The sequence below is a fragment of the Cyprinodon tularosa genome, unplaced genomic scaffold, assembly GCF_016077235.1.
Source record: "Cyprinodon tularosa strain WSP-4 unplaced genomic scaffold, ASM1607723v1 ctg94, whole genome shotgun sequence".
Taxonomy (NCBI): domain Eukaryota; kingdom Metazoa; phylum Chordata; class Actinopteri; order Cyprinodontiformes; family Cyprinodontidae; genus Cyprinodon; species Cyprinodon tularosa.
The window spans coordinates 2726665-2870843 of record NW_024039718.1 but is presented as its reverse complement, the minus strand read 5'-3'; the positions used below and the strand labels follow the sequence as shown (position 1 = coordinate 2870843).

At 37.5% G+C, this 144179-nt stretch overlaps 5 protein-coding genes across 23 annotated transcripts in view; 3 read left to right on the top strand and 2 right to left on the bottom strand.

Moving 5' to 3' along the window:
• Positions 1–8519, top strand: part of prlra (prolactin receptor a) — a 24298-nt gene extending 15779 nt beyond the window's left edge. For both annotated transcript variants that reach the window (XM_038274999.1, XM_038274998.1), the window contains exons 4-9: positions 2623–2792; positions 3756–3922; positions 4134–4275; positions 5096–5198; positions 6609–6678; positions 6773–8519. In XM_038274999.1, the coding sequence (XP_038130927.1) occupies positions 2623–2792; positions 3756–3922; positions 4134–4275; positions 5096–5198; positions 6609–6678; positions 6773–7843 (1723 nt within the window). In that variant the 3' untranslated portion in view covers positions 7844–8519. The remainder of the gene's footprint in view (positions 1–2622; positions 2793–3755; positions 3923–4133; positions 4276–5095; positions 5199–6608; positions 6679–6772) is intronic.
• A 1390-nt stretch (positions 8520–9909) lies between these two features.
• agxt2 (alanine--glyoxylate aminotransferase 2) lies at positions 9910–30270 on the top strand. The gene is made up of 14 exons (XM_038275097.1): positions 9910–10080; positions 10791–10879; positions 11082–11272; positions 11711–11834; positions 11912–12006; positions 12210–12303; positions 14227–14320; positions 14908–15008; positions 15244–15336; positions 18821–18953; positions 23166–23254; positions 23364–23513; positions 25063–25161; positions 30137–30270. The coding sequence occupies exons 1-14, from the start codon at positions 9981–9983 to the stop codon at positions 30236–30238; spliced, it is 1554 nt and encodes a 517-aa protein (XP_038131025.1). The 5' UTR covers positions 9910–9980; the 3' UTR covers positions 30239–30270.
• Positions 30271–32070: 1800 nt separating this feature from the next.
• LOC119776496 (acidic amino acid decarboxylase GADL1-like) lies at positions 32071–46263 on the bottom strand. Its single transcript, XM_038274904.1, has 15 exons — positions 46066–46263; positions 44327–44445; positions 44106–44232; positions 42981–43071; positions 42766–42872; positions 41869–41984; positions 40143–40222; positions 39963–40017; positions 39770–39886; positions 39625–39689; positions 38707–38788; positions 38295–38494; positions 34264–34315; positions 34072–34161; positions 32071–32722 (listed from the first exon to the last, which is right to left on the bottom strand). Exons 1-15 carry the CDS (start codon positions 46097–46099, stop codon positions 32549–32551), a joined length of 1509 nt encoding a protein of 502 aa, XP_038130832.1. The 5' UTR covers positions 46100–46263; the 3' UTR covers positions 32071–32548.
• A 21514-nt stretch (positions 46264–67777) lies between these two features.
• Positions 67778–81960, bottom strand: dnajc21 (DnaJ heat shock protein family (Hsp40) member C21). 2 transcript variants are annotated; one of them, XM_038275079.1, is made up of 12 exons: positions 81576–81960; positions 80395–80488; positions 80184–80307; positions 78570–78701; positions 76676–76980; positions 76422–76588; positions 74990–75083; positions 70161–70325; positions 69994–70042; positions 69761–69891; positions 69446–69530; positions 67778–69333 (listed from the first exon to the last, which is right to left on the bottom strand). In XM_038275079.1, the coding sequence occupies exons 1-12, from the start codon at positions 81670–81672 to the stop codon at positions 69172–69174; spliced, it is 1605 nt and encodes a 534-aa protein (XP_038131007.1). In that variant the 5' UTR covers positions 81673–81960; the 3' UTR covers positions 67778–69171. The 2 variants fall into 2 exon arrangements, with proteins under 2 accessions (XP_038131007.1, XP_038131008.1); XM_038275080.1 differs by having other exon boundaries at positions 69446–69527; positions 81576–81959.
• Positions 81961–85447: 3487 nt separating this feature from the next.
• nedd4l (NEDD4 like E3 ubiquitin protein ligase) lies at positions 85448–143853 on the top strand. 17 transcript variants are annotated; one of them, XM_038274944.1, is made up of 32 exons: positions 85448–85812; positions 89337–89410; positions 100774–100855; positions 102139–102177; positions 103709–103762; positions 114080–114130; positions 116711–116772; positions 116962–117064; positions 118852–119006; positions 119321–119456; positions 119562–119750; positions 119903–119980; positions 122043–122099; positions 123755–123892; positions 126125–126307; positions 128242–128439; positions 129095–129172; positions 130703–130717; positions 131695–131749; positions 132531–132589; positions 132827–132892; positions 133529–133758; positions 134419–134540; positions 136537–136607; positions 136959–137054; positions 137149–137222; positions 137337–137397; positions 137559–137618; positions 137877–137984; positions 139119–139215; positions 141842–141914; positions 142009–143853. In XM_038274944.1, exons 1-32 carry the CDS (start codon positions 85768–85770, stop codon positions 142109–142111), a joined length of 3012 nt encoding a protein of 1003 aa, XP_038130872.1. In that variant the 5' UTR covers positions 85448–85767; the 3' UTR covers positions 142112–143853. The 17 variants fall into 17 exon arrangements, with proteins under 17 accessions (XP_038130872.1, XP_038130871.1, XP_038130870.1 ...); XM_038274943.1 differs by having other exon boundaries at positions 122040–122099; XM_038274942.1 differs by having other exon boundaries at positions 116944–117064; positions 122040–122099.
• Positions 143854–144179: the final 326 nt, after the last annotated feature.

Genomic DNA, 144179 nt, shown 5'->3' with positions numbered 1-144179 from the left:
ATATTAGAAAAAGAATCGTAATCCATTGAACTAGTACCAGCGATCGAAATACATCTGTCTCAGATTAACTTGAGCTGCATTAGACATGTGATACAGTAGAATGTGACGTATTGCTCCCTCAGACGCAACACTAGGTGCTCTTATGCTACGTTGATCACAGGACATTGTGTTAACAGGATGATGTTGGGACCGAAATAGTAGATGGACTTCGATTGATTGATTGACTTTATTAATCTCACAGTGGAGAAACGTACTCGTTAGATCAGCTCAAATAGTCAAAGGAAGAAAGTGCCAAAGGAAGAAAAAGGTGCATGGGATTTATACAGTGTGTCCACATATGACAGCTTTTTTTTTTCCAACAGGGCTGTTCAATAGGCCATCTGTTCAATAACAAAATCATTACATTTGCTGAAGATAAGCAGCAACATACATGTTCAAAAATTGGATGCATGGTACAAAAGTGGCAAAGCCCTAAATTTAAAGAGTTTACGTGCCACAGATTGATGAAGACTCCTAACTTCAAAACTCTCCTCAACCAGACAAAGACACATTTAACATATCTACCTGTTCACCCCTTGAATATTTGGTTTTTAAACTTATCTCTCCCAACCTTCTTTTGGAGGGTAAAAAAAAATTTGATCCAGAACGTTCTTTACACCACGTATCAGCTCCTATCAGATAGTTTCTGAGGTCTTTATAATGGCTTGCCCTAATCACTGTTAAACTTTTTTTTTTCTATCTTGCTGTACAAACCCACAGTATCAGTGCTCATAACATTTTGTTCAGATACCAGCTATGTAAGTTGTAAGAGCGGTTTGAAGTGTGGCTTTTATCCATTGGATTTGCCTTGTGGTTTGTACCCAGGAAGTGTGGGAGCCAGTTTAAGCAACAGGTTGTTTAGATCAACTTACATCTCTTTAAAGAAGACCTTAAACTGTAGAGCATCCTTGACATGTCATTCCACTGTTTAACTTCACATTGGTGTTCAGATTGAATATTTTATGCATTTAATAAAAAAATATTTTCTGAGACCCAGTTAAAGGCCAGAACACACTGAATTTCAGCCTGTTGCGACAGAAAATCGTGTCGGACGAGGTTGTGGTGTTTAGTGCTCATTGAGAATCAATGGGGATGATCACAACCGTACACAACATCACAACAAAGTAAAATCAGTTAATTGCATAAAGAAATAGTGCACATCATGTATATAGCTAGGATAGACTCATACAAAAAAAAAAATGAAAATGAAACAATGAAATGAAACATTAAAAAAATACTTTACCCACGATAGGAGTTCAGGAGGGAAAAAATACGGATGAAGTAGTGATCCTCTTTGAGCCTCACAAAAACAACGTGGGACAGGAAACACAGTTTATCGACCTACTCGAGAAAAAAAAAAGTAATTAATTTAGGAGGAGATACAACAGATATACTAAAATAGTGATCCTTTTTTAGCCTCACAAAAACAAAATAATGAGGGGCAGACAGAGCAGGTAAGCGCAGCGTATCTCTCTAAAAAAAAGAATGAGAATGACCTCACTTTTCTTTTCTTAGGCGTAGTTCTCATGTTTTTAATATAGGCATTAGAACAATCTCTATCTGTTCTAGTTGGAGATGACGCACAGACTCATAAAGTGGGGCTTTCCTTTATAGAATGCACTAGTGTTCTTTAAATTTATTTTTTAATTACTTTTTATAATCTGTCCAAGTCAAATGAGATAAACTTTTAATTTTTATGTAGCACAGAGAAACAATTGAAAAAAATCTGTGCAGATCTTTTCACCTTGCCTAGTCGTACCCTAAATTGGATTGGAGATTAAAAAATGGTACGCAACTGGTGTGTTCTTTCCCTTAAATTGTAAATAATATTCTATTACCGGTATCTTTGTCTTTTTAATTTTTTTTTCTAAACAATACCAATTTTGTTATGGGTAAAGTCATCTGAGCTTTAAAAGCTTGGTCCTCAGTCTATTACAAGCCTAGGTTAAGAGATTTGACTCTAATGTGCAATGTCAGGTTAGATTTTTAGAAAGACAGTAAGCTCTCTATTCATTTTTAAATCTGTGCTTGAGTCTTATTCTTGTATTTTTTTAATCCAAGTGTATTATAAAACATAAAGAAGAGCTTGGGAGTTTCATCCTACTACCTGAAAATAGACGTTTCATCTAGATTAGCATTGAAGTGCTTCCTGCAAGTCCTCTGCTCTGTCAGTAGCAGCTGCTGCCACCGTTAAAACAAGATGTTCCCATGTGTTCAAAACCAACTCTCAAAGCCTCTGCTCATTTAACTACCACAGGTCTAATGGGGTTTTAGCCCTCAGTGGTTGCTAAGTGTTTCTTTATACCAACAAAACGGAACACAAGGTAACATCAGTACACAAGATGGAATGAAAGGTTTGCAGTGTGGTCAAAATACTGAGATATTTCCGGCCTTTTAGGTCTAACTCTTCCAGTGTCTCCTATTAGTTGTAATAAATGTTTTCATTTTTTTATATGTATTACCTTGGTTCATTCCTAAATATACTTTTTTTCTTCTAAAGATTGCATTACAAATAATATGCACTGGTTTTTCCCCATGTAACATTGCAGAATCAAATACATGCTCTTCTCCTTCCTCTGTCAGCTCTGACACAGTGTACGAGTGTCCCGACTACAAAACGGCTGGAAAGAACTCCTGCTTCTTTAACAAGAATGACACATCCATCTGGGTGACCTACAACATCACCGTTGTGGCCACCAACGCACTGGGTAGAGCATTTTCGGATCCCGTTGAAATAGATGTCGTTTACATCGGTGAGTGGAAAGTAGAGTATGCTATAAAGGTTCGATATTACAACACTGATACGTCTTACTGGGAGAATTTAGGTAGAAAATATGTTTTGAAAGAATAAAACTTGTGTTGATGTAGAAGGATAATGCCAAGAAGTTAGCCTTTGCTCAAAATGTTCTACCCTTAGGCAAAGGGGAAATTTGTGTCTTCCTAAATGGAGAAGCCTAAAGTCTGTTAGAGAAACATTTGATTGTCAGATGAGTCGCAAATTGAGCTTTCTGGATACAGTGGCTTTAGACCTACTGTAAGAAACCATACCAGGGGTTCAAAAATGGTGGCAGTAGTTTGGGCTGTAGGTATCATTTTGAACTGGTGTAGATCAGAGAAAGCCCAGAATAAAGCAAAGCATCTGGAACAAGTTTTAATGCTGTAATGTTTTTCATGTATTTTAAAAGTTTTTTAAGGTATTCACTGCCTGACTGTTTTGGAAGAAGAAGTTTGGAAATACCAACAAAAATAATGTTAACTTTGAGAACCTTTTCTAAATAAAAAAAAAAAAATAAATTGGAAAGAGTACCAGTTAATGTCAGTTTCCTCCCACAGCTTGCTCTCAGAGCCCAAAAAACATGACTGTTAGGTTAATTGGCTTTTCTAAATTGTCCATAGGTGCGAGTGTATGCGTGAATTGTTGTTTGTCTCTGTGTTGCCCTGTGATGGACTGGCGACCTGTCCAGGGTTTACCCCGCCTCTGGCTCGTAGACAGCTGGAGATAGGCACCTGCACCTCTCGTGACCCCGCTTGGGATAAGTGTGATGGAAAATGGATGAATACATGACAACCTTTACTAAATAAAAAAAAATGGAAAGGGTATCAGTTAATGTCAGCTTATTTCACTGATCTCAACATCGAACATTTGTAGTCTACAAACTTTCAGTGTTTCTCTTCAGGTCTGTAAATCAGATGTCCTCTCCGATTTTTCTCCCCAGTAATGCCAAATCCTCCAGAAGAGGTGACAGTGACTGTCATAGAGGACACAAACTGGCCTTTCCTTCGAGTTTCTTGGGAACCTCCTGAAAAGGCTGACACCCGTTCGGGTTGGATTACTCTAATCTACGAGCTCCGAATCAAGCTGGAGAATGAAGATGAATGGGAGGTAAGGAAACTTTTTCCAGTGGGATGGAGTAGCCCGGTGGTTTGAGAATTTGTCTTTCAAATGTGGAAAATTGGCATTTAGCCAAACCCTCATGATAAAGGCTTGACTCATATGTCACAAAGAGTTTCATGTAAAAAAAACAACAACAAAACATACAATATGGTGGCTTTAGTTACTTATCTTACTGTTATTTACATTGTTTCTTTTTCAGGTGCATCCTGCAGGCCAGCAGAAGGTGTTCAACATTTTCAGCCTGAGACCAGATAGTACATATCATGTCCAGGTTCGATGCAAGCCTGATCATGGCTTCTGGAGTGAATGGAGTGGCACAACGTTCGTCAAAGTTCCGGACTGTAAGACCTTTAGATATTCACTGCACACAACATGCCCATCATCTGTTCAGAAACAAATGTTTGATTTTAGGAGGATTTTGCTCTTGAGAATTGAAGAAACAAAATTAATATTCACAATTATGCACAACTTTGTGATAGTCATTTCCATTTGTCTCTAATGTTTAAAATCCTTTAAAGTCACAATTACAATATATATAAAAATATAACTGACATTTTGCTTTCACTATGTTATGAAAATTCAATCCACTTGTTCAAAATAAAAGTAAAATACCCTGAAGTTTGCAGCTGGTGAAAATAATATAAATGCTTTTGCAAGGTTTCAAAACTTTGGCTGAAACAGTCAAGATATCCGAACTAGATTTAACAACATCTAACATATCATGAATCGGATTCTCCTTTAATAAAACAATAAATTATTAACTCTGAGGAGTGGATTTTTAGCTATTTCTGGTAAGGGTGGACTTCTGCAACTTGCTTTTGTGTGAATTCACTTATGTAGAAAGCTGCGGGAGGGTTTATTTTTACTGAAAACCATTGCTATGTTTGCCATACTCCCATCTATGACCTACATGCTTAGTTAACCTTATCCTAATAGGCACAAGTAAGTGATTAACTACAAAGAAAACCGAACAAGCATGTTTTGAAATCATGAATTCATTTATAAAGTGTTTCGTCAGGGTAAGCATCCTTGAATGCCCCCCAGTATTTCACATGTCCACTAAGATTTAATACTTGAATCTAAAAAATAAAAATTGTAGCAATGAAGAGGTTTTGGATGAATGGAAACATTTATCTGTTTTTATTGGTTTGTTTCTTTTAGATTTCCCACGAGAAAGGTCAATGTGGATCCTTATTGCAGTCTTTGCTGCCTTCATCATCCTCACCTTCGCCTTCATCTGGCTGTCATACATGAAAATTCACAAGTAAGAGTTCATGTTTTATGTGTTTAGATATTATATACATTAACATACTTTAATAAATGAAGGGAAAATCAAACTAGTGCAGTTTTGGCATATAAACCTCCCTCTCATTGCTGACAGTTTATAAACTACAACATTCTTTACTTATCTAACTGAAGGCCTCTAACATTTAACAAAGTTTAGGTCATTTACAGTATGACTTTAAAATACATAATAATAAATTATGTCAACTCCTGAAGCCATAATCTAAAGAATCTAACTAAGAAGTAAACATTCAAAAAATAAAGTATGTTAAAGAAATAGAACTATTATTATTCATTTTATTGTGTGGCTGAGTATTGATGCATAAAATTACATAAAACAATTTTAATATGTTTGTGAGTTAACAAGTGTGATAAAGTGTCATATTATTTTGCACACAAATAAGTTGTAGAGTATTCAATCCAATTCAATTTTATTTGTTAAGCACTTAAAAACAACAACATAAACATTTCAGTTAAAACAACAAAACAGCTAAAACATGGGGAAATAAAATTCACAAAACTAAATTAAAAATAGGTAAAAGATAAAAGAAATATTAAAGGAAGGAAGATTTAAAAAAAATAAATAAAGCTCACTGTCTTGCTAGGTGTTAAAAGCCCAAAAGAAAAGGTGGGTTTTGACAAGAGATTTAAAAACACTCCAGTAATTTAACATTCCGTAAAAGTTCAAAAAATATCTACTGGACTTGGTTTCCAAGATTTGAAACTTTTACGGAATGACTATGACCTGGATGACTGAGAATCTTCATCAACGTAATTTAATATTGTGTTTTAATTATCAAGGCATAAAAGTAAACTAAAGACCAACAGTGCTGAAAAATCCAAACTTTATGTCTGCATCAGTTTTATATACATTCATATTTCCTTTATAGGAATAAAACTGTACAGTGATTTGAGCAATTATTTAGTTTTATTTGCTGCTGAATTCATTGTCAGTTTCTTTAGATGTAATATGACATCTAACCCAATAACCCAGTAGTAGCTCACAATTTGTTCTAATGAACGGGGTTGAAGCAGTAACATAAACTTTATATGATACTGCTTTTATGCTGACAAATGATCATTTATCAATTGGTCGCCTTGCTTGTGTTCGTGAGAAACTTTGCAATTCTCTTTGTAAATTGAGTTGATGTTTATTAAAGAGACAAGTAGTATTATAATATAGATTTAACACTAGCAGGATGACATTTGATCAGGCTCTATTGTATTAGGTTTTATCTACTTTTTTTTTGAGAATGAATAAATAAAATAAATCTACTGTTATGACCAAGAATTTCAAACTTCATACTCTATTTTATTTTCGCACTTTTACAACATACAGAAGTTAAAGGAATTATATTCTAATGATCTTTCTAACTTTCTGTGTGTATAGTCTGAAGCACTACGTTCTGCCCCCGGTGCCAGGACCTAAAATCAAAGGATTTGATAAAAAAGCTCTCAAGGTAATCCACATGTACTTCACTGTGCTGAAAACTAATTAAAACTATTTTTTGCTTCAGGACATATTTTTAACCAGATTTTTTTTTTTATGTGTAGAATGGCAAGTTTGAGGACATCTTTAGCTCATTGGTGGTGTCTGATTTCCCTCCAACCACATCCAATTATGAGGACTTTATTGTGGAAAACCTAGAGGTGTTTGTTCCAGAGGAGCAGGAACTTATCATGGAAGACAGCAAAGTTCTTCAAGATGATAGCATCAAATCTGAAAACTCCACCTGTGACAATGACTCTGGCCGGAGCAGCTGTGACAGCCACACCCTGCTCATCGATAAGGGCGGAGGAGACAAAGAGGAGGCGCTAGAGTCCGATCAGGAGGGTAGTCATGATGAGAGGGTTCCAACGAGCCCAGAGGAAGCCATGGAGGAAGACCCCTTAGCATGCTGTGACGAAAAGAATAGCCCCGATATTTCTGAGAAGGGGAAGTTCACGCCTTCTTTGTTTTCCCCACTACCCCGGTACAACCTGATGAATCAACCAAACCCCCCTGAGATGGGGAAAAAACACTGCCTTTCAGATAGCCCGCTCAACCCAGACTCCCTTCCCTCTTACTTTACTCAGCCTCCCAGCACTAAAAATGACTTTATATCAAATCCCTGGGAGTGCAACTTCAACCACAAGCAACATCCTCTCCATCCCCAGACAACGGGCAAAGAGCACCTCCAGGTTCAGAACGAAATCAGCTGGGTACACGGTGACCGCACAGAAGCTTCCTTAGGTGTCCAAGCGCCCAGCGTCAGGTCCACCGAATATGTGGAGGTCCAGAGGGTCAGTGGTGGGAATACGGTTCTCCTTCACCCTGTGTCTGCAGGCCAAGAAAACGGCGGGACCATGAGCCATCAAACGGAGCATTACAGCAGGGTGAAGACGGTGAACAATGACAGTGGTCTGCTGTTGCTTCATAAAGAGTCCACAGGGGAAGAGATGGGAATATGCCTTAGTGAAGAAGAAGTGGAAAGCAGAGCAACATCGAATGGCTACACAGCATCCATCACTCCAACTTCAGAGAAGCCTATGGTCGGCATTAACTCCGCCCTGCCGATTCTGGATGACAGGATCGCCAGTGGATACGTTGACACCGCCACCATGTTTGGCCTGCCCACTTACTAGATGTTGCAAATACTCAGCTGAAGGACATTGCAAGCAGATTACTTTCAGTTTAGGAAGCGAAAAATAAAAAAAGAGAAAAACTATGCTGACACTGAATGCTTTCACAGAAATATTTATTCTAATTTTTCTTTCAAGGTAAAACATTGATTTTTAAGAGACATGTTTTTCAGACGATTAGAATTATATTCTTTATTCAGGTTGTGAAAAAAAGAATTATCTATGATTATGAGGTACTTTGAGTTATTATTTTGGTCAACTGTACACTGCTTTTACCTCTAAAAACAGATCTTAAGGTTGCTGCGTACTGTAGACATGCAAACCTCAGAAAAATAGAAAAGAAAATAGATCAATTGACCCAGTGAGGGGATGCTCCTATTGTACCTGCCTGGCTGTTTCCTCTGAGGGGTGGATCTGTAAAAATCAATGCAAAGTTTGTATGTTTTTTGGTATTTTCTGTGCTGATTTTAAATATGCCCCAGACCATTACAACACTTGGTAGAAGCGGGAATCATTAGACAGATATAAAAACGCCACCAGCTCTCATCACAGCTACTAAACACCAGTGGGAACTTTGATGTAAGGAAATTTTGTTCACATGCTAAAAGTTGCTATTGGACCATTATAGAAATGCTGAAAGAGAGAATGTCTTTTGGTGTATGTTGCTTCCATCCAGTCAGAAAAAAAAAACTATTTTCAAATGCTTTATTTGGTTTATATATGTCTTTTAATATTTGTGATGGGGTGTGTGTGTGTGTGTGTGTGGATGTGTAACATAAGAAAAAATAAGCCAGGATTTTTAAAGCTATTTTTCATTTAAAAAAAGATTTTTGAAGAAATCTATAAAGATGTGAAATTTTTGATGGGATAATTGTGTCATGACTGTTGGATCGCCCTTTATAAGAAAGTACAGCCGTGTGTTCATATGTATACATGTAGTTACACCTGTGGTGATATTTGCATGCAAAAGATACAGCCATCGAAATTATTTTTGAGAGCTTGCTTTAACAAAATGGAGTTTTTAATAAATCTACTTTGTGCTGAAACAGAATGTTTATTTTCTTTTTACACTAAGACAAACAAGTTTACATGGTTAGTTCTTTTGTGGTTGGATCTTTTGTAACCACTATTTTTTTTTGGCAGGTTAAATGTGCAATTAAGATTCACCAATTCAGATTTATAAACGAGTTACACAAAACTGAGATGATATCGTTTATAAATGCATCTTCAGTAATGTTTGGTAAAATCTCCCTTAACAAGTGACATCTTGATCACATTATTTCAAATGTATCACAATATTCCATTTAAATGGCTGCTTTTGTAGCCCTGAACCCTGCTAACATATTTTAAATATGTCTGATATATTTTGATTTAATGCCATAATCTTAATTATAATGAAAAGGTTTCCTTTTAAATAAACCAACTGCTGTTCGTGCAAATGAAATAATTTAGTGACATCAATAGATAACACATTACATGTGAATGCCATGCATCAAAACGTTTCTAAACATTCTATAGGATAATAAAAGGATTGTATAAATGCACAGTAAAGCATAGGGCACAGCATAAAATATGTCATGTGCTTTTGTGGCAAGGAGCTTAATGAATGTTTACGTCATCTTTCCAAAGTCCAGATCAAGTCACAAGTGTTTTGTTTGTCTCTGCAACTACAAACTATATTTTCTTTCTTTGTACCGCTGTAGGTGAGGAATATGATCCTGTACTATTTGTCCTAAAGCACATTTTAACACCTGAATTTTATCTTTAAATTTGATTAAAAAAATATTTATAGATCTTTTGATATTAAATGTAAGCAAAAATAATAACTGCATGGCCAAGTCATTGTCAAGGGTTACATTTCTTTTAATTATGATAATAAATAAAATAACATGGTATTTATTACTTTTTTCCTTGTACCACGGGTAAAGGTGCATTAAGGATTTTGGCCAAGTAAGAATGGGGCCCAACGAAGTGCTTTTAATTGTGAGCTCCTGCAGGCGCACACCTCTCAATACGTCGGAAGAGGAGAGGACCATTGGCGAAGCAGCGCCAATGTACGCCCACCTTGAAGAGGAAAACAAGTATAAATGCCGGACAGGGTGAATGTTGTACAAGGTGAACCCTATGGTGGCTGTTCGACATGTTCAAAGTTGTGTCTTATGTAGGCGGCTGTACTTGGGCATTTCTTACGGGACGGCCAAGCCGCGCGGCCCCTTCATCAAAAATCCACTGGGCGAGCGGTGAGTTACCATGGAGACTGAATCTGGATCGAACTAGTTTAGAAGCAGCAGCCGTTAAGAGAGCAAAACTCTTAAACAAGAAACAGAGGAGACAGTTTTTGAGTTTTTCTCTCTGCAAATTTTATATCTTCAAACATAATAATATAATATAAATAATATCTCAAATTTTATATATCTGGTTATTCAGAAAGTCAGAACGCACCTTATAAACAATTAGTGACAATATTTATTTAAAAAAAATTCACTTGGCATTATACCTTGGTATCTTGCTGTGACTTTTGAATCTACCTTTATGTATATTTATATATCAAAAAGACCCAAAGTCTACTCTAATTTGAATCTGTGGCCGGACTGGATATTTGCTATTCAAGAGTAGCCTACTTTCCATCCAACCTGAGTGACCTTAAGCTATTTTGCAAAGAAAAAAGACTAAACTTGATTTTTTTTCTTTCAATCCTGTAGGTCTGGTAAACGTACACCACAAAGACTGTCAGCTTTGTTGGCTCCCTTCATTGAAGGGTTGAAACAACTTTTAAAAACCTTTCTAAGAAACTGAATAATTTCAAATTCCCATTTGCAAAAGATAAAAGAAATGCCCCCCCCTGTTTAACAAATGTACCCTGATTTATGTTGATCTATCATGTAAAACACCAGTAATAAACATTGAAGATTGTTGTAACTTGACTCTGTAAATAAAAATGATTTCACAGGTGCATCATGTCAGAAATCAGAACTGAGATGCCCTCCTACGGATATACCAGAGATGCCCTCTTGCAATTTCATTCCAGAGGAATACAAGGTAAGTGACAAAATATGCAGACACCTAAAACCGATGGGCAGTTTTGTTTTGTATAATATAAGAGTTATGAATCCAAAAGTTTGTAATAGTAAAAAAAAAGACTTCAACCGCCTCCGTTTTATAATTTGAAAAATGCAACATCAAATAAAGCCTACTGTGCTGTATTACTATTTAAGTTTAACCCCGTCATGTGTCTCTCCAGGGAATGTCAAAAGCAAAAATGATTGAGATCCGCAAACAGATCTGCAACCCAATGACCATGAAAGTTACTTACTATAAGAAACCAGTGTTCATCCATCAGGGATACATGCAGTATCTGTGGGATGTGGATGGGAACCGATATCTGGATCTATTTGCTGGTGTGGCCACCGTCAGCGTGGGCCACTGCCACCCGTAAGGTCCTTTTGTCATTTTTCTCCCACTGAGACAGATTTTTTGTTGTTGTGCGACAGTGGCGTTGGATGTAGGAGTTTGCCCTGAAATCGAAGGATTGAGGGTTCAAGCCCTGGCTCCGACTTTCATTGTCGTGTCCTTGGGCAAGACACTTCACCTGCATTGTCTACTGATGGTGGTCAGAGGGCCCGGTGGCGCCAGTGTATGGCAGCCCCACTTCTGTCAGTGAGCCCCAGGGCAGCTATGGCTAAATTGTAGCTCGCCACCATCAGTGTGTGAATGGGTGAATGAATGTAGTGTAAAGCGCTTTGGTCAAGTCTCCTGACTTGAAAAAAGGGCGCTATATAAGTACATGCCATTTACCATTTGTTGTTTACGGCCCCTTTTTCCACCGTTTTGCATATTTATATTTGCTTTTTGATATCCATATGTGCACAGGAAAGTAACTCTTGCAGCAGAAAAACAGCTGAGAAAACTTTGGCATACCACTCATATTTATGCCTATCCTACTCTCCATGAGTACTGTGAAAAACTTGTCTCCTACCTCCCTGATCCTCTGAAGGTACGGTGGTGTATTTTTATTGACTATTTGCGAGTATGTGAATTTATTCTGCAATTAAAATCTGTTCCCCTACACAGGTGGTTTTTCTAACAAACAGCGGCACTGAAGCCAATGATCTTGCGATGTTGATTGCTCGTCTCTACACTGGCAACTTCGATATTATCACTTTGAGGTCCAATTTTGCTTTTTTATACAAGTTCTGACTGCTTTTTTTTTTTTTTTTTGAAATACCCAATTAACCAAACTAAAAGAAAGCTGACCGTTAGACTATTGAAATTAAACTTCCTCAGCGTCCACCAGCAAAGCTGAATTGTCATTAATTTTTCTCTAAGATAAAGATGTCTTTAATGTTTACAGTTTCTGTTTAACTTTCAGAGGATCTTATCATGGTGGGGGATCAATGACCATCGGGCTTACGTCTAACGCAGCCTATAAATACCCGGTGCCCAGCAGTCTAGGTTGTACAAATGTACGTATAGCATGGATCTCTCTCTCGTGTGGCAATGTGAGACAGAATCGTTGTTTTTTGATTAGACATGCATTTGTTTTAATAAGAACATCTTGTGTTATTGTAAAATAAACATAGCCACTCATATGAGATGATAGATGGACTCATTTCAAGTTACTATTCTTGTATAGAGGTAAAGTGTGGAACATCAGTGCATAATTGAAGCATGCTGATATGGTAGAGGATGTCATTTAAATTAATCTATGTATCAAATATAAACAGGAACATTTCCATTCACTGAAAAGCTTGTTTATTTCAACAATTACATTCATGAAGTGAAATTCATATACATTTAATATACACGGTGGAATAGAGTACAGTTGGAAATGTTTTCGCCTCCATACAGGTTTCTTTTAGACTTTGCAGTTTTCAAGAGTCCTTACTTAAAGAGAATCAGACTCTATATGATATCCATCCATCCATCCAACTATCTAACAATGGGATATCCCACCCTTTGTTTTTCAAATCTTCTTTGCAAAAATATTCCAAATTGGACACATTTTAGGGATTTTCCAGGCATCCTTTTTCGATTAAAGTCTCAACTTCACCTAGGCTACTCTTCATGTTTTTTTTAGCCATTCTTGGCTGGACCTCCTGTTGACTACTTTAGTTTCTTGCCCTGCTGCATATTCAAATCAAGTGAGCCAGAGATCAAGAAATGATTGATATTCTCCAGAAGAAAACATCATTCTTAGTGCCATGAATTAAACCATGTTCATGTTTTACGGCAACAAAAAGCTCCAGACCATCAACCCATATTTAATCGAAAACAACAGGTTTGTTTTGGGGGTCTGGGGGCCTAGTGGTTAGTGCATAGAGCTTGGAATTCTGAGGTTCTGGGTTCCAGCCCCACTCTCACAGACTGCCACTCCACGATGGCAGCCCACTTCTCCCCAAGCGGATGGGCTAAATGCAGAGTTAATTTCTTCAATGTGAGATCAATAAAGTTAAATTATTATTGTTTTGTGAAATGTTTGCTTATGCCATGTTAAAGGAAAGCACCCCTTTCCAATATTCCCTCTTTGTCCTAGGGGATAAACTTTTTTTTTTTTTTTTCTTTGCCAAATATCAGATACACCTTTATGGTTGTACATGACAGACTTTTGCATTTAAAACTGTCCAAAGGATGCAATTTTTGCCTCGTTTCTTGGTAATTGTTAAGTAATGAACACTAACCTTAACTGAGCCAGGAAAGTGAGGATCTCAGTGCTTTAGATTTCCTCTAATGAGTTATCATGCCATGTTGTTGGTACTGAATGTAAGAAAATATTTCGCTTTCAGATAGGACCAGGTGGATTAAAATACCATCTTTATTAATAATAAAATCCTAATTTTAAAGTTGCAACTTTTAGGTTACCTATCTGATGCTGAGATTATTTCAGTTTAAAACATTTAACGGCAACAAAAAAAGAGATAAAAAATATGTAAGGGGGGAAAATACTTTTTCATTTATTTTTCTTATTAACGGCTCAAACCAAATGGTAATCCCATATTCGGTTACTTAGAAAGTTAAATTAGACTGAAAAAAATCAGATTTTAGATTCAGCATGTCAGATATGGTTTTAGAATGACAGCATAAGACTTTAAAGCATTTTTAAATTAAATTAAAAGGACGATATTTTGGCCGATATGATCATGTGGAAGACTGCTAATATGAATGCATACTTTAAATGTATGGCTTTATGGGTAATGAAAGTAACTTTTTGAATAGAATTACTGAAATATAGTATTTCATATTTAATGCTGTTTTATGCAAAAGTTTAAAATAGTTTCAGCAGAGTTATATGCCAGTTTCCATAGTTTTATAACATTTTCTGCTGCTTTATGTGAATCCCTGTCTGTGCCTCCTTAACCCAGCTTTGTTGTTTTCCACCAATGAAACAGACCATGTGTCCAGATGTGTTCAGAGGTCCATGGGGAGGAAGCCACTGCAGGGACTCACCTGTACAGACTACAAGAGAGTGTAGCTGTCCTCCAGGTACACAGATCAGGCTCAGTTCTCATTAACAACTAAAGTAAATCATAGCAGCTTGTCAGGGAGCCATGCTTTGCTAAGAAATGAATGACGTTTGAATGCTGGAGTGTTTGCTTAACAACGAAATTGCCCTTATATTATTATGCTGTATTATTGTTGTCTCTTAGTGTTCCAGTTTTTTTATTTGTCTAAGCGAAAAATCAAATAGATTTGTTATATTTAAATCCATAAAAGTGAGGCAAATCAAGCCTGTAATAAAACGCGAGGAAACCAGAATAAACACTAGAAGAGCAGAATAAAGTTCAGCGTCGTCCTGTCGATCATTGACTTTCTTTGTATGTTTAACCACTGTGAAATGTTTGCCTTTTTGTAAGGTTTGCTCCGACTGCAGTCATCTAAAATGTTTTAAGACTCAGCTGTAGGCAAGTCAAAGAAAAAAAATTTTTTTCCAAAAAAAAAAAAAAATAATCTGTTCTTTAGAACTAAAACTCAAAATCACTTTGGAGAGAGAGAGAACATCATTTTTTTCCCTACCCCCTTTGTTAAATGCTCTGCATTGATCAGAATTTTTCTATGTTTTTATACTACAGGTCAGTGTGTGGCGAATGAGCAGTACATTGGACAACTGAAAGAGACATTAGCTACAAGCGTCCCAGCTAGAATTGCTGCTTTCTTTGCAGAGCCTATTCAGGTGTTTTGTATTTTTATTTTGCAAGTAATTATGCAGTCATGTTTGAAATGTAACTCATATAATGTGGTATGTTTCAATTTTTATCTTAACATTAAGTATATCTACTTAATGCATTGCTGAATGAACATATATGGGAAGCGAGTGTATTTAGCCAGCTAAAGAAATTTCTAGAGTACTTCTTAGGGTCTTTTAACACTGTGTTCTATGTTTTCACTGATATGTCTGCTTTATTTAGGGAGTCGGAGGAGCTGTTCAGTACCCGAAAAACTACCTTAAAGAAGCTTACAAACTTATAAGAGAGAGAGGAGGGCTCTGCATTGCTGATGAGGTCTGATGGTTTATTTTTATGGCTGTCTTGTATAAAAGTTAATACCATTACAATCAATGAAGATAGTATATTTCTGAAATAATTTTTATATACATTGGTGTGAAAAAATAATAGTTTAAATAAAAAAATGTTGCCTGCTAACCTGAGCAAAAACAAAACAGGCTTAAAATTGTGAGGGAAAGGAAATAAAAAACAAACAAACATCCAAACTAACATGATAATTTAATGATGAGCTTTGCCTCCCTGGGCAGCAATACTGTAGCTCCCATCAGCTGTTTTTTAATACCTGGCAATGAATGTTTCACTGGAGGAACTTTGACCCTCTGTGCTTTGAAGAATTGCTGCAATTACTTTGGTTATCTTTGGGCAAAATGCTGTATTGTTGTGGATAGTGATAATATTTTTGCTACAGCTGGGACACTGTCGGTTTCCAACCCTAACTTGTGGATTTTCACACGCCAGCGCTGACTTAAGTTCTGAAATACTCACACAAAGAGAAAAGACAATTAGGAGAAATGTATTGATACAATTACTTTGTCTTTGGCGCTCAGACCCTGGCAGGAAACATAGCGCTTAATTTTGATAGATATGCATGAACAGGAGCAAAGAATATGGCTGTTTCCCCCCAAGGCCTGAAACTGGTGGTGGAGTGGAGCTAGATGAAGTTGGTCAGTCTGTAGACTGCTGGTTAGGGAGACGGTATGCTGAGCTTTATGGGGAGATCCAGCGGACTGCGTGAGCTGATACTAGAGCTTCACTCAGGGACCTGGAAGATGGAAGTGATGAGTGTATGATGAGCAAGCATGAAGCGACGGCGGAGAGGAAAAAACTCCCCGTTGGGAAGTAATCTCTGGCAGAACCAGGCTCAACATGGCGGTCTTCTGCCGGACCATTTGAGATGAGACAGAGAACGCAGTAAGAGTCCAGGAGGAATTATACTCTGATGAAGCTTTAGCTACGATGGTGGAGGAGGGGCTGGAGGTGGGTTGAAACGGTGTCATCTGAATAAAGTCACACAGTGCATCCACCGCCTGCACACAGGAGCAGACAGTGCAGATCGGAGGCCTTTTAAGATGAACTTTGGATGCTGATTGGCTTTCGTGGAGGTGTGGTTCAAAGCCGATTGGCTGTGTCGCAGGTGGATGTATTTGAACTTCCGCCTAGGCTCCATTTTGGCTAACATGATGTTTGTATTGCAGAATCAACAGTTCTGTTTGAGTATTTATTTGATAACGCCTCTTCTGTAGTATCTCAAGGGGAATACCTAGAATTCATGGGCGTAGGTTTGCATAGGGACATGTCCCTACCAAAATTTTGAACCGACCTAATTGTCCCTACCAATAATTGGATGTGAGCAACATGTTTATAATTTACAGCAGTAGTTGTTCCAGCAGTGGCTTCTTTTCCTCTCGCTGCTCCTCTGCCTGGTCTCTCCTGTCCCTTTCACGCAGCAGCGCATGGAACTGTGCTGCGCTGTTTAACTCCACTCTCATTGGTTGTTCTGCCTTAGGTTCCGCCTCCTCTCTCTCTGATTGGCTGTTTTCTAGTCCTGGCGTGCTTGGAGCACAAAATTGAAAATTTATTCACACTAGAATGCTGTGGTTACTACAATTAATATTAGGCTACAAAACTAGTCCCAATTAAAAAAAATGAATATCATGTACACTAAAAAACAAAAACCTTTTTTTTTCTTTTATAAAGCGAAATATTCTGAGTCAGCCAGGAGTTCTGAAGACACAAAATGGGCAAATAAAGGCTGTAAGCCATCAACATTTCTGATTCTTATCCACAGCCAACTAAAACAGAAAATGTGAGGGTTTCCTTTTTACCAATATTTAGTTGCTATTACTGTTTTCATTTTTTATGACTCTTTGAGAAAGTTCAGGTATAATTATTAGCAGGTGTTATTTCTCTTATAGAGTACAACAACAAGAAATGGGGCCTAAACATCCGCTGTTTTTCATTTAAAAAGCATAATTAGGGTTCCACATAATAATAGTTCTATTTTATTGACTATTTATACTTCTAGAAATAGGATAAAGACAAGAACAAAAAAAGGAAGAATATAAACATTGATTTTATCTTACATAGATTTCCACACAGTCTATAAGTAAATTAGTACAAACATTAATGTCTGGTAAAAATGCTGGAATCTGGCTGTTTATTTTGGATAATGTTAAATTACAGATAAGATAGTGTTATAGTGTCTTTTATGATTGTTAAAAATTATTTTATATTTGAATACACTTAGGCTCATTCTTAGTGTTGTGTTCGTAGATGATTCCACTAAAAAAGAAAATAGGCATACAGTAAGGAGCTATTTAAACAGTCAGACAGTAAGCAATATAGGACATAGGACAATGATAAAAGGTTGTGTTACATTTAATCCTTTACTATTAAAATTGCACTTATACATTATATGATTATAGGAAACACAGATATCCAGTAATAATGATGCAGGGCAGCTTGTAGGTGAAGCAGCTGGCCCTTCAGTGCTTCAGGTGATGTCTAAATAAACCAGGTGAAACTAAAATATTTCCACATGAGGAGTTCTGGATGGAGAATATTGACAGACAAAATTTTTTTTTTAATCTTATATATATATATATATATTGTATTTTTACAATTTTGGTATAATTACTGATCTAAGTTGATTGTTCTATAGGGGAAAGGGACATTTATTTTACATTTATATTATGTTTTATAGTCTCCATTCACCAGTTAATGATTAATCACATACTAAATTAGTTGACGATTATTGAAATAATCAATTAATACGATTCATTTTTTCAGCCCTAGATAAAATACATAAAATGGGCTATACAGAGTAACTACAGCCCAGATGTTCAACTTTTATAGTGAAGTTAATATTTTATTGAATGTATTATTTTGCTGGATACAGAGAGAGCATAGTAGGTAAAATATAAGAGTGGGGTTTAACTCTGCACAATTGTATATCTTCAAACGAAAATACTGTATTTACCTTCTCTATTAGTCATGCAAATGAAACCATTTACAAAGTGGAAAACAGTCCTAATTCCACATTCATCAGAGCCAGTGATACTTCAAACATTGATAAACAGCATCTAATGAGTGTAGTGCTTATAAAATTTTTATTAATGTAGCAAAATGATGCTTTTCTCTTTTAACAATGAATTCGTCTTATCAGTACGGATGCTCACATCGAGCATAAAAAAGGGCACGCATATTGCAGCACCAATGACACCCGACCAATAGTGTCCCTACCAAAGTTCAAATCAAACCTACGCCCTTGCTAGAATTTAAGTAGTAGTCTACTGCAAATGTTAAAGTAAATTACTGTTTAGTTAGAGTCATTCTTCTTTATGTCTTTCAAGAAAAATATTAAAAGGAAACTGTTTAAATCTGTATGTGTATGTGGATTACTCCATGATTGGACTGATGACCAATGAACACAACACAGGTGTTGATGGTTAACCTTATTGTCTTCTACTGGACCCGGCAGGTTCAAACCGGATTTGGGCGAACTGGAAGCCACTTCTGGGGTTTTCAAGGACATGATGTCATCCCTGACATTGTTACAATGGCTAAGGGCATCGGTAATGGATTCCCTATGGGAGCTGTTGTTACAACATCAGGTGGGATAAACGGCAAAGGGTAATCTAAATTAGCTTCATTTTCTTTAACATCATACGGTTGTTTGGCTTCTGAGGCAGTGAATTGTACATCTGCTTTTTTCCACTAATGCTCACAGCAGTAACTGTTTAAACTCTGCTAGATGGATCCCTAAATATTACAGTCGACATAGCTGCAGCAGTTTATGGACTCAGTAATCTTGGGTTTTAAAAATAATTTGAAGTTGGTATGCAGGCAAGAGACAATTGGAGCTACAAACTCGGTACATTCCCTGTCATGTCGTTTTTTTGTTTTTGAATGTAAATGTATTTCAGATATAAATACATATTCAGTCAAAATGATACATGTCAAACGGTCACTTAAAATGTGTAAACATTTCTAGATATATAAAACTTTACTTCTACTAGTACAATTTAGTTTTTTTACCTTCTGAAATTTGGTTTCTGCTGGCAGAAATGTAATTTAGAACCTCTATTATTACAATTAGGTCTAGGAGTGTGATTTTGACCATCTTATTTTAGTGATCTACAAATGGAACAACGGAGAGGAAAGTGCTTTTAATAAATGTTGAAATGGTCTGCCATAACCCACTTCACATAAATGCGCAAACTTCTCCTTTGCCATCTTCCTCTCTTTTGCAGCTGTAGCGCTGTTTCTCTGTCTGTTAAACACAGTCTCACTTTTTATTATTTTTGCATTAAAATCTCTAGTTCCAGTGGGGTGAAATTGGCACTTCCTGTTGCTTGTTGTCCTAGTGACTCGTCAAACGGCGCTCCGTGATAAAGGCTTTTCAACTCAGAGTTGATTGAACAAATTCATTTTCCATTGTGAAACCGAAAACTCAAGAGTTCCCGACTTCAGGCTAGATCTATATAGAATTGAGGATCAACTCAACTGTATGGTCGGCCATAATCTACCTGATCCTTCCACTTTCCTAACGGCCAGCATTCCAAACTCTGGTTGTCGGGATGGGGGGGGCGCGGCCTTCGGGAGGTGGAGGGTGTGGAACGCCAAAAAGCTCGTTTAGAAGAGGGCTGAATTAGAAGGTTATTGGTACACGTTTGCCTAATATTAGAGGAATTTTCCTTCTCAAACTGCCAACACAGGCTCTGATGGGCTCATTATTATTATGATTTAATTTCAAATGTAAAATAGGACCTTTAAAATTTTGGGACACTATAACAATGCTGATAAACCAAGGCTGTGAAATCAGGGCTTTTAGGGAGGAGTTTAAAGCAATATCAAATTTTTTTTCGAAAAATATTTTTATTTATCCCGGGATGATACCTCAGTGTTTCTTTTTATATAACTCAGTGCAATATTTATTATTGATATTACTTCTTCAATAACTTCAGTGCAATATATATATATATATATATATATATATATATATATATATATATATATATATATATATATATATATATATACTCTTTACCCTGTATATAGCTAGCTCTTACTCATAGAAAACATATTTATTGTGCAAAATTAGCTCTGTTACATTGGTAGCCAAGTAGTCGACATTTCGTTGTCAAGATTCACTCTGTGTTTTTTGTGCAATGACAATTAAGGAAGTCTTAAGTCTAAGTCTAAGTGGTCATAAATATAGCCAGAAGGATTATGTTTGGATAAATGCACTCTTTGGAAATATACTCCAAATGTTACATTTTGGATTCGACAAATGTTAGAAGCTTTTCAAGCATAACATACGTAGAGAAAGTGAAGCATGAGAAATTTGGGGAGGTCTGGACATTTTATTAATTTTTCAAAAACATGCAACACTTGTACAGTGAAATAAAAAATATTAGAATTGTTTGACCCTGATAAATGAGAAATGGAAAAAATGATAATGTGTGGAAATGTGATTGATTTCTATTTTGCCTCTGAGAGCCCTTCTCTTGTTTTTTTGCCTTCTTTTTTTGTGCTGGTTTAACTGTGCAGTCTTCTGTTCCTGACCAGATGATCAGACCAAATGTTTTATATCCATGTATTGTTGGGATCAATACAGACATGGACTATATACAGGTGCTGGTCATAAAATTAGAATATCATGAAAAAGTAGATTGATTTCAGTAATTCCATTTAAAAAGTGAAACTTGTATATTATATTCATACATTACATACAAACTCATATATTTCAGATGTTTATTTTGTTTAATTTTGATGATTACAAATGACAACAAATGAAAATCTCAAATTCATCATATCAGAAAATTAGAATATTGTGAAAAGGTTCAAAATTGATGGCCCCTGGTGCCACACTCTAATCAGCTAATTAACTCAAACCACCTGCAAAAGCCTTTAAATGGTCTTTCAGTCTAGTTCTATAGGCTACACAATCATGGGGAAGACTGCTGACTTGACAGTTGTCCAAAAGACGACCATCGACACCTTGCACAAGGAGGGCAAGACACAAAAGGTCATCGCTAAAGAGGCTGGCTGTTCACAGAGCTCAGTGTCCAAGCACATTAATAGAGAGGCGAAGGGAAGGAAAAGATGTGGTCGAAAAAAGTGTACAAGCAAGAGAGATAACCGCACCCTGGAGAGGATTGTGAAACAAAACCCATTCAAAAATGTGGGGGAGATTCACAAAGAGTGGACTGCAGCTGGAGTGAGTGCTTCAAGAACCACCACACACAGACGTATGAAAGACATGGGTTTCTGCTGTCGCATTCCTTGTGTCAAGCCACTCTTTAACCACAGACAGCGTCAGAAGCGTCTTGCCTGGGCTAAAGAGAAACAGGACTGGACTGCTGGTGAGTGGTCCAAAGTCATGTTCTCTGATGAAAGTAAATTTTGCATTTCCTTTGGAAATCAAGGTCCCAGAGTCTGGAGGAAAAGAAGAGAGGCACTTCATCCACGTTGCTTGAAGTCCAGTGTAAAGTTTCCACAGTCAGTGATGGTTTGGGGTGCCATGTCATCTGCTGGTGTTGGTCCATTGTGTTTTCTGAGGTCCAGGGTCAACGCAGCAACATACCAGGAAGTTTTAGAGCACTTCATGCTTCCTGCAGCTGACCAACTTTTTGGAGATGCAGATTTCATTTTCCAACAGGACTTGGCACCTGCACACAGTGCCAAAGCTACCAGTACCTGGTTGAAGGACCATGGTATCCCTGTTCTTAATTGGCCAGCAAACTCTCCTGACCTTAACCCCATAGAAAATCTATGGGGTATTGTGAAGAAGAAGATGCAATACACCAGACCCAACAATTCAGAAGAGCTAAAAGCCACTATTAGAGCAACCTGGGCTATCATAACACCTGAGCAGTGCCACAGACTGATCGACTCCATGCCACGCCGCATTGCTGCAGTAATACAGGCCAAAGGAGGCCCAACTAAATACTGAGTGCTGTACATGCTCATACTTTTCATGTTCATACTTTTCAGTTGGCCAACATTTCTATAAATCCTTTGTTTTTATTGGTCTTCAGTAATATTCTAATTTTCTGATATGATGAATTTGAGATTTTCATTTGTTGTCATTTGTAATCATCAAAATTAAACAAAATAAACATCTGAAATATATGAGTTTGTATGTAATGTATGAATATAATATACAAGTTTCACTTTTTAAATGGAATTACTGAAATCAATCTACTTTTTCATGATATTCTAATTTTATGACCAGCACCTGTAAGTGTTGCTAGTATCCCTACTGTTTAATACTTGTATAAATGGTTCATATAGAAATTAAAATAAAAACAATGTTAAAAAATGTAACATTATAAACTACCTATGAAACCTAACAGCTTCAATGTCTGTTATAAAATAAATAAATCAGGGCTGGAAAATGAGCCCTCGTGGTCCCCACCTACATGGTTTATTGATTTCACCCTCCACCTTCTAATATATTTGCCCTTATGTGTTGATTACCATCAAGAACGGCTTTGCACTTTTGAACAACTGCATCTTATTTTTGGAAACACATTACAGGTTTCTTCTGGAAAATGGGCCAGTTTCCATGGTACCTGTTTGATAAACTTTTGCATACCTCAAGACCCACTCTAACTTTCTCAAGAGGTTCTTTTATTCTGCTAAAAAATACAAACAAAAATTTGAATCAATGTCCAAACAAAATCACTTTTTTTGAATAATGTTTTGAACACTTTGTGCCTGAAACATTTATTTGGACCTGCTGAGGCTGAAGGTGTGAGCTTGTTAACTCATGTTCCTTTTTTTCTGTTTTTTGTTTTTTTTGTTTTTTTCATTTTTAGAAATCGCTGCTTGTTTTGTTAAGGGACTCCATTTTAACACCTTTGGTGGAAGTCCTGTGGCTTGTGCTGTTGCTTCGGCAGTGCTTGATGTAAGTAATTTCCGATGCTTTTGCCAAAGTTATTTAGGAAAGGGGAACTTTAAACACTCAGGAACACAAAACCTTTCCTGATTGCTTTTTTTTGTTGTTTTTCTAACAGACCATTGTTGAGGATGGCTCACAGAAGAACAGTCTCCATGTGGGCACCTATCTCATGAAAGGGCTGGCAAAACTCAGAGACAAGTATGAAATAGTCGGCGATGTTCGTGGGAAAGGGCTGCAGATTGGTGTAGAAATGGTCAAGAACAAGGTACGGAGTGTGTGACGACGCTCACCTCTTCTCACATGTGCTTATTAATTCAATTCAATTTAGAGTATTTATAGAGCGCCAATTCACAACACGTCATCTTATGGCACTATACAATTTAACCAGATCATACAGTTAAATTGATTCAAATTTCTGTATATAAGGAAAACCAGTTGATTGCATTAACTTATTAACTCAAATGCAATCCCTAACACTAAGCATACTTGTAGCAACAGTGGAGAAGAAAAACTCACTTTTAACAGGAATAAACCTCCAGCAGAACCAGACTCCGTGTGAGCGGCCATCTGCTGACATACCACTGGAGTTCAAGGAGACATAAGCAGACATACAGAAAGAAGCAGAGATACAAAAAGCAAGTGTAAACCAGGTCCATAGGTGGCCCCGTCTAGGAAACACACAGCCAGGCAGATGAGCTCCGAGCCAGCTTCCATGTCAGAGAAACAGGACTACACTGAAAAACAGGCCGATTTAGAACATCTATAAACAAAGGAGTTGATGGCAGCAGCATGGCTGATATTTCTCTTCAGGATGGTGTCACAGCCAAACAGGAAAAGACCAGATGAAGCTACTATGAGAAAAAGAAGAGAGAACATAACGTTAGAGACTAATCTAACAAATTCTGCAGAGTGGGAGAATAGAGATAGAATGAAAAAGGAGTCCCTATGTACTCCGGCAGTCTAAGCCTATATCAGCATAACTATAGAGATAGCTCAGGATAACATGAGCCACTCTCACTATAAGCTTTATCAAAAAGCACCTCAGGATGCTACATCTTGGGTTCAGCTGCGTCCCACCTAACCATTAGCCATTTGTATTTGTGCATGTTTTCTAGCTGTAGCTATGCTTCTTTATCATAGAAAAGACAAACACTTTAATATCAGCTGCCTTCGTGGTATTTAAAGCTGCTGATAGAAGTTTTTAGGTTAAAACAGTTTAGCACCAATACTTTGAAATGACTGCGATGTCCTAACAGTCAGATAGTTTTGGCAAACTTTTGCAAATTGGAGTGAATCTGAGGCTCTGGTTTAAAAAAAAAAAATTACTAAAGGCGCAAACAGTCCTGATTTTATTTCCCTTTCAAACTAAATGACATTCATTTGATTTTTTTGGGAGTCCTTCCCTAGGTTTCCTGGAATTATGGCCCTTGCTTCACAGCTCTTTCCCTAAATTTTCAGTGGGACTGATCATGACATCATGGCGGCTACAATGCATTGGTGTACTTAAGATCTCAGTCTAATTCGTATGATCCATTTGTGTCCAAGCTTTTATCCCCTAGCGCTAATTCAAGATGTCTTTTTAGTTTTTCTGCTTATTCTGTTTAAAATCATCCTAATCTTATCTTCCATCACAGATTTTCAGCCTCAAATCCGTACTCAGTGTGGACCTTAAACAAACACATTTCTCTAACTTACAGTTAGAGAATTAAATGAGAACTTTAAATCCAATTCTTCCACTAGCATTAATAATTGTAGGCCAATGTGATGTTTTGAGGACTACATCTTCAAAAGTACCTCTGCTCCTTCATTTACAGACCAGCAAAGATCCACTGCCTGCTGAGGATATGGCTGAGATCTTTGAGGATGTTAAAGATATGGGAGTCCTCATTGGCAAAGGAGGAGTTTATGGACAGGTAACACAATTTAATCGTCTCAAAGTGATTTTGAATTTCATTTTCTTTTAATTTGCAATAATGTATTTGAGTCTGTGAAATCAGTTATCTATCCAGTCACATAAATAGGAAGTGGCATAAAACTCTGATAAAGATGCTGCAGTGTAAATGTGGTATTAGTCGCTGTGTTGTACTTCTCAAAGCACAGAGCCACAGAGAAAAATGTGAAATGGATGAAAACATACAGGTGCTGGTCATAAAATTAGAATATCATGAAAAAGTAGATTGATTTCAGTAATTCCATTTAAAAAGTGAAACTTGTATATTATATTCATACATTACATACAAACTCATATATTTCAGATGTTTATTTTGTTTAATTTTGATGATTACAAATGACAACAAATGAAAATCTCAAATTCATCATATCAGAAAATTAGAATATTACTGAAGACCAATAAAAACAAAGGATTTATAGAAATGTTGGCCAACTGAAAAGTATGAACATGAAAAGTATGAGCATGTACAGCACTCAGTATTTAGTTGGGCCTCCTTTGGCCTGTATTACTGCAGCAATTCGGCGTGGCATGGAGTCGATCAGTCTGTGGCACTGCTCAGGTGTTATGATAGCCCAGGTTGCTCTAATAGTGGCTTTTAGCTCTTCTGAATTGTTGGGTCTGGTGTATTGCATCTTCTTCTTCACAATACCCCATAGATTTTCTATGGGGTTAAGGTCAGGAGAGTTTGCTGGCCAATTAAGAACAGGGATACCATGGTCCTTCAACCAGGTACTGGTAGCTTTGGCACTGTGTGCAGGTGCCAAGTCCTGTTGGAAAATGATATCTGCATCTCCAAAAAGTTGGTCAGCTGCAGGAAGCATGAAGTGCTCTAAAACTTCCTGGTATGTGGCTGCGTTGACCCTGGACCTCAGAAAACACAATGGACCAACACCAGCAGATGACATGGCACCCCAAACCATCACTGACTGTGGAAACTTTACACTGGACTTCAAGCAACGTGGATGAAGTGCCTCTCTTCTTTTCCTCCAGACTCTGGGACCTTGATTTCCAAAGGAAATGCAAAATTTACTTTCATCAGAGAACATGACTTTGGACCACTCACCAGCAGTCCAGTCCTGTTTCTCTTTAGCCCAGGCAAGACGCTTCTGACGCTGTCTGTGGTTCAAGAGTGGCTTGACACAAGGAATGCGACAGCAGAAACCCATGTCTTTCATACGTCTGTGTGTGGTGGTTCTTGAAGCACTCACTCCAGCTGCAGTCCACTCTTTGTGAATCTCCCCCACATTTTTGAATGGGTTTTGTTTCACAATCCTCTCCAGGGTGCGGTTATCTCTCTTGCTTGTACACTTTTTTCGACCACATCTTTTCCTTCCCTTCGCCTCTCTATTAATGTGCTTGGACACTGAGCTCTGTGAACAGCCAGCCTCTTTAGCGATGACCTTTTGTGTCTTGCCCTCCTTGTGCAAGGTGTCGATGGTCGTCTTTTGGACAACTGTCAAGTCAGCAGTCTTCCCCATGATTGTGTAGCCTATAGAACTAGACTGAAAGACCATTTAAAGGCTTTTGCAGGTGGTTTGAGTTAATTAGCTGATTAGAGTGTGGCACCAGGGGCCATCAATTTTGAACCTTTTCACAATATTCAAATTTTCTGATATGATGAATTTGAGATTTTCATTTGTTGTCATTTGTAATCATCAAAATTAAACAAAATAAACATCTGAAATATATGAGTTTGTATGTAATGTATGAATATAATATACAAGTTTCACTTTTTAAATGGAATTACTGAAATCAATCTACTTTTTCATGATATTCTAATTTTATGACCAGCACCTGTATATAAGCTAAGGACTAAGATAATCTTCGCTTAAGGATCAATTTAAATAAACCTAAGTCATTTTGTGAATTATGGGCCTTAAAGCAATTTAGTAAAATCATGTTAAATATTTTTGCGTCTTCCTCTGCTTTACTCTTGTACCTCTGCTGATGTCAACCACTTAGTGTTATATTCTCCGGCTACTATTCAGAGCGTCGGCTTTTATATGGCCTTTATATTGGGCAGGTAATTGAAAAGTCATTTTAAATATACTTTGCTGTAGCTTTCTAAAAGCCATCAAACTACAAAAGACACATACAGTACAGCCACTTTTAAAGACAGACAATCTTTATACAGTTAAACCAAATGAAAATAAATGACTGAACTTAAATATTGTGGCATGTTCATAAAAATAGAATATCAAAGGAGACGGGGGGAGTTATTTCTTCATTCATTTGCTTTTGCTGTTCAGAACAAGGTACAAAAAAAAGCTTTGTTCACAAATAGATTCCAAGCTGAAATTAATGAATTACTGAAACATAACTTCCAAATGAGACAGAAAAAATGAGAATGTTCTACTTTTTGAGATGCACTTGTAATAAGTAATTATACAAATATATCACACAAGGAATAATGAAACAGGAAATTTAACATTGCAAAATAAAAATGCATCTTTTGTGTTTTATATATAGTTTTTCTCTTATGTCTCAATTCTGCCCTGAAGATGTAAGGGAGGTAGTTCAAGATTAATTAGTTAAAAAGGAATAACACAATAGCTGTACCTTTATATAAATAAAAGTGCCATTCATCTCAGATGGCTAAACTCAGAGGAATCAGGAACCATGGAAACAGTCGTAAAATCAAGCTATGAATAACAAAAAGGAAGGGTGATTATTGGAGAGCTTCACAGGTGAGTTAAATTGCAGAGTGCATGGCAGCTCCTGGGGGGTTTAGGAACATTTTAAGCTGGAACCAATTAGAAGAATGAATACACAGGGAGCTGCCAAACAAAAAATAACCAGAAGAGATTTCATATAGGCACACTTTATTTGTTTTTATCCAAAATGCAACACGTAATCTCTCTTGTATGTTGTCATGTTTGAGGTTAGTAAGAGACCTAAGCACAGAGACTGACTGGTAACAACAGAGTTGATTAATAATTAGCCATAAGCAGTGATGGGACTAACGTCGTTGAAAGTAACGGCGTTACTTTGAGGATGAGAATGGCTGATGTATAGTGAGATTCCGTCTGTCAGTTGGGTAGGTGGGTGTTTCTGCTGGCGGGTGTTAACGTACAGCACACACAGAGAGATGGAGAGTGAGGATGACTCCAGCAGCGAAACAGCGCTTTCCACATGGAAATACCGGTGTTACGTCGAGCTGCGTTTCCCCATCACATACGGTTTCCCCTCAATCTCCGCACAGCGCAGGCGGCACGATTCACTGCGCAAGCGACAGGAAACGCGCATGCTCGCTAAAGGCGCACAACAGTCGCCCTGTGCTCGCGCCACAGGAGAACTATGGAGAGCGTGAACGATCAAATGTCTATGCCTATATGGAGAAAGGGAGAAATCTGGATGGATGGATGGATACTCTGCCTTTTCAACCTACTATATTTTTTATTTTAAACATTATTTGATGGCCTTTGTGGCAGGGATGGAGATCCATAGTTTATGTCACACACAGAGTATACATCTAGATAGATGTTGCAGTATCTATAACAACCCAAACACACAGGATTTCAGAATTAGACATCCCCAGTTATTAACTTCATATACTCACCAGATCTGAATGCCCTGTTAAAAAGCTTCACATGGCGTTCCCCCCTGATGTCATTTACATTGAGTTGCAATAAATGCTAAACTCTCTGCAGGTTCTTGTCTTTGTCATCCTCTCTATTCAGCTGGCTTTTGAAACACTCGGCGAGAAGGTGGGGGCTGGGTGGTGAGGGTTACGGGGACGAGAAACACAAAAGTAACGCAATAGTTACTTTTACTAGTAACTAGTTACTTTTATTGTGGAGTAACTCAGTTAGTAACTCAGTTACTTTTTGGGAGAAGTAACTAGTAACTATAACTAATTACTTTTTCAAAGTAACGTGCCCAACACTGGTCATAAGGAGAAGTTTTAGGGATCTTGGTGGAAGAATCTGGCATGAAGCACAGGATATGTAGCAGAAGTAAGCAGCAAGACCAAAGAAAAGCTGTGAGGTGATATACTGAGGGGAGGTGGACAATGACATTGAATGCAGGCGAGTTCTTTTGAGGGTTAGGAATGGCTATGAAAGGGAGCATATAGGCATCCGGAGGAAAGGTGCAAAAGTGACCCAAAGACACAAGTAGCTGTACTACCATCTGTCCAGGACTAATTATCAGGAGCCAATGTACTGCAGCAAGGAAAGGATCAACCTCCAGTTATATTTGACTGAAAAAAGCTTTGCCTCTGCTGCGTTTGTTCACCTTAAATCACAAGCACATCCAGTCCCTGATTGGTTAACGAGAGGGAAACTGAAAGAATGTTCTGAGGTTTGAACTTCAGCGAAATATGACTTTATGTCCACTCACTAGCAGTTTGCTTAACTCTTATCTGTTGCATCGCCAACAACTAATCCATCTCTGAACGCACCTATCCAACATAGGGATAGCACGGAAATTCCTCAACCCATTTATGTGAAATAAGAGAGTGCATCATAAAGATAGAAACTGAGCACAAAGAAACTAATATGGCAAAATCTTTCTAGCAATATTCAACACAGTGAACAGAATAAAGTGAACAGAATAAATCAAGGCCTTTTAAATAATAATGACCCAAAAGTAAAATAGATAGAAAACCTAAACACTAAAGGATCCTAACATATGTCTGATTATAATGTTACAAACTTGAAGCACAAAATGTAAATGGATTAAATTATGACGATAACAAACCAGAAACTGAATTGGGACATCAAGAAAAAGGTGGCAAATAAACTTAAAACAGGAAGACGAGATGAATATAGAAGAAAATTCAAACAAAGTGAAACAGAAGAACAGCTTTCTCTTTTTTCTAAGTAACTAGATGAATGATAACTATAGTCAAAATCCCTGTATTAGTAATCTGTCTGTGTACCTTCACAGTTTTTTAATAAGTTGTGTTTACTGATTGATTTGTTGCTTTGCTGAAGATCTTCCGCATCAAACCCCCCATGTGCATCACAAAGGAGGATGCAGATTTCTTCTTGGCAGTTTTTGACAAGGCCGTCTACAACTACATGGAAAGAAGATGAAAGCTCAATAAAAGGTCACTCAAAGGCAAGGACCAAGCCAGGGAACTATTTTTTTCTTTAATGAAAGCTAAAAATCACTGTTGTCTACCTGTATAGTTAGTTTCTATAGAGGAACCCCTTTTAAAGGTACACTATGATCACAAGCTTTTAATGTTCTAGTTATCCTATATTAGACATGTTACTTATGGTTGCTTAAATTTACATGCTTCTTTAAATGAGGTCTTCTGGTCAATCTGATTAAATACTAGAAAATAACATTGTAAGAATTAATCTCCGGCTTTAGAAATGAGTAGTTTATGATTTTTTTTTTATTTATTAGAAAAGATACAATTAGAAAATAAATGTTCATATTAGATCATCAAATTTTCTTATGACAGCAGATTATGCATTAATAAACTGATATTTTATTAAAGTAATGTGACAAAATCTGTGCACCATTTTTGGGGGGGAAATTAGCTCTAAAGATATCTGCTCACTTAACAGATTTCCTCCATCTTGGTTTTTTTTTTTTTGTCTTGCTGAGTTGTTTTAGATCATCAAACCATTGTTAATATTTGATAAATGCAGCTTTTAAAGAATAGTTTATCATGAAGAAGTGGAACAATATCAAATCCATCCATCAGTCTTCTCTCCAAATTAACATGTATAGTTTTAAAACCACTACCTGAGTAGAACCTATGTACAAAAACTCTCCTAATACAGCTTCTGAAAATCTCGAACATATTACGATAAGGAACATTATATGTAAAATTTGTCCTAGAAAATGTAAATTCTATCACAGTATTTGAGGTTGTGTACAACTTTCCTTACTTCCTGTGTCATTTTAAATTATAATAGAACTGCATTAGAGACTGACACGGGAGTGGATTTTCACTCCTGTCCTGTCCCACTCCCACAGAAAAAAATGGTGTCCCGTCCCGATCCCGGGCCAGAGTAGAAATCTAAATCCTGTCCCATCCCACTCCTGGTGAAATTACTCCCACTCCCATCCCGCTCCCATTCAGAATGACTCCCGCTCCTGCACCACTCCCATTCTTGTTGTTTTTGAGCGCGGGTGAAAAACTCAGAGCGGAAGTTACTATTGGTTTGCTCCCACTCCCGTCTGCTCCCGTTAATGTTTAATCCTGTACCGTCCCAATCCCGTGATCGTTACTAATACTGACTCCCATCCCACGGGAATCCCGTGAGATTCCCGAAAAAATGTCAGTCTCTAAACTGCATTGATTTGTTACCCACGTCCATTGTAAATATGAATAAGAATTATAAAAATTAATCTAACTTTTTTTTCCTTTTCTTACAAAAACCAATGAATCGATTTTTTTTGTAAGTCTCAGAATAAAAATAATAAATTACATAACTTTCCAAAACTAGCTTTTATTTCGACTTCTTTAGGAGGTGACCTTAATTTAAAAGGCAATTAAAAATGAAGGTGGATAAATGCTTGTAAAACGATGTTTCACAAAAGAAGGAAAATATAATCCTAAATATTTGCAGCTAGGGCTGTTACACAATCGGCTAGTTTATCAGTTATAAGAACAAAAAGCAATGAATTAATGTCACCCTGAGCGATGAAAGCCCAAGAAATGCATTGATGAAAAAAGTTATAAAATATATGGATTTTCCACAATAAAAATTAAATCTTCAGAAACGGAAAAATCTGATTAATCTATTTGAGTGTTTAATCGCCCAGCCCTAATCTTAAAGCTCATACCAACAGCCCAATTAGAAATATTTTTACATAGAGAACATTAAAATGTTTTATTTAATTTAATTTTTAATTAAACAACTGTATATTTTCCAGTGAAGAAAAAAAAAGAAATTGCACACACTTCTGGTTTTTACACAAACTCTTTTCATACTATTTATTTAGTTTCCGACAAATATTTCAGGGGCCCTTGTGGTGCTCCATATATTGTGATAGAACATGGCAGTTTACTGCCAGACAGTCTCATTTATTCAGGAATGGTCTCTCAGACTTTAAGGAAACATGCACACTTTAGTAAGACCAGAATCAGAGTTTCTATAAAAAAAGAAACTATTATTCAAACTACGTATTATAAAGTGAGATTCAAATAAATGTCGAGCTCTTACAACACTGCAATGTAATGCAGAAACCTCATATCCCATGACAAGACAGGTAAAGTGCCACAAGCATGATCTTTTATGTCAAATGGACAGCATTTTAAAAGTAAATTGCAACTCAGACAATTATTAATTCAATGAGATGCAATGCCAAGTTTGGTCCTTGTGCTGCAGATAATTATTTGTAAACTTATGAAACATAAGCTTCCCTAAGAACGAATCAATGTATTACAAGTCCATCCCCAGACTGTGTATCTCATCCAGGACAAAGTCCATGTCTTGCTTGCTGACCTGAGGACTGATCACCACCATCCTGAAGAAGTTGGCTCTGCCGCCATGCGGCTGGTAGCCCACCATCATGCTGCCTTTCTTCATCATGCGCTCCTTAATAAGGGGAGCCACCTGTACACACAGCGGTAACAAAACATGCGTCATTAAAACTGGCCGTCAATTACAACAAAAACAGCAAAATAAAATCCATAACACCCAGCTAAGGTCTATAGCAGGGGCTCTCCAGTTTTAAGGTTTAATTCTGATTTCTAGATAAGGGTTAGTCTCTAAAAAGCTTCCGATGAGAAGATCCATCCTTCCATTTTCTTCCGCTTTATCCGGAGCCGGGGAGGCAGCAGTCTAAGCAGAGAAGCCCAGACTTCCTGATCAACACACATCTCCTCCAGCAGCTCCGGGCGGACCCCGAGGGGACGCCACGCCAGCAGATCCTTCACATTAAATCTTCCCCCACCTCACTAAAGAAATGTTTTCTTCCCACAGCTGTCCATCTTAACAGGATTTCTTCATTGCATCTAATTGCATATGGGGGGCTTGGATGCTGCAAGTAGCCATGTTTCTCCTATACCTGTTGTCTATCATAACTGTAGCAGAATAAACCTCAATGTTCCCAAACAGCAGGGTTTAGAGATGCTGGGAGTCTACTTTACTGGGAGTTGTGCGCTGGACGGCAGTAATGGGCATTTAATTATATCTTATATAAATATATAACATGTGTTCTACATGTGTTGTGTTTAGTAAGAAAACTTGCAGAGCTAAAAAGGCTGAAACAAAAATTTCAGTAGGGATTGAGGTCAGACTAATTTACTATTCAGCCTGGATCCAAGGCTGGTCCTTGAGAAAGGGTGATTGAGAGCTGTAGCTCGTTATCTTATATTGTCTACCCCGAAACTACATTATGCAAGTATTTAAAGGACAATTTATGCTGTTCAGTCAGTTTCTTTCAATAAATCATGAATGCAATAAAAGAGGTCAATTGAAACTGGAAGGAAATCAATGTTTTGAAATTCCTTTTCATAATCAGACTGATGTGGTTTAAAGCGATTATTTCTTATTAGGTTAACAATCCAATCAACAGAAACTCAACATTTAAATGGTATTTTATGTGGGGTTTATTTTGTTTTATGTACTGGCCTATGCATTCGGGTAGAGTTCAAGAGCTCTACAGTTGTTTGCACTCACTATATAGTCCTCATTCTGCGCTTATATATGCTCAGAGAAGTAGTTTAGCCTTCCTCCTGATTCTATAGATTTAGATCGCTTTGGCTCTTGTTTACTGAACATAAGTAAACAATTCATAAGTACCTCACACAATAAAAAAGGAACACACCCCTTCAACAACTAAAAGAGGGAACAGTTCTAGTGATTGGATCTAATATATATAAAGAGCAGAAAATACCAGAAGGAAGCTTTTAAAAAATCAGCAGAAGCAAAGATAACCACCATTTAATAACATTACTTACATTGTGCAGTTTTTTCCAGAACTCGGGGCAATCTGGCAAGTCTCTTAGGCTTGGTGGGATGTACCAGAAGCAAACGTTTGCAAATTCTGGCTGCAGAACAAAAAAAAACAAAAAAAGAACCCCAAAAAGAAACAATTTTAAAACTCCAAGCAAACGCACATTCAACAAATTATTGTTTATGGAAAACCTTACCTCCATCAACAGTTTGAAGCCTTCTCTTTTCTTCATTTGTTCTGCAAGATACCTGCAGAAAAAAAATGTGCACTGAGTGTCGAACAGGAGTGGGTAGTGAGGAAAATGCTGTTTAAAGGCTGAGTTACAATATACCTAAAACATGTTTGATGTCATAACTAGGGATGCACGATATAATCGGCCCCCTATCGGTATCGGCCTGTATCGGCCTTAAAACTAAATATCGGACATCGGCCACCCCACCGATATTTAACCCGATATTTGATCAGCTTCTGAGTTTCTAAAGTCTAAAAAAAAAAAAAAAAAAATACTACTTCTTCTTCCTCAAAAACTTATTTTTTACAGACTTAAAAACTTCTAAAGACGAGGGGAAAAATATTGATACATTAAAATATCACAATATCTTCATATGCTGATATATTGCCATTTAAAAAACACCATATCAATCTCTTTTACTAATGAAATATTGCTATATGTCATCGTTATGCTACGAAATTCCCCCGAAAATTCACCAAATTTTGCCATATTTTTATATGTTGATATATTGACGCGGTATCTATCTATTTTACTAACAAAATCTCACAAGAATTTGCAAAATATCACGAGAGTTTGTAACAGAACGATGAAATTTCACGAGATTTTGAAAGTAAAATAGATCGATACCGCGTTTTTAAAAATCTATTTGATATCAGCATATGAAAATATATCTGAATATATTATTTTTCAAAGTGTCAGAAATGGATAACAAAACTGCTATTTTCAATGACTACTTATTTTTGTCCAGCTTTAACATCAGTATCGATATCGGTTATCGGCTACATGAGTTTTAAAATATCGGCATATCGGATATCGGCCAAAATCCCAATACCGTGCATCCCTAGTCATAACATAAGTAGAGCGTTTTAAAATGGGTGCATCAATAAAAACCCATAACATGTTTTATTTAAAATAAACTAAATATAAAACTCCTTCTGAATAGGTCAAAATGTTTCTTCAGGTTAGTATTCTCAGAGTTCTTCGGTTCTACAGACATTTTAACTGGAATACAAATTCTTTGTTCATAGGCACCTTGCAATGAGGTCTATGAGTAAATGGAAGCTAGAAAGGAGACAAAGCTCCTTCTGTGCCAGCCTGATGGAGTGTTTGATAGACCGTATAAACTTTTAGTAGATAACACTATCCCCACCAGAACAGAGACACCTCCTGAATAACCAACCCTGGATCATCAGTAACCCTGAGCTGCTACTAAATCAGAGAAACAAAAAAAAAAACTTCAGGGAGGGATACAGGAAACTGATCCTCAATCATCCTGGAAGCATCTCACGGTCAGCAATTGTTTTTATCCTGAAGTGAAGCAGCTGTCCCCTTCAGGAGCACCCTCTGACAATATTGCCAGGAATACGCATTACAAAGGCACAACAGACATGGAAGTGTTGTTCAAAAAGACACCAAATAAAAGGCTGAATATTGTCAATGGGGAACATGCAGTCCAAATGCATGTTACCCACACAGTTGATTCCACTTTCAAAACCGAAAAGATGTCTTCAAAAATGTAAAAGATGAACCAAAAACAAAAAAATAAAACTGTCAAATGTATGAGCGGCTGAATGTATTAGCAACCAATGGAAGCTACTGTTTGTTCATTTTTACTAAGGTAAGGGGTTCTTCAGGGTTTTTTTTCTTTTTGATGTCAGAATTACATTGTTTGCCCATGTTTAGCTAACATTTGATAATAAACTGCATCCAAAACAGTGTCATGACTGGACTCTAAATATTGATATCTTATTATTCACATGATTAAAAATAAAAAACATGCCTCAGCTTTTTGTCCATTGTTTATAAATATTATATAATAATTATACTTTCAGTCAATGGCTTTGGTTATTTGTAACAGGAGATGACACAACTTCACTTAACCACCCTGACTGTATCCCCCCCATTACTCTTCCTTTGTCTGTAGAAATGAGGGCTTTTAGGTTAATTTTTCGACTGTTGCATTGCAATGATTTCACTGAATTGATGTAGAAAACAGTTTTCCCTTTTGTCTTTAACTAAAGGTTTGCTGCTCAACCAAAATGCCCCCAGTAACGTTGTGCTCTAACTATTCTGCATTTGTCCTCTTGAAATCCTAAAGAATTGTTGTTGATTGCAGTTGTGTTTATTAGTTCCCATTGATTTTGCTTGTAAAGCGAGCAGAATGGCGCCCGGCTTACCGCACCGCAACGTCACTGCCGGAAGACTTCAGGAATGAGGTGTTACTATATTTGGGCAAAAATGGCCGCTCCCGGACTCAGTAATCGCGAAAATTATTGATTTTATTTTTTGATCAACGCTAAATTATTTAAATCACCTGGATGTATTAGTTTTAGGTATAGATAATGATCCATTGATCATTCCTTGCTGACCGGACTTTTCCTTTAAACAATGACAGAGTGTTTTCAGTAAGAATCTGCAACATTAAATTTCCCTTTATGATAAGTATTTTTGAATTAAAGTAAAGAAGATAGGCAACGGGATGGATATGTATCTGCTTAACTTTCATGTATAAATGTAGCACAAGTCTGTTATTTCTTTTTCATCCATCCATCTTCTTCCACTTATCCAGGGTCGGGTCGCGGGGGTAGCAGCTTTAGTAGGGAAGCCCAGATGTCCCTCTACCCAGCCACTTGGGCCAGCTCCTCCGGGGGAATCCCAAGGCGCTCCCAGACCAGCCGAGAAAACATAGGGACGTGCCTGGAACACCTCACCAGGGAGACGTCCAGGAGGCATCCTAATCAGATGCCCGAGTCACCTCAACTGGCTCCTCTCCATGTGGAGGAGCAGCGGCTCTACTCGGAGTCCTCCCCGGATGATTGAGCTCCTCACCCTATCTCTAAGGGAGAGCCCAGACACACTACGGAGAAAACTCATTACAGCCGCTTGTATTTGGGATCTCATTCTTTCGTGCATGACCCAAAGCTCATGACCAAAGATGAGGGTAGGAACGTAGATCGACCGGTAAATCGAGCTTTGATTTTTGGCTCAGCTCTCTCTTCACCACAACAGACCGGTACAGCGCACGCTTCACAGCAGACGCCGCACCAATCTGCCTGTCGATCTCCCGCTCCATCTTCCCCTCATTCGTGAACAAGAGCCCAAGATACTTAAACTCCTCCACTAGGGGCAGTACATCCTCCCCAACCTGGAGAAGGCACTCTACCCTTTTCCGGCTCAGGACCATGGTCCCAGATTTGGAGGCACTGATCCTCATTGCAGCCGCTTCACACTCACACTCGGCTGCAAACCGCTCCAGTGAGAGCTGTAGATCACGCCCTGATGAAGCCAACAGAACCACATCATCTGTGAATAACAGAGATGCAATCCTAAGGCCACCAAAACTGATTCCCTCAACACCTTGGCTGCTCCTAGAAATTCTTTCCATAAAAGTTATGAACAGAATCGGTGACAAAGGGCAACTTTGGCGGAGTCCAACCCTCACCGGAAACAAGTCCGACTTACTGCCAGCAATGCGGACCAGGCTCTGACACTGGTCGTACAGAGACCTAACAGCCTACCTTTTTTAAGTTAAAAGGATTATTATGTCCTGGAACGTGATTGCAGTTGGACTGTGGAGAGTGATGTTTCTTCTTTCTTCACCTGTTTTGGGTACAACTCTTTATAAAATCAATAAAAAAATAGGTTGGATAATGCCTGAGCATACTCTTCATCAGACGGTTTATTCATAACAGTACCTTAAGTCAGAAGATTCTTTAGTTACTGTAGGACAGACAGCTACAGGAAAGCCTAAAGCCATCAGCATCTACAGCTCTTTAGAGAAAACTGTACAACATAAGTACCATTTAATCTTCTTTAGGTAATAATAGAGAATTACTAAATTGACTTCAGTTAGTCACTACAAATAAAAAAGCTGCAGAATAGCGGCCTTTATAGAAGGCCACTATTCCATTAGGATAATTCATATCCGGAGGCAACTAGATTTAACCTCCTGTTACTAAGGGTTATCTGAAGCTAATGTGTTTCCCTAAACGGACCTGGCCATGACGAGAGCTCTGTCCACCCTGTGCTCCAGCTCTCTGGTTCCTAAAGCCTTCCACATTAGCCAGAATTTGAAGGCGTCTGGCTTCCTGCTGCACTGCACCGACTTGTCCCCAGTGTCGTAGCTCAAGTCGTAGAACTTGTCCTGCTGAAAGAGGTAGGAAGCCCGTGCAGAATGGCAGTGCTGTAGGAGACGCTAAAGAAAGAGAGCAGCGCTGTGTCATTTGTTTTTTTCCTGAGGTTGCATTTACCAGATTTAAGTACCTGTGTGTCTTATAGAATTTAAACAACAATAAAATAATCCACATTGGTTTCCACAAAGACAGAGGAATTGCTTGAACATAGTTTTTAACATATAGAGGTTTCAATTTCTGAGAAATAATCAGAAGATCAAAGAGCCGTTCTTACAGTTTTGTCTCTGACCAAGAAAGCTGAGCACTGCAGACAAGCCATCAGCATCTTGTGGGGGTTCCAGGCAACAGAGTTGACTCTTAAGGAAAAAAAAGACACATTGCACACAATCTTGCTATGACAGAAAACACCTTTCTTTGCTCCAATCTGATAATTTTCACTCAAATTTACATTCATAAATTTACAACTACAATCATAACAAGTTCTCACACTGATTATGAGGAACACCAGACTCATACTTTAATGCATAACAAGCTGCATTGAACCAGTCTGGCAGACTCTTACTGACAGGCAGCAAACTTATCTTTCTTAAGCCCTGACATTTTAACAATGTTTAAATTGTAAACAGATTTGCAAAATAGACTTATTTTTTATGTTGAAATTTTAATAATGAGGTACTAGAAATGAAATCTGCCAGTTTCTGAGTCTTTCTGATGGTCATGATCATAGGGAGTTTTTAGGTTGTTTTGTTTAGCGTTTTGATAATTCCTAAGTTCATTTTATGTTTCAAATAATATTTCTTCCCTGTATTTCTTTCATTCTCCTAATAATTACTCTCTCCCTTTATCAGTTTCAGCTGTTCCTCCTATCCACACCTTCCTCTGTACATAAACTCTTGTTTTCATTGCTCATCACTGGTTTCTTCCGTTCCTCCTCATTGTCTGCTTGCTCCTCATACCTGTGCATCTTTACTTTGATTCTCTTAAGTTCCTTGTTTATAATTCCTTTTGGTACTACCGACTAGTTCTGCTACAACGTCCCTAATCACAACACTGACGACGTTAAATGTCAGCATATGTTTGGTTTTAGATTGTGGTTTTTGGACTAATTAATTGTACTTCCTACAAATGAAAATGAGATAACAGGGCAAACGTTCTTGGTCTGAAGCTTAAACAGCGATGCTGGGGGAGTTACCTCTGAATGCCCTTCATTAGGTGCTTGTGCTTATTGGACAGGATCACTGCTCCTCCCCAACATGCCTGTTGATGACAAAAAAAATAAATGAATGTCTGGGGATGGCATGTTTATGTTATATGAATGAATAAATTCCTTGTCTTACATCCACATGGAGCCACATTTTGTATTTCTCGCAGATGTCTGCGATTTCGTCAATGGGGTCGAATGCACCAAGTACAGTGGTCCCCGCTGTGGCGTTTACCATAAAAGGAACAGCACCCTGAATTTAAACAGACATTTTTATTGAGCTTATTGCCCAATTGTTTCCTGTACGTTTCTGTTAAAATAAATCTCACCTCATTTTTAGCAGACTTGATTTGCTCTTCAAGAGCAGAAGGAATCATCTTTCCTCTAAAAGACGCAGATAATTTCAGATTTTCATCATAAAATAACAAAAAAATTGGAATTAAAATTGCTAAAAGGTTAATTCGACTACCCTGGTTTCATGATGTTATTTAATTTGTGTGGCGATTTACCTCTTATCAGCTGGGACCACAATTACATTCTTTGTTCCAATTCCCATTAAAGCCGCAGCTTTTGAGATGGAGTAATGGCACTGAAAATAATCACAAAAGAAAAGTTACCTAACAATGAATAAACTTAAAGCTACAGTGTGTAATTTTCAGCGACATCTAACGTCCAGACTGCAGATCGCAGCAACATGAACATCTCCCCCCCACCGCTTCTCCCCTCCAACAGTACGGCGAGCGTTACGGGAAAAAAATGTCTTCCACGACGTCCGCATCACCTACCTTCTCAAGTGATGAGGTTTGTTTACATAGATAATTTTACAGATAGTATTTCATTCGTCAGGGTGTTCAGTACCGTCTCAGTTCATCTCTCTCAACTTGCCGTAGTTACTTTCGAGCGTAATGGGAGATCTCGCAATCGCTAGTTTGTTGGCTCTGCGCTGCCGTAGCGCAAAGATGTCTGCCTCCATGGCTGCGAGACCCGCTCCTATGTAATTATAAATAACGAATTCTAAGGCAACGCAAATATTAAGGTTAAGAGGCTGAGCTCATAGATGATGATAAATAACATAGTTATGTATAATATATTACATTTCTGACTGTATATCCCTGTAATTATTACACACTGTAGCTTTAAGTCTATTCAGTCAAATGGTCCATTTCATTAAAAAATAATCTGGTTGATTTCTAAAGTTTCTTGACTGTTTCGGTCTTTGCTTTTTAACATCACTGTCATATACCCCATTTACACTACCCTTGAAAAACTGATCCATGACGAGACCGGTCCGAGCTCGGTTCTGACGACCGTTTACACATCACACTATCTCGGTTCCTCGACTCCTCGCCTCCTAGTGACGATCTGCGGTATTACTGCCAGTATTGAAGGAGGAAATCAAGCACTTGGTGGCGGTAATGCACCAAAAGTTGTTTGCCTACCGCCATAAAACACAAGAAGAAGAAGAAGACGAAGAAGGAGGGAATCAAGCAAATCAAAATGGCGGCGCCCATCACATTCAGAAAGTTATGCTTGATTATTATTGCTGTACTTCGGTGTTTGCAGAGGGTCAGATGAAGACGGCAACCTTTTGTGGATGTTTATAGTTGTTCTTCTTCTTTTTTGTGTTGGTTGGAAAGCAACTTCCAGAGGTGCATTACCACCAACTACTGGAATGGAGTGTGAATCGCGATGTGCAGCCAGACGGAGATGACCCGTTCTGCTCATGCACTCTTGTTATCAGAGAACCGAGCCAGGAAAAAACCGAGCCGAGCCCACCTCTGGAACTGGTCTGCAGTTATCTCGGTTCGGTTGTGTCTAACTCGGTTCAGTTCAGTTTGCTGTCCATTTACACACGATAAGTTATCAGACCGGTCTCGGCACGGTTTTTCAAGGGTAGTGTAAATGGGGTAATAATGACACCACAGATTTTTTTTTTCGCACATAAAACTCAGACATATGAAAAACAAAGTTAGACGTTCTTATAAATTTAAAAATAGGAAACACTTGCGAAAGATATATTAACACCCTTAGAAGAAAAAAAGTGTACAGAAAGCACAGCGAGTGCTAGTCAAGTCTGAAACAAGTTGATGGTCAGTTTGACAGCCAGCAGAGACGTTTGCTCATTTATTTGATTATGTATATCTATGGTTTGGAGCCACATATGTCTTTAAACTTCAAAAAAGCTGTTTTTTTTCCTGCTAGGATGTATAAGGGAGACATTATGTAGTACCCTACCTCTTGTGAAGTGAACACCACCAGCTGGGGAGCTGCAGAGTTGCCATGCTCTTTGATTTCAGGAAAGCAACGGTACCGGGCTAGGTTCATTGCGTACATGTTGGACATCGACCCACCTTAAAGGGATTATTGCAGACAACATGTGATGCATTTGACATGTTAATTAGGATATCCGGTTCATTCTGCTGCGTAAATAAATCCTAGCCATTTCTTGCTATTAACAACGCTAATAAATGAAAAAGTATAATAAACACAGATCATTTCTACACTGTAGGAATCAAAAGGCTTTGATAAACAATATTCCAACTTTTATGTTTCTACAAAAAAATAATGTGTCTTTTGAGAGATTTTTCCTGTTTTCTCAGACTTTCATATTTTTAGACTTTTACAGAGACAACCTCAGTAAACCTAACAATATAAACATGATATTCCATTGCTGTTTTCATATAGTAATGAAATAAATCTTCCCAAACCAGCCTACCATGTTTAGAAAGAGTAATACAAATAGTCCCTCTTTTGAAGTCTGGAGTTCACATTTATTTGGAAACAAAGTTTAAATTTAATCGCTACAGCAATGCTAATTTCTGCCTGATAGACCTAAGTAGATAACATGATGGAGAAATATTTCAAAAAGGAAAATAGGTATGAACATATAAGAATAATTCAACAAGAAGTTGAGAAGTTGGAAAGCCATTTTAAGGCTTTGGGATTTCAGCAAACCATAGTCAGTATTGTTAGCATCATTTCACCAATGATAATTTGGGGCCCCATCATGATACTATCAATTTAGGACGAATACCTTTAATACATACAAATAATACAATTAGAAAGAAAACACAAAACAAAGCATAAAATTAACTATTCTGTTGGGATCCATTTCTCAAAATAAATATATACCTGCATTAAATATGCCATCTCCTTCCTCCCAGCCAAGAACCTGTATAATCTTCCTCAGCACAGCATCCTCCATCAGGGTGAAGACTGGAGAGACCTCATACGTATACCTGTTTGAAATGGCACATTTTCACCATTTTTGCAAAATAGATCAACATAAAATTTTAAAAAATGTTTTTTTTTTTTTTTATCCCATTTTACTGATAAAAGGGACTCACACGCTTGGTTTCAGGGCCTCTGTGATGAAGCTTGCCGCCATGGAGTAAGGCTCCAATCCCGCATACAGCTGGTTAAAGAAATGAGGGTGGGCTGGAAATTGCACACAGATTGGTTTATTGGAGCAACAGTAGGAGTTTCTCCTTTATCATCAGACACTGAGCTCACACAGCAACAATAATGCATAAATACAAGGAGCATGTGGGATGTCCTAATATCCATATCAACACTTATGATGTCTTGTTATTGCTGCCAATAACTCATGTGATGCATTTCGTGATGCATCCTAGACTTAAAAACTGACTCAACTTAGCTGTTTGACTATGAAATTATTTATAGGGAATGTTACTTCCATACCGAGTGACAAATGAAAATGAATTTTAGTTAATTTTACATTAAATGTATTACTTATCAGTCTTTTACATTTGTATATGAGATTTGGAAACCTATTGATTTTTGAGAAATTCCCAGCAGGGTGTCAGAGATTACCTGATATACAACAGCTTTGCTACGTAATTAGAGGCTTGATAACTGGAATGTAAGACACCTTTTAATTTTTTAAATCCAGTTTGAGATTTTCATAGCATAATAAAAATATAACCAGTAGCCTATAATAGTTTGAGTTCTACACTTCTTTTGTTTTTATCTCTTTGAAAAGGTTCATAACTTATGTGTGGAGATTAGTTTGTGCAGAAAATAAAATTATGTGCTAAAATAAAAGACTCCAACCATGTTTAGAGTGGTTAAATTGGGATAATTTATAATCTTTTAGGAGTTAACATAAATCTCACGCTGTTTTAACATCATATGAAAGTGCTAATTTGCATCTGGAATGGCAACTCATATCTACTGAGAACATTCTTATCAGGTATTGGGATACAAGAAAACCATAATTATATTTTAAAAGTATGTAAAGAGACAAGAGACTTCTAAATATATTTAAACCACCTTTCAAGTGGAAATCTTAAATTAAAAAATGAATTTGTGTCTGTTGACTGAGTAAAATGATGATATCATGGCCCATTGAAGCCTAATCCACATAGAGGTAAAAGGCCCATTTCATCAGAGGTATAACCTACAAATATTCATCTGATGCTTCAATCCTAACTCATTAAATTCAGACTTACTGGTTTTGACACTGTATCTGATGGCATCCCGGCATCGCTGCAGGATCTTCGTCTCAGACTCGCCATCCTCTCTCAGCTCCAGGTCCAGAAGATCCTTTAGCTCCTCAGGAGAGCGCCACTCACAAACCTGTTATATGGCAACAGCAGTCTCTATCAAGGTCTAATCAGGTAAAGAAAATACAGCTCTGTTAAATCTAAAACCAAGATATTACATTGCTTACCTTTTGTCTGACATCGACGGCCTTCTTCACCGCATCTTCTAAAATTATAGCCATGGATTTTTGCAAGAAGCTTTCAGCAGCAGCAACATCCAGCGACGTGTCATCCAGGACACCATTTTCTATAATTATAGGGGAATCGTTCTAGTGGTTGTGGATACTTAAAACAAAAAAAAAACAACTTTGGAAAAATATGCAAGCACAGAAATCTGTGCAACCTTTTATGGCCGCCCACAGCCATATAACTGTGCATGCACAAAACTCATGCTAGTTTTATGGCTGCCCACAGCATGACCATGTCTACTGAATTTTCCATCCATTTTTTGGTCTCTCTTGTTATACTTATTGTTATACTATTGCTTTTTGTGTAGTTTTGAACTAAATTCATTCCATGTAAAAAGTATAAAAGTATAAAAGTATTTCAGTATAATTTATTTATTTATTTTGCCGTTAGTTTTGGGAATATTCATTCATGATGCGTGTCTGTGTGTGTCACCTTTGCCCTCATTTTAGCCGTTTTACTGCAAACCAGCAACTGAAGCTATCGATTGATTTATTAAGTGATCAATCTAGAGATTATACCCTTCATAAGGAAAATGCCTCAATAAGCAAGTGTTTGAACAAAAAAAATTAAGACTAAATGTTAATTGGCTAAAACATGAGAAAAATTAATTTAATGCTTAGAAATGGCTCTTGTGGATTTCTGGATTTTTTTTTTTTTAAAGACATCCAAGGCTTTTAATCTGGTATGAAATAAATGTTTAGATTGGTTTGGTAAGTTTAAGCTTAACTGCTTGAGTAGGTTGTTCCTTTCATTAGTGGCATATATATTAGAGTCTCTATACTAAAGTTAAGACTGCAGGTTTTTATTATTTAGCAAATTATTCAGGTGATTACTTTAAATAGAATCAGATAACAAAAAGGTTCTTTCTTTGTAGAATTTGAAATAACAAAAGCTAAAATTTTGCCACCTGATTAGTTCTAATAGAGGATGTTTAATTACTGACAATTTTTTTGTTTTTTTCCTTCAATGCCAACTGTACATATTTCTTGTACAGTTTCAGTCTAATTTGTCCAGTAAATGGCATTTTGTACAGTTTGCATACTCCTTATAACAATTGTTTGATTAGTAATTGGCAGACGACCATTATGACTCACTATGATTCTTGCAGCCTCTAGTAAATAAAAAAATAAATAAAAAATTTCCCAACTTCTCTGGCATGTCTCATTAAAATACATCTCATTGCATGAATAGTATTTTGCACAAGAAATTAGAGGCCAATGAAACTGACTATTTTTTTAAAGTCAGGTGAGCTCATAGCCAGTCCTTGAGGGCCTATCTTGCAGGTTTTACAGCAGAGGTCTTGAATTCAAATCTTCTGGGGTCAATGCCCTGCAACTTTTAGATGTGTACCTTGTGTGTACCTTTTAGATGTGTACCCCTACATTCCTTAATCCAGCATGCAGTTCAGCTCTAAAAAGCTAATCAGTTAAAATATATGCCAGGTGTGTTGCAGCAGATGCATCACAAAAAAACAAAAAAACAGCAGGACACTGAAACTGGAACACATACGTTTTGCACAACATTCTTTTATAAAGTTTAACAAACTTGATCCAGATAATTGCAAACCTGCTGATCAACCATCAATAGATTCAAGGTGAGTTGTCATGTTAAAACATGCAGAAACTCTTGTTTTATTTTGCAACATTATCCAAAATAAATATAGTAACAAAAGCCTTACCTTTGATCTGTATTTCTGTGTTGGAAGCCATCATTATTATAGTTGTAATCGTGCTGCTGGTCACTGATGAGGTATATATACATGCGTGTATGGTTATCTATAGGATTGATTGAGCGATAAACTGCTCCTCAGTGTGTGAAAGCTTCAGTAAGTTTCCAGTGGACATGACGGGATCGAGCGGAAAATTCCACAAGTGATGCTGTCCTGCTGGTAACAACCAATCATCTTTCTCTCCTCGTATTACAGCAGTTTTGCCAGCTGTCTCTAGCTTTTCATTGGACGGCGCCGTTATCGGTCACGGACGCACGAGCGACAGCGTGTAATCTAGGTTTACTGTAATAATTGGAGCCCACAGTAGCGCGCGTGGAGTTTTAAAAGCTTACATGTGAACCTGGGGTCAGTTCAAAAGCATGGGCAGTAGGGGAGGGAGGGGTGAATCAGTTCACAGGGGATGATGAAGCGATGGGCGGTTCTAGACAGGGCCCCTGTTGGGCCCTGTGTTGCCGACTCCTCAGTAAGGAAAGTTGCTATTGGCTGTGCAAGAAGTCGCTGAATGACGTCATTGCCTAATTTTCGTATTTTTTTTTCCAACTTTTTTTTTTCTTTTTCTTTTCCCCATTTGGTCCACTAAGGAGCTTAAAAATCATTGTAAAACATGAACATTTTGAACCATAACATTTTTTACATTACATTAACATTAACAATCTAAATGGAAAAAAAAGACTGCAAAGAATCAATGACAATGTGAGAAAATTACGACGGAGTATTAGGGCCACACATGAAGAGAAAAAATATTTTTGCCATGACGAGATTAAACTCGACATGTCGACTTTAAAGTCGACATGTCGACATTAAACTCAACATTTTGAGAATAAAGTTGAAATGTCATGTTGAGTTTAATCTCGACGTGTCGACTTTAAACTCGCCATCTCGAGAATAAAGTTGATATATCGTGGCGACTTTAATCTCGACATTCCAAAGTTTGAAGAAAAGAGCAACCGCGCTCCACAGCTGCAGTCTGCGTTTTAAGAGTGAAGGTAGTCTTTGACGTGCTGCAACTGTATAGGATTCTGTGCATGTATCCTGTGCAGCGGTTGGCTCTCTTGAACTAATTTAAACTTTATTGTCGACACGTCGAGATTAAACTCAACATGACATTTCAACTTTATTCTCGAAATGGCGAGTTTAAAGTCGACAGGGCGAGTTTAAAGTCGACACGTTGAGATTAAACTCAACATGACATTTCAACTTTATTCTCGAAATGTTGAGTTTAAAGTCGACATGTCGAGTTTAATCTCGTCATGGCAAAAATATTTTTTCTCTTCATGTGTGGCCCTAATACTCCGTCGTAGAAAATAATGGAAATTAGTGGGGGTTTTTTTAAACTAACAAGATTTCCCTCCACACACAAAGGCTGTCCTTGCCTGCTCGCAGAAAGAGTGGGTCATCATTATGTTCTCTATGGCAGGTTCAGCAACTGAGAGAGCTGACTCCAGTGTGATCAAACTGCGACGTCAATCCCGGCGCATGCACGCTTTGCAGTCTGGACGCTGAGGGTAAACATGCTGTGGCTCTGACTGCAGCGCTAAGAGGGACTCCTGCGGGAGAACGGGGTTGGGACGGGGGAGGCGCCCCACGGCAGACCCCAGAAAAGTCGCTAGATTTGTCGCTAGGCGCTTTTTTGAAAAAGAGTCGCAGGAGGGGTCTGAAAAGTCTCTAAATATAGCAACAAATTCGCTGAGTTGGCAACACTGTGAAAATATGCAGTATTTTTGATTTGATGTTATAGGTCTGATGTAGAGTCTGTGACATGATGTAAAGTTTTTTTTTTTAACAGTTCAGCTGACTGATGATTTTATAAGGGACAGGGTGGGAGCTAGAAGGGGGGCCAGGGGTGGCATGACCACCCCTCCAGCCAATCATTGGCCACTCCTGTGGCCACCCCTACCATTTTTCCCTCTAATACTGATGGTGGCAGCAGTAATACTCTCAAGTGGAATGTTCTAACTCATTTAACATTTAAATTTTCTATATGTAAACAATTAGCTGACAACAAAAACACTGTAGTTAATTATGCACATCAATAGACTAACATTAAAGATAAATACAGAATTCATGCTTTTTTCAGAACTAGATTTTGTCTTATATAAGAGAAAATCATGTCTCTGCAAGTCATCTAGGAGTCTTCACAGAAATCAAAGATAAATAACTACTTTAATAATAAATAATCAATTTAATGTAGATATTAGTACATGTAAATATTAATCTTATGCAGAATGATTATTAATAAAAGTAGGTAAGTAATGACAATGAATAAGATGTTTGTCCCAGAACTCAAAACTGAAAGAATTTTGTCCACTACACCTTTAATTTTGACAGCATGGATTATTAAATATAATAATATATTAAATATATGCATCTATTTGTTAGCAAAGGCTGTAGGAAAGTATAGTTTGTCTTTATTTAGAAATTATTAAGGTTGTGAATGTCCACTTTCCTGTTGGAACAGTGTAGATTTCTTCCACCCCTCAGTGTACATTGGTTATTGCCTGGACACCCTAATAAAAATGTTCTGGCTATGCCTCTGATAAGAGAGACAAGTTTCTGGGTTTAAGCAGCCAGAATGGAAATTTCCCTGTTTGGACATCATTTTGTAGCTAATCTAGAAGACAAGTTGGAACTGATTTCTCTGGAATGGGGGGCACGTGCGTCTATAAGTGTCTCTCCCAATAAAAAGTAAACTATTTAATGATTCAATTCAAAGTTAAGTCTCTCTATTAAAAACCTAGAAATCAGTTTCTCAGAAAATTGCAATAAACTATTACATAAGGACAGACAAAGATAGGCAGGCATGAGGCTATCTGTGTGAGCATACTCCCCAGAAGGTTTTCCTCAGCCAATAAGGAAGTAGCTGATGCTGTTCAACAGACCGCCCTCTAAACATTTTCCCCACCCCTTTTACTTGTTCACATTTCCAGACAGGAATATGTAGACCTAAAACTTATCACAATATGTTTTGTCTATCATGATAATGATACAAGTTAGAATACAAAATACTTTTCATTACTTCTTTAGTCTTTCTTCTCCAACTGAATGGCTGTGACTGCACGCTACACCAATCAAAGCACCATAAAGACAAATACTGCCCTTGAAAAATAGTTAAATATGAAATATGAAATATGCATATAAATATAAATTTATATCACTAAACCCCCTGATGGGAAAATAGAAAGGAAAATTAAAAGTCCTGACAATCCACCCATATTTTAAGGTTTTAAACTTCATCCCCTTTAATTTACTGTTTAGATGATAAATCAAAATTATGATCATGATTAGGAATTTATCAAAACAATGATAAACGATATGATAAATGCCCACCCTTATAGCAGACCAATGTTGAGACTGAAGACGACCAAGCAGTTGAAAATCGTTTAGGCAAGAAAAAGATAACTGGAATATATTAGCACAGTGAGCCAGAGATGGCAGTGGGTTTCGAACTGACAACCTCAGAATTCCAAGCTTTTTGCGTTAACCACTAGGCCACCAATCCCCTTCTCACATTGAGAGATTTCACTCTCTGCATTTAACCCATCCCCTCGGGGAGCAGTGGGCTGCCACTGTGTGGCACCCGGGGAGCAATCAGTGGTTAAGGGTTTTGCTCAGGAACCCAGAGTGGAGGCTGTGGGGATCAAAATCCTCAACAACACCTTTTACTGTGCTTTGATTGAGATCTGGGCTTTCCAGTTCTTTATTCTCAGCCAGTGCTTGGTGTGTTTATTGGTTTGTTGTTGTGTTGAAGGGTTAATTTCTGCTTTCTTTTAACAGATGGTCTCACTTTTTTTTTGTGTACCTGCTGATAGAAATTAGAATTAGATTCAATCAGCATGACACATCCTCCTCCATGCTTTACAGTTCAGAAAAGGGAATTTTTCTTATGCTGTATTTGGTGTGTAACAGACGTCTTTAGCTATAGTTTCTAAATTATTGAACATTCTTCCCACAACACCGTCAATTCTTCTATATTCTTACTGGTAAAACTAATTTTAAGAAACATTTGAGACATTCAGTCCTTCAGCACATTCTGTTTTTAACCTCTGTAGCAAAAGTCAGTTGCATGTCGGTGCTCCCTTTCACACATTTCAGCTTCTTTCAGCTGTGCAACATTTATTTCAACAGCATTTAATCAATGTTGTTTTTACAAAAGTATTAATTTACATAAAAGGAAAGTATGTCACAAGCACTTTAAAGTATTACACACAGTTTATGTGTATACTATGAACTATGTTTTTTTGTGATTTACTTAATCTCTAAAATATACCAAGAGAGAATGTAAATTAAACTCTTAAAGTAAACTGTGTCAATGCACCAATAATAGAGCTTTGAAGATAAGAAGTTTCCTCAGAGTCTATGTTTGATTGGCAGAAGTTAAGCGACCACATGCCTCAGGTTTAGTTACACATTAGAGGAGAGTAAATGGATTTGTCACAGGATCAGAACAGCACCTAACACTGGATTTTGCTTCATCTGACTGGACATTGCTTTTAAAAATGTAGGAGAACAGAATAGAATAAAAATGGGAGAAAGAAAACCTAATGAGGGTGATATTTTTTAGTTAAACAAATCAGAGAAATGCAAAATTAAAAAGCCATTTAAATCTTGCTGGGACAAACCTTGGCTTAGCTTGAGCTCACTGTATCTAGTTTCCACCAAGATAAGAACCTCCTGGAGTCCCTGCTTGTGTGGAGCAGGCCTTATTTTTTTTCTAAATTCCAGGGTCATTGCAAAACAGCATTTTCAGAGAACTGTTTGTGCACGTTGTACATATAATAGCAGTTAAGATTTTTTTTTTTTAAGTTTTTAAACAAAAGATTTTAATTGGATTAGATTTAAGTGAAAGCAAAGACACTTTATCAGTTTTCCGGAAAAAAAAAATGCAATATTTTTCTTTTTCTAGGTAAGACATTTCTCAGATTTCTTATATTTCTTTTCATACAGTAGACAAGGTGCCATAATCAAGGTTTTTATATTTTACAAAGTTTTAGATGAAACAAAAAAAAAAAACATAATTAACTCTAAGCCCAAAGCAGATATAAAAGAAAGAACTGATCTCTCATTACATCCACTTCATCATTTGCAGTGGGTTTTTTCTTTACCAAGACACTGTAAAGTCCCATTTAGGTGTTTTAGAGCATATAAGACATTGCAATTTAGACAAAAATAAAAGCCATAACTCTCCTGGTGCTATTCAGGAATTTGTTCAGCTGAGAATTCAATTTGCCAACAATACTTTACAATATCTATGTAATAAGCATTTTTATAGGCACCAATCGTGCCATTTTACCCTGCTCGTAAAATAAAAGTAGGCATTCTTCTATTAATAGTTGAAGGTCTCTGCAAAAAATATGTAATCCTGTAGAGCTCTATGAGCCAATGAATGAAGCTGGTAGGGCCTTGAAAGTTCTGTAAATTGATTTTCTGCTTCTCATAAATGCTGTTTAAAAATATATTTTGAGGGGAAAAAAAGAGTGAACCTAGGTCCAATTTATAGAAAAAAAAAAATACCAATATGTTTTACGTTGATCCAGAAGGCCTTTTATTGAACATCTGTCTGTCTGTCCGTCTGTCTACCTATCTGCAGACCATAGCGGAACAAAAACAGTGGAACAAAAACACAAGCCATTTTATTTTGAAGTTGCTCGTTTCAGGGTACAAGCTAAAAACAACGCCTAAAGACAAGAAACAATGCAGTTTTCTTTGACCATTCCTCTTCTCGGGCCCTATAGTTTGCTTCAACCAGGTCCTCCTCTCATTTTCTAAAACCATATTAATACCAGGAATGAACCTTGTTTGAGTAAATGGTGCATAATCATCCAATCACGTAAGCTTACAGACAGAAAACTGGCTTCTGAATCTGACTCATGACTGCATTATAACACAACTATTTTAAATCTTGTTGAATGAGCTGAGGTCAAAAGGGATCTGTCATTTAGGTTTAACCCAAAAACAATTTGTAATTTGAGGATAATAACTACGGTGTATGAACACCATGCAGGAATCAAAACATCTGTTTTTTTTTTGTTGTTTTTTTTTTTTTTCTACTATTTATTTGTATGATACAGCTTCAAATAAATATTTGAACACCTGTCTGTTTTTTTTGTTGTTTTTTTTTTAACTATTTATTTGTATGATACAGCTTCAAATAAATATTTGAACACCTGTCTATCAGCTAGAATTCTTACCCTCAAAGACCTGTTAGTCTGCCTTTAAAATGTCCACCTCCACTCCATTTATTATCCTAAATTAGATGCTCCTGTTTGAGGTCAGTAGCTGCATAAAGACAACTGTTCACGCCATACAATCAGTGAGAATCCAGCTACAAACATGGCCAAGATCAAAGAGCTGTCCAAAGTCACTAGAAACAAAAGTGTACACCTCCACATGGCTGGAAATTGAAATTGCCAAGCAGCTTGGTAAAAAAAAGATCCACGGTTGGAGCAATCATTAGAAAATAGAAGTAGCTCTACATGACTGTCAATCTCCCTCGGATTGGGGCTCCATGCAAGAGTTCACCTTGTCTGGTCTCAATGATCCTAAGAAAGGTGAGAAATCAGCCCTGAGCCACACGGGAGGAGCTGGTCAATGACCTGAAAAGAGCTGGGACCACCGTTTCCAAGGATACTGTTGGTAATACACTAAGAAGTCATGGTTCGAAATCGTGCATGGCACAGAAGTATCCCCTGCTCTAAGTTGTAGGGAAATCATAATTTGATGTCAAACCCTTCTGGTTTAAATATGTATATAATTGCACTCTTTATAAGACTATATTGTCCCAGAATTTAGAACATTTTTATTTTAAAAAATGTCCTGTCTTAATCCTGTCTTAAAATCTGTGTTGTTGTTTTTTTTGTTATCTTATGCAGGCCTCAACTTGTACACCTAAATTCGGCCAATCATACATAGACAGCCATCTGTCAATCAAATTTTTTCGGTCATGGCATCTTGATTAATATGTCGCAGCTAATATACGCAACGGTTGAAATAAGAATAATTTTTATCATTGAGTTACCTTCCAGTGTTTATGGGGATGAACGTCTGTGTCTTCGGCAGGCGTAGAGCTAACAGAACTGGCAGCGTTGCGAGGCAAGGGCTCAAACATGTACGGCTGTAAGCCTTCTACACCAAACCAAGCTTCTGCCGCCGTAGCATTCTCTTCCACATCTTCGTCCCCACTTTCCTCCTCTAAATAAAAAAATGTATGATGAAGGAGACTCATCCACGACCTCCGACACAAAACTCTCCTCCTCGTGCATGTTTCCCCCGGTCCATAGCGTCCTTTACAAAGACGTTTCTAAGTCACCAATTTGGTCCCAATGTAATTTCCCATTGGGAACCTACTAGCACTAAGTGGCTAACTGGTTAGCAAGATGCTTAAAAGAAACCAGTCACAATCAAACTTCTGCCACCTTCCGCCACAACAATCCCACTCTCTTGATAAACGACCAATCACACTCATTTTATTTACTATAAAGTTGCGCACCACTCGAAAGAATTCCAAAATGCAACGGTTGGAACAGCCATTTCCCTACGACTTTAAACCACCACATGTCAAGGCCCATCTTAAGTCTGCTGATGACCATTTGGTTGATCCAGAGGAGTCATGGTAGAAAGTCCTGTGGTCAGATGGTACCAAAATAGAACTTTCTGGTCATAATTCCACTAAATGAGCTTGGAGGAAGAAGAATGATGAGTAACATCCCAAGAACATTATCCCCACTGTGAAGCATGGGGGTGGTAGCATCATCCTTGGGAGGTTTTTTTCTGAACATGGGACTGCACTGTATTAAGGAGAGGATGACCAGAGCCATGTATTGCAAGATCCCTCAGTTAAAGCATTTAAGATGGGTTGAGGCTAAGTCTTCCAACATGGCAATGACCTGAAGCACACAGTCAGGATAACCAAGGAGTGGCTCTGTAAGGTGCATATCTAGGTTCTGGTGTGGCTTAGCCAGTGTCCAGATCTAAACCCAATAGAGAATCTTTAGAGGGTGCTAAAACTCTGTGAGACACCCCAGAAACCTGACTGATCCAGAAAAGATCTGCATGGAAGAAGTGGGCAAAAATCCCTCCTGCTGTGTGTGCAAACCTGGTAAAAAAAAAAAAAAAATCTACAGGAAACGTTTGACCTCTGTCCTTAAGACTCCCTGACCTAAGATGAGCAGAGTGGTGCATGAAGTTCAGTGTAGTGAGCAATGCTCTGATTTTTATACTGGAGAAACCAAACAACCTCTCCATAGATGCATGGATCAACACAGGCGAGCTACCTCCTCCTGACAAGACTCTGCTGTCCACCTTAAGGACAAGTGATACTCATTTGAGGACCAGAATGTTCACATTTTGGACAAAGAAGACAGGTGGTTTGAAAGGGGTGTGAAGGAAGCCATTGATGTTAAGAGAGAAAAAACAACCTTAAACAGTAGGGTGGACTCAGGTTCATCTCAATCCTCATCGGCAGGCAGGAAACCAAAACATCTTGCCTGGTCAGCCAGGCCAACAATGACCCTAAAGACTCCCTTTTCAGAGGCATGGGCCAATATCGAGCTTTGCCGGCCAACAAAGACCTCAACAACTGCCCATTACTAAGCGGTGGACCTAGCCGAGTAAACTAGCCTCACCGGCCAGCGGCCAAAATCTTTTTTGCCCACGAGTGACCTACGTAGCCTTGATCAATGCCCAGGTCCTAGAACTGGCAGGCCTATCAAAACTCAGAGATGTGTTTTGAATTTTTGGATGACAACAAAGCTGCGCAACACTAGAAAAAGCTCAACAAGGAAGATGGCAACAACGATTGAAAAGTAGCATGCAGTGCGGCAGCAGCAGTTGAGAGGACTTCGGCAACCAGCTGACCTCCGAGGCTAACCACAGCCAGGGCTAACCTCAGCCCGTCTGCAGCGGCCCTCTCTAGGCATAGTTGTGTGTGAAGGACCGCTGGCTCTGATGGCGATTTTTGAATCAGCTTTGGAATCAGTTTTGGAAGGATTAGACTTCGGGTTTTTTGTGCAAACGTGAGCAGGAAGAGGCTCCACGCTCATTCATTTTTAAGAAGGACGTATCCACCAGCTTTCTGTCGCGCTTTCTATGTCACAGTCAGTTGCGCTCATTGCTCAGAGCGTTGGCCAATAGGCACAGACATGGTTTGAAAAACAATGGGTTGTTCTCCTCAATAATCTTCTGATGTCTCATTCATCGGGGGGCCAGACTAAATTACACATTTAATTTCACATTTAGTCTGGTTTATCAGGGTAGGGGGGGGCCTGTTTTTCCGTTCAATTTGCATGTTTTCTAAGCTATAAGAAGGCTTTTGTTTGGGCGACTCTTTAAGCCTGGAACTCAGCACTATTCCAGACATTTTGAATTGAGAAAGCTTCCTGGACGGGAAGCGAAATGTCTTCAAACATAGAAAACAAGTCCAGTGGGGTTTTTTTTTCAATTTTTTTAACTTTTTTGGAAATAAACTCTGTAATTGCAAACAAAGGCTACTGTGCCAGATATCAACATTGATTTTGTTAGGTGTTCAAATACCTATTTGCAGCTTTATTATATAAATGAATGGGTAAAAAAAAAAATCATACATTGTGATTTCTGGTTTTTCTTTTTTTAATTATATTTCTTACAGTGGGCATGCACCGAAGATGAGAATTTCAGACCCCTTGTTCAAATACTTATTTTCCTCACTGTATTTCAGAAATGACATGACAAAAGTATATGCTAAAAGTATGGCCACAGCACAGCCTGCTTGTGTCAAATAAATTCAGAGTTGTGAAAATGTGACTAATGAAAGATGTCGGTGCACTACTGCAGAGCAATGATCCTGAATTAGATTCAATCTAATTGTCACAGCTAAACAGGCTTTTTGGACATTAAAGTTGATGCACTTAAAGGCCCATGGGGAGAAGCAAATGAGAGCAGATGTGACAGAGATACATAAACACTCCCAACATGCAGGGCTATGTGTCTGTAGAATAACAGAGAAGATTTGGTTCAATCAAATAAGTATTAAAAAGGGAGATTAAATATCAGAGCAATGGGGGCAACATACAAACAGTAACACCTAAAACTATATTGGGTTTTTATATCAATAAGCATTTCAGAAAATCAGCCAACTCCACAATTAAGATTCTAATATTAACTCAAACCATAGCAAAGGACCTATTACAACAAATGGGATCTTACAAATGATTAAATTTTTAAAGAGTCATACGGTTACATAATCTGGCTATTGCACTTGCTGAGAAGTAAATTATTAAACTCAATCTATTGGGCTTCCAAAAAAGATTTTTATCAACTGAATTGATCTGCACTTTATCGTAACTGTGTCTAAATTGTAGCATCTAAAACTGTAAAGGTCTAAATGATGGCATGTATTTTAATATACAGATATTATATTTATGGATATGAATACGACGTGTTTTCCTTGTGATAATAGTTCATGTTAAGTGGAGCTATATTAACACCCTAAACAAACATTGATATAACAGAGTCAAACAGAGGGTGAATTGAGTTGCTTTTCTATGAAGGACCAACTCTGCCATATTTAAAAATAAATACAGAAATAAATAAATGCTCAATAAATGTATAAGCATACAATTAATTGCCAACAAAAAAGTGAGACATAAATGTATATAACTCTTAATTAGCTTCTTTATTTATTTGCCTTTGTAATATTTACCTTATTTATTTTTCTGTCCTTTATAATCTTCAACTTTATTTTTTAATTACTTATATTTTTAAGTATTTATTTATGTGCATGTTATAATATTTTTGTCTGTTTTATTCTTCCTTTGTATTTTTTTACCTTAGTTATTTCTTCGCCGCTGTTTATTTCTCTCTGACCTTTTTACATTTCTGTCTGCCCTTTTTACATTTCTGTCTGCCCTTTTTACATTTCTGTCTGCCCTTTTTACATTTCTCTCTGGCCTTTTTACATTTCTGTCTGCCCTTTTTACATTTCTCTCTTCCCTTTTTACATTTCTCTCTGGCCTTTTTACATTTCTGTCTGCCCTTTTTACATTTCTCTCTGCCCTTTTTACATTTCTCTCTGGCCTTTTTACATTTCTGTCTGCCCTTTTTACATTTCTCTCTGCCCTTTTTACATTTCTCTCTGCCCTTTTTACATTTCTGTCTGCCCTTTTTACATTTCTGTCTGCCCTTTTTACATTTCTCTATGCATTTCTGGGGGTGTGTCCTAGAGAGTCAACTTCTGCTCACTATACTTTTAAGCATCACCATATGGCCCATTCACAGATTTAATGCGTAATTTAAAAGAAAATGTGATGAACTTGAGAGGACCGCGGCAACCAGCAAAGCTCCGAAGCTGACGGCAGCCAGGTCTAACCACAGCCCATCTGCAGCAGCCCTCTCTCGGAATAGCCGTGTGTGAAGAATCGCTGGTGATGATGGCGATTTTTTGTTGCAGCGGCCCTCTCTCGGCATAGCCATGTGTGAAGCGTGTTGGTTAGCATTTTACTACATCGGTCGAATCTACAGGAGGAGAGTCTGATGTCGAGTCTGAAGTCATTAGAACTTGAGTAGGGACTTTGCCAAACTTTGCCAAATACAACAAAAAATCGCCATCATAGCCTGGCTATAGACCTGGCTGCCGTCAGCTTCGGAGCTCCGCTGGTTGCCACGGTCCTCTCAAGTTCGTCACATTTTCTTTTAAATTATGCATTAAATCTGTGAATGGGCCATATGGTGATGCTTAAAAGTATAAGGTTCTCGCCTCAAATGATCTTAAAACATACTTTAATTGAACAACAGTAACAGAAAAGAGAACATTTAACTTAGTACTCTGAGCTCTGTGAGTTAAGAAGATGGACCGCCAAGCCAACCAATGAGCAGAAGTTGACTCTCTAGGACACACCCCCAGAAATGCATAGAGAAATGTAAAAAGGGCAGAGAGAAATGTAAAAAGGGCAGACAGAAATGTAAAAAGGGCAGAGAGAAATAAACAGCGGCGAAGAAATAACTAAGGTAAAAAAAATACAAAGGAAGAATAAAACAGACAAAAATATTATAACATGCACATAAATACTTAAAAATATAAGTAATTAAAAAATAAAGTTGAAGATTATAAAGGACAGAAAAATAAATAAGGTAAATATTACAAAGGCAAATAAATAAAGAAGCTAATTAAGAGTTATATACATTTATGTCTCACTTTATAATTTAATTTCTACTTACATTTATTTGTTTATTGTATTTTTGTTGGCAATTAATTGTATGCTTATACATTTATTGAGCATTTATTTATTTCTGTATTTATTTTTAAATATGGCAGAGTTGGTCCTCCATACTTTTCATGTGCAAAAGGGTTAAAACCAACTATAATAATTACATTTTTAATAAAGATTGCTGAAAGTATAAGGCAGTTCAAAGATGAGCTTTGAGTCAAATCGTTGGGTTGGTTAAAGAGCCCAGTCAGCTGCTGAATACTTTTGTTGAGAGCTGGGATCATCAGACTGCATCACTCATTTGGTTTAGAACCTCTGCAATGGTCTGGACAGCAGAGGACCATGGGAATGTTCATGTGTTTATTTTTACAACGAATGGGAGGAAGACTTGTGTTTCCTAAAAAGTACATCAGGGAGTCATAAAAATGTCTATGAAAAAAGGAGGGATGTGTGGTGCTGACAAGGTTTTATTAAAGAAACAACTAATTAAGGGGATCATAGTGAACATAGAGGTCACATCTAATGGGTTTGAGAGCATGTGCAGAAAAAGGCCTTCTTTTCTTACACAAGGTGTGTCTTTGTATGGCTGGCTTTAGCTTCAGCATTGTTCTGAAAGATATTTCAACACTGATTAAACAGTGATGTGTTTACTGTGCAAAAACGATCTAAAAATGAGTAAAAAAGTCTTAAATTAAGTACATTAACCCTTAATTTAAGCAGGAAAATAAGATGATTTGCCAATGGAATTTGTATTTTTACTCTTAAATTAAGATAATTAGATAATATGCACTTGAAATAAGACAATATAATTGTTTTTCTCTTATTTCAAATGTAAATTGTCTTGTTCCATTGGCAAAGTGTTACACTTACCTCATTAATTTAAGAAAAATGCACTGAGCCTATTCAGATAGCTTTATTCCCTCAATTGTATAACTGACACTTTTTTTTTTACTTAGGTTATCGTTATAACATATTTAACAAAGATTCACGAACTCACTCAATTAGATGTGTAAAAATAAGTAAAAATAGAAGCATTCTGCAAACAGGCATGTACTTTATAAAAGCACAGAAGAAGGTTGTCTACTTTAATTTTTGACAAATCATTCCTCTTTTCCAGAAATCACACCAGACAAAAGGATCTATCCTACAGAATGCATGCAGGCTTTCCTATAACTTAATATTACTTACAGACAAATAACCTGAGAACAGGTTTTAAATGGTTATGAAATGGATCTGTTCACTTGTCTTATGATGGACGCTTAACAGAAAATAACCTTTGATCAAAGGAGCAGTGTGTTATATAGCTATGAGTCAAAACTTTGCAAAACATTATATTAACAGTTTTGTTATTTATTATCTCTCTAAATATAAACTATGAATATCAATATAAATGACTTTAAAGAAAGAGTTGGAGTCTGTCATTTGATCTGAATTTGTGTTAGATGAAGATTTCTTTTGTCTCTTTGAGGCCCAGCTTCTCTTTATTTGTCAGATAATGTTGGAAATTACATTCTTATTTTCTCACTAGGACACACTACGGGTATCTTTAGAAAGATAAATACATTTTAAACATAAGATGCTTTTGAACCAGCATCACAAAGCTACCAGTCGTACTTGGAGACAATTCAGCAGCAGCTGAATGTCTGAAAATAAATGGAATGATTTCTCTTTTGCATGAAGAAAACAAAGCGACATAACATCAAGGTTACAGGTGCTGTCTAGAAAAACTGACGAAACAATAAGTCTGCTTTAGCAGAATGCAATCAAATTAAATCACTACAGCAAAACAGAGAAGACCTTCATGATTCATAAATCTAGTTATAGTTTTCCAAGAAGCTATCTATGAAATTACAAGTAACAAGCTCTTAATTAAATCCATCCATCTTCTGTTACGCTTATCCCTGCTGCGGTTGCAAGGGGTGCTGGTGTCTATCTCCAGCTGTCTACAGGTGAGAGATGGGGCACACCCTGGACAGGTCGCCATTCCATTGCAAGGAAGCTCTTACTTTTAACTGTTAATTATCCAACATTTTAGACAATCTTTATAACAATAGGAAGAGTGAATGAGTTGTGTTTCTTATTCACCTTTCAACTCTTAAAGGTATAGTGGAGGATTTTCACAAACTTTTTGAAAAAAGACCCAACTTCTCCACTTAAAAAAAAAATGCACATGCACAACCCTGCACCCACTCCTGAGAGTAGGAACGCCTATTTAACGCGTGCACAAGCCCATTTCTCCTCGAGCACGCTCTGTTTAAAAGTTACTGTTTGCATCACTCATACAAGCTCACTTTCCAAAAGAAGATTTGCAATTTTTCCACTATGTCAGACTCACCAGTGTTATTTTGACCATGTATTGTTGCTGTAACACCAAATTATTTACCCTCATTAGCAAAGATAATTTGTCATACTTTTATTTTTGGTTGCTCATAATTGTGATACTGAAAACCTCACTCCTAATTATTATTCATAATTATCAGTCATTATTATCACTGTTATCAATGTTATATATGTTTTTTTGTTTTTTATTATTAGGATGGATATTAGGTTGATAATATTACTGATTATCTAATTATAAATACTGTAATTGATGTTTTTGCAATATTACCTATTTGAACAGTTTTTTTCTCAGCTTTTTTCTCAAAATTTTCCCATATCCTTTCCATCTTTTATATATACATCTATACATATACATATATACATATGTATATATATATATGTATATATTTGAATAGGCCACCATGTGTTTAGATTAAACATCAGTAGAGATCTGATCAGCTTTGCTCATCAAATTCAATCAATAACAAAGATCTTCAAATATCACTTATACATTCTTTATACATGAAAGAAAATAAAAGATAATCTATTATGAAGTAGGTGGCATTGCCATGGTGAGAGGATGCAGCTAGCTATGATGATAATAAAGCACCGGAACCTCTACAGTATTTCTGTGTACTCCATGTACTTCAGCTCTTACAATCTCCTTCACAATATGCTGCACATCTATTAAAAGAAGCGATTTACAGGGAAGCAAATGCTTTAGTTTTTTTTTTACACAAACTGTACAAAATTACATCCCACTGAAAATCTATGGGGGATCCTTTTTTGTTTTTAATATAGCTTGTATATACAACCAGAAGCTTTGTGCAAAAACCTTTGAATGCAAAATTACATATCATTAAGATTGAAGGAGGTTGTTTGCAGGTTCGTATGAAAAGCCTCTTATTCTGCCGAGGCTGAAAAGACTCCAGGTAAACAAAACTAGAAGTGCACTTTTCATCTACATCCGATTAAAAAAAAATTGTAAATGCATTTTTCTAATAAACATCTCTTCTGATAAATACTGAGAGTAGTCTTAAGAGTCTAAATGTAGACTGAAAGGCAGGGGTTCGTAGACACAGATAGCAGTAAGTATATAATTTATGATTCTCTACATCGTAGTTTCAATGAGCCATACAGCTTTGTCCTGTAATGCTTGCTATAGCCAGTAGGAAAATAATCCCACTGGACAAAAATACCTAACTGATCCTGACCATCCCGTTGAATGCAACAGATTTCCATGTGGGGTTACTTTTACACAAACATGAACCGCCCACTCGCTGTAAATGTTTTGCAGCAATGTGTAGGTGGTAAAAACTGAATATTTAGTAAATAACTGCCTTAAACCATATCTTGTTTTATGAAAAGATCCTATTATATAACATTTTTCATTTAAAACTAAGCATAGGGTAGAGGAATAAATAAATCTGATTAATTGGGCATTAATTCATCCACTTAATATTTAAAAACCTTCCAGTCAAATAAAAAGGAATCACAAGATTTGTTTGTTTTCTTGTTTTTTAAGGGAAGATAGGGAAGCCTCCTTCAACTGCTGGCAATAGCGATGAAAATTACCAGTGTTATGAAGCAGTTGGGTTTAATTAGCCATATGGGAGTTTTAAAATGTGAACAGCAAGTTTCACATCACCACTGGATTGAGGCCTTGCTTTTTTGAGGGATTTCCTAAACATACTAACAGGAAATAATAACAGTGTTAGGAATCAATTGGATGATGTTACTGTGGTTAAAAAAGTTAAATTTTTATAATAAGTTTAGACTTTTACACACTGATTTGAATGTGTAAAATATCCTACTTTACTATAGTTCTTCTTTTGCTTGTTTTTCAATATTTTCTTTTGTCTCCATATGTTTTTTTTTTTTTTACTATGATGCAGTCTGTAACTTCAAACTCGAAGGATGATTACAGCTAATCCATGATTTAATAACAACTATAGCTATAGTTATAGCTTTGCTATAGTTGGAGTTTATCATATGTTCGCTTAGTGCCAGATTTGTTTGGATACCGGTAGTTTTTTTCATTGATAAATTCCTCATTTGAAAAATCGCATTCTGTGCTCGCTCAATGTGAGAGACTGAGGAAAAAAAAAAAAAAAAACCTGAGAAGCACAGGGAAGTTTGAGAGTTCAGAATTTTTAAAACAAAATTCTGAACTCTAAACATAAATCTGGACCCAATCTGGTCAACAAATCCAAACTTAACACAAGCAACATAAGTATCAATTGACTGACCTACCAAAGTGACACACAAGGGGAAAATACAACCTGGCTGATCAGGCCATTCTGACACAAGAGGGAATATTACATACCTTTATCTAAACAAAACTACAAAAAACAGCAAACAAAGCTATACAATACAAAATCAGCAAACCGAAAGAAAATTATTTAAGAAATTAAACTCTTCAACTTTAATTACATCAAAAAACCTAAGTAAATTGAAAAACCTTAAACTTTACCACACTTCTTTTAAAATAAGCGGAAGAGTCCAGCTAAGTCTCAGTGCCACTGAGACTTAGCTGGACTCTTGCTTAACTGGCCCAGCCAAACCCAGATGTAATTGAATTGAATTTTAATTCAATTTAACTTTACTGATCTCACATAGAAGAAATGTAACTCTGCATTTAACCCATCCCCTTGGGGAGCAGTGGGCTGCCATTGGGCGGTGCCCGGGAGCAGTGTGGGGTTAAGGGTCTTGATTAGGAGCACAAGCGCACTGCTCAAACCAAAAGGCCAAAACTTCCCCCAACATGGCAACCTCCCAGGAACTGGAAACTAAAGAAATCCGTTTAAAGTAAACCATAAAAGCAAAATGGGGCATAATGAGCGATGTTTCCACTCAAATCAATGCCAAATCATAAGTAAAAAAAGAATCAATACCAATAAGGTAAAAAAATTTAAATAAAGTGATACATTTAAATAAATAAAAATTACCAGACCATTTATTGTGGGGCTGCACATGCTGCCATCACTCATGTTCCCTTTACCAGATATTGAAATGTTCTTGACCCAAAACACAGAATCCAGAAACCGCTAAAATGTTCAAAGGGATCTCTTTCAGAGCTGTTTTATAGCAACAAGCCTCTACGAGAGCTTTGTGCCACAACAGAAAAATACATAGAAAACCTTGCAAAAATCCATGGGTCAAAATAAAAATCAGAGGGTGATAATAAGCAGTAAACTGAAACAAAAGCAGTTATAACAAGTGATTGTAAACTGAGAGAGCGAGAACCCTCTCTACAGCTTTTCTCTACTCAGCCTCACAACATCTCTTATTATATTCAGGCTGTAATTCACCTTCCTCAAGTAAAGGAAGGCGGTGTACTGTGTTTTTAATTAGACATCAATAGAGTTTTCATTTCTCTAAAGCTGGACCTGGAAAGTCAAATATTTTAGAAGTTTAGTTTTACCGTTGTGTGTATAAAACACAAAGCAAGCAAAGAGCGAGATTTAACAGCTTTGTTTAAGAGCATCAAGTAGATTGGTTTTATATTTGCAAAACTATTAATAAGATGGAAATAAAAGGTTTTTACCCAACTAAGAGAAAACCTCGTAAAATACAGTCGTATTGTCATCACATTGGCCCTGGCCTCTGCTGGTTCTATCAAAACAGTTTTTTTTGTTCCTTTTCAGTGGAGGGTAAATGGCCTTTACTTGTGCAGCGCTTAATCAAATAAGAGGACTTCAAAACTCTGAATTGTTCAGATAACTACTTTTAAAGTTCAAAACTGGCTCCAACTAAAGTTTCTTTTGTGTAAAAAAGTTGTATGTCAATGCCAAAATCAGCAAATACATTTCATTTAAAAATGGATCTTGTCCAAGAACATCTTCTGGACAATAAACCAATCCTGAAAAGCTAACCTGTGAGCTACTGTTAAATGACAAGGTTAGCAACTGATTAATGAAAGTTTCTGTTGCTCAGTAGTGAAATTTAGTTCTAATTCTTGATTTCTACTGTTATAGGTAACAATTTCAGCATCTAACTTTTGTTCAGCTGCAGGTTACAAACTCCAAATGTTCAAATAGGATAAACAACATTCCAGCTCTATATACCATTTAAGAAGTATGTATTTTGCCAGTTTTTGAAAGTTGGGCTTTCATACAAGCTTTCTCGTTGTTAATATGCAGCTCATGAAATGTTTTTTTTCATCCTTACATATTCGTTGTTTCAATTTTTTTCCCTGCATATTTTATTTATTGTAATGTGTTCCTGCCGACACCACTGCTAAAAAGACATTTTAAACGATAAGAATGTATCAAAAAATTTATTATTGTGTCTTTACATATTTTTTTTACTTTGCTGCAAAGTATTCTTTCTTTTTCAGTTAACTATCAGGAATATTTAGATCTTCACTATACCTTTTTTTTTTAGTTTATTTATATAGCACCAATTCCAAACATGTCATCTCAAGGCACAATTCAACCAGATCATACACTCAAATTGATTCAAATGTTTCTATCTAAGGAAAACTAGTTGATTGCATCGTGTCAGTGACTTGAAGACAATCCCTCACACCAAACATACTGGTAGCGACAGTGGAGAGGAAAAACTTCCTTTTAACAGGAAGAAACCTCCAGCAGAACCAGGCTCAGTGAGAGCGGCCATCTGCCGAGGCTGACTGGGGTTTTAAAAAAACAAAGTAGGGATAACAAAGGCAGCTAGCTGTCAACAAGCTCCACAAGCGACCTCGTCCAGGAAACACACAGCCAGACAGTAAAGCTCTGAAGTAGCTCCCATGTCAGAGGATGAAGAGAGCACATACAGTTAGTCACATTCAGAAAACTGAAAACCAGGCAGATTTCGAACATCTATAAACAAAGGTGTCGATGGCAGCAGCACAGCTGATATTTCTCTCCAGGATGGCGTCACAGCCAAACAGGAACAAACAAGGTGAAGCTACTATGAGAAAAAGATGAAAGAGCATAACGTTAGAGATTAAACTAACAAATTCTGCAGAGTGGGAGAATAGAGAGAGAATGAAGCAGAATGATGAAATGGGGGTCCCTTTGTAGCCTGACGTAGTCCTACTCAATTCTAGTCAGAATATGAGTCTGATACTGCTCCATAGAGCTGTGATTTTTTCGTGCGTGTTTCAAACGAACCAGGAAAAAAAATGCCTTTGCACTCAATTGGATAGACCTACAACCAATAAGAGCAACGGAGTGCGTGACGTATGTTAAGCCACGCATAGTTGTTGTCAACAAAAATCAAAGCGTGCAGTTGCACGCCTAGAATAAGAAGATGAGCCTTGATCGCGTTTCTCTGTTCCTCTTTTAAAATTAATTTGCTGTCGATATCTTCTAGAACAGACCTAATAGCAGAATCTACACACCTCAACTCTCCAGTGGCAGCCATTGTTGTTGTCACCCAAGCTCGCTTTGGTGACGTGGTTGATTACGTTACTGTTGATCATCTGTCCATCATCGTATAAAGCCCGCCCTGACAATTTGATTGGCCCGCCAGATATTGGGTGAGCATACTCGCGCTACTATTGAGCAATGCCAGACCAAACTTCCCGACCTCAAACGTTGTGGGCGGGACTAAGTTTGGAATGGCACCCAGGCTAGTCCCTATGTCCTCCAGAAGTCTAAACCTATAGCAGCAGCTATAGAGATGCTGGGGATAACCTGAGCCACTAACTATAAGCTTTATAAAAAAGGAAAGTTTTTGATACCTCACTGACTAAAACTGGTAGTTGGTTCCACAGGAGAGGAGCCTGATAACTAAAAGATCTGCCTCCCATTCTATTTTTAGAAATTCTAGGAACCACTAGTAAACCTGCAGATTGAGAGCAAAGTGCTCTGTTAGGAACATGAGAAACAATCAGATCTCTGATATCAGATGGAGCTTGGCCATTTAAGGCTTTATATGTGAGAAGGAGGATTTAAATTCTATTCTGGATTTAACAGGAAGCCAATGAAGAGAATCCAGGATAGGAGAGATATGATCTCTATTTTTAATTTTCATCAGAACTCTGGCTGCAGCATTTTGGATCAGCTGAAGGCTTTTAACTACAGTTTGTGGACTTCCTGATAGTAAAGAATTACAATAGTCCAGCCTTGAAGTAACAAATGCATGGACTAGTTTCTCAGGATCACCCCTGGACAGGAGATTCCTAATTTCCACAATATTCCGCAGATGAAAGAAGGAAATTCCAGAAACCTCTTTGATATGGGATTTAAATGACAGGTCCTACTAAAAAAAAAAAAACATTAAGATTTGTTTTACTTTATTCGAGATCAGTTTAATCCCATCCAAATGAAGTGACCGGCTAATCGGCTTCTTTTTCAAGGACTCTGGTCCAAAGACTATAACTTCTGTTTTGCCTGCATTCAGGAGCAGACAAAGCTCCTTTTTTTTTTTTTTTTTTAACTGTACAGTGTTTTGGTAAGGAATTGAAAATGTCCATCTTGCAGAAGTGTCAAGTGGGCAACAGTTAGCAAACAACTTACATTTTGTTTAAAATTATAAAACACGCAAGAAATATGCATGTTTGCAAGTGCAATCCTAAATTTCCTGCAATGGTAATTCCTCTTTAGTTGAATTTTTTTTTTCTTTTTAAAGCCATGGAGAAATGTTTTTTTTTTTTTACATTTACAGTAAGCCAATTTAAGTAGAAAATCATTGCCGGACAATACTGACAAACAGAAGGAAACCAGGTCCAGTGGGACTTAATTGCATGGTGGTGAGAGCATCGTGCTATGGGGAGGATTCTCTTAATCAGGGATAGTGAAGCTGGTGTAGAATTTATGAGAAGATTGATTAGGATAAAAGAAAAGTGATTTGTTTTTGAAGAAATAATCTGTTGGAACCATCATACATGTTGAGATAACATTTTATTTTTGAGCATTTCAGACCCCTATAAGTAAACTTTAAAAAAATGAAACAATGCTATAGAAATAATTTGGCTCACACTCAAATCATGAAATATAAATTCACAAATATACATTTTTCAACCTATATTTTAGGTCTCTTGATGCCTGCATGTGACTTCCATGATTCAATACCATTTTATTCTGTGTAAATCATAAACACCCTCATTAAGAATAAAAGCAATTGCAGCAAACTGATGAAATTTCTGCTTTCAAGCTAAATCTTCTTAAAAATAAAACCTCCCAAATCCCACTGTTAAGACTTTTTTGTGTACGGTAATAAAATGTTACGTTCTGTATGGCCTTGCAGAACGCCCGATTTATGGCCTTGGATCACAGTACAATTAGCAGCAATAAAGCTGTTAACCACTTACAGTTCCCACTTGGCAAAAAGCATCATCGTGTCATTTTTTGCTGGATCCATCAAAAGTATTATGCTGATGAAGATTCTCAGTCATCCCGGTCATAGTCAGTCCGTAAAAGTAAAAAAAAAAAAAAAACGTCTTCAAATCTTGGAAACCAAGTCCAATGGATTTTTTTTTTTTTTACTTTTACGGAACATCAAAAGCATTTTACACAGCCGACGGTATTTAGGTACTCCTGCAATAAATAGTCTGAGAAAGCAGCGTCTCCTGTTATCAGTTTTTCTTTTTTATGTCTACCAATGAGGTTCAGCATGTTTCTGTAACCGACCCACCTTTTCTACTTCATTACATTAGAGAACTTGGTCTACAAACTATCGCTCTCTATTTTAAATGCTAAAACTCTGTGGCTTTGCTTTTTGTGGTAAAAATTATCTGATTAAAGGAAAAGTACAATTATACCATTTTTCCCCCCATACTTAAAATAGTTTATATAATGAACATGCCTACCTGTAAATAATTTATATACCATTGTATTTTATCTAACCTTAATCTTATCAATCTGTGGCAAAACTTATTTATTGCTGTTCATAGCTGCTCTACTCATTTGTCTGAACTTGAGCTACTTAGCCAAGAATAATATGTTTTAGTTTCTTTATATCCAGAGGTGATAGAAATTTTCCTTAACTGGTGGAAATATTTCTGTGTATGAATACTTTTGGCACGTTAAAGATCTGAACCCCCACTAATGGTTTTGTGGTTAAAAGTATCCCTTTAGCTACATGTGTAGAAAATAAGCTGGGAATTTAACCTTGAAAGAATCATCGCCACGTCTTTTGATATTACCTACGCAGTTATCAACATAATTTTGTTCACTTACATTTGAAAAAAAAAAAGCTTTTATTATCTTTAAGTGACTAATCTTTTATTCAGTACGTGGAGCTCATTCTGCAGAAATAAATGATGAAATAAAATGGATTCTTTTTAGTTTTTAATACATTTTTTTTCAATAATCCAAGCGTTTATGGATTTAGTAAACACACATGCACAGCAACCTTGTTGGACAAAGTATGTTCAAAAGTTTTATTTTAAAAACTACAGCTTATTTCTCTCTCACTTATTTAAGTTGTAGAGAGAAGGGTGCTTATCTGACCTATCTCAGATTGTAAAAAAAAAAAAATACCACTATCTCCTTGATGCGTGGTGACAGATAAAGCAGCCCAGATCCAACAAGTAGAATAAATGTATGAAGCAATGCTTCATACTTTTGTGTCAGGTCAAAGTCTTATCAAGCCTGCTGAGAGCTCGTTATCTGTTCTTGCGTTTCTCCTTTCTGCTCTTGCTCGTGGAGCTGTGAGGAGCGTTTGCAGAGAGTGCAGTAGCATGGCCGCTGGTCTTCAGATGGTCAAACAGCTTGTTTCTTGTGGGGAACTCGTCATTGCAGGCAACACAGCGGAGGTTTAGCTCCTTCTGGAAAGGCAAACAGGGAAAACTGCATTTAAATCACAGCAATTGTCTGACTCAGAGGAGGACAAGAAGAAAAAGGCAGCTTTGGAAACACCTGGAATATTATTGTACGAACCTCAGGAAACTGTTCAGTGTGTGACTTGCCGCTCTTCGATTTTCCTTTTGCTCCCCCCTTTTGGCCTTTCGACATCTCAGAGCTGCTAAGAAAAAAAATGCATGCCGGATAAACGTCTAATTGCAAACCGCAGCCATAATTTAGATAGCATTTTAAAGGAAAGATAAAAACTTAATGTTGGAACTATTTTTGAGACCAGATTTAAATCTTCTAAGAAATGATTATCACTGTTCATTTCCTCGAATTTAGGTGTAATTGCTGCAAATTTGAATGCATTTATAGGCAAGACCTTAGAATGAGAATTCAGAAACTGACCCTTTGACTTGTGCAGGAGAAGGATCTTCCTGCTTCTCAGCCTCTGTAGGATTTTCTGACTTTTCAGGAGCTTCTTCCTCACAGGTGGTCTGTGTGGACATCTCCTCTTCCTCACCGTCCACATGACTTTGCTGCTCAAATAGAGCATCAATGGGATGCAGTTAGTCTGATGAGCAGCTTTAAAAACAGGAGGTTGACGCAAGCAAACAGCATACGTGGAGAAAGTTTCCCACCTGTACAACTCTCTGTTGCTTCTTTTTCCTCTTTTGCTTTTTTGAAAGCCTAAGGACATAAAGAGGAAGACAATAGTGTACTACCGGTAAAAAAAAAAAAAAAAAAAAGCGTAATGTAGTAAATCACCATCACAGTCAACAGTCATACTGTATATGAACAGAAGTACTTTTGCCTTGGTTGCTCCTCTTCCTCCTCTTCATCCTGCAGGTTTTTTTCATCCTCTCCATCCTCATTTCCATTTAAGCATAAAGATTCATCCTCTTCCACCAACTGTTGCCGCAGCAACACCACCATCTCTCGGTGCTTTTTGGACTTTCCATGGTTTTTCATGCTGCACAGCAGAAACAAAAAGAGCAACATTATATACCTAGAAATTGGATCAAGAAGAGAAAATGGATCCAAATCAAACAAAAACTTAATCAGATCATTTCAGGAACCTGTTTACTAATTTAACCGTTCCATGTTCTACGTCATTTTATGTGACAAGGCATAAAGTAGCTCATGGTTATTGAATGCTGGGAAACTACATGCAGCTTTCAAATTTTGCTTTATGCTCTTAAATTCTAAAATCACCAGAAGAATGAGGGGAGATTTAAATCATGCATCTCAAAAAGATTGGCCACTTATTACAGATTTACCCAGAAATCAGGCATTTCAGAGTCCTGAGGAATTTTGCAGGTCTAATGGGTTAAAGGCTTATTTGACTCAAAATACATGAGAAACTTGGGTAGCAGCTAAACTAGGTGGTTTTGATGTCTCTATATTTGTTAAAATCAGGTTCATGCACACATCTTATCATCTCTTTAATATATGTTGGTATTCTTTTGGGTATTGTGGAGGATTTTTTTTAAAGACCCACCTTCTCCACTTAAAAAAAAAAAATGCCTGTGCAAGAGCATGCACGAGCCCATATCTCCTCGTGCACGCCATCTTTAAAATGTGCTGTTCTCATCGCTCATACAAGCTTACTGTGTCCACATACAGCGGGGAATATATTTACAGCAAACTCAGGTAGCTGATCGTTCGGACAGATGATCACTGCTTTTTGCTCAACGAGGAGAGCTCTCCGCCGCACAAAGCATTCTGGGATATATCTGCCTTTTCTGAGCCCTTTTTTCTTCTCATACACTTCGTAATATGACTATCCCAGTGTTGAATTTACTACCTTTTACTGCCCATTTTACTACCTCTGGAATGCTTTTACTACCACTACAAAATCAAGCAAATGTCTGGACTAAAGCCTTCTCACGCATACAAAACGTCTGGCTACGTCAGTCTGTGAGCACGTTTTGGAACAGAGGCTTGTGACAATAAGACCCCATTGGCTGATGAGTGTGGCTACCACTGCAACACAATGAGTGAGGTTGTTATTAAGAGGGCTGTTTAATGCTGCAACACAGTGGATTGTTGAGTGTTTTACGCTTAACAATTGCAGGATTGTATAATAAAATGATTTCCATGCTAAAGCTTGACTGTTAATAGATAAACAGAGGAGTTAAAGCTCCACTTCGTTTCATCAAGGCTCAGTACTACTAAATTCAATTAACATACAAGTGTTTTATAAATAAAACATTTAAATGTAGGAATCTAAATGGTCTTAAGGTCAGTTTACAGAATAAAACAGATTACTGTGTTACCTTAAAAGTATTGAATGTACATAACTGGGTTTTCGATTCTTAAAAGTCTGAGTTAATTAACGTAAATGTTTAAAGGCAATCGATTTCCTCAGATCAGTTCAGTTCAACTTACTTATCAAGTTTTATAGTGACTCAAATAATTTTTTAGTTTGATTATATTAGGCGGTTCCAACACCATGCATTGATCGCAGCAGATTACCCAGCAAACCAATCGAGTCTATTAATGTCAGCTCAGGTCCTGCCATATGTAGTTACACTTCTTATACAGATTGTATAGTTAAATTAACTTAAACCTAAAAAAAAAAATCATGAACAATGGAAAAGTCAGAATGAATTTAAAGGATGATGAAAACTTTTACTACCAAATCAATTTCTGTGTGCTACCTTTAACTACTTTTCAATTTGGGTTGATTCAGTTTCCTACCTTTTACCATCCTGTAGAAACCCTGCATTATCATTTTTACCTTTTTAGGGGCTGCCCAATGATCAAACTATTTTAGTAGCAGTTTTTTATATTACATCTTTTATGAGAGAAGCCCCAGTAAATGTGAAGCATACAGGAGACATTCCCTGTGATAACTGGACTTGTTAATAAGCAAAAAGAGTAGAAAATTGTGAAAACCTGAAGCTCCTACAGTTGATTTGATCTGAATTATAGAGGAACTTTACATTCTAGAGCAGGGGTCAGCAACCTGCAGCTCTTAAATGCTTTCCTTGCAGCTCCCCGGAGCTTTTTCAAAATTTTATTAAAATTGAAAAAAAAATTTATCTTTTGTTTGTTTTAATATGGTGTGCAAAAGGTCAAACAAACATTCACTGTGTTGTCCGATGCTGTAAAAATTTGTGAATAACTCAATTTAAACAATAAATTTTAACATTTCTGTTAAGGAAGATTTGCGCCATAGCCTGCAACACGTTTCAGCATGGTACAGTGCGGTGCCAGGCAGGTGGCAGTTGTAAACAAAGCGGTATGAGTGTCAAGATAGCTGATGAGAACAGAGGATTCAAAGAAGAATGGACTGAATCATTTGCTTTTGTTACCAATGCTTAAGGATTGCCTGCATGTTTGCTTTGTAACAAGAAGTTGTCAAGTAATAAAAAGAGTAATTTGGAAAGTAATTTCCAGGGAAGGCTAAATATGCAGCCGACCACCAAGTTGGGAGTGAGAGAAAAAGTGCGATTACAGAACTTCTGGATAAATTAGAGGAGAGCAAAGATAGATTCAAGAAGTTGATTGCATCTCCAATTTCCACTACTGCTGCTACTTTTGTTGCAAGCATAGAAAACCGTCCACAGATCGAACAGCTAGCGCTCTGCAGGTTTATCAACTTTCTTCAATTTTTCCCCAAATCCTCAAAATAAAAAATAACACAAAATTATAATTTCATCTACGCAACAAAACCTAATATATACAAACTGTGAGAGCTCCAACTGCTCCACCCTCACCTCATGCTACTATGGAATTTAAACTTAAAGCACTGAATATCGTACAGCAGAATAGTCACAAGATGTGACATTTGCTCCAGGATAAACATTTAATCATGAATGCTTATTATATATCCAAGCCCACGTAGTCCTGTTTTGTAGTGGGCTAATACACATAGTTTTAGTGTGTTGCCATACGAGGCTTATATAAGACTTTTCATTTTTACAGCTCCACACAGATTTGTTTTTATGGTCCAATAGGGCTCTTTAAACATGTTGGGTTGCCTACCCTGGTCTAGAGAAATTCAGTCATTTTTTGTTAAAGGCCGAGCAGGTTCTTTTTCTTCCAACATCTGGTCAAAATGTTCTAATATCTGGAATAACTGAAATCTGTGCCTTTTTTTCAGAGATCAGAGGACCCTCAGAGTTTGGCTCTAAAGATCCTTCCAATGTTGAGGGTTGAACCTGCTTCTCAGGCCCGAGTGTTTGTTGCACCTTCTAACAGGTTCTCTCTCAGTGTTGCCTTCTTTTGCGTCATCCCTCCAGTCTCTTGGGTGAAAATCCTCCCCACAGCATGATGCTGTCTAAAACTTGTTTTACCACTGGAATGGTATGTTCAGGTAGATGTGCTGCATTTTTAACATACAGGCCCAAAAGTTTAGCACTGATCACACCTGAACTGACAAACTTCATTCATAAAAAACAATTAGCAAACTTTATTTCACTCTTTACTTTTGTAATAGCTACATTTGTGTAATAGGCTAACTATTACCATTTTGAAAATGGACGTTAATGCAGCTGTTTCAGTTGAGAAATTTAGGGTTTAAGATTGACAAACACTTGAAAATTGACCTATGGGTTGACAGTGTTGTTAAGGCGAGTTCTTTCCAGCTCTGTCTTCTAACCAGAGTCAAACCTTTCCTTGACTAGAATGAATTAAATAAGGCTATGCATGCTTTTATTAACTCGTAGACTATTGCAATGCACTTCATATGGGTGTCAACCCATGTACTCTAAACTGGCTACAACTGGTGCAAAATGCTGCAGCTCACAAACACTCGCCTGCGCAGTCACATCAGTCCAGTGCTGCGTTCACTACACTGGCTCCCAGTACATGCCAAGATTCATTTTAAACTCATAATGTTTGTTTATAAATCAATTAATGGACTTGCACCTTCTTATTTAAGTGAATTGCTTGTTGCACATCAGCCCAGTAGAGCGTTGCGGTCTGCAGGTGATTGTCCTTGGCTGTGGAACACTCTGCCTCTTGAATTATGAGCCATCACTAACCTGACACTATTTAAAGTTGAAAACATACCTGTTTAGATCTCTTTTTGACTGCTGACATGTGAAATGTATATTTATTTATTGTGTTGAAACTGTTTTTATTGCACTTATGGAAAGCACTTCAGCAGATGCTGTAGTAAAGCATTGTAGAAATAAAGGTTGATTGATTGACTGTTTCTCATGTTCTCCGTCCTTTTTTTAGCCTGTTGGTTTAGCAAAGTGGGTTTTCTAAAAAATATATTAAATAGTTTGTCCCGATACGTTACCTTGCTGTTGCGTACCTTGATCTTTGTGATGCTGTTTTGATCACAGATGTTCTTTGATTACAAATGAATTCCTCAAAATGATTCAAATTTCTATTTTCGCTCATTACTAATGATAAAGATGGAGTCCTACCTCTGAATAAGCAACTATGGGTTACTGGATAGAAATCACATTAAATCGCAATGAAATCCATTTGTGTTTCCAGGTTTCACAAAGTGTGAGAAAGTTAAATGTGGTGTGAATACTTTTGCACAGCAGCAAAAATATTCTACAACCTCCAAATTACTGCTTTTAACAACCTTAAATGTTGATCATTGTTATTAAAATACACTTAAACTGAGGGAAAGATGAGAACGAGAGTAAAGATTAAGTGGAAACTTACGCTTTATCTGATTTAAATGACTTGTCACAAGCTGGACAATAAAGATCATCAAAATAGTCAATGATAGCGTCCTCGTCATTAGGCTGCTCAGCATCTGTAAGAAAAACAAGAACAAAATTACCTTCATCAACTAATTCAATTCAATTTCTAATAACAGATATAAATGTTTGACTGAAAACTTTAAAAATACGTGTTAAGAAATAATCAGGACTTTTCATCGGCCTTTAAACTTCAACTGTATGTGGTATGTTATTGTGTGTTTGGCTAAAACCAGAACGAAGGCTGTTGGAGCAGAAGGTGGAGGAAGTTTCTAGCTGCTGGATCCCAGATAATCCAAACACTAGTCATTAAAAAAATTGTAATCATCGCAGAGCAGGTTTTGATTCTTGCTGATGTTTGAGTGAAGCTACAGGTCGACCAATTGATCGCTGACCAAATTGTAAAAGCAAGCCCCAATTTCAGCCAATCCTCTTCATAGGTCTACACAAACCAATCTGCATCTAAACTTTTCTTATCAGCTCAGAACTCCTGCTTCATCGATTCAGAAATTATTTTTCAAACCTAATGGAAAATAACTGCTTTTTTACCTTACATTATGGGGGGCTTCTTTAACTAGTTCTTGTAGATCATGATAGGCAAGATGGATGTCCTGTAGTGGACTGTCTTACAGCATGTCTGACTGAAGTTAGAGTATTTTAATAAATTGTGATGATAAAAAAAATCACATAAAACATAAATCAGATTATATATTCAACATCTCAACCCCCTTTCCTTATTTTCCCTATTTACATTCTACTGCCTTTTCCTGGTAGATCAGCATGATTCCCCACCCCCCAATTGGTTTACATGCCATGTCCTCTGCTATGGTATCTTAATAATGTCCCACCAAAACCATTCATCTAGAAATGATCAAAACTGAAAGACTGCAAACCAATGAAGATATGAAAGAGGAAAAATAATCAAATAAATAAAACATTCAAACATAAAACAACCTCATAACCTGTTTGTAAAACATATAATCTGTTAATTTTCTGGTAAAGGTTTAATTCAGTACCTGGGATAAGGAAAAAAAGAAGCAAGCATCAATAAAAATAAATAGAAATGCATCAGTTTAATTCGGTTGCAGCACTAATATTCCTCCATATGCATCAGGACAGAATTCATTGTCTCTTAGTAAAATGATGTCTTCTGAAATCTTTGATGTTGATCTGTTCCTGCTTAAAGGTAAAGATGTTATAACTTTTCTGATCTTTACAAACTAATTGAATCTATTTGGGGAAGTTAAGATGGGGAAATATGAAGAAATTCCTGAAGTGAACATTTATTTCAACCCATCACCACAGCAGCATAACTAGGAACATATTTTGGTTAAATCTGAGCACAGCTTATATAACGGAGAGGCAAACCACAGGGAAGCTTGTGGTTTCCTTACCTCCATCTCTTTCGCTGCTTTTCTTAGATGTGTCGTCATCCGCCTCCTCCTCCTCACTCTCAGATACGTCTCCAAATTCCTCGCCGTACTGCGCTTCAATCTGTTGCAGCTCCTTCTCCAGCTCGGACATGGCGGCCCAGCTCTGCTCCTTGTACTCTTCTGCTAGCCTTGGATTGAAAAGCAGATCGCAGTTAAACCGAGAAGGATCTAGAACAGCAGCCTGCCTCTGAGGCAGCACTTTATTCTCAGCCTACTTGGCCTGTTTGAGCTTCTGCTGCCGCCTCAGCTCTTCCATCTTCTTCATCTTCTCAGCGTTCTGCTCCTCCACCAGCTTCCTGTGGGCCTGCACGCGGCGGTCTCTCTTACGGACAAAGGCCACCAGCTGTCGCACCAGATCATTGCGCTCCTTACGAGCCTTTTCCCTGGTCTTCTTGTTCTCCTTCTCCATGGCTCGTTTCTCCCAGCGGTTGGAGGCCTGCCTCGTATCATATTCCTCTTTCCACGCAAAGTTCTTACGTGTGCAAAAGCTCTGCCAGTAGGCGTAAAACACATGAACTACCTGTAATATGGAAAAGCAGACTATTTAAAAACCCACATTTGCACCTTATGCATGCTAAATTAATAGTGCTTTTTGTAATTCTCTAACTGGTTCATCGACATTTCCTGTGCAAAGACATTTTGATAGATTTCATGAAAGCCACAGTGACGCCAGAAAGTATTTACCCCTTCAAGCACACATTTTGTCGCATTCCAGACTTATTCTAAAACCAACCTGACAATTCGTTTTATTTCAATAAAAAAAAAACATAAAAATACCCCATAATGAAAAGTGAAAGGATCTTTTCATGTTATATCATCAAAGCTACACAAATATTGACATTTTTAGACACAGCTCCGGTGTGCTGGATTTGCACTGATCATCCTTCTGGAGATGGAGTAGGTTTCATTAATTCAAGCCAGTTTATTGCAAATTCAGTCGAGTGACATGATTTAGACTGGAACATGCTCATTGATTCAGTAAATTGAGGGAGAAGCCAAACATAAGAGATGAATGTACAAACAACACAAAGAGAAATACTCAAAACGAGGAGTCAGATATGCCCAAGAGGACATTAAGCAGGTACTGCTGGCAAAGCTGCTTCAACTAAATAATAGGCTAAATAATAGGCTAATAGGATAAAAAAGTCAGCTTCCTGACAAAGCTTTCAGGAAGCTGACTTTTTTATCTTTAGTTTTATCTTTCTGGGTGAGTTGTTAGAATAGATAATACCATTTCAAACAAAAGTTCACTTTGCTTATACAGCAGGACAGTGATCAAGACTCACCAGCAAATTCACCTCTGACTGGCTCACAGGATAAAAAGCATCTAAAAGTTTAGGCTAGGGCTGCAGCAAATTATTATTTAACAAACCAATTAATCTGCTGATTATTTTTTCGATTAATCAATAAATAATTGAATAACCAAAGGTTCCTTAAGGAAGACTTTTTATTAAATCAAACCAGGTGAAACTTAAACTTTTCCACTAAAAGAGGCTGGTGAGAGCATATTGACTGAAGAACAAGATTTTTTTTTTTTTATCTTAAATGCAAAATATAAATATATATATATATATATTTCACAATTTATATATAATCACTGCTCTAAGTGGGTCATTTTGTCAGTTAAAGCCATGTTTTAGAGCCTCTATACTCCAGGTAATTATTAATTGATTACTAAAAGTGTTGACCATTATTTCAATAATTGATTACTCCATATCATTCCGATTAATTATTTCAGCCCTAGTTTAGATTTCAATCTGATTGAACTCACAGGCAACTAATATCTAAACACCCTCCAAAGCTGGGCCAACATTTGCAAACTGTGATGTTACGTATAATGGGAGTTGTCAGCACGAGCTGCAAGACCGTGTATGAGATTTAGGGAGGGTAATTACTTTTCCACACAAGCTCAGGTTAGTTCAGGTTGTTTTTTCTCATTGAAATAACAATACCTCTTATTTATTAAAACATTTAAAGTTTTTTTTTAACCAGAAGGAATCTGAAAGGTGGTTTTGGTAAACCCTTTTTAGTATCACTGTGAGATTTTCAAATAATGTTAAAAATAGGCTGAAGCACAGGGAGAAGCAGAGACAGACGTCTGAGTCTTACTGTATCATAATCGCTTTGAGAATCTCCAAAGGGAGGAAAGCCTTCTTCCTCTTCCTCATCATCCATCCTGCTGTGCTCCAACTCCTCCTTAACAATGGACTCAAAAAGATTCCTATAAACGGCGTAAAAGCCCTGAGGAAAAAAAAAAAAAAAAGAAAACACACCAAGGGAAAAGGCAGTTAGAAAAAAAAAATCAGTGTTCTGAGAGGCACGAGCAATTTCCTTTCCCACAGTTTAATTGCTCTGCCAGCCAAAACATGGGATGGAGCTGATGAGGCTCGCACACAAACACACATAGAAGCAGAACTTCTGCTGTTCCTTTTAGAGACCTTGGACATGTTAATTTATTTGGCTGATGCTGAGGAAGTCTTTCCACCTCTTTGGTGAGCTACAGTAAAGCAGAGGTTTATTCTGTCTGATGCTTAAAACACTTTTATAAATAACAAATAATACAGAAACAAACCCAGTGACTCAGAGTTCTGATGTCAGATGTCCAGCTTCTTCACAAATACTCTGGTCTAAAATACTGGCAGGAGCCTTCATTATGACCTGCATGTCTGGCTTTAGCATTTGAAATTGAAAAGCTACATGTGCAGGCTGACACTGACTCAGGCCAATGATAGAGAATTCTGTTAGTGCAGAAACAAAGGATGGGATGTATGGATGATGGTGCTCTCTGCTGGCCAACAGACAGAATGCATGGGAAAGGAGGGCCAAAAGAAGCCGATACAATCTGTTAAACATTTTGTACTTAAAATGCAAAGATGTAGCTTTGCTGATTTGCCTAAACCCCCATAACACTCTCAAATAAAGTATTTAAAGGTGTGTAATTAAAAGGTGTAAATTTAAAGTATTTAACTCTTGGAAAAATAACAAGCGTAGGACGCCTCAAGGCTGACTTTTGTTTGGTCTGATTCATGTAAATATAAGAGGTTGTATCATATATCCATGCTCATATTCTCTAATTGTTTCTCAAATTTCTCGCAAAGAAAAAGAAGCAAAAATACCAAGAATTTTGTAGCCAGAGTAAACAGCTTTTCATCCAAACGTAGTCACTCACATTTGTCAGATAAATCTCTTTCCTTCATTCACATTCTGATGCAGCTCTTCAGCCAAGGTCAAACAAAATTTGATGGTAACATTTGCCACTTATGTTAGTTTATACTCTCAGACTATTACAACTATCACTGTGGTAGGAGAGATAAACGTTAACGTAATGATGTTAAGAAAAGATAATCAACAAAGACAATGAATCTGTCTAAGGCTTTTATTAGCAATTTTATCAATTTTTTCTTGTTATTAGCTTGGAGATTATCCATTTAAATTCTGTGCTTCATCTTTATTAAATGTTTCATGTTTTTCTTTATTTTAGAACCTAAAAGCACAAATAAACTGTTGGTCATTTCACATGGCAACAGATTTCCAATGGCAGATAATTTATGTTGTGTTTTATTAAAAGGCCATGTAGTATTTCCATTTCTACGCAACTGTTACTTATCTGGACACAGTGCAAAATGGCTCTTTGGATTAATAAGGTTGCACACCTCTGGTCTGAGCAAAAGTGATTTAATACATAAACCTTAAGCCTGCATAAACTGATACACAAAAACAGACCTCCTCATTGTCTCCATATCCAGAGTAGCAGGTGACTGTGAAGTACTGCAACAGGTCGATGCTGTCGTCTTCATAGTCGCCGGTCAGGCCTCCTTTCAGCAGTGCTTCTCTGTGATTGTCATACCTGGCCCACAGGAAATCAGAGCATCAGCGTGGGTTAGAGAACCAGTGAGGCTTACTGTCATATAGTCAGGAGGAAGGCTGCATTCACCAGGCTCTCTCCTGTGGATCACTGAGGACATCATAAGCTGCTTGAATGAGCTTGAACTGCTCTGCGGCCTCCTCCACATTCTCCAAATTTTTATCTGCAAATTTCAGAGGAAAGACATTTTCATTAAGAGCTTCCATCAAGCATTTAGAATTAGTGTGTGTTGCATCACTGTGGAGCAATTCTTCTATCCTTCTTTGCAAATGTATTTTTAATTCAGACACATTATTTCATCAACAGCTCATCCAGGTCCAGACTACCACCACCATGTTTGACTGTATGATGACGATCTCTTTGAGTAATATGGTGCTTGAATTTGCACAAATGTAACAGGATGCGAACTGTACAAACAAATCTACTTTTGTCTCTGTAGTAAACTAAGAATTAAGTCATTTTGTTCATCATTTTTTTTGTGTGAAACGTGGGATAGGCTTCTGAGTTGTTATTTTTATTTCTTAGTGGTTTTAGCCTTAAATCCTTTTCCCTTTTCCATTGTGGTCCAGGACCAACTTTATATTTATTGGATCACTAAAATTAGCTTGAGGAGGAGAGGGCTTAGAGGTTTATAAAGCCTAAATTGTAAAGATGTCCACGCTGCATATTGTGCTATATATGCATCTATTCAAAACCATGGGATTTATAGTTGGAATAACATACTATCCTATAAAGGATCAAACATTTATTTACCTAAATTACAATAAATCACACAAAACATTAGCCAGTTAACATAACCCAAGTAAATGCCAGGATAACGACAGGCAACTTTCTTAAGACTTTTGTTTTTGCCCATTTTTTTGTTTTTTTTGTTTTAATTAAGGAAACCTTTGTGAACCTTACTAGCCCCTTCCACAGCCACAAAAATAAACAACACTATGCATCAGACCCTGTAAGTCAGAAGTAATTACAACCCTGTTACACCTGGAAGCAGTGAGGCTCCTTAAATATCCAGGTATGATTCTATTTAATTTGTTAATGTTTCCAATTAACCAATTAGAAGCCTGTATAGTTTAAGAGTTGTTCTTTCTCCAACACAAGTATTTCAGGCAGCTGAAACACGACTTCCCAGAAAGTTTTTTGGAGAAGCTTGAAAATCAATCATTCTTTGTTTTAGGGGAAAGAACGAGGAAGGCAATTAAAACATGCAGTTCTGGTAGACAGGAGTTGCTGACATGCATGGAGCTCACCTGGGTGCCATTTCAAAGCTAATTTCCGATAAGATTTCTTCAGATCATCATCTCCGGCGTCTCTTTTAACCCCCAACACTTCATAGTAACACCGCATCTCTGCGGACACCCGTCGGACTTTGGGTTGAATTGAACTGAACGCACGTTTCCCCACGCGAGGCTAATGTTAGCATCTAATTTATTATCTCTATCGAAACATTATTAGTTCTTATCTAATAACGACAGTTCTCTAACATATAAGGACTTTACATAATAAAATATGAAAACCAACCCTTTACGATAACAGGTAGCCCTTACACAGGTTTGTGTATGTAAATAATACTGCGCTGGGGCGCCTGCTGCCGGGCCGGAAAGAGCCTTTCTTCTTCTTCGTTCTTCCGGGCTTCTTCTTTCTTTCTTTCTTCTTGTTTAATGGCGGTTGACAAGCAACTTATTGGTGTGCATTACCGCCACCTACTGGTAAGGAGTGTGGATCAGGACGTAACTTAAAAAAAACAAAAACAAAAAAAAAAACTAAATCCTTTCTATCAGTTTAGTTTTCTTAAGAAATCTTAATAAATGACGTAAATATTCAGAAGAGGAGCAATATCCCAACATATCTGATATTTTTAATTGTAACTTATTCTTTAGAAGTCGATATTCTAATTTCCTTCTCTCCTCAGAGTACTTTGGACAAAACAACAAAACATGTTCTACTGTCTCTTCTTGAAAACAAAATTCACAATTTCCTGATGGATGTCTTCCCATTATAAATAATGTACTGTTTAAGCCTGTATGACCAAAACGTTCCGGGCTTCTTCTTCTTCTCCGCTAACTAAAGTAGAGCAGCAGACCCACCAATGGTTTGTTGCTGCCACCTAACGTCGATTACTGTCCAAGATCCTCTAAAAAATGACTCCATATCCTGCAGACACTGCCCAGTTGAGTAGATATTATTTAATTAATACTCTCTCACGAACCTTTTTTAGTTATTATAATGAAATGAATTGAATTTATTCTTTTAGAGAAGATGGTAAACAACATGGGTAGAAAGGCAGTTTCTATCCTAGGCTGCAGTCTGGACGCAGTGGAGGAAGTGGCTGAGAGGAGAGTGCTGTTCAAGCTTACATCCATCATGGAAAAAACCTTCCACCCTCTGCACCAGCCTGTAGAGGAGCTGAGCAGCTCATTTAGTGAAATACTTTTACAAAAAGGAGTCCTACCGCAGGTTATTCATTCCTGCTGCAACCAGACTCTTCTTCTATTTGATACCCTGTGCAATAACCTGTTTCTTTATATTTGACACCATAACTATTTATATAAATATAAATATTCATTCATATAAATGCCCATGTAAACACCCTGTGCAGTAACCCTGTATAATAATCCTGCTATTAAAAAAAAGCTGTCATATGTGGACACACTGTATATACTGTATATATCCTATGCACCTTTTCTTCCCTTGGCACCTTCTGCTTCTCCTTTGACTATTTGAGCTGATGTAACAGGTACATTTCTCCACTGTGAGATTAATAAAGTCAGTCAATCAATCAATCAATCAATCAATCAATCAATCAATCAATCAATCAATCAATCAATCAATCAATCAATCAATCAATCAATCAATCAATCAATCAATCAATCAATCAATCAATCAATCAACCAATCAATCAATCAATCAATCAATTCCTTTTATACATTTTATTATAAAAAACAGATAAAACAAGATAATAAAAGCTTTATTTGTGACACAAACACACAGTTATAAAATATGTTTATTTTTTGTTTTTGTTTTTTTGTTTTGTTTTGTACCTGAATCCAATAACAAAATAAAAGAATTTGCTAAAATTGGATGTGGGACAAATGGGTTGATTTCTAAACACTGTATGACTTATCTCTCTCTATGCAAGGGTTTTGACCAGGAAGTACTTTTTGGCTTTTTCTACTGCAAGGCACTTAGATGAGCCTCCTCTAATGTCCTTGACAGTAAAAAAAAGAAAAGAAAAAGGTTCTTCAGTTGGATTATGATGTCATTTTGTGGATTCTTCCAATATGTTAATACACAGTTATGTTGCATCTTTTTTCAAAGGGCAAAGGTTGTCTCCTCGTAACTGTTTCAAATAAGACTTTTTTTCCCAATGCTAATGTTCATTAAATTATACATTACTATACAATGATCAAATTAAAGCTAAACTCAAGGCTTACAGGCCACATCCAGCCTATCGTGGCAGTTTATCTGAGCCCCAAGAAGCATGGAAATAGAGGCGTATGTTCTTTATAGTGTATAACGTGGCTAGAACTGCATAATAAATGGGATTGAATTTAGAATACCAGAGCATTGTGTTTTTTATAACTGAAATTATTAAATAAAAAAAAATCATAGAGTTTATTTTGTAAGGCATGGTGATGTGGCATGATATAAGAATCAGTTTACCACTCCAGCTGCAGAGGGTTCTAATTTTTCTAAGCATTACATGGCCTAACCATGGAGGTAAATCGGCAGAACGGTAAACCACTAGTGACTAACTCCTAAATATACTTTACCTTGTTAATGTTCTATTTCACTTTATAAAAACTGATGCCAAGTCAAATTGCCATGATAATCCACTTTCCTGATTGCCTGACAGCAGCAATAACTTTTCTAAGGTCATTGCTATTGAATGTACACCCAGGCATAATCTACAACTATTCCATGAGCATTACCAGAGTTTTTTGACATTATTAGCATTGTGAAGTTGTTACACTGACTCATCCTGATTTTACTATCTCAGGGTATAAGTAAATTTGTTACAGAAAAAACAACAACAAAAACAACCAAACAAAAAGAAAAAAAATGATTTCACAGGACAATATAAATATAGTTTTTTGGATGTGCTAAATCTGTGAATAAATTAATGATTTTATTTAAATAAAAAACAATTCACAATGGTTTATCACGCTTCATTTATTAAGTTTAAGACAAATCATAAACCATCATATGACATTTGATTTACCCCTGAAATGTTAAGAATTATTAATCTGGATTTCATTATTGGTCATGTTTTTAGGTGCTATATTTACCAGTCTTTGTAGGTCTAATTAGTTTTCTGTGTGTTTCATTTCTTACAGAAATGTTGTTCATTTTATTTTCATCATAAGCCATAATAAGTATCCTAACTAAATTAAAATCTCTGTTGGATAATGTTTCCCACCCCATGCATAAAGCTGTTGCAGAGCTGGAGAGCTCCTTCAGTGACAGACTGCTGCACCCTAAATGCACCTGTTGGTGCACCTAAATGGCTGCTAGGGTTATCACAGATCCTTCCTCCCAGCAGCTATGAGACCTCATAACCACCATTGTTCCCAACAACCTCAATAAGTTCTTACATTCATGCTGATTTGCACAATTTCTACCTTAGTCAGTTAAATAACATGCTGCTGTCATTTTGCACATCCCTGATGTTGTTGCTATTTTCATTTGCAAAGTTTTTATATTCTTAAAACAATTCATAGTACAGTATTTTTTATTTGTTTATTTTTAGCTCTTCACTATTATGTTATTTTTATACAATTTTCTAAGGTCCACATTTGTGCAACCATTTTTTCTATAATCTTTTTGCTGCTGTATTGTGGGACGATAAAGGAATTTTCTATTCTATTCTATTCTATTCTATTCTATTCTATTCTATTCTATTCTATTCTATTCTATTCTATTCTATTCTAATATAATCGACCAAATGTAGCGGTATAACTTTTTATATAATTTCTTTTTTTTTAAGCATCGAAAAATTTTCACACTAAAAACCATGTTCACGCCTTTTTTATTATTTCTTTATTTTATTTTATTTGGGGGATTCTCATTGGTGAATGACCAAGTCAATCACCCCAGCTCGAGCAGTGATTGGTTGAGCTGTCAAACACAAGCAAAGTCTCACAACAGTCAGACGTTTCAGCTTAGAGTTGAGAAAAGAGGTCGGTATCAGTCGAAAACCGAGGATACAGCGACCGTTATTTTATTTTTTTTGGCGTACATCTAAATTGTTTGTCGGATGAAACCATCCTTGTCCTGATAACGTTATCCACCCCCCGGTCTATGCCCAGGATTAGATATCGCCGCGGACTTTACCACCACCGCACGGCAGAGAGAGGAAAGTGGGACTTTATTGTTAAAGGCTAGCCAGCTAGCTTGTCAAAAAGGCTTGTTTGTGTGGGTAAGCCGCCGACCCCAGGCTATATGGCAACGAATTACGAGCCTATATATGGACTATCAGAAGACGAGGTAAGCTTTAATTGTAATTAAGGTGTAACTGAAAGACAGAGTCTCTGGGTTTTATGATGGGCTCAGAACATATATGGCTAACCATTAGCCGTTACTGGAGCTAACAAGCCTTCACGGTAACAATCCGCTGTGCTGTCCAGGTAGCTGTCAATCCTTCTCCGTGTCTTTATGTATTTTATTCCAACTATATTTGTTTTATTTAAAGATGAAAGCTGACATCCAACTTCCCATAAAGTTCTGAAATGAAATGTGTCCACTTAACAACCTTACAGCATCCTCAGTTACATCAAATGTAGTTTTTGATGGGAAATTAGTCTATTTCCTTTATTTTGAAGGGCTAAACCTATGAGGGAGACCTAAATAGTCCCTGTGTGGTAGTAATCACTGCTAATTGATGGAGAGCTGATCGCTAAGAAAGAGAAAAACAGGCATATTCGGTCATATGAGGTCACTCTGTCTGCCGACACCTTTTTACCTTTAACTCAAAACCTACATAAATTCAATTCAGTTTATTTATATAGCGCCAATTCAATCTCAATGCACTTTACAGTTCACCAGACCATACAGTCAAATTGATTCAGTTTTCTATCTAAGGAAGATCAGCTGATTGCATCGACCTATTGACTCAGATGCAATCCCTCACATTAAGCATGCTTGTAGCGACAGTGGAGAGGAAAAACTCCCTTTTAACAGGAAGAAACCTCCAGCAGATCCAGGCTCAGTGTGAGCGGCCATCTGCCAAGGCCGACTGTGGTTCAAGAAGACAGAAGCAGAGATACAAATGGCAACTGTAAAAGGCGGCCCGGTCCAGGAAACACACAGCCAGGCAGACAAGCTCTTAGCATGCTCCCATGTCAGAGGATGAAGAGAGCACATCCAGCCAGTTACAGTCAGAGAAACAGGACACTGGAAAAACAGGCACATCTCCAACATTCATAAACAAAGGTGTTGATGGCAGCAGCACAGCTGATATTTCTCTCCAGGATGGTGTCACAGCCAAACAGGAACAGACGAGGCAAAGCTACTATGAGAAAAAGCAGAGAGAGCATAACATTAGAGATTGAACTAACAAATTCTGCAGAGTGGAAGAATAGAGATCGAATAAAGCAAAATTATGAAATAGGGGTCCCTATGTCCTCCAGAAATCTAAGCCTATAGCAGCATAACTATCAAGATAGCTCAGGATAACCTGAACCACTCTATTTATAAGCTTTATCACACAGTGGTAATAATAGAGGCAGTGCACATGCTGTGATTATAGATCTATTTATCTCTACATAATGCCCTGATGGAGCAGCTGCCATATATTTCCTGTAATGGACTCAGAAGAAGTAGGAACTGCAAGGATTTATATAATATCAAAATTCTGAGTCTTGAATGTGCTTACCACTTAAGGCATACAGAAAAAAAAAGAAAAGAAAAACAGTCTGTATTGACCAAAATATTCTCAACTTTGCATGGCAGCTGTTGTTCACGAGCTATGAACAAATAATTTAACTGATCTTAAAATTCCTGCAGTGAAAGCTTTATACAAAAAACAATTTAAGGTCACATATGATGATAAAGGTGACTGCAGGAGTTCACTACCATTCCACAAGTATTGTTAAACCCATCCCCTGTCTTCACATCATCTGAGCAAACTTAGTGGATGTTTTAGGATGGATAGATTTCTGTACTCGGTCTTAGTACAGAATTGTGGATTAAATAATAAAAAAAAAGTACTTTTCTTTATATTTTTGATTATAGAATGGAGCAAATCACAGTTGTGCTTGTGCATGACCTCTATTGCAAAAAAAATAAAATAAAATAAACATATTTAGTGCAATGTTTGATTGTTTAGCTGCTGTGTTAACCGGTTCTGCATCCAAACACATTTCTTCATGCTGGAAGACTTTGATATCCAATTAGGGCTGAAACAATGAATCTGATTAATCGTGACTAATTGATTATTGAAATAATCGTCAACTAATTTAGTAATCGATTAATTGTTAACTGGAGTATATCGACTCTAAAACACCCCTTTGACCGACAGAGTGACCTACTTAGAGCAGTAATTATACCACAATTGTAAAAAAATTGTCTTCTTTAAGTAACCTTTGGCTATCTGATTATTAATCAATTAATCATAAAAATAATCGAAAGATTAATCGATTTGGAAAACAAGATGTAAAACACGGCAAAAGAGGGTTGGTTGAATGTCAAATATATTCAACCATATTCCTGTTTGGAATGTGGCAATTTTTAGCTAATTGCAAATGTCATAACTTCCCATATTTGACTGTCAGGGCTGTAGATGTTCAAATTGACATAATTATGGGTGAAATGCTTCAAAGGTACATGGAGAAAGAAGCATCGTATTTACAGATTGACGAGAAAGGAGAGAGGAAATTAGGTTATGGCAGAATTCAGAAATAATATTGCATTCACTCAGTTTTTCTTTATATTGTGAACCACACACAGATTAGTTTCTCTCCAACCTTACGTAACAAATAGCACCTCTCTAAGTAAGATAGTGCTGTAAAAGGATATTGACTAAAGAAAAAACAGGAGGAATTGGACTTAGTGAAAAAACAACAACAACAAAAAATCTATAAAAAACAGCATCTATTCATTGTTGGTCTGTGTTTGAGATAAATATCTCCAGGTTTCAAGTCGGAACAATGAACAGGAAGGCCCCCTAATGTCGGGGATACAGTGAAACTTTCTGTTAACCTCAATCTGAAAATCCAATCTGGCTGCTATGACTTTAAAATGTCTTAACAAATTAAGATCTAGATGCTTGACCTCATCTTATTGACAGTTTGTGAATTAAAAATTGTAATGGGTGACATCACTATATCAGATAGATAAGAATAAAAGTTTTTATGCTCTTGCAAATATACACATAGGCTTTAACTTTCTCCCTTTCCCAGCTTTAGGTTTGACTCCAAATAATTACCAGTTGCGTGCGACATAAGCTAGCAAAGCGGCACACCTGATTAACATCTGTTCAGGAATGTTCTTTGGTCCAAATGCTCAATTTTGTAGGATTTTTTTAAAGGGGTATTTATTTTCTTAGGTAGGTGTTTACTAATAAAACAAACCCCTCTTGTTGCCATGTGGACCGTCCCTATTTTAAATGCTCTCTACATTTTTCATCAAAACTGGTGTAGTAAAGAAAGCTTTCATGCATTCTTGGCAGTTACATGATAAGGGTCTATGTTGCATAACGCAATGCGACAACTAAAGCTTAGAAGTAAACAATAAAAAAAATTAACAGTTTCATGAAACACCTAACCCAGCAAGGAATACCTCCATTCCTTAAAGACAGGTGGGTTGATAAACAAAAAAAGACCTTCTCTAGGAAAGGAATGAATACATAGACTCATACAATAGTTTTGTCTTTTCTGCTACTTTGCTTCTGTTCATTCGTTCTCTTTTAATTCTGACCATAGCCCGTCTGGTACGGGTTAACTTTGAAGTTATGACAGAATTTCCTCTGAAAATCCAATCAAGGACCTTTGTCATCTTCTTTTTTTTTGCAGCATGAAACGCGAGTGCTACGGGTCAAAGTCATTGCAGGAATTGATCTTGCAAAGAAAGACATCATTGGCGCCAGGTAACAGTCACGGCATTTTGCTTATTAAATTTGGAAGAACTGTCAATTTTTATCTCCTGTTGCCAGTAACCACTCGATTTGGGATCAAACCTTTCTTTTTATCTCTCCTTATATACATAAACACTGACTGGTCCTTTAAACTCTCAATGTGAAAGAAATATTGCTATTGTTACTGTAAAAAACTGTGCGATGTTTTTATAACAACAATCCACTCTAAAACTAAGACCAAAGCATTAGCTGTTGTGTTTAGCATCCTTCTCTTTGACTTATGGGGCTTCCTGATTGTTTGTCCTTTCAACCTTGTACTTTATGAATTACTTTTTTTATTGTTACAAAGACCTTGAACTCCTGAGTGTTAATCAATGATTACCTACCTCTCCCATCCTATGCATAATCCACCATAGTTGGAGGTTTTCTAGATAGAAGACTTTGACTAATAATTAAACATGCCACCCTTCTCACATGTGAGAACCTGCAGATGTTCAACTTTCTCTGAGAATGTTTGTCCATCACTGTCTTTTTGATCTCTGAATTTTCAGCCTGTAACATTGTGCAATGCTTGAATTTCTGAAGTGCTTTTTTAAAAGTTCTTATACCTGTGAAGGTTTTTTGCACTCTGATAAAACATTTTTTTTTAAATCCCAAATTACAATATCTTTTTATTGAGATCTTTTTTGCAATGCACTATTGTAAAGACTGGATTTCAATTTAATTCCATTTTACGCAAGAGTCCACCATTGTGTTTGTATAAATCTTCGTATATACACAGCTGTTTTCTGACCATCAATCTAAACTAGAAACTAAAGAGGAAGGTTGATCTGAATCCAAATCAGAAGAGAGTTCTGTTATTGCAGACAGTTCACATCTGGGCTGTCTCTTTAAAAGTAGAGCTGTAGGATATATCCCCCAATTCTATGTGCTGCAACAAGAGCAACAGCAGGACATTAACATCTATACCTAAAAAAAAAATCTCAATTAATTCCGTACCTTTATTTTTCAAAGCAGTAAATCAATCAAGGTTTGAATGAACTTCATTGGCTTGGTTTCTTTAGAAAAATAGGACTGATTTCCTTATTTATTTATTTACTTCTTTTTATTATTATAACTTCTTATTGCTTACATTGAAATCCTTCTATGAATAAAAAAAGATGAAACGAGGAGACATCCTGTTCAGGTCCTGGATGGAGGGCAGGTCAGCCCCGATAATCCTCTCTGCAGGAAACCTAATTGTTTGTATTAGTCTGGACTTTTGCTTTGTACATTAGCCAAACCACAGAGAAAAGGACGTGTCCTAACAAACTGTAAAGATGATCAGTATTTCCTGTGGACTCTTTTACTTCCTGAGTTGACGCAGAAAGTACAGGCTGCTATGCGTACTTAAGTAAAGACAGTATGGGGGGTGGTCTGATGAAGTCCACGCTTATTTCCATAAATTCTTAGCTGTTTAAGCTTCAGGTGTGTCTGATCAGTGAGTGTGTCAGTTCACCTTTTCAACTTTTTCGCTACTGATCAGATTGGTGATGGATCCTGATCTCCCTCCACTTGTTGATATTATTTCTTAGTGATGTTTACTCATTTAATTTCTGACATGTCGCATGTTATCGACACCTTGACCCGAGGTTCAGGCTATGACTACTTCATTTGGTAAGTCAGGTGCATCACAAAGGCTGACATCAAACCCCTTCACTGAACTAGTCCTTCACAAAAATCCATGAACCAAAAAGTTAATGGTGGGGAAGCTGTGTCAAATCTTCTGAAATCCTTAAAGGAATGAGTAGGTGGTCCTATTTTCAATTTCCTGCTTCCGTGCAGGAGGATGCAGCAGGGCTGCAGAACAGGCCAATGTGGTGAGATGAAACCATAACCATCTCTTGGCCTACATATAAAATGCAAACACTAGAAAAACACTTCAAATCACCTTTGAGGAAACACCCCTAATGGTAAAATGCCTGTAGAGGTTTTTTTCTTCAGCACTGAAGAGTACGCCGGTTAGAATAAGTCTAAAGTGTGCACAGGCAATTCTGTAAAAACAAAAAACTTTCAGAGGAGGACGTTCACCTTCTAATATTATGATTGGCCAGAGCTACAACAGATTGATATTAGGGGTGGAACGGTTCACAAAATCCACAGTTCGGTTTGGTTCACGGTTTCGTGGTCACTGTTTTCGGTTCGGTTCGGGGGCGACAGTGGCGTTGGATGTTGGAGTTTGCCCCGAAATTAAAGGGTTGACGGTTCTTTCATTGTCGTTGTGTCCTTGGGCAAGACACTTCACCTGCATTGTCTACTGATGGTAGACCCAGGGTAGCTGTGGCTACAATGTAGCTTGCCACCATCAGTGTGTGAGTGTGTGTGTGAATGGGTGAATGAATGTAGTGTAAAGCGCTTTGGTCAAGTCTCCTGACTTGAAAAAAGGCGCTATATAAGTACATGCCATTTACCATTTACCATAAAGTGCTGCTGGTGCGTCTTCCAACTCCTGTTCTTTCCCACTCGCCATACCCACACAATTCTCCACAACAACTGATTTTTTTCTGCTACACCTGGCTACGCTGCTTCTTCTTCTTCTTCTTGTTTACTACTGGTGGTTGGCTTTGGTGGCAGTACCGCCACCTTCTGCTCTGGAGTGTTCACGCTTCGCCTATGAGAAAAAGGAGCAGCGCATTAACCGAATGCAACACACGCGAATCGAACAGAGACAGTCGAACCGAACGGTTTGGACGGTTTTCATAAAGCGTTCCATCCCTAATTGATATACACCAAAGAACATTCATGAGTTATAATAAAGCTATATAACCACGATAATCTCATAAAATCCCAGTAAAACGCATTCAAATTTGCCAAAATTTATGAAAACTGTAAAGGGTATGGATTAGGGGTTGGCATTCATCATATCAATTATTATTGGCCTGATAATTTTCTAATCGTAATACGAATTTTGATTTATCAACTAAATGTTAATTAGAATTAAAATGATAAAAAAACTAAACAAATTGAAGAATTGTCAAAAATTGTATTTTTCTTATTTCATTGGGGCATTGATGAATGGGAAGAATATAATTAAATGTGTTAACTGTGGGATATTAAGTGATATAAATTATATTTCTTTATGTAAGTGTTGTCCTGGAGAAGACTTTTTTAAATTAGTATATTTTTTTAGAGAAGTATTTGACAAATTTTATGAATATTTTTACAAGACACTAATTCCAAGTCTGTGTTGGTAATGATCAGGCCATCTGCAGTTGAACATCTCACAATAACTTTGTGCTTTTGATTGCTATTACATAATGAAAACTTATTTTAACGCAACGTAATAGTATGGTGTATGTTCTAAGTTTAGTAATAATTATTATAAATATGTTTTCTTCGATGCAGGAAAGAGGTGCTACATTGCAAAACAGTGCGTGGTGACCTTTAGCTTCTTCCTCCTAAAGAGGAAACCTATAAATGTTTGGCATAGGGTTTTAATTAAGTTGAATGTTTTGTCATTTTAATAGGTTACCAGCTTAAAGTTTGAACTGGGAAAAGGATTAAAACCACATTTAAGCTTTTCAAATCCAGGATTCATTAGAGCAGAGCCCGAAGTGATGCTGCTGTTTTGAAACTCTCTAGAGAACACGTTGAACACAAGGAATTCTTAGAAGGCTGCACTAACATTCCTGTGCTCGAATGACTGAATAGGTCCGTACATGAAAGAAGGTAAGACGCACACTGATGAAGAGGCTGACTGAGGGTTGGAAATCTTCACTGAAACTCTGAACATAAGCAATGTTGATATAGAATGAGAGATCCATTGTTTTTTTGTTTTTTTTCATTTACTATTTATATCCAGTTGGGTTTGTTTCAGAATTAAACCTTTACATCTTCAGAGGATGACATTAATGTATTCTATCTGAGCAGAGCATACCACAGATTGCCCAGCACTGTGTGAGCTCTTATATTCTGTCAGGACAGCTGAGGCCTGGCTGTGGCCAAAGCTAAACTATACTGAAGAAACACTGAATGAGGTCTGATGTGTGGCTAGCTGAGGCAGATGGTGCTGATTTGGCAGTCTGTCACCTTCTGAGGGGCTCAAACAGTGCTAGCTTGTTCTTCTTTTTGCTCCAAATGTCCTTCTGTAGCTGCTCTATCTCTTTTACTTTGATATGCAAAGCTGAGCTTTGTTATTTTATTTTTCTTAGATTTAAGCCAATTAACTCTTTAAGTTAATGTTATCCCCAGCTTCATTTTGAATCCAGCAGCTTTCATTGTGTTGAATTTGAAGTTCTCAATATCTATCTCTGCAGGGTGTTTTTTGTGTTAGACCAAAATAAAAAAAAAGAAAGATCTGATGCACTACAGGCTCCCTGCTAATGTTTAGTCGCTGCACATGACAGAACCACACAAACATACAATTAGAAACTGTGGGGATCCCGTAGATGCCAATTAGCAATCATGCAGTGCACATTTTCAGCCTGGTTTCTTCCATATATGCGCTTCTCTTCCCCCAGTTTCATCTTGTGGATTTAGGCAGCATCCTAGCAATCAGGCATGGTTTACTTAGACCAGAATTTGATCTCTTTCAGTGCTGTTGGGATGGCAGGAGAGACTCCTCTTGGCTAATCTACTTTAAAGCCTATAACCAATGGTCTGAAATGTGAGGAAATCAACTTTTGCTGAGCAGCTGTAACTACAAGCTGTAATTTAGGATGCAGGAAGGAGGCAGCTGGCTTCATTTGGACCTAAAACAGCCATCAGATTGATCACCCAGGGCACGTCTTTACTCTGCTAATCTGATTTCTATTTCTAAAAAACATTTGAAGCCACAGATACTCTGCTTTCACGTTAGTAGTAGATACTTCTAGCTTGAAGTAGTAAACGTTTGAAGGATCCAAAGGGTGTTAAATGAGGCCACAGTAATGGGCAGTTGGTGTGTTAACCAGATGCCCTTTCTACGCTTGTTGTTATCCTCCTACAACACAAATAAACCAAGCGGGGGATGTTTGTGTGTAAATTAGCTCTGCGTCATGCCAAGTTATGAAAGTACTCTAGCTTGAATTACACACTGTCATTTATTAAGGTTCTCATATTATACATTAGAGATTGACAATACAGTTTTTTAAAGAATGGTGCCAATTATTTTGAAATCAGTCTAAAAGACCCCATTGTGAGCTGTTGTTGTTTTTAATTTTTCATTCACAATGTGGACATTTCTTCACTCTCTGTATTTAACCCATCCCTACTGCTAAGAGAGCCACTTCATCCTAATCCGTAAAAATTCAAAAATATCCACTGGACTTGGTTTTCAAGATTTGAAGACGTTTCGCCACCTCTCCAGGAAGCTTTCTCAATTCAAATGTCTGGATCCGCAGTGAGTTTGAGTCTTATATGGACAAGGCCTTGTATTGCTTGGAAACATGCAATGGTAACCGATGAATGGGTCGTTCACGACCCATTCATCGGAGAGGTGGCGAAACGTCTTCAAATCTTGAAAACCAAGTCCAGTGGATATTTTTGAATTTTTACGGATTGAGATGAAGTGGCTCTCTTAGCAGTAGGGATGGGTTAAATACAGAGAGTGAAGAAATGTCCACATTGTGAATGAAAAATTAAAAACAACAACAGCTCACAATGGGGTCTTTTAGACTGATTTCAAAATTTCAAAAAAGACTGATTTTTGAATTTTTACGGAATGACTATGACCTGGATGACTGAGAACCTTCATCAGCACACTTCATCTCAACTTTGAGCTAGAATCATCTCACTTTGTCTCACATACCCCCTCCCTCATTGGAGAGTGGCCATTTTGCGGAGAGTGGCCATTTGTCGTTTGTTTACAGTGCTGGCACAGCACGATCAGGATGGATGCTTCCTGGAGGGAGCATTTTTACATAAGCCCCATTTACACTACCCTCTTATAACCGACCTGTGTTGAGCTTGAATGAGTTAACCGTGCTGAGCTTGGTTCCTTACGACCATTTACACACCTCCTAGTGACAATCTATGGTACTACTGCTCTCTTGGCGTAAACAAGCAAATCAATATGGCGGCACCCATAACATTCAGGAAGTTTGGTTAAAACTGTGATATTTCTTTGTTTGTGGAGAGTCAGGCAAAGAAGGCATCCCTCTGTGAATTTATTTGACAGAGTCGGCTTTTGGGGAGTGGATACGACAAACGATAGTCTAAACACAACTTATAGATGCAGGAAACAATGACAGACGTTGAGGTTCATCACACTGCTAAGCAGAATCATCACTAGAAGTCTTATAGCATGGTAGGGAAGCTTGAGTTTTTACGAATGTCTGAAATTTCATGATTATGGAGGGTGACTGTAAGGAGATAACCCGCGTGGTCTGCTAATTCACTCTTTGTTACCTGAGAACTGAGCCCACAAAGCCCTACTGATGAACTAGTACCATGTTAGCGTGGTTTGGTTGTGTCTGGCACGGCGTGGTTCGCTTGTGCGTGCCATTCACACTCAACAGTTATCACTGTTACCATGCTCGGATCGATCTCAGGACAGTTTCAAAAGGGTAGTGTGAATGGGGCTATAGATGTTCTTCTACTGCTAGTTTTCACAGGACAAGGAGAGGCTGCTGCTCAGACAGCAAAACTGATCAGGATGCATAAATCAAGTAAAATATCACTTTGTGTATAATTTTAATAAAGCAATATTATTATAACATAGTAAAAGTTCAAAGTAGATTTTTCATTGTCACCCTTTAACAGTGCATACCAAATGTGGGGAGTGGTAATACATGTATACTTTATTTGATATCAAGGCATGGCTAATTAATCGGAAAACGCATGCATGTATCAGCCAAGGCTGATACAAGTAAGCAGCAATAATGTTGGTCTTCTCTACTTTGGTATATTTGTGAGATAACTGATTTTCAGGTGTCCAACATTGCAAGTTCTAGAGCGTACTTCTTAGCCAGTTCATATATTTTGTCTGTTTTTGCTTAAACACTTACTTACTTAAACTTACACATAAATCTATAGCTTGTTTTTAGTGGTAAAATAGACTTAAAGTTAGGCTTGATATGGGGAGGTTTGCGTAACTTAGTGGTCTAGTGTAAGTATTTACTTAAAAATAATAATCAGGAATCTGCCTGATCTATAAAAAAAGCAAAAACCAAACATAGAAATATTATAGAAAAAATTGGATGAAGCATTGGAGGCATCTGAACGCTGCAATTAATTCCGTATAATGTTTTGTAGCCTTCTTTTCAGAAACCCAGGTGTTTTTTTGTATTTAAATCATCTAAAAAGTATTTATATTTTGTATATTTTTTATATTTTACATATGGGCGTCTTCTGACCATCTTGGGATCAAAGTTCTGTGAGGTTTGAGCACATTGTGTGGTTTAAAGGGACACTATGCAACATTTTTCAGTTAATGTGTTCCATAACGTTATGGATGACTAAATGAGTCATTTCAGGTTGAACAAAGGTATTCTCGGCCGCCCTGGTGGTCTGTGGGGGAAATACTGCACTTGCAACTGCAGGAGCACCGACCCGCACCCACAGGCCCAGAAGTCTCGTGAGAGTCAGTCTTTACGGCGAGAACTGCTACACGCCCCCAGTTAAAAGCATTCTCGTTGCTAGCACAGTGGCAATCTTTGTGCAGTTATGCTACGTTCACGCAGCAAAAGCAGCAAAATCGCGTCTGCTGCTTCCTTTTTGCTGCTTGTACCAGTTAATTCTGACGTGAGGCTGAAGCAGCTTTGCTGCTCTGGCTGCGGGGTGCAAAAGTGTGTCTGAGGCGCGTTGGGCGGAGCTTCACTATCCTTTCTCTGCCTTGCAGCTATATTTGCTGTGATCAGTGGGAATAAAGTAGTTTTAATATGTGTTTAAGTGAGAAAATACACCTGAAAACGTAATCAGTGCAGTCAGTTCATTCAGATTATTATCCTGCCTTCAATATTTTTTCTGTCGGAGCCGCTCAGACCCCCACATACCAGGGATGCGCCGACAGTATGGATCCCTTCATCAGCAGCGGTTCACCGCGGCAGCTGGTAGGTGTTTTTCATCTAAATAATCCAAACTGCATATTCTGCCGGCAGATTTCTGCATTTTAAGTTAATTTAGGCGTCAATAAACTGTTTAAGAGGAGTGATCCTCAGCGCTGTGTCTCTCCCTGCGTTAAACGCACCCGACGCGCTGCTTCAGCTGCTCAGACGTGCTGCGCCTGCTGCTCAAAACGCGCCGCTGGACCTTTTGCTGCGCCTTGACGCGCGTCAACCATTGACTTTGCATGTAAACTCGCTGCTTCTGTCGCGCCAGCTACGTCCAGTGTGAACGCAGCGTTAGTCATTCGCTGCTAAGCTCAAAACAACCGCGCCTGGCTTGACGGAGAAACCAGGAGAACAGCTGTGCATATTTACGACAGTGCACTTTTACTTTCGCCCTCTGGAGGGAGCCTCGCTGGAAAATCAACACCGGTGGCATAGTGTACCTTTAATAATTAACTGAATTAAGATGGTATGTATCTCTGCAGCTCAGATGGGTAAATAAGTATTATTTATGATATTGATTTGTTTTGAACATTTTATACAATATTATAACAATTTTGGCTCCAAACTATGTTTTATATTACTTTGGTATGCACATTTTTGAATCTTTGTCCTTATTTTGTAATATTTGTTTGAGCGTACACCCCTGTTGTAAGTATGCAGTCAGGGGAGTAAAAATGTCAAAAATATAGGTAGCAGCAACAGGTATGTCCCTTCTGGTAGGGAGGGATGAAAATTGATTTGTGTGGATTTAAAGACACACAAAGAGGTCACGTCGAATAAAAAAAAAAGGAAAAGGTTTGTAAAATATCCTGCCATCACTTTCAGTAGTGTAAATCATAAGCCCCATTTACACTACCCTCTGAAACCGAACCGTGTCGAGTTCAGACGGAGCTTCAGTTAACCGTGCCAAGCTTGGTTCCTTACAACCATTTACACATCATGCTAGCACGGTTCCTCGCCTCCTAGTGACAATCTACGATAGTACTGCTCTCTAGGATACTCTAGATACCTGAAGTCGGTTTCTTTCAATTTCTTGTATGATATTCAGCTGATTTTGTTGGTGGCGTTGGATTGACTCCTATTGTTGTTTATATGCTGCCATCCAGCGGTCATCAGAATCTCTGAACTCTTTGAGCAAGCAACTTACTGATGTGCAGCTATTAAAGCAGCAGAAGCAGCCGGTTTACGTGCAAAGTCAATGGTTGACCCACATCAAGGCACATCAAAAGGTCTTGAAGCACGCTTCGAGGAGCAGGAGCAGCGCATCTTGACGCAGCTGAAGCGGCGTCTTATGAGCTTCTTAGCATCTGAGGCACGTGACATGCTTTTCAGGCAACAGCTGCTGGAGTTGGAAAAATTAAACTTTTGCTGCTCGATGCGCCACATCAACCAATCAGGGAAGCTGATCTGGGAGCTGGTAGATCGCTATGATCACTTTTCTGAAACTGTTTATTAATGAATAAATTAACTTAAAATATTGAAACCTGCCGGCAAAATATGTTCGCTTTCGTTATTCTGGTGCCTGCAGTTTGGATTACGTACATAAAAACGCTAACATCTCCTTCCAGCCACCACGAATAAGTGGAAAACCTCCAAGAGGTGGTCGGGCCAGTGACAGCTGTTGAAGGGGATTTCCAGTGACAGAGCACCATCAGTGTACGGGGGTTTCATGCTGGTCCGACAGTGAAATAATATTGGAAGTCAGGATCGTAATCTTGATGAACTGACAAACTGATCGAGCAAATATAGCAAAGCCGCTCTCCGGCATTGAACACAGGACCAGCAGAAGCATCAGACACATTTGGACACACTTTATTGGACGTCTAGTCTTAATGTGGACAAGCATTAATATGAAGCAGCAGATGCTTTTTTGCTGAATGTAGCATTACCACCAACTACTGGAAACTGACTGTATAAGGAGATGATGCCGTCAGTGTTATCAGAGAACCGAGCCACAACTGAACCCCGCAGAGCCCTACTGTTAAACTAGTAGTAGTAGTTCAGCGCGGTTCGCTTGTGTTTAACACGGTACAGTTTAGTTTGCGTTCCATTTACACTCAACAGTTATCTAAGTTACCCCATTTCCCAAATGGACATTAAATATTGCATTACTTTTTTCTTGTTTATCTTTTAAAGTCACAGTATGCGACGCAATTTAACTCATGTTTAAATGACAAGACGATTACTTACTTTTATTACTTATTTTGTAGTATTACATGTTTGAAATGCTTGATCATCTGAAGTTACTCAGAAAACAGCAGTCAACAACACGTTTATACATAAACAACTGAACCATAAGTCATAAACCAATGGGTTATATAAAGTTTAAACAGAGTTTTTCTATCATCAGAGATTTTAGATTTTAAGATACCGTATTCAGTCATCCTCTGTATTTTTTAAGCTTAAAATAAAGACGTGTTTTTTTACTTTTTTTTTTTTTTATAAGGAAGTTTTGGAAAATTTCCAGCTTTTTCTCCAACCAGAGCACATTCTTTTTATTAATTTTTTTTCTCCACCAATAACCGTAAAAATATATATTTATTTTTGTTGTGCTACATATGAGGTTGTGATGCTCAGGCTGTGATGCCTTTCTTAGCTGGTATGTAATTAAAGCAAACATTGGCAAACAAAGGCAGAATAATTTAACTTTGATAATTCAATAATTTCGTGATGTACATGCTGTGTGGTAGATTTTTAATAACCAAAAGGAAATTCATTAATTCTAATGATCCTAAAACTTCACATTTATTTCTATAGGGGAAAAAAAAAAGCTAAATTCTCTTATGTGTTCTTCTGATGCCTCTTTGCTGCTGCTGTCTTTATAGGCAGTTGATTCACAAGTTGGATGTTATGATGGGAAAAGAACAAAAAAACCTTCCCCGTTTGTCTTGTTTTGTTGTTGTTTTTTAACTCTGTGGTCCTGTGATTGTCCAGGTCTGCCTCTCTAAGCAGATCTTACCTAAGCTTTCCACCCTGTCAGCACCTCCAAAGTCATGTTACTCTCTTCTTGCTACTGTTTGTTTGCTAACCACAAAATATTAGGTTGTTTCTATTTTTAAACCCTCCCTAAATAAGACCCTAGACCCTTATCTGGCTGTTCCCAAAGGCGCGCAGCTTTTATCTGGATCAGGTTTTAGGTGTGGAATAACTGTTTCAGTGTTGCACACTGTTGTGATTCTCTGCTATGTTTACAACTGATTTTAACACAAGTGACCTTCACTACAACCTTGCATATGATGCTGTAGTAAGAACTTCAAGCTTAATCTTTTGTTGGTATGATGGTAATTGTAATCATTTCTTGCATAAATGTTATTTTTTTTAAAAAGGGCAAAACATTCAAAGTTGTTTTTTTTTTTTTTTTTACAGCGATCCTTATGTCAAGCTTTCCCTCTATGTCGCTGATGAGAACAAAGAGCTTGCTCTAGTGCAGACGAAAACTATAAAAAAGGTAAGTCTAAAGATAACTTTAAATAAAAAGGAATATTGCAATAAAGTTGAAACTAAAATAAACCTTTAAAAGCTACCCTTAATTTTTTTTATTATTTTTGTATGAATCAAGGGTGCATTTCACTAGAAAAAAACAAACAAACAAAAAATAAATAAATCACAGGAAGGCAACGGAAAGCAGTCCTTCCTTTTTATGTTCAGTGGGGACTCTACCCCAGTAAATCATTTTGGGGTGGAGAGTTTTCTCAGCAGGGGGAGCTGTTAGTTGCTGTTGATGCTTTCTAGTGATGATTTTGATCTGAGAAAAGTGGTGCACTGTTATAAAATATATATTTTAAACATAGTCTGCTGTATTTTATTGGCATACAAGCACACTGGAGTTATTTTCCTGGATATTAACTGTAAACACAATGGGTAAACATTTGAAGGTAGCAGCCCGACATAGCTCTCAGCAATACCAATTTGTTTTCTACAATATTTGTCTTATTTTTTTTGTATCGGAATTAGCTTCAATCAATCTTGAAGCAAAAAGCCTCCATTGGAGTTGGACAGCTCAGGCCTCCATGCAGGCAGACATATGCTGCCAGTGGCTATGACTGCTTTATAGGGTATAAATAGCTTGACAATACACCGCTATGTGGAGCAGAAAAAGAAGTATCAGTGCTCTGGCTCTTCTGTAGCTTCTTTGTTCCTTTAAGTGGGACACATTTGATAGCACTGTTACTGTTGAAGCGAAGTGGATGGCTTGTGGCTGAATTGATATAAAGCATGATGGAAAAACTGACAAGGCTTGAAGGGATTTGAGGAGACATTCATGAGTTTTAAGAGGTTTTTAACAAGCAGACATAGTGGTGATAATTTTGGTTACTCCCTGCAGTTTTTACTGTATGTTATGTTTAGAAATAACGTTTTATTGTGAAAACGATGCAAAGTGGACGGAGTTCAATTGTACTTTTTTGACAATGTTTTGCATTGCTGCTTCTTACTTCTAATTTCGAGTTTAAATGTCTACTAACTGAATATGATTGAACCTTGATGCCTCCTTTTGAGGTTTATCGCTTAATTACTTACAAAATACAGTGTTTTGCATCACACTGATAACACTAAACCAAAAATACGACGTATTTGCACCGCATATATTTAATGCTCTGAACTTCCATATCAATGCGTTTTGGCACCATTTTTTTTCTCCCACACTGTTTACATTTGATTTAAGTTTTTTTGTGTTTCTTTTCCTTTTAAAGCTACAAAGTGCTCTAATCAAATTTAAACTTTGCATTTCAGACATTAAATCCCAAATGGAACGAAGAATTCTACTTCCGGGTAAGCTTAGTATTGAAATCTCATGTGTGATAATAATTGTCCTTTTTTTTTTTTTTTTTGTTACTACATCAGCCTCCAACTTGTTGTTGGATGAGTAATCTGCTGTTGCACTGTTTCCTGACATATATGCTAACAAATAGAAAAATGTTTTTTTTGTGTGACTTAATGAGAATAATGGAGGGGATTTTTCCTGGCACATCAAGCTGAATAGAAATTGTGTATCCTCCAGCATGATAAATGCTGGAGGATACACAGCATGATAAAGAGGATGCTGGAAACTGTCTATTTATGCCACTGAAACGGGAAGCATAAAAGCATGTATTTTATGACCAGATTAGTTTGTTTTGAACTATTCTTTATATTTTGATTTTATGTCATCATTTTATTTATGTATTCCGATAGACCAAGACAAATTAGTGTAAATGCAATGTGGAAGAAAAGCATACATAGTTTTCAAAATCTTGTACAAAAACAAATCGGAAAAGTGTGGCATATATTCTCAGCTTTTCTGAGTAGAATCACACTTTTCTGCAACTAACGTTTCTTTCATTTTTGCATGTATAAAACATTTTGGCTCTTTCGTCTTTGCGAAATTGCTGAAGCTCAGTCACAATGGCTGGGAAGAGTTTGGGAATATCAGTTTTCAAGTTTCACCACAGATTCTTGATTGAATTTAGTCCTGTGCTCTTCTAACACATGAGTACACTTTGATCTGAACCATTCCATTGTAGTTTTACTCCCTTGTTTCACTTTCAGAATAGTGTGCAGGATAATGCATATTATTAGCTTCTTTGCATGCATGTCAAAATATTGCAGGTCTCATTCATATCAGGTTATTTATATAGTAATATTTCAGTCTGAGCATGCCTGCAGCAATAGTGGAGAGGAAAAACTCCCTTTTATCAGGAAGAATCCTCCAGCACAACCAGGCTCGGTGTGAGTGGCCTTCAGCTGAGGCCGACTGCGATTCAAGGAGAGAGATATATAAACATAAAAGCACTGATCTATAAACTCTTTCTATATTAATAAAGGTAACGGTAAACTAGCAGCATAGGTGGCTTAATCTGCGAGAGAAACTGTAGATGAGCTCTGAGGCAGTTTTCATGTCAAAGGATATTGTTTTATAAACAAACTCTGCCTCTCAGTTCTACATAATTTTATTCATAAACTGTCTGATTTGTTCATTAGTCTTTATAAAAACCAAAACAAATCAATTCTTTAATTTAGGGCTACCAGAATAAAGATGGATTTATCCAAAAATTATATTGTTAAATGTCAATGCAAATAAACATAAAAAAAAACATGTTTTGTTCTGTTTCCACATCACATTTATGGGCTGCTTTGCATTAGTGTATCAACGAAAACCTGACAAATGATTTTAAAGTTTCTGGTAACAAATGTTAACTCCTTTACATGGAGATAAAGGCAGATAACTTTTTATAGTTTGTCTTCCATGAAAACACAATTTGTATTTGACAGGACTGAACAGAACCAATGCTATGCCTCACCCCTGTTATTTGTTTCCCAACAGGTGTGCCCACAGAACCACAGGCTACTCTTTGAGGTGTTTGATGAAAACAGATTGGTAAGATTCAGACTCCTCATCCATCCCTCTGATTTATGCTGCTTTACAGTTTGCCAGAGCTTGAATGTGGTTTTGATGCCATAGTTTCAGTAATAATAGGATTTTTGATAATACTATCTTTTATGCTTTTTGTTCCCATTATTCTGATATCTTAACACCAAAATGGAACGACTATAGGACTCATTTAGCTTGATCTTTTCCTGCTTCCTTTTATTTATTAGCAATTAAAAACCTCCCGTCTCTAATACATTGTGTCTACCTAATCCCTTTTAAGCAGGTTGTGGAGACAGATTTATGCAATAAATGACTAACGGCTTGTTTTTTTTTGCTCAGCTACAACATCGTCTGGCTTTTAACGTGCTTGTGCTTTTATCCAAGTATTTCCTTCCTTACAAAGTCGCTGGTTTTCTACACTTGAGCCCTCAGTTGCCATAACAACCAAATACATTTCAAGTTTTGCAGCAATCAGAATGGCAGGAAAGTATTGATGATAAATTTGGTAATTTACTCTACTGTGTGAATGAAATGTGTGCAGAGCTGATGGATTAGTGCAGTAGTCTCTGACATCAGCAGGAATAAGAGACAGACTAATCCCAAGGTTCCTCAATGTTTCTGTTCATAAATAACTCCCAAGATTTAGTTCCATGTCTGTTTTGATGTTGATGCTCCGTCCGAGTCTTACCTTGAACGTCAGGTTTGTGAAAATTTGGGGCTTTTTTAATACACAGATATAAGGCTGTAGATTACTGTATAAATTGACCAAATCAGCCGACTTTATGCCTGAAATTCATTCACTGATTTAGTCAGGTGACCGGCGTGAATACACCGCTGTGTGCTGAGAAAACCTGTTGGCAACCCCTGTTAAATATAGAGCAGCTTTTATTTATCCCTGAGTGCAGTAAGAGCTCAATGTTTCTATAAGGTGAAGGAAGTCAAGAAAGCACAGCACAGACGGCCTCAGGCGCAGTTCACTCCTTATAAGTAGTAGGAGGTGCTCTCAGTCCATCCTGAGGTGCTTGCCAAGGCAGCTCCTCCACCTCTGGCCCGTGCTTTTTTTTTAACAGGGCTGCTTACTGTTTTATATCCATTGATTTATGCTTCTGTTATCAGATGGATTTGGTTTTCTGCTGCTTTAACACAGAAATAAATGCTCTTGGTACACTTACTCCTATCTATTGTTGGTGCCCACAGTACAGCCCATGTATGACTTTCAACCCAACCCATCTGCAGTACAGCATGATATCTAAATCGAGGAAGGCATGTTATATCATTTCTGCGAGCTGGGCTATCTGCCATTTGACTGCACATTTACATTCTCCTTTCTTTATACCGAATATTTGCTGTAACATTTCACACACTCATGTATTGACTGTGCCTAACACTGCAGGCGGTGTGTCATCTCCAAGCCCAACAGCCTGCCAAGACACGATTTCTTCCCGTGCTTAACTCTTCCTTTTTTTCTTGCTCTGAGCTCTTTTCCTTCCTTTTTGTCTTTTTTTTCTGTGCGTTTTGTTATAATAGAGTATCAGCAGCTTGTTCGAGAGTAGATCAGAACACAGATTGATCAGTCACAGAAGGTAAACGCAAGGCAACTGCTTTCCAGGCATTTATCTCTAAAAGGTCAAATGATGACAGAGGTTTTGTCGGTTCTGTTCTTTCTCTTGCACTAATGCAGTCCTTTCCTTTCAACATGCTGCTAGATTGTTTTGCTCAGTAGCGATGTGATTCACCAAAGCCCTCCTTATGAATGTACGGCTTGCTGTGAGAGGTGCTTTAGCATTATTTGAGGGTTTTGTCATTCAGGATCTCAGCTGATTTGTATCCCAGGTGATATTTAGATGCAAACAGAACGGTCTATAAAACAAGCAGGCAGTTAAATGTTTTGCTCTGTACAGGGGAGATAGTGTGTCTATTCTGCGTTGTGTAGTTTGATCTCCTGGGATGGCCGCTTTGTTTGTCTTATCAAAGCTGCAATCTGTCAAAGGGTCTCTTTGCTTTCCTGGTGCCTTTTTATCTGGTTTGAGTTTCCTTCCAAATCCTTATCTTATCCTAAGAGAGTATAGAAAAATGGTTTATGTTTAATGTTGCATGTTTCTTATTTTCTTGTAGAAAATTGTCATTTATTGAGTGACTTGGTGGGAAAATTGTCTCCCATTTGTCCTTTGTAGGAAAGTAGATATAGATTTCTGTTTTGTTTTCCCCCTCTGGTATATATATATATATATATATATATATATATATATATATATATATATATATATATATATATATATATATATATATATATATATATATATAGCCGTTGTTTGATCTCTTATATTACCAAGATATGGATGCGAAAGGCTAGATGGTGTTTTGGACAGTGGTTGGTATTTTGTGTCCTGGTGTGGGTGGGAGTTGTTGTAACTTGAGGTGGTGGGCCTGTTTGGAGTCATGTGACTGACAGGCAACCTTCTGTCACCTCAGCAACCAGGAACTCCTCACGCTGTCACCCTATCATGGCAGGAATGCTGGCTGTCACTCGACCAAGGCTATTTCTGCTGCCTGTCGCTGGTGCTTGGTGTTCCTAATAGTTTGCTCTACAGGGATCCTCCATTCTTAATTTGTTTTAATTTTAGTTGCCCTTCCTCTGTGAACTCTTATTTTCCACCTTATATTGGAGTATTTTGCTGCTGCTGTTGTGTTTTTGCGGTGAGACAGCTCTGGTCTGTGTGTATTTCATTGTGGGATTGGAAAGTTGTGGAAGAGACTGGGAGAGAGTGGAAAGGAAGGGAGGGGGAAGAAAAAAGGGGATAAGTCATCTAACCAGCCAGCCAAAGGAGAGGTGGGCGACACAAGGAGAGGAGGGAACCAACAGTAAGTCAGAGATTTTACAGTAAGTGAGAGTGAATAGAAGCTGTAGGACATGAACTGAAAATGGCTCAGCGTCTGCGTTTGTACTTTGGATCTGGCCGTAGCAACACTGCTCCGGAGATGCTGGAAACGGACCCAGAGGAGCATGAAGGAGAGAGGGAAGCGGGTAGAGCACACTATGCGAGGCCTCCTCCATTACCTAGGCCTCCTTGGGAGTCTGCAGCGCAACATATCCCTTCTGGAAGTTATGGTTTACGTTCGGAGCCTTCACTCAAAAGGAGCTCTTCCATGTTCATACCACAGCTCACTTACTACCCCGAACAACGAACCACCAAGAGCTCGTCGGTGCAGATCTCTCTCCAGCCGTCTAATGGATCAATTAGAAGAAATTCTGATAGCCTTGTTGATGATGTCCCACCACCTTGTTATACTCCACCTGGACCTGCGCCTGCGTATCCTGAACCCCAGATTCAGGAAGACTTTCCTCACCAGCCACCTCCTCCATACTACAACCCAGATTCTTTAAACTCTCAATCATTGCTGAATGAACCAAACCTTCCCAAACGCAGAGTTTTTAGCATTGGGTCGAGTGGATATCCTACAGTTAATGGAGGCGCCACTGGTTTTAGTGTTGGTACCATTTGTATCCAGAGAAATTCTCCGGAGAATTTTGATGTCAAACATTTCAGGATCCATCCTTACTGTGGAGATGGTCGGCAGCAGAGTCAAGAGCCATGTTCTGGTGTTAATGGTGCGACACAGAGGCTGGTTTTCCAGCTGCAGCAAAACCAGGATCAGACCCAGGATAGTCAGCAGACTGCTGGATCCCAGGAGGACTTTGGTAGAGAAAGCCCAAGAGGCATCCGCACGGTCCGTTACCCAAGAATTCGACTACAGAGGAGCTCCTCTCATCCCAGGCTGCTGCTGGAAAATAAACATCAGAAGAATGTGGCAGACTTCCAAACCATAGAGGAGAATCAGACTGATGTGGAACTGGAAACAAAGGATAGATCAAAATGTTGTACTTTTAAAATCAGTGAGGAAAATCCGAGGAGACAGCCGCATTTCAAGATATTCTTCACCCAAAGTGGAAGTGGAGATCAGGATGTAACACTTAGCAAGCAGCTGACAACAAATGAACCCAAGGTAAAGCTTAATAGTGTTTAGTGAGACTGTTGGCTGCCCTTTGAAAATTTGCAGATACTGCGTTTATTATTTTCCGTAGGATTGTCTCAGATTTTAGGATGCTATAACATTCTGGGAACTGCATAAAAGAAAAACACAGTTTCTCTCTTTCTCTCTCCTCTCAACCACAGGCATTTTAAATTTTCCACACTTCAGCCAATTCAGCTATGAAAGAAGCAGGAACAGGCTTGTTGATAGCAGGGATTTCTATCCCCACTTTTCACTTGTGTCCTCCAGTGTCTCAGAAATCTAACACCTCAAGTTTTGATAAAACTCCCAATAGCAATCAGAGCTCTTTAAGTCTGTTTCTATCTTTAGACTTCTTTAAGCGCTGGTGTTGAGTTTAAGAGCAGGCAGATGGTTTTACATCTCTGGCACCAAGGTAGTGTGAATCTGTATGATTCAACTGCTTTGCAAGTGATTGGAGGATTTCTTATGGCCAGTTCAATGACTGGGAAGTCTCACAGGAGCAATCAGTGTTTACTAGAAGCCAGAAGCCATCTTGTTGAAGTGGACCCAGATGTCTATTTAGCTTCCTTTCTCAAAGGTTTTGCTTTTAGATGTTTTGTTTTTAGGAAAACTTTTTATACTGGTTATATTGACTGTTATATATTTTGAAAGTACTTTTATTATCAGAAAATAAAGGCTAGAAAAATCTATGGAATAAAACAACGCAGGTAACACTAAGGGGCTGGTTATACTCCCGCAGCAGTGTGTCGCAGTGAGCTTGTCGCAGGTATGACGCAGACATTTTTGATTTATGCTCAATACTGAAGCGTGGTCTGCACTATGTTTATTCCACGCCACAATGCAAGAACTAGCTGTGGGTCTAAATGCGGCCGAGGCGGCGAGAAAATGGGGGCAAGTTTGTCCGACAATGGAGGGCATGAGGGTGAAAAAGAGCGGGGATCCAGGTGGAAAATGGGTTCCAGTGTTCTCGTGCTCCTCGCTCTTCTAGCTGGTCCATTCTCACGAGACGTTTTCCGCAATCATGGTCATAAAAACAAAACAAGCCGGTAAGGCACCAAACAGGAGACGAATAGTGTAGAGCGGATGTAGATTTGACCAATCAGAGGCCTCCTGTCTGCAGTCACCTACAATTTGGGAGAGGTACAGCAGAGTGTCTGCACAGGGGGCGGGGGACGTCTGCATTCACCGCGACACCTACGCAGACGACCTAGTTTCAAAGTATAAATCAGCCTTAAGGCGGGACGGGCATGTTTGTACCGATGCTGTGCCAGTTCTTACCCACTAGACAGTCAAGGGTTTGAAAAATAATTTTTCTATGTTTTTTCCTTTTGATAAAGTGGGGATTTTTTTATTATTGTTTCGATTGGGTCCTAAACCTTTATACACCATAGGAGTCAGAAATTAGTCGTAATATAGCTGGTAGATTTTGCCTTTTATCTACCAAATTATTGTTGATTATGATGAGCTATGAACACAAACATACAGATTTGTCTGTACCTGTTTGTCTGATAAACTAGCTGCAGAGGGCTGTGCCAGAGAGGCCTTCCATTATTACAGGCTAGCAGTGACAAAGATCTCCTTATGACCAACTGCAAAGGCTATATTTACCTGAGGCTGAACGGATGGGGGAATGTTTTTGTTAGATGGGGGTTCTCTTTTTATTTCTGGCCTTTGGACAGTCAAAGAGATTTGAATCTCTGTTGTTGTGAGGGGCTTTTCTCCGTCAGCTCTGATCTCTCATATGAGCATAGCTGGATAATTCAGTTGTGTCAGCACTGAGACTGTTAAGTGTGTGAGAGAGACTTTTGACACCTCAGAGGCAGCTTGGTCTCATTCCAGTTTGCCCTAAATCGTAACGTCTGTTGCCACCTCTTCTTTTATGCCATCAGGTCCTTTTGAAAAAATTTTTTTTTTAATCCTTAAGTTTGGTGTTTGACTGTTTGAAAGTAACCTAATTAATTATGGTTATAATGGGTCATTATGTACAGTCATTTAGGAAAAATACTAATATCAATGAGGTAAATAAAGCTAGTTTAAGATTATTATCTGTAGGAAAAAGTCGTCAAATTTACAAGAAAAAAAGACTTGAAATGTTTCACAACTAATTTTTATGAATACAATATGAGTTTTACTTTGTAAAGCAAATGACAAAAATACAGATCTTTCAATGTTTTAATTCTTTTTAGATGTACCTCTGATTTTGCTCTATTTTTTGACAAGAAGTGGAATAAATAAAGAAAGAAAAACTATATGTAATTAGATTAGAGTTAAAGGTTTTTTTTCCCTTGTACATGTTTTTTGAAAATACTTAAAGAATTTAGGTTTCTTTTTTTTTTTTTTTTTTTATACTTGACGTAATGTTTCCAAATTATAAATAGGCTTGAAGGACAATGTGCATAGGTTAGCCCTAAGTTATTCATACCGCTAGCAGATTTAGGTTCATGGTCATCTTTAAAATTGACTAGTGTGTTTAATGTGATAGGTGTAAGGCTACTTTTAAGGTTTCTGAGTGTACCAGGCTAATCTATTAATTTGTCAATGCTTTTTTAGGACGAGGGTAATTGCAAGAAAGCTGTTCAACCCCAAGTATTTGGTAAATGATAAATGGCCTGTACTTTCACTTGACCAAAGCGCATTACCCTACATACAGTCATTCACCCATTCACGCACACATCGATGGTGGCAAACTACATTGTAGCCACAGCTGCAGAAGCAGGGCTCACTGACAGAAGCAGGGCTGCCGTACACTGGCGCCACCATCAGTAGACAATGCAGGTGAAGTGTCTTGCCCAAGGACACAACAACACTGAAAGTCGGAGCCGGGGCTTGAACCGTCAATCCTTCGATTTCAGGGCAAACTCCTACATCCGACGCCACTGTTGGAGGTTATCACCAAAGATGAATCTTAATGCCAGTTGAAAAATTCAAAAAGGCGATTTTTCTTAATGGAAAACAAATTATTCTTCAAAGTAGCACTTTTAATAATTAATTTAGTAATTATATTTTGACTAATGTTTGTCTTCTTTTATATCAAACATGAACTTGGAATGAAGATTTTTTTTAAATCTGCGGGGCACTAATATGGCTTAATTTTAGGTAGGAAAAGGTTTAATCTACTGGTAAAGTAACATTATTCCCAGTGTAGATTTTTTTTTCTCTTATAAGAAAAAGCGATATTATGTGGGTATGTTGGGAGTCTGTAGGCTAGGTCAACACCTCAGACAATCTCTTTAACGAGGGATCCTGTTTCCCAGTGCAGTGATGCAACTAGTCTGTAAAAAGGCTTGAGTGGGTGGCAAGTGTCAAATTAATATCCATGTGAATGCCAGCATGCAAATGTTCCCTACAGAAGACTGGGTGAGTAGTTTAATGATAGTTCTTTGATGAAATAATCTGTTTGTTTTGCTGTCTAAAATTTTGGAGATGGCCAAAGTAGGTGTTCACCGCTTTCAGAAATCTTTGCCTGTCCTTTTTACATCTCTTGATCTCTGATAGCAAACTTCCATTCTAGAAAAAAAAAAAAAAACATGTCTGGACAACAGTGGTACTTCCAGATGTGATCCTTTTAATAACACTATAACTTCAGTCTTCGGCACATAAATAACCACAGTGTAAAGTTGTCATTATGGTTAAAGTAAAAAAAAAAACAATACAAAAATAACCCAGTCCTAAATTCCTATTCATCTCAGATGTTTAAATGTGAGGCAATTGAGCCTCTATAAAGTGCATTTTCCAGTTCTAGCCTACAAAATACCCCCCCCCCCCCCCAGCTATTTTAATAGATTGCTTAGTTTCCTTTTGTGTTGTTTTCTGGTTAAATATTTTAATAGCTCACTCCCATTGAAAATGAGAATCCTTGCCTTCAGTAACACATTCCACACTGAAGAGTGTTGTTGTTATTATCTCCAAATTATGCTCTGCTATATTAACTTCACCAACTGGATGAAAAAAAGTTTTACACCTGCTGGTCACTCAGTGTGGTCTCCCTGAATATTTCTTTAAGCAACTTCTCTGAACAAACAAACATGGCCCAGACATGAAGCAGTCTGCATCATAAGAGGGGCAAAGAAAAGTTAATATTTTATTTTGGAAAGTTTTATCAGTGTTAGAAGTTGCTGTTGCCCTGCATGTTTCCTTTTGCTGTCTCCGTTAATGTGTTATGGTTCTGAATCATGTGAAAGTTGTGTAAGGAGTAAATTAATAGTCTTGTTGGTTTAGCAATTGAAAGCAAATCCTAATGTCACCTTTCCAAGAATAGTTTCCTGGGTGTGTCAGTGTTTGTGTGTGTGTGGATGTGCGTGCCTATTTTTACAGTACACATTTGTACAAATGAAAGATTTCCGGTTATGTTGATTGCAGAGGGAGGCTGGTGAGCTCACCTCCCAGAGTTGCTTGAGTTTTTTGCTGCTTATCATCATAGTAAAATAGCATTGCTGCTTGAAATATTAAGCTTCAACCAGCAGGGAAAACTAGGTCAGTTTAGTTTTTTTCTCACAGCCAATGGAAATGAAAGAATCTATTATAGATTTATATTTAGATCGCTCTGTTTTTTATATTTAATGTGCCTCATCTCTTGCCCATAGATGAAAGGACACTTGTTCAAAAAGGAAAAAAGGATCATTTCAGAAATATTATAGCACGTAGACCCCAAATACCAGACAATAGATTGAAATAAAAAAAATTTATGAATCCCAAGTTGTAATTTTTTAAGGAATTTCCATTCGGTGTCAGAGACCCCATTTAGATTTTATAGATTAGAGCATCAAAGGTTTTATAAAGGAGCAGTTTTAAGTTTGCTCAGATGAAAAAACAAACTGCTGTGGTTCTTAACCACACTGCTAGAACCAGCTTCCCTGTTTTGTTTTTTTTCCAAGGATGTTATAAACTCCAGCTAGGTTAAAGTTCTGTACTCAAATGTCTAGAGCACCTAGAGTAAGCAAGTATCGAATCATCAAATTTGATATTTGTTGACTTGTTTTATTTAGCAGAATAAGCAATATGGATTTTCCATGTATGTCCTGTCTCTTGAATAGAACAAATTTACCACCATGGGAGTAGAAGGTGTTTCCATTTTTTTATGTAACAGATATATATATATATATATATATATATATATATATATATATATATATATATATATATATATATATATATATATATATATATATATATATATATATATATATATATATATTAGATTGCTAAAAGATTGAAATGACCTCCTGTCAATGTTACAGCCCAAGGCAGATGTACATACCTTTGATAAAACTTATTTGACCTTGTGGAGCAGTATTACCGGATGCATGGTTACTTGTTTTGCTAAAGGTCATTGGTGTTGTGATTTTAACCTCTTTATTTTACTTATCACTACCATGATCTACATAAGTTTCCCTTATCACACTGGCATTAGTTTGCCAAGATTCAGTGGATTGTTTCATTGCAGGCTCTCTGTCAAATCCCTTAAAGCAAGCAACACCTTTGTTAGTCTGTGCAAAGTGTCTAAAAAAAAGTTGTGTCCCACACACAGGCTTCTCCCAAGAATGGACTTTTTCATCTTGGACAGGTAATCTTGCTCAGTCATGGACAACTCTGTGGACCTCTGCAGACTGAAACTCAAAACCTTTCCTGAATCTGCCCTGTCGTCACATCTGTCCTTTTTTACCCTCCGTCAGTTGACTTGGCTTCTATTTGGTGGCAGTAGATGATGGTTTTTTCCCTTGCTGGGTTCACAGGGGGTCTTTTGGCACCCCTGAGGTGGTTCTTTAAAGCCTGTCTATAAATAAAAATCAAATTTGAGCGTGGTTGAACACCTGTGGTACTCTGTAAAAATCATTTTTGACAGTGTTTATGAAGTCTGAATTATCTCAGATTAGGTGATCTAAAGCTAGTGTCCTGCAGCTGTATGACACTATTTTTTGCTAGAAATGTCCTCCAACAATGTTATAATAAAAAAGATAATTAACCATCTATGCTATAAAGTACAAACCTGTAACAAACCCAAAAATGTATGGCTGATTTACAAGATTTAGTAAAAAAATTTATTTTCCTCAGAAATCTACAGGTGTTCATTCATTAGGCAAAACGATATTTCTGGATGGGGCTGACTGGCTTTAATGTTAAATTAATTTTGGCCTTTCTCTCTCTGCTGATAAAAAAACTGCTACATGTTTTTGTTTTTTTTTGGTGCAAGAGGTAATTTCTCTCGACATTGTGGTTTCCCCCTCTTTATCCCTGCTTTTATTTTTGACTCTGTCCAAAACACTTTTCTAGAAGCCTCTAAAATGTCTCCTTTTCATTTCTACCCTTCAGACTAGAGATGATTTCCTTGGACAAGTCGACGTTCCTCTCAGTCATCTGCCGGTGAGTAATTTATATCTCTGTGTGTATGTGTGCACACGGGCTGTGTTAACAGCGTTCTGAAGACTCAGCCATTCCTTATCATTCAGTTTTGCTGTGGCTTATTAACCCCCATGAAGCTGGGGTTGTGTGTGTGAGAAAGTGCCTGTCCAGTAGCAAGCTTGTTGTTGTACTAATCTGTTTAGAAATAGAAAGCTGGCACAAGACAATGTAAACACCTGGATTTTCGGTTGTGAAACGTCACCATCAATGGGAAAAAACTTTTTCACTGAGTACTGGGAAACAGTCTTCGAAAACAACATTTATCATCAGTCTGAGCAGGTTGTTTTGGATTCATGAGACATTTATGCTATTTAACTATGAAATGCTCATCACTCTCGGTTAGGCGATTGTTCAAGATCAGCCCTGCTTTGTTCCTTCTGTCTTCCCCCTGCTGGGAGACAATTGTGATGTTACCCTTCTAAATTAATCGTATAATGTGTTGCCTTCTTTAAAAAGGGTTAGCATAGTTATTAACATGGGAATGTTTTGCATGGGTTTCCAGATGGGGAGTGGTAGCCTACTGGTTAGGGGACAGAGCTTAGATTGCCACTCTTGGTCTTTGAGCAAGACCCTTAACCCCACACTGCTCCCTGGGCGCCGCACAATGGCAGTATTGCAGCGACTTCAGGAAACAAAAAAAAGCTGCTGAGAGGCTGAGGTCCAGCCTTTTCTTCTCTGATGCGCTCGTTCAAAAAAGGAATCCGCTGAGATCAATATGGTGCTGATATGAACTTTATTCACATCAAAAGTAAAGGACATGTCCAAAATATAACTTGTCGAAACATAAATTACAACGATTTGTACTTTACGTTCAACAAAAAACACAGCGGCCCTCTCACCCACTTTCTGCCAGAGACACTCCCACAGGTGAGTAATATGCCCAATTACAAAACTCCCCCCAAATCTAATTGATCCATTCCCTTACAAACAAACAACCAAACTAACAAATAGAAACATAACAGCTATAAACTCAGACAAACGAACATCAAAGCATCTTTTTATTTATGGCTCCTTCAGGCAGACAACTACTTCCCAAGGGGGTGGGTTAAATGCAGAGGTAAATTTCTCCAATGTGAGATCAATAAAGTTCAATTATTATTATTAGGTTACCTTGTGACTTCTGAAAAAATGCAAAAAAACAAAACACTAAATATCTGGATGACATGTTTTTTCTTTATAGAGTAAAGCAGTATGAAAACCCAGATAAAAAAAACTGTTTAAAACTGTTTAAAAATAAGAATACAATTATCTTGGGTTTAAAAAGGTGGTAATTAGTGTGTAAGTAGCTAATTGTGGCTGTTTTTAATTTATTTTTTTCCCTATGTATATGTTGTTTTATATCTTTGTGCATGTAGTTATTTACAGTGGTGTGCACAGCTAACCACTTATTGTCTTGTGTCTTTGTCTCCTTGTAGTTAGAGAGAGTGAAAGTGACACAAACACATGTTGATGTTCGTTTGGAGCTATCAGTTTACTTTAAAGACTGTGGGGCATTTTTCCATCTTCATTAAGTTGAAGAATAGCTGAACACCTTATAACTGCCAATATTAACTACGGTTATTTAACTCAAGTCAGTGTATTAAAATCCCATACCTAAAGCAAACCTATGAGTTAGGGGCCTTTTACAGATCTGACAAGTGTGCTGTCAGCTTTGGTTGTTGCTCAATAGAGTTTTATCTTGGGTTTCAAGCCTGAAAAGTCCATTAGTAGATATTGCTGGGATTAATTATTGATGTCCTGTTTTACTCCCAGAGGTCTTGGAAAATGTTAGCAGATAAAAGCCCCAGCTGAATGATGTTTAAATGAAGGAAGATAATCTGTTTCTATAATTTAGCTAATGCTGCGTATTATAATAGGTCAGGGAGTTTATGCCTCTATAGAGTTGTTTTCATTCAATTCATTTATATTACACACTGCTGCAAGTTGTTGGAATTTGTATTATTCATAGTTACTGGACTTCTGAAGTCATCTTTTTTCCACTATAGTAGTTTGCCACATATGATGAATCATGATTTAAGACTGACTCATGTTTGGTGGTTCAGCAGTCCTCCACATCACCTATGTTTGCCACATTTGCCTTTTGAAACTTGGATCACTTCTTTAAAGCCTGGCATAAACATCACAGCATTAGATTCTGGGGGGAAAAAACATCTTCCATTCAATCTCCCATGATTTTTATTTATAGTTCATATTTTATGTTAGTTAAACAATACACAACAACACGTTTTTGCTTATTTGACCCCTTAGGTTTGTGGTTTTAACTAAACATTTAGCTGTTTTATGGAAATTTCAGTTTGAGTGAGGGGTCCCTTACAAAGCAGCATATAGTGAGCAAGACAGCATGGCCTGGTATCGCCCTGTCATGGAGCAGAGTGAAATCTCAAAATGATCTGTGACCTTTCTGCTCTCCAGTAGGAAACAGGAGTACCTCAGCATTGCATGATGACTGATTTACAGGGCGGATGTGGCCACAGTTAAAGGTTGATTGTCATCATTTGTTTGTTTCTTAGACCCTTATTTCTCCTTCAATTCTTTTTACAGACAGAGGACCCAGCTATGGAGCGTCCATACACATTTAAAGACTTCCTGTTACGGCCAAGAAGGTTAGTTTTTACTGAAGGTGACAAATACGTTTTTGCACATAAGTAGAGGAAAATCTGATATTTTGATGGTTTCAAGAATTCATCCAACTCTTTTTAGACTACTGAAAGTGAAATAATGTCAGAGGCTGATAATGTTGCCTGGAAACTGACCTACATTTCCAACATGTCAAGCTCATGTGTTCGTTCCAGTCATAAGTCCAGGGTGAAGGGCTACTTGCGTCTGAAAATGGCCTATCTGCCCAAACAAGGAGGACAAGAGGAGGAGGCTGGAGAGATGAGGGAAGAGGCTGAGGTAAGGTCTCAGACACTACTGCTGCTAACTTTCTTTTGAACCTGCTGACTCTGCATTATCTAGCTTAGGGCTTTTTGATTTTACCTTTTTTCAAAACCAGACAGTGTCTTATTCTCATTCCTTCCTGAATAAGAAAGTAAATGTCCTACTTCAGGCCAGGAATGTCTAGTAATAGTGGGAGGAGGAAGGGCACGTCTGTTCTTTATTCTTCTTTACTGAGAATTTGGGGAAACTTCTCATAGCCAGAATCTGTAAAGTCTTTTCCAGGTCGAGGTCTGGCAGAATCATTTAAAATGTGGGCTGATATTTGCAGAAATAGGAGCTTTGTCTCCTATTTTAAACGTCTGTTCTTCTATGTCTTTGTATGTACTCTAGATATTAAGGCAGTGGAAAGATTTTATGAGGCATTGTAAAAGTATTCACATTTTGTCATTTGAAAAAACCTACCAAGGCGTTTCATTTGGTGTTAATGTGAGCGATCTGCAAAAGATTTGCTTAATTGTAGATTAGAAGGAAAAGGAAATTTGACCTCAAAGATTTCAAAGCTATTACAAATAAAAAATCTGCAAACTGTGGTGTGCGTATGCATTCAGTCCCACTAACTCGGCTACATAAATAAAAATTTTTAGTCTATGTAAAGTGATCTTCTATGCAAGAAGAGCATTAATCAGATTAGAAGCAAAAGGAGCCATAGGGACCTCTCAGGGCTGTAGAAAGCCACAGCTTAGATGGAATACTATTGGAACAATATAACAATCTGCTCTTTACAGAGGATATTAGCAAGTACATTTTTCGATCTATTGTTGGAAGCAAGTCAAAAGCAATTCTGTTTGTCATACAGAAGCAGTTGCTCTGTTCAGATCGGTTGTTTGAAGTTTTTAGCCTCTGTGTTAAATGCTAATTTTGGATGGAAATAACAATTTCCTAAAAGACGTTTCAAGGCCCCTATTTCCTCAGCAAAAGCTGAAATAGAATGGCTTAGATCAGGAGTCTGAAGCACCGGACCTAATAATAAAGCATCATCTTCCATTGTTAGCAGTATACTCAGCTCATCCAGGTGTAATCAGTTGCTTATTACATACAGATGCTGTAAGACAGACGGACAGCTCCTCTCTGAATGGCCATCTGCTTCTTACTTTTCATCCAAAGTGACTTAGAACAGAGGATAAGCTGCTGTAACTATTGGTCATGCACACAATATGCAGTCTGTCTCCGCAAATGTTTGTGATTTATGTCGCTGCTTCAGTGCCAGACCTAAAGTGACTTCATAGGAAGTGTGTCTCTGCGTGTGTGTGTGTGTGTATGAGCTATACACAGGTGATGTTTTGCTTTGACCATTCAGCAGCCTGCACAATTTCCATCCTACCTTCTGGCATGAATTCAGTTTGCTTGGAGGTTTAGTTGAAGTGGTGCAAAGATTAGTTTCAATTACAAGTTACAATGTGTAATGGAAAACCAGAAATTACTAGGGCCCATGCAGTCATACCGTACAGTGTCTTGCCATGTGATTCAACAGTACTTTTCCTTCGGACAAGTAGATGTTTAAAGTAGGGTTGTAGGTATCTTGGCAGCTACTTTCAAAACAGAAGCCCAGTAAATATCATGCAGATCATTTGGAAGCATTTAAAAAATATGCACCTGGTCATACCTACAGTATGATGTTTTTCCACGCTTCAATTAATCTCCTCTTTTGAGCTAGATATTTCTTCGTAAGATTATCATAGTCCATGGCATCTTTTCTTTGAGTTTTTAAGTTTAAAGGAATCTTTTTATGGATTTTATTTCAGGGTTGGGATGAGTCTGCAGATTCAGGCTCCCAGAGGCCCCAGCAGCTGCTGCCTCCTTTGCCTCCAGGCTGGGAAGAAAAAGTGGACAACCTCGGACGCACTTACTATGTCAACCACAATAACCGCACTACACAGTGGAAACGGCCTTCCAACGTGTATGTTTGATTGATTTTATATTCAAAGTGTAAAAGGAAACGAATGCAGTTGTCTACTGAGACGTTTTGCCTATTGTTGTATATTGTTGACCCCTCTTACAATTTCTAATACCTCTATCTATGAATCAATGGAATATTTTGACAGTTTCATTGGGTGTATCATCACATAAGTAATTCAAAATGTGAGCGAAGAGTAGTTTAAAATAATGACATGCTTTGAATAAAACTACCGTTGTATTTATTACGTGTGTGCACTTCATAGCTGTTTTTAACCTATTGTTGATCCTCTTTTAACATTTCCTAATAATTTAAAGGGATGTAATCTCGGAAACTGAGAGTGACAACCAGCAGCGGCAAATAAATCAAGAGGCACATCGTGTTTTCCGTTCACGCCGTCACATCAGCGAGGACCTTGAAAATGAGCGGCTGGACTCCAGGGACCTTGACAATGTGAGAGAAAAGCCTGCAGACATGCCCATTAAAATCCATACACCAGAGCTACAGCTATATTGACTGACAAAAAAAATAAAACGTCTTTTCTCATTGTTCCTCCAGTCCTGGGAGCTCATCACCGAAGAGGATCCCAACGACAGCCTTGCCCAGCCTTTGCCAGCCCCCGCCTCCATTTTGACCCCACAGCAGTCCCCAACACCTGCTGCTCAGGAGTTCTCTGAAGATTTAAACCTAAGGCTTTCAATCACCCCTGAAACAAATGGTGAACTGCCAGGACCCAGCTCCTCTCTGGTAACCACCATTCATTTTGTTCTGTCAGAACCTAAATTATGTGACTTAACTCTGATTGTTTTCTTTTTCTCCAGCCAGATGAATTTGCGGGGGATTACTCATTTTTTTGTTCCCACTAACATTATGTCCATCTCCCTCCTTACTTTGAACAGAGCCAGCTGTCAAACAGACTCCGGTCTTCAAGTATGACAGATGGTGTCAGTGATCAGGCCCAGGCTCCTCCTCTAACGGTACATATATGCCACCTTTTACATTCCCTACATCCTTTTTCCTTTAATCCCTCACCTATCCTTGTTTAATAAACTGGTCAAATTTTCCTGATTCACACCTAACTTCACCGGGTGCCCCATCTATTTATCTTTTTCCTATTTTCCCCTTTTTCAGTATCTTTTCATATAGGACAGTTGTGACATCTTCTTTCTTATCTATAAAATTAAATCTCTTTCTGCCTCACTGCACTTTTCTGTTTTTTTAGGGTAACCATACCTCTTCCTACGCATTCTCTGCTGTTCTTTTTATGATTCATATGCACTTGTGTTTGGTCTGCAGTTGAGATCTCAAGTTGGATCTCCTGATAGGTAGAAGGGATTGTTGACAGCAGCACCAATTCAAGTCCTCTTGTGTCACAACATCAGTCACTGCTGAGTTTAACAAATTGTCATACGATCTGAATCAGATGTGGGCAGCAAAGCTGAGTCACAGCGTTTAGTGTTTGCTTTGTCAGGTCAATGAAATAACAGGTGCAGATGTTGCTTTGCTCATGAACTACAAGGTTTATTTAAAGGCTAGGGCACTACAATCAGTGCGGACACATTTATAATATATTTACTAGTTGTACAGTAGTAGTAACTTTTCCAGCTGTTTAGTGATGTTTATTACTGTCCAACTTAAACAGTTTTGGTTCAAGTAATCCTCATTGCTTTACAATTAAGTTGCACCATTCATAACTTGTGGCCTATAGCTGACCTCTAGTTTTGTAATGCGTGACCTCCTGTTTTTAGTTCATTCCAATAGCTGTTTGGGAGCTTAAATATAAATTTGAGAACACTATTGAAAATGCTTTTTTACCTCACTGCCCTGAATGCTTATTAGTTATTTAATGTAGGAGCAGATATGAGAACACGCTGCTGTGTGGTCAGAAGCTTTTTTCTTTTTTAAAACAAAAAGATGACAAAGACTTTTCTCAAACTATCCATATCATTGTACTTCAGCTACTGCTGCAGTTAGCATAGCTAGTTTCTTTGATTGAGCGTTCTTTCTGTGCATTTTGGTAGAAGATGTAGATCCTCACTTTAATAAGATTTGAAGGCTATCAGCAATTTCAAATCCTGCATCTCTCCTGAAAGATGGGGTGAAAGATATACGTGAATCTTCATATTGTCTACTGAAAGTCTTGCTCTCTCTCTCACCCTGCTACAGCTTCTGCTATCTGTTGACATTTCTCAACATCAGCGTTCTTGTAAACCCATGTCAAAGTAACGGGCCGATATGCTGACAGTTGTCACATGGCAACCATCAGATGTCGACTGACATCTGGGCTCTCCTCCTGGGGTTTTTTGGGTATTTCAGGCCAAAATCTAGATATTTGTACCAAAACGGTTGAAGGTGGCTTTAGATAATAAAAAGCTAAACATTAGTTCTCAGGTTGTGGTTCCAAATCTGTTTACAATAGCTTAACAGGATTAAAAATCCTTGATGATTCTTGCAGCTTGCTCAGTCAGTTCACCGTTTGTCAGGAAATGGTCACAGTTGTCGTGGTACAGATACGTCTTCCTTAAATACCACCGTTTTACCCACATTTCCTCTTGATTCTTTTAAAAGCACTAGATATATCTGTTATGCTTTTTGTGAGTGTGCACATCAAATCTCTTCACTGCTCTGATATCTTGTAAACAACACACATTTTCCCTGATTAGTGTGGCTATAGTGTACTTTCATTCCTAGACTTCATTAAATGAACTGCACTGACTCGGAAGGAAATGCACTAATCAGGGAAAATGTGTTCTTGCTTCCAACAGATGAAAAAAGAAAAAACAAACATCACTTTGCTAAACCTCCTTCTGAAAGTACTCTGTTCTATGAATTAGTCACAACACTTTCACGGGCTCTGCACTTGAATGAGTCTCTTTTTCTTCCACTCTTCACCATCCTTTGAGAACCAATTTCCCTTCTTCCTCAACCCAATAAATACCCCTCAATCATGCCCAAATATCTCCCTCCCTCCTTCATTTTCAATCTCCCTGTGGAAAAAAGTATAAACTAAAGGCAATGTTCCCTGTCTACCACCAGCAGGGTTCCCAGACCAGAAGAACAAGAGCTCAAACAGTCTCAGGTGGTGAAGAGCCCATGGTAATATCTCAGTTGTTCAGTTTAACGTATCACTTATACACCTCTTTGTTTCCTAAACTTTGTGCAGGGTAGGATGTTTCTTTCATTACTAGCTTCACATGCAACTTTTAAACAAATATTTTCAGTGCAAAATCCTGACTCTAAGTCCTGTAAAATAAATAAATGAGCACTGCACACCTTCTACCTGAAAGGAGCAGTCTATAAAAGTTCTTCATTGTGTGAGACTACAAAGAGGCCTTTTATCACAGATCTTTCATCTTTGTTGGTTCTGTTTTCCTGATAACGCCATATCATACACTAGAACATTGTTGTCTCTGGTGTAAAGGGGCAATTTCTTTATGATTATAAGATACAAAATTATTACTTTGCTGAAGATAAACAAAAAGGCTCTTTTTGTTATATGTCAATGGTTGATTTTTTTTTTTTTTATTCTTCAGCCATAATGACCACAGGTTAATTTCTTGAATAAGCATTTAAACTTTTTGAAAGGGAAGGGTAGTATGAACCTAACATTTGAATCACCAAGCTTTTTTTCCAGGACTGATGAAATGAATAAATTGTTGTAACATTTTCATAATTCTTCAGTCTTTTCGGCAAAAAGATCTGCCATTTATCCTACTTAGCACCCTAAATGCTAAAAGTAATTTAGAAAAATAAAATCTTCCAAATAAAAAAGGGTCTACTTTTGTCCACCAGTTGCTTTAGTCTACTTTTGCAGCTAAACTGCACACAATAAATGTAGCTGATACTAAATCTTTTAATTTATAGATGTTCTCATTGAAAACTGCAGTAAAAACGGCTTTAAAGTTTGCAAACATAAGTAATTGGAGTTGATCACTTTGTTTTGTTTCAACCATAAACTGCAATTTTTTTTAAAGAAGGGAAAATTATTTTTGGTTTAAAAGACTTTACAGAAAATTATCTGAAAACTGTGGAACACATTTCTGTTTAGGTCCCCTTTGAATAGTTTTGGAGTCTTGTTAAGCTGAATTAATGGCTACAAATGTTTACTAATTTTTTTTTGTATTGGCTTTGTTTGCAAAAACAGCTAAAACGCCGATTCATCTGATAATTAGCCTCTATCGCCGTTGAGTCTTGCCAAAGATTTTTATTTAGGTTTATTTCTGGACTTTGAATTGGTCCTTTTCCCACGTAATTATTCTTTGACCTAAAATATAACTAATTAATTATTGGTATTAGGAAAAAAGAGAGTAAGATTATTTTTATTTGTCAACCAAATTGGAAGGATCTTTTAGTTTCCCTTCTCTTCCTTAGGTGCTACTATTTGTTGGTCTCATTCATTAAAGCCCAGTGAAAACCATTAATGTATGTAATTGTAATGGACCCTAATGCAGAAAAATTGTCATCATGAATATATTTACAAGGTACTTCTTTCATTGTGTTTCTGCAAAATAGTTGATGTTCGTGTTGAGGTTTCACTTGGCCTGTTTTTCCTTTTGTTATATAAACCAGGAGAACAATATCAAATGTGTTTGTCTAACAAATTGTTTAAAATGACCCACTAATTATTTGGAACATTGTTTTCTATCATATGCATTTGACCATTTATCGACATTCCCTGCACACACCTTTGGGTTTTTCAAGCTTCTGCTGATGAGCTGTTTTTGGTTTGCTCTGTCTCCACACTGGATCAGTCCCCCTCGGCAGCTCCCTACGCCTTGACAACCCCCGGTCTGCCCCCTGGATGGGAGGAGAGGAAGGACGCCAAGGGAAGAACTTATTACGTCAATCATAACAACCGCACCACTACTTGGACTAGGCCAATTGTGCAGGTACAGCAGGTCAGAGGGCTGGCGGTCGGGCCAGCTATATGCATGGGACTGGACCTAACCTTTTGTGGCATTAATCTGTGCGTCCCTCTGTCCCCCTCTGTACTTTTCCTCTGTGCGGCACAGGGTTTTAAACCTGGAACCTCCTATTCTGTTGTTCCTTCTGTCCAGTTTGCTGCTTTGGTCAGCTCTGTGTGTCTCCTCATCTCTTGTCCATTTTGAATTGTCTCTCTGCATTGTTCACAGCAGTGGTGGCTGGTGAAAAATATTTTTGGTGGGGCTGATATAGCCTAGTGTATGTCTCCAACTAATCCAGAATAAGAATTCAAATAAACAATTGGAAATTAAATACAATTTAAAAGTAATGATTTAATTTACTATATAATAACAGTAACAGTGATGATTTTGGTCACTGTGACGGGGTTCTTTGGCTTCCAAGAATCCAGGCTCAGTCGGGTTACCGGTGTTGGTGTTTATTGTGCTCAAAAACCTCAATACAGGGTGCAAAAGAAACTAAACATATACAAGATCCTCTGGGCCTCAGCCTCCCTCCAGTTACCAGCAATGTAACAAAGAAACAGAAAACAAAAATGGCCGCTCTTCTTCCCACAGCCCTCATTAAATAGTTTAAGCCCCTCCCCTCAGGCTCTCTTATTTCTGATTTCTTCTCATAAATCAGTTTTGTCCATATATTACCTCCACAAACAATTGATATACAAAAACAAATAATTTTTACAACTTAATTCCTTTACACAGATTCATTGACTTATTCAATTACACCAAACTTTTAAACATAAAATAAAAAAAATATATAATTTGACAAACATTTAGCGAGTCACGTGTTGGTGATGTCACCTTTCGCATTCCAACAACTGTGGCGTTTTAACCGCTTACTGAGCGTTGCCTCGGGTTTGAACCCAGCAAAGACGCCGCCAGACTGAAGATGACAAGTCCCCGTAGCATAAACACGTACACACACACACACACCCACAACCCACACACACGGCTAACCCCACTGAAATATTAAGTGTGCACCCTCAGTACGCCAGCAGGTAACCAGGAACAGCTTGTGTGTTTTAAGTTAATGGAGCTAATGGGCTCAGCGCGAGTGTATTGGTCCTCACAAGCACAGTATAACAGGAATGTGTGTGTGGCACGCAAAGTTAGAGAGGTTGTTTTAAGCGACGAGGTGGATTCGTCACAGTCACAATAACCATGACATGAAATTTTCATATCCTACAACAGGGATGTTCTTCTGGCAAACGGGTAGATAAATAAGGATCTCACTGAATTTGGTGGAAGCTGCATCTCGTTCGTTACATTCGCCATTGTCCCTCTAATTGTCTGCACCTGCGCTTGGGTTCAGAAGCCTGTTAAAGGGCAGTATTTTCAGAGCCCCAAGACCATAAAATTCTGAGACGCTGATTGGCCATTAAATTATTAAATTCACCTAGCAATAGTACATGATTGACAGATTCTCTGCAAATGTGGGTCTGTCTGATCAGCGCCCCAAGACAGAGACGGTAGGAGTCTGTCTGTGGAAATCCACAAATGAATGACAGTAGATAAGGAAATGTAGTTTATATAATTTGCTTTGCTTATAGGTACACACTCTAGAGAGTAAAACTGACATTTATGAGTTAATTTCTAAAAATATATTTTACGTTTCTCTCTTCTTATCAGGGAGGGCGGTGCCCCAGCGCCCCCTATGGGCCGGCCGCCACTGGTTCACAGCTTTCTGAGCCCTAGCAGGGATCTATAACTACCACTGTTTCTTCCTTTTTACCACCTCTACCCTGTTTTTTTCTGTCTGAACTGATGGTATGCTTTTGCTGCTCATATCTGTCTTCTTTAAAATTGAGTTTTTCTATAAAAAAAAACTGAAAACATGTCTTACACATGCTAGTCACCACATTGACATTATGTAAATCTCATTTCTTAATGTTTTTGTTCAGAAAAAGATGATCAAATGTTTGTCCCCATTTTCTCTCTGGAAACTCGATTTTTGCTGTTTGTATATAGCAAGTCGTAAATCATTCTTTCCTCTTGGACCTGAATGACTCTTCCTTTTGAGGTTTTCAGGAACGCATTTCCTGAGTGTAAAGTTGGCATCCAGAATGTTCCACCGCAGACAAGCGTACTTGACCAGATCCCTCATGATTTATTCTGTCAGGCAACATCTCTTCCTTTAATCCCAACCCCACTTAACCTCAGAAGTACCGTTTTCACCAACAGCTGACTGAAGATGGAGCCAGTACCTCAGCAGCAGTAGCATCAGGGGCATCCTCGGCCCTAGTACCAGCTTCCTCCCCTTCCTCATCCTCTTCCAATGCTTTCAACCACCACCTCCATGAGCCTCAAGTCCGACGACCTCGTAGCCTCAGCTCTCCCACTGTCACCCTTTCCACCCCCTTGGAGGTGAGAATTAGAAACCTCTACTACCTTCTGCCCTCTTTTTTTCCTCTTCCTCTCCTCTACCTTCTTTTCTGACCATCCATAGTATCAAAGTCGTTCTCTGTTAGCTGTTCCTGGTTTGGCAGTTTACTTCTTGTTTTTGGCAATCCATTTGGAAATCAACATTTCTCAGTTGCGGTCGCATGGATGATTTTATTTCTTATGCTTCTCTTTTTTGGATTCATAACTTAGAGGGGATAGATGATGGCTGCTGGAGTTTAATGGGTTTTTTTCAAGGTGGTTTTTCTGCAGATGTTTAATTTGTGAGGTGCTAAAAAATGTCACTAAAATGGGTAAAAAATATCCAAGCTTTATTTTAAGTTTATCTGTTTATTTAATTGCTGGGATCTGATGTTAAGCTTGCTGTATTTAACAAGTTTATTGAAGGTACGTATTTTGCACGCCTGTAATTTTTGCTACCTGCTTCATTCAACAATGCAGCATTAGTCGTCTTTCAGCTTTCGACAGGTTGCAGGTTATAGTAGATCTTGGGTTGTTTGGCAACCATCTCTCTGAATTAAACCTTGGTAAGAGCCCTGATGTTACAATAGGGAAAACAGATGCAAAGGATCGTTAAAAATGAAATTCACCTTTAGGTTCAATGTTGAAGAACATATGGTGTTGAGCTAGCAGCTAGATCTAACATAAACAGATCACAGATAATCAAAGTATACAAAAGTTCAAAGTATCGATTATACTGACTCGTTGGAGACTTTCTAAACATAGAAATATATTTGTAGAAAAAGTTATCTCCACATACAGTATTGGGTCACACTACCTGATCTATGACTTTTGTTGGTAAAATCACTTCAAAGGTTGCAATTGTATTAAGTCTGGTGTAAAGAAGCTATACTGACCTGCAGAGTTGTAACCTTATTCTTAAATAATCCCTTCAAGATTAATCAGTGAATGATGCAAATCTGGTTTTCATATCCAACCATAAAAACACATTAAAATCTTGAAAAAGATAACATTAAAATAGCCAAGTATTCTTTCAAACATTCTGGAATTATGGCTTTTTATATTTTTAAAAAGTGTGAGTTTCTGTTACAGCAAAAACAGAATCTAATTTTTAGACTTTTAATAATAAAAAAAAATTAGCAATTTTTCTCTTTCTACATCAAATTAAAGGAAAAAGGAAGAGTTAAAATTTTTAAATTTAGTATCTGTGATAAACTGTTCTTTTCTACACAGTTATTATGGTTGACTCAGCTCACAGGATTTTTTAGGAAGTTGAAAACAAAAACTGAATGTTTGAAGTGACTTGGTTTACGGTTTATAAACAAAGTCGAAGTGTGTTAATAATCAGTCATTCTTCAATTAAGGTATCTCACCTTCCTGTTTTGACATTTTTTTAGTACCTGGATCGTGCAGACGACTTTATAAAGTTGAAAGTTTATTCTTATGCTGCTGAAAGCAATAAATGTTCCTGCAGTTAATTTATTCTGAATATTATAAACTCATTTTGTTTTGAGGAAATAACTATAGAGAGAGCAGAGCTAATTAAAAACAGCACACCTTTTGGCCCGACGCTGCTGTTAACGACTCCACTCACTGGGTGAAAATCATTTGTGGTCGCCGAGGGAACAGACCTGGAAAAAAAAAAAAAAGTTTAATAAAGTGTTTGAACGCATAGTGCTCATGGAGGAAGTAACGGAAAACACACCCTCAGAAATGTGTGTAATTACAGCTTTCAGGCGCATTAATTAATTCAGCTCTTCTTTTTTTGTTGGAAAAAAAAAGTGATTTCTAAAAGCAAATCTCAGACTCCTTTGTTTTGCTTCCTTACATAAATAATGCCCTGTGTTTCAAACTCTATCTTAATCTATTTTAGCATCTTTTTGTTCCCAGTCTCTGCTTTTATTGGTGAATAACTTGTTTTTCACCTTTTCTGCTAGGGGGCCAACAATATCCAGGTGCGGAGGGCTGTTAAAGACACCCTGTCCAATCCTCAGTCTCCTCAGCTATCGCCTTACAGCTCCCCAAAAACACAACACAAGACCCAGCAGAGCTTCCTGCCCCCTGGCTGGGAGATGAGGATAGCCCCAAATGGACGGCCTTTTTTCATCGACCACAACAGCAGAACCACCACCTGGGTGAGATAACACACTGCATCTACTGCTGATGTAATATCCAGAAATCTGGAACTTAGAAAGATCTAGGGCAGATTCTAGCTTTGTACATATTGACATCTAGTGGTTTAAAAGTGAACTGCAATATGACTGCTTCATTAGAACTAAGGTTTGCCTGACAGTTATCAGCAATCACTAGAATAATGGATAGCTTTGATAAAGAAATGGGCTGCCTAGTTATGCAGCGGGTAGCACTGTTGCCTTGCAGCATGAAGGTTGTGCAATTCCCAGCCTGGGGTCTTTCTACATGGAGTTTGCATGTTCTCCCAAAGCATGCATGGGTTCGCTACGGGTACTCCGGCCTCCCACAGTCCAAAATCATGACTATTAGGTTATTTGGCTTCTCTAAATCCCCCTTAGGTGTGAGTGTGTGTGTGAATGGTTGTTTGTCCTGTTTGTCTCTGTTGCCCTGCTATAGACTGGCAACCTGTCCAGGGTGTACCCTGCCTCCCGCCCATTGACAGCTGGAGATAGGCACCAGCACCCCTCGCAACCCCAGGAGGGATAAGAGTGAAAGTGGAAAAATGGATGAATGGATGGATGAAAAATAAACATTTATTTAAAAACTGGCAAATATATACTAATAATGTTTCCTCTTTATTGATCTGTTCTCTGCTAGGAGGACCCCAGGTTGAAATATCCAGTCCATATGAGGAGTAAGAACTCGATGGAACCTGGTGAACTTGGTCCTCTCCCTGTAAGTTTCTGTCAAATGTTAAAGAATCTCTCAATTATACACATAACTGCCTCACTTGCAGCTTCCTCTTTGTTTATTGGCACCCCTGGTGAAGAACAGCCTTCACATAAAATTCATCGTATATTTAAGAAGCATAATCTCACTAGAGCTGCAACTAAAGATTGTTTTTCAAATCGAGTAATCTGTCGATGATTTTTTCGATTAATTATCGGATAGCAAAAAAGTTCCTCAAAGAAGACTTTTACAAAATTAAAACGGGTGAAACTAAAACATTTCCACTTGAGATCTGGATAGAGCAGACTGACAGACGAAAAACTTTTATCTTAAATGCAAAATGTTTACATATTTTCTTTTACAATTTTGGTTTAATTGCTGCTCAAGCTGGCTTCCTGTCAGCTAAAGGAATATTTTAGAGTCTCTCTATCCCAGTTAATGATCAGTCAAAATTAGTTGACGATTATTTCAATAATCGATTATCACGATTTATCCGATTAATATTCTCAGCCTTAAATCTCCCAAAACGTCTCAGATATAAACATTATTTCTACCACCTCCACTCCTCATCCCTTCACATTAACATGCAACTCAGTTTTAGCACTTAGTTATTTTCCTGAGCATTTTTAAAGATCGGGCTATAAAGGGAAGCTGGTTAGTCTTATACGGTATAGTGGTCGCGGTGTGGGGCTGAGTGAGCAGCCTAGATGCGTTTCAATCTGAAATTTAGGGATTCAATTCCAGTATTATCCTTCATTTCAGTTGTTTTGCATGTTTTAGCTGGTGCCCAATTAGGTTTCAATAATTAAAGATGTTTTCTTTTTTTTTTTCAAGTACTGTATTTAGAGCAAAGAAACATTGAAATAATTATTAATCTTTAATTCTTTTTTTTTTTCAAATGGATCATGATTAGATGCTGTTTTTGTTTAGATGCTCCTGCTGCTATAAAGGTGTTTTATTTAGAATCTTATTACACATTTTTCCCCAGAGGTGCCAATAGTTCTGAAGGGTGCTTAAAAGAAAGATTATTAGATAATTATTAATAAAGCTTTGTTTTTCTTTTCTCGGGTTTTCCATTTTTAGACACCTTTGAATGTTTTTCTTTTGCTTTCCTGGTCCAAGTTTAAGCTGGCTTACAACAAAACACCTTATTTTGAAGGATTTCTGTGTGGTTGGAGTTAAATTATTGATTGGTGCTCTGCTTTCATCTACTAGTCTTCTTCGCTCTGCTAAAACTCATTAACAGATTTATGCATAAACATGCACTTAGAATCAGTAACCTGCGGTAGCAGTGTTGCCTAGAAACCCTGCTGTTTTAATGATGGTCAAGCTTAGCAATGTTCATTTGGGTTGATGGGCCAACATTTAGTTAGGGATACTGATGTTACTAAGTGAAAACTTTGTTTATCTCACAGGTTTGTGTGATGTGTGTGCATGTGTGTGTGTTCTTTCTCTTTCCTTTCTCTCTTTTTTCTTTCATTCTGATGGATCTAATGTTTGCTACTTCTTCTGCACCCGGCCATATCTGTTTGGCAGAACCTACCAGAGGAGGTTGGTTGGCGCCTCCCTTCCTCTGCCTGCCTACCGACCCTCCTGTCTGATAAATCGCCTGCAGACAGCCTTGCAGATATTCTTTATTTTTCCCTGGTTCTTTCTCTTTTTTTTCCTCTCTTGTGGTCAGCATGGATGGATTGTGCCTCTCCTATCCTTTCAGTATTTTTCCCACTTCGTCTTTCCGTCAGCACCATTACTACACCGCCACTACACCTTTTTTTTTTTTTTTTTTTAAACAATTGGTTTGTAGCTCCAAAAAATAGATGTTATAAGGGATTCTTTAGCCTGCTCCATGTTTGTTTTCCTGCATTGGCATCCAAGATGCAATTACACACGTCTGTAAAGCAAAATAAGCAAAGGTCTGGAAAAAATGTTGACAGAGAAGCTAACTGAAGGAAGAAAAGAAGTGAAAAAAGGCAAAAGCTTTCCAGAGCAGCAGAGGAAGGAAAAGGCTGTATGCAGCATGTGTTAATAGCTCCTGTATGCCCCCCTCACTCATCTAGCAGCAGCATTATTTTAAAACACACAACCATACATCCTGCAACAGCGACTCAGTTCCTTCCTCCTATCATTGCTTTGAATCTACTGTAACTGTTTGACTGCCTGATGGCTGGTGTGTGGCCTGGGACACCGTGCACCAAGTGCTTACTGCCTTAGTGGTGGCACGCTGGCTTGTACCAGTGGCGACGGTTTGAATTTCTGTTGTGGTCATCCCCCTGCGCCACCTTGCTGATGCGTTTAGACTCAAATAGGGCAGGGAATCCTTTTATTTCTCTTGCTGTGTCTGATTGAGCTTGCCTCACCTGCAGTGCTGTGATCTCAGTGTTTTAATCTTTTCATGATATGGCCAGCTCAATTTGAACAACAACCAAGAAGGAAAAATAAATGGATGGATAAAAAAAATGACTATTTGAGCTTTTGTTATGTTGTCTGATGTTTTCCTACCTCATGTTTCTTTTTCACTCCTCTTCCAGCCTGGATGGGAGGAAAGGGTTCACACAGATGGACGCACTTTCTACATTGACCACAGTAAGGTTACACCACTCTCTTCACTGCTTTATTGCGTATATTCACGCTGTATCTGAGGTACATTTTAAAAACATTAAAAACTTTGACAATAATACTTCTGTTTATCAGCAAGTTTTAGATTTATTTATTTTTTTGTGTGTGCAGCATTCACTTCCAATGCCTCCAATGCCTTTCACCCTATTAAATATAGGCCTCCCAGTTGTATTTCTTTCAGATGATCCCTAAATAGAACTCTGTTCCACCATTTTAAATATATAATTAATGTATTTCAATTATATAAGTAATATTTTCTCTTGATATGGGCTGGTAAGGAAGACAACTGGAATAAGATGATTTACGTAAAAAAAAAAAGAAAAAAAACTGTTATTGTTTTTTTTAAGGATATAATATTGATCTTATTTTAAGGGCAAAATATTAATTTCATTGGTACATTATTGGTGTTAAAAATTTTTTTATCTTCATTTTTTTTTTAAATCTTATTTTAGATCAGTTGTTGCTGGGTGAAAAGCTCAGAGATTTTTTTTTGAAGACATTAAACAACAAAAACAAAATACAACAAATACCAAAAGCTCTAATACTGCAGCTCCTCTTGAACACCAAATACCCAAAAAGAGACAAGGTGGTGACAACATCAGGATGTTGGATTGTTTTTTTCTTTTTAGTTGTTCAAGGGGTTTCAAAGCACCTGCAAGGCACATTAAAAGCATCTCTTAGAATGTATTTTTTTGTCAGTGCCTTGAGTCTTAAACAACACTAAAAATGTTCTGCCTATTTTACCCAGATACGAAGACCACGCAGTGGGAGGACCCTCGTTTACAGAGCCCAGCGATCACAGGGCCTGTGAGTAGCTTTGCATCTTCCTTATCTTGCTTATAGGTCACAACATTGTCAGGAAAAACTGCAAAGCAGTTTCATATGACGTGCACTTTTCTCAGCCTCATCAAAAATGAACCACTTTCTAACTGCAGTTGTTATTTAATATAAAAATACAATTGTCTTCAGAATAAAATCTTTTTAAATTATTATTTAATGTTTAGGCTGATGTCAAGCACAAACACCTGTTTGTTCTCTTTGCAGGCTGTTCCTTACTCTAGAGAGTTCAAGCAGAAATATGACTATTTCAGGAAGAAATTAAAGAAACCGGTAAGAAAAAATGATCTACATTGGGAACGAAACTCTGTGACTTCTCCTAGCGTAGGAAGCAGCTCTAATAGGAATGGATTGGCTTCCATTACTAAGGTTTAAAGATGGTATCAAGTTTAAAGAAATACACAGTTCATACAATGGAAACCTCTTTAAACAAGGAGCCAGAGGAACCATGCTGGCTGAGAGCCTGCTACTTTCCATTGCGTACAAGAAATACCCTTTTAATTATGGTTGGTCCATTTTATGTAAATAGCAAGAGATAATTGTTATAAATCACATTATTAAATGTAATAATCAGTGTTATTGTATGTATTGTAATGTTTTGTGGGGGAAACAAAAATTTCTGTTGCAGACCATCATATAATTTATTTTAAAAAATAGGAATTTTGTTTAGAACATTTTATAATTCTAAGCAGCTAGTGGTTTATTTGATTAAAAATATTAAAAGTATAGCTGTTTTTTTCTATATTGCCATTTTCTTATTCAGCACTCTTCACCTACTTCTTTATTGGCCTATTAGTATATTTTAGATAATTAGAACCCTTTTAAATTGATGCTTGTGTCAAAAATGTATTTATTTTTTTCTCTAAAGCATTTGTTTGTTGTACAAACATCTTCTCCCTTCTGTACTAGGCGGATATCCCTAACCGATTTGAGATGAAGCTACACAGGAACAACATCTTTGAAGAGTCCTACCGTCGGATCATGTCCCTGAAGAGGCCCGATGTTCTAAAAGCACGATTATGGATCGAGTTTGAATCGGAGAAAGGATTGGACTATGGTGGCGTAGCCAGGGAGTGGTTCTTCCTCCTGTCTAAGGAAATGTTCAATCCGTATTACGGCCTGTTCGAGTACTCTGCCACGTAAGCCTTTTCTTATTCTATAGAGGACACTCAAGTCCTTGTAACACCTCAGTACACAGAGTTTTGTCAAATTTAAATAGCAGCATGATGCGGTTGAAAATAACCTCTTATCCTTGTGTGTTGGAGACAAGGTGTACCAGTTTTCCCTGCTGTTCTCTTTTTTTCCCCCCGTGAGACCTGTAAAGGCTTCCTTCTACTGTGATTAACTTTTCCTCGTATTCAAAAAGCCATCCTGAGGCAATGTTTCCCACAAACATGATAATAAAAGTGCCATATGCTATGTTCTTTTCTGGGCACCATCATCATCATCATCATGCAATGACGCAACTCTGCCTTGTAAAATAACAAAGAGGCCGTAAAAACCAACTGTTCTTAGAAAACGAGTATAATAATTAAAGTTCAGACTTTTAATGAAAAAGCTTTTTAGTAGCTTATCAAATTGAAATTAATGTTTAAATTTGAACTTCATCTCAGGGTAGCAGTTTAAAAGCATTGATTGATGTTTTACTTTAATTTAATATTTTTTTATTGGATGAATCCAGGAATTTGTCTCCTTTTAAACAGTGAGAGTTTTATATAGAACATAGTCAGGGTTTAAAAAAAAAAGACGTATCTAAACATGTACTTGTTGCTTTGCACTTCTCTCCTGTCTTTATTCAGGGACAACTACACTCTCCAGATCAATCCAAACTCTGGCCTCTGCAACGAGGATCATCTTTCCTATTTCAAGTTCATCGGTCGTGTTGCAGGAATGGCCGTGTTTCATGGAAAACTGCTGGATGGTAAAATATTTCATTCTACAGTTTCTCTAGTACATAATGTCCCTCACCAAGACTTTATTTCAACTTCACAAAAGAAACTTATAAATAATGAGGAAATTGGCACCACTGAGTCCCAGTTTGATACCTTATTGTAATTAATATTGGGTCATATTAAATTGTTTTGAACTTTAAATAATAGCCTTGCCTGCCCGTGTTTTCATTCAGAGGAACCAGCGAAATGTTACTTTATCCCCTATTTCTTTTCTTCCTCTATGCTTTATAAAATCTTAGGCAGCCCTAATGTGACATTGTGAATAAATATCTTCTGATTTTCGTCATATTGCTCATAAGCCAGAGAGCCAGTACACCCTGAAACCAGCTTTTATAACCAGTTTAGATAAATTAAACCCAGCCTGATGCTTTCAAGTCCCTGTTTCTGTTAATTATATATATTTTTTGCATCCAGCAAATAACTCAATTAGAAGTTGTAATAACATCAGACCAATCCTAAATTAATTTTAATATAGATATTTAGTCTTAATGAAAAAAGCTCAATCTTTTGGTACACATATTCTTATTTTACTTTATATGCACTTAAAAACATTATTTTATTGGTATTACACTAACCCAAAAATGGCTTTGAGGACATTGGATTCTCTGTTATTCATGATTACCATTTATACTTTGTCTTGACTGTGGCTCCTGCAGACCAGGCATGGAATTCTGCTCCACCATAGCGTTTAAAATCTCCTGTTATGATCTTAAGAACAGTATGGTGTTGTGCTAAGCTAATCTTAGCATGTCAACTTGTTTTGTTTCTAACAAACATGCCAAAAGTATTTAGCCACCGATCTAAATCATTTGATTTAGATGTTCCAGTAATTTCCATGGTCAAAGTTAAACAGGCCTTTTCTACAAACATCTGTAAAAGAGATGGGTCGTGCTCAGGAGGTCAGTGAATTCCAATTATTTTTTTTCTCTACTAAATATTCTCTGAGCTATATTTTAGCTCAGTAGAAATAACAGCGATTGACAGCAACTCAGCCATAATATTGCAGGCCACATAAAATCATAGAGCTGCATCAGAGGATGCTGAATGATCTGTAAAGTGCACATCTGCAAACTCTAGAGGTGGAAAACTGTTCTCAGGATTGACCACTTTGGTCCATTTCGGGCAGATAATAAGATTATTGAAGGCAGTTGGGCTCCCCTGTCTCAGCTCCATTGAATCTGCTCTGAATATTTCAGTAAATTAAGAAAATGTAAGCTATTTCATTCTCCAAACATTGTTGGAAATGTTTGAATTTAACACCTTCCAGTTTCAGTGTCAAATATTAGTAAGCAATCTGGTGTGCAAGGACTTGACTGACCTGAACAGAGTCCTGACCTGAGCCTGAGACAAGGTCTCTGGAATTAGATAGAATTGAGAAATCATCAACTAAACTCACAAAGAAGCTTCTTGGAAGAATGGTCAGCAGCGCCCATAAACACCTATGATGGCAATCCTTCTAAGAGTTTAAGCTACAATAAGGGCATGGAAAAATGTTATGAAACTCTTTAGAATAGGAATCAGATGTTACTCAGGTTTATGATATGCAGAAGACTGATGCTTTAGGAAGTAAAGTGCATTTTAATGTTTGGACAAATAATGTGAAAAATTTAGAAACAAAAAATATCAAAAGGATTTAACAACCGATATCATAGCTTTTAATTCCGTCAACTTTTAATGAGTGGTGTTTCAGCCCCTTTCTATAAAATAATATGCATGGCCTGTATTACTGTTTTAGATGCTGTGCAGATGAAGATTTGATTAAAAAACTATTTAGAGTCCTGGGGGGTAAACTGGCGAACAGATTTAAGGAGGTGTTTTTTTTCTCAGGGACTGATTATCTCATGCTTTCATCATGCGTGTTAGTGCAGCATGAGAAACCTTTTGGCCCTGTGATCATAGTTGCTTTTGAGACTTTTTCTCCACACGTGCTGTTGTTAAGTATGGCATTGTCATTTTTCATTGCAGGCTTTTTCATCCGTCCTTTTTATAAGATGATGCTGGGGAAACAGATATCACTTAAAGACATGGAGTCTGTGGTAAGGCCCCCTTCCTTTATAGGAGCTAATTAAAAGAACAACATAACTACTACACTGTGATAAAGATTCATGCTAAATAAATACTTTTTTGTTTAATTAATGCTAGATTTAATTTCTTTAGCATACTGTTAAGGGTCATATCAGTTTAGTTAGATTAAGAACTGATATGATGGTTTCTATTCTCATCATTACTGCAAATCGGACACTTCCATCCATTTATTGCATTCAAGAAAAATATTTATTATTTCTTCTAAATGATTCTATATTTATCATAAAGCTTGGGGAAAATTTTCTCTGAGTCGATTAATAAAATTTGGTTTAAAACCGAACACATTTGTTGTATCTCTGCAGGACAGTGAGTACTATAACTCTCTAAAATGGATTCTGGAAAATGATCCCACCGAGCTTGACCTGAGGTTCTGTATCGACGAGGACAACTTTGGACAGGTGAGCCGACTTCAAAGCAGCATTTTTTAGCCTATATATTTGTAATTAACAAGGGTTGCTGCACATTTTTAAATGTTTCTGTGTTTTTCCTCAGACGTACCAGGTTGACCTGAAGCCCAGCGGATCAGACATGGTGGTCACCAATGAGAACAAGAAGGAATACATTGAGTGAGCACTCCCCTCATTCCCCTCACCTTGATTCTTTATTTATTTCAAAACATCAGCATGTAAGGTAATTTTTTGCAGCATTTCATTTTCTAACACATTTTTTCTTTCTACCAGCTTGGTCATCCAGTGGAGGTTTGTCAACCGGGTCCAGAAACAGATGAACGCCTTCTTGGAGGTATTTGTGTGCAGTGATTGTGAATCTCCACATGGGGGGAGTGTGGCTATAATGTTCTAGTTTTGAACATGATATAAACTGTAGCAGTATTTTTGCTTTTTTAGCTTATGGAGATATTTTTTTTATGTCTTATAAATATGTTTTTTTTTTTACTTTTTCAGGGATTCACTGAACTCATTCCAATAGATTTGATCAAGATCTTTGATGAAAATGAACTTGAGGTATGGAAACCTGCCTGCTTATCGGAAAATTATCCCATAGAATGGTCAGCTGTGACTGTAAAAAAGATAACAATGGAGGTTTTAATTTTTAATTTCACAATTTTCTTGCATGTTTAAATGTTTTATTTTTTTATTTAATGGAATAACACCCTAATCATTATCTCTGATTTATGGTCAAGCTTTAGCCTAACATACTTAGTGGAAATGTGTTTCTGCCTCTGAACTTATGTTTTTCTTCTTCCCCCTGCGCCTGTGAAGCTGCTCATGTGCGGCCTGGGCGATGTCGACGTTAATGACTGGAGGCAGCACACGGTTTACAAGAATGGCTACTGTCCCAACCATCCGGTTATACAGTGGTTCTGGAAGGTTTGTTGGTCAGCCACAAATGAACACAACATCTCATATCAAGACTGCAATAAGAAAAGGGAAAACAACACTATTTGAAATATGGGTGAAATGGCAATTAGATTAGATGACTGTCGTATTTGAAAGCATATGTAGGGTATCAGGCTAAAAGGCTCAAATTTATTTCCCACTGGTCAGAAGTAGATCAATGTCCTTTTTTATTCATTTATTTATTATTTTTTATTTAAATTGCATGATTTTCATTAGGTTCTCAAACCAAATCTTTTTCAAACCATTTCTTAAGTATATTTATTCATCATATTTCACAACTGTTGAAGTTTTTTTTTTTGCTTTTAAACATTATTTGCTCATAACAATTAATTATCTGTTTATTTCCATCCTTTAACATCAAAGGCTAGCCATTGTTTGCCCAGTTAGCCCTGACCTATTAAGTAAGGCCCTGGTTTTTGCCATAGGTATGCCGTTTACACAATTTACAGAAATTTTTTTTAATTTACTGTGACTTAGACCACAGCCATTTAACCTACTGAAATGATGGGTGCTGAACCCTACATATGAGCTCTAATCCTGCACTTAGGTGAATAAAAATGGCCTATTTTATTTTTTTCTCCCTCAGTATCAAAATCTTTTTTCTTAAATATCTTAGTGTACTTGCACTCAGTGGCCCTGCTTTGTTGCAATGGTTGACATCCTGGATGGCTATAGAAATGAAGCTGGTACCAGATATGTCCCCGTGCGTTCAGCCTGCAAGATCAAAGTCTGTGATAAAGAACACTGTTGTTTGCTCTGATGAAAGAGTCTCTAGTGTTGCATGCTCCACATATTATCTTAACTTGAGCGCTAACAGACTCACACACATCAAACACACTTCTGTTTGAATTTGCACTGTTGCGCTTTGGTTTTTCTGAGGACACTTTGACATCATGTGTATCCTAATCCTTGACTATCAAAACCAAATGAAGTTGACCCCTAAGCAACCTTAAATGTTCACTTTCACATAGAAACGATAAACCTAAACCTTAAGAAATCCTTTCTAGACTTTAATGAATTTATTTCATTGAGTATTTAATGCACTAATAATTTAATCAGAAAAATGTGAACGACTAAAGGAGTTTTTGTGTCTTTCTTTTTAAGGTTGTCCTGTTGATGGACGCTGAGAAGAGAATCCGACTCCTCCAGTTTGTGACGGGGACATCACGAGTGCCGATGAATGGCTTCGCTGAACTCTACGGTAATGTTTCCATCTCAGACCTTCCTTCTTGTTAGCATTCAGATCTCTGTGTTTACAGCAGGGATTCACCGACACCTGATTTCTTTAAACCTGTACAACTATTTACATTTCAGTACTTGGTGATACCAAATACCCATACAGGTTCTAAATAAAAGCTTAGTTATAATAAGGAGTTGTGATCATATTTTCTGAAATGCTTAGTAGGCAAAGACAGACTTTTACCTTCAGTCGAGTACAGCTGAGATGCAGTAGAGGGAGCTTTCTTCCACATCAGAGAAAAGCATCTTGACTACAGCAGCTAAGGTTGACTCAGGGTTTGGATTACATGATAAAACATAAAGTGGTATCAGGTTGTTTTTACAAGTATAAGTCCAAGTACTTGAGGGTATCAATATCATTGCCCTCCTAATCCACAGAAATATATTCCTGTTTGTAATTGCTCTCACTGCATAAACATGATTTACCACAGTATTAATTAAAGAAAGGATGAAACGATGTTACATTTTTATAAAATGTTGTTGTCGATGAATATTTGGTTTAACTTTAATGGTAAAAAAAATCACAGTTAACTCATTTTATTTCAACATTCAGCAGCTTTTTAGATTCATACACAACATAATAAATTTATATGAACGTAACATTTTGATCCCTGATTTAAAACGCAATGGCCCATGTTATAATAACTTTAAAGACAGCTGAAGGTTAAGTTATGAACTATAAGATGGTCCATGTTATTAAATGAATTGTATAACAAACTAAAATGACTACACATCTGAAAATGATCCACTAACTTTTTCAGTCTTTCGCCATGCTCTTTGGATTCCCTGCTGTTAGCTTAGCCAAGCACAGGAAAGAAATGTGTGTCCTCTAAGAGCAAAACTCATTAACAACACAATGACCGGCGCTTAAAATCGGGGGTCTTTATATTGACCGGCTGGTCGCAGATCACGTGAAAATGGTCCTATTTCTGAGCACTGTCCATTGAGTGGCACAAGTCTATTTAGAACTTTATATTTTTTCACATTGCTTTAACTGGCTATAAGATAGCTTTGAAGCTGAAAAATAATGCTTTTCAAGCAATTTACCAAAGGTTACAAATATTTTACATAGAATTAAACTGCGGTCCTTCTGTTCTTAAAAAACAAACAAAAAACAGCACAAGATAATTCCAGGATTTCTGTGTGGAAGAAAACTCTAAACTATACAAGTGAATTCAGAATAACAAAGAGAGTAAACAGCAACATGTGGGCAGCAAGCTGTCAGTCAGTGTTGATGATGGTGAAATGATGAGAGAAGCTTCTTTTGATTAGAGCTGCTTCTAATCGATGTTGTATTTGTTTCTGCACATGTTGAGAAAATCATAGGGACATTTAGCCTTTACATTCAGTTAGCATTTTTCTCTCCTAATGCAGACACTCAGTTAGTGGCTCTGCACCATCATCTCTCCTCACTTGGTTCAAGACATGCTTAACTAGCCCACATTTTGACTAATCAGCGTCATGTGTGCATATCACAGCTCTCTGCTGTAAAAAAACTCCCTGCAGCAGAGAGTGCGCTTAGGAAAACTCGCTTTTATTGATCGAATTGTTGTAATGCACTGCCTTATATTGCAAGTGGCAGAATGGCATTACCAATATGTTAAAAGTAATCAATTAGATCAGTGATTCCCAGTGTGAGGTTACCCCTAGTGGTCCGCGAGTGCATTGCAAGGGGTACATGAAAATATTTTATTTCTTAGGTGGTGAAATAAAATAAGGCTGGGATCTGTTCTGCTTTGTTAGGAGCTATTCGAAAAAATTAAACAAGCTTTTATCAACCAAAATGTAAGTTTTTCTTATATGTTTGAATTCACCTTCAGCTTCAAAACCAAGCAGAGGAACAGACTGATAGTGAAGAACAGCCTGGTATCAGATGTTTTTCCTACTGAGTTATCGTACCTCCGCAAAGCAGCTCAGTAATTAAGTCAGTTTGACTATAATTTTTGTTTAGTATTTTGTTTCCAATTCTTCAAGTTTAAATTTACTTATAAGGGAGTTACTTAGAGGAGCTCCAGTTTTATAAATAGAGGTTCATAATATGATTATGTTTTGTATACATTTCAATTCCTTACTTATTTTTAGGCAGCATATTTATATTGTTGTTTATTTTTTTTTGTTATATTGAAAGAACAATGATCAGAATTAAATGCTCAAATTAAAAGATTAGGTAAATAAGTTTTTACTTTACACTCATTTATAGTACGTTCCACTGCTGGACAATAAACAATACTTTTGAATGAGATGGGCACTCATGGTAAGACAAAATGCTCAGAGTTTTACACAAGTCCAAAAAGGTTGGGGGGAAATCTGAGTTAGATTACTTTTTCAATGAAAAACCAACGTAGTTACTAATGCAAAGCCATTTAATAAGACTATCAATGTTTTACTTAACATTTTCTTAAACTTAACAAAGTTTTGAAATAAAGTTCTATTTTTTTTAAGATCAAAAAAGCAGATGTCAACCAGAAGCAACTAATGTAAAACTCTGTTCATTTATCTCCACTTTAACTTGAGTTTCACGTCTAATGTGATGTATTTTGCTAGCTAAGCATCTCCATGCTATCGACGACTGTTTTCTTTGGTTTTAGGTTCTAATGGCCCTCAGCTGTTTACGATTGAGCAGTGGGGAACACCAGAGAAGTTGCCAAGAGCTCACACATGGTACTCCACCTCTCTGTTTGAAGAAGCATCCAGCTGCTATTTCATGTCCTGTTTCTCCAACTTTGCTTCTCCTTTTTTTTTTTTTTTTCCTCAGTTTTAACCGCTTGGATCTGCCCAGTTATGAATCCTTCGAGGACCTGAGAGAGAAACTCCTCATGGCGGTGGAGAACGCTCAAGGCTTCGAGGGAGTCGACTAAAGCACCCCCTACTGACTGAATCCAACAATACCAAGAAAAAAAGTCCATCGGAATCCACAGGGACGTGAAACCAGTTGCTGTAGCAGTTTTTGTGCGAGCATGTTGTATCGTAATGCCTGACTGTGAGCCGTCACCACTGCCTGGTGGATTTTAAAGACTGTACAGCAACTTGTCTAGCCAATATGCCCACGTTTTTCTGTCTTTTCAGTGCAGGGCGGTTCACTCCTTTAATGTGCTGGGGAGAGAAAAGGGAGCATTGCACTGCCTCAGTTCTGAAATGTCTGATCTGCAGACATAAGCAGCAAACAACCAGAGCTGGAAACCCCAAATCCACCATTTCTCTCCCTCATCCCCCATCCTGTGAAAATCTGCAGTGCTGGAAAATAACCGTGCATTTCAACAGCTTCACTATAGCAAAGAGTTCGAGCCCCTTTCAGTGGAGAGCTCCATGCATGGCCTTAATCTGGCTCCTACATGCACTATTACTCCTAAGAAGCTGCAACGGCACTAAGAGCTTAGATCTTATTCAAATCTTAAAGCAACACCAGGTAACCTTAGGAACTCTAGCCAATCATATTTCAGGAAATCAGACACACCCCTCCGTAGAGCCTTGTCTGGGTCATGTGATCAGATAGCGCTGCTGCAGCCTTTACAGAATAAAAATCTTTTTTTTTTTTTTCAAAAACTAAAACGATTAAAAAAGAGTTTAACCTTGTTATTATTTCCCTTTTCTTTAATATATAAATAACCTAGTGGTCATGCAACAAAATTTCTTTTTTATTAATCCTTTGTATAACTGACAGAATAACATGTTGTGTATTTGTACTGATGAAACAACGTTCTTTAATATTTCAACAGCCGCATACAACATGCCGGTTGAAGTTCAGATTCGGGGCGAGCAGAATCCATGTTTGTTACGCTGATAGCAAATGTTTAAAACAATGTTTTTACTGTAGTGCTTTAAAAGCAGCATGAAACTGTGCATTGTGTTTGCTTTTGACTGCATACTAACTTGGAAGTGGAATCGCCCTCGAGGTCATGAAGGGAAAAGTCAAATTGTGGCAAGTTTCTGTGATTATTGCTCCCCATGCCTGTTGCTGTTCATAATGCTGTAAAAAAAAAAAGTTTGTTTTAAGCTCTTTCACTAGATATAAATATATGTATGTATTACACTTAACAGAAGTATTACTGATCAACACTAAAATGAAGCCGTGAGTGAGTGAATGTTGGAGTGAAAAGCTGTGATTACCGCTGAATATAAAGCAGCATGTTTCTTACAAAGAAACACAAATATCGCTCTTTTGTTGTTTTTCTTCCCATCTCCCGTTTTTCTAACACAACTGAACCTAAAGGGCACTTTATAGATAACTCCGAGGTCATGTCGCCTGATATGTCTTTTCATTTACTTGAATGTGGTTCTTTCCTTTCAGAGCACTTACTGGTGCAATATAAATACTCTGTAAATCTGGGCTGCTGCTATGGTAGAAACAGAAGTGAAGATGACACTTCATATTCTAAAGTCCATATCTTGATTTAAGCTTTTTCTTGATATTTTCGTCTTGTATGTTTCTTAACCCCTTGATCTCTCAACTCTGATCCGTTTTTGTTCTTGTTTGTTTTTTAAATCGGGTTTTTCTTTTTTAATGGATAATGAGAAATATAATTTTTTTGTTAATGGTTCCACTACTTTCTGCAACTCTTTGTGGTTCATTTAACTTTAAAATAAAATGACACTTCTTACACGTCTGGTTTTGGTTAATTACGGCATCCTCTTCCACAAGAACAACAGGTGATTCATCCAGGAGCTCCAGAAAGTAACATTTGAAGAACCACAGGCCTCCTCTGCTTCAATTGACATGTTTTGTGAATTGGCGCTATATAAATAAACTGAATTTAATTGAGTTTAGGTCGCTGTTCACAATGGAAGAAATGAGGGGTTTGCAAAATAAAATCCTTGTTGACCAAAATCATCACAAAGAATAATCTTGAGTTTCTGAAAAAAAAAAATATATATATCACTAAGAGATCCCAGAGTATCAGGGTAAAAAATCTGTGTACTGAAGAGAAG

Coding starts and splice junctions, on each gene's coding strand:
- agxt2 (XM_038275097.1), top strand. CDS start 9,981: ATGTTCAAAGTTGTGTCTTATGTAGGCGGCTGTACTTGGGCATTTCTT. Junction 15,337..18,820: donor GGCTCTGCATTGCTGATGAG/GTCTGATGGTTT, acceptor TGGACCCGGCAG/GTTCAAACCGGATTTGGGCG. Junction 23,255..23,363: donor TTGCTTCGGCAGTGCTTGAT/GTAAGTAATTTC, acceptor TTTTTCTAACAG/ACCATTGTTGAGGATGGCTC.
- nedd4l (XM_038274933.1), top strand. CDS start 106,679: ATGGCTCAGCGTCTGCGTTTGTACTTTGGATCTGGCCGTAGCAACACT. Junction 132,893..133,528: donor GGAAGAAATTAAAGAAACCG/GTAAGAAAAAAT, acceptor CTTCTGTACTAG/GCGGATATCCCTAACCGATT. Junction 137,985..139,118: donor TTATACAGTGGTTCTGGAAG/GTTTGTTGGTCA, acceptor TTTCTTTTTAAG/GTTGTCCTGTTGATGGACGC.
- LOC119776496 (XM_038274904.1), bottom strand. CDS start 46,099: ATGATGGCTTCCAACACAGAAATACAGATCAAAG. Junction 44,233..44,326: donor CCGTCGATGTCAGACAAAAG/GTAAGCAATGTA, acceptor GCCATATAACAG/GTTTGTGAGTGGCGCTCTCC. Junction 34,162..34,263: donor GCTTCAAACTGTTGATGGAG/GTAAGGTTTTCC, acceptor TTTGTTCTGCAG/CCAGAATTTGCAAACGTTTG.
- dnajc21 (XM_038275079.1), bottom strand. CDS start 81,672: ATGCGGTGTTACTATGAAGTGTTGGGGGTTAAAAGAGACGCCGGAGAT. Junction 76,981..78,569: donor CTCAAAGCGATTATGATACA/GTAAGACTCAGA, acceptor TCCATATTACAG/GTAGTTCATGTGTTTTACGC. Junction 69,334..69,445: donor ACACTGAACAGTTTCCTGAG/GTTCGTACAATA, acceptor TTGCCTTTCCAG/AAGGAGCTAAACCTCCGCTG.